A 119,462-nucleotide genomic window follows, 5' to 3' on the forward strand; every position below is an offset into this window, starting at 1 on the left:
ATTGCTCTCTGAAGTTCTTACTAGTTCTTGCTCTTTCTCCTACAAACGGAAACGATGGCACTTTTTGTTTTCAAAGTGTTAAATCATTTTAAATGACACAGAAAATCATCCTATCTAACAGTGACCAGAGAGACACTGACAACTGACAGTCACAAGAGTGAAATTAACTCCTGAGTCATGCATTCAAACAAGGTTCTACAAAGTAGCATAATATCAAATCCAACATTATCTCCTCAGAGGGTGCAGAATGCCCAGTCCAAGCAGTCCAGAGATTATGTGAGCTCACTCTCCAGGGACATAAACCAAACCACAGACAACTCCTGCACCGGAGGAGATTTGAGAGTGCTGCCCACTGAGAGCAGGGATGCAGGCTCCCAAAGTCTCTGCCCTGCTGCTATATCTCTGCACAGGAGAACAAGTTCTTATGTTCCTTAAGTTGGTCGGTATTTCTCATTTCTCCGCCTAGTTGAATCACAATGCCTTGGCATTCTATCTTGGCTTAATGGATAAACATCTTCAGTAAAATTAGGACTAAATATGTATTTGCATTTAAAAATATATATATATAGTTGCTCATTAATGAAGAATGCCAGAAAGTGCTCACCGTGGATGGACAGTGTCATAACTATATGAAATTTTGGAATCACAGTATCCCGGCTTTCAAAAGATCATGTCTGTCCCCAGAAACCCATAAATACAAAACATTAGCTCTATTTTATTTTTTTTTCTGGATATCTCCAGTTTTTCTGTGTGCCAGGATTCACTGTCTCTAGGGAGAATAGTTTATGGAAAAACCTGTAGTTCTCAATGAAAAGTACTATTGCCAGGGCTGAGGCTTTAAATTGAATATATTAATATTATTTGAATAGATCCATCTTAACTAGCTGTCCAGTTTGTGCTATATGACTGTTTGCTCTTCCTTCTGTCACTGGATCTTTATCTGCATCTTTCACTCAGAGTGACTTTACATTTACTTCCAGATCACTGATGCAAATGCTGGACAGGATTGGGTGCCTATGGAGCCCTGCCAGAAACAGCCACTCTCAGAGATCATTCTCCAATTACTCATTGAGAAGCCTAATTCGCATAACACCTGTTTCATGGGGCTTGTGCATAGCTCTTCTTAGTGAAGGCAGTGTGGAATACTAAGTCAAACGCCTTACAGCAGTATTAAATAGCTACATATATGCAGCTACCTTTATCCTCCAAATTGTGTACCCCTCAAAAAATGACATGAGAGTTTTTTCTCCGTATCTGTCTTTCTATAAAACCACACTGTCTGGAAGTAGTTTTTCTGTCCTTTGAAATACTTTTTCAGCTGTAGCTTATCTTAGCTTTAATTCCATGATTTTGCCAGGGGCTGAGGTCAGTTGTGCTGCCTTATAGTGACCTGGCTTGACCAGTTTGCTCTCTTCAAGTACTGGGACACTGGGGCTATTCCAGGCTCCTCAAACTTCCCTGCTGTTCCAGGGATGGTTAATGATTAACAAGATTAACAAGAGCCGGCCAGAGTTCTCCTCAGACAGTCTCCAGGTCTCTGGGATGCAAGTTGTCCAGCTGATTTTAAAATACGTGGATAGCTAGATGATGATGTTTAGCTACTTAATGGACTGGAAAGAAAACCTCCTGTCTTGGTAAGAGTATTTTTGTCTTGCTTCTGTCAAACAGTGAGAAGAGAGATCTCTTGAACATGCCTGTCTCATAGCAAAGAAAACCCCAAACCTGCCTGCGTGTGGTAGGCCTGTTGCTGAGACTTTTGGGCTTCCTTTCAGTTTTTTGAATTACCATCAAGCAAAATCCCTGCTGTGCTAGTCTTGGCAGACACAGGTGTTTTAAGCGTTCATTAGCAATTAATCAAAACGAAGTCATAACATTTCTATTTCCCTTAATCCAAAGTGTTAAAATAATTATTTTCTTTTTCATCCCGTTTACTTCGTAGGTTTTTTTAAATTTTGGATGTTACATTTTGTGTAGCCACTGAAACAAAGGTGGCTTTCAGTCAAAGATGTTTTCTTTCTCATCTCTGAAGCCATGGCTCCAGGACATTAACAAGACTTTTCAAAAACTTCCCATTTTCATTCTCACTTTTGGATTACATTTTTCCTCCTGGTTGTAATTTCCCTCCCCAGCTTTGAAGCCCTAATGATATGGTAGTAGTTGGGATCTTGTACTCGGCTGTACTGAATGGAACTTAACTGCTTCTAGGCCAGGACTCATCTGCTATTTATGTTTTACGGGTGAAGGTTGGGAAGCTGCTGTGCAGAGGGCTCCGGGAGGAGGAGGCAGAGTGCGCTCTGATGTTCCCATATCGTCACCCCCCTCCACTCCACCACTAACACGTTTTTCTGGCAGAACCGTACATCTTTGTATTGTTACTATTTGCACAACAGAAATTTCCTGCTGCCCTGGTCCTACCCGCTCCTGTTTAGGTCTGTCCCATTTTCTTACTCAGATCCCCACCAGCCCTGTGTCTTGCCTTTTCCCAACCCCAGTCTCGGGGATCCTCTCCCGAATAACACACAGCCCCCCTGTTCTTGCTGCCAGTGACACCCATTCACAGTCACACAAATCTCTTATCCCTCTTTCCCAGAAGCAGCCGGTGACAGTTCCCTTCACCTTCAGTACAGAGCAAGTCATAGCAAAGTTTCTAGTTTCCCCTTTAAAAATCCAGCTAAAGAATCAAGATTAAGGGCTGGGCTGAAGGTCCCATCTTGAGGGGGAATGGGGAAGCCACCACATGTCAGCCACAGCTCATTCTTTTGCTGTTGTTTGTGCTCTGTTTCCAGGTAAGGACATGATTCTCATGGTATATAAAGAGGGCTGAAGTCAAAAGCACCTCTCATGCTGGATTCAATGTCTTTTGTTTAAAAGAACCATCTTCTGTGTTTTTTAAAACTTCAGTAATGTATTTCTTTGTGAAACTGTTGTTATCTGTCTTCCAAACAGATGCCCCTGATAACAGTACCTTTTTTTTTCTCTCCACATACTACAGACAAGTGATTGTAGGGAACCAGATAGAAGAAAGCAGTTCCAGCGGTGAACAGCCTCACTGCGATGATCTCAGCAGCCCATACCCAGATGTGGTTGCTTCTCAAACACCTCCCTCTCTGTCAGGTGAAACTGGCATTCATGGAAGGATCTGAGCCTGAGCTAAAACTGGAACAGGTTTAACAAAACCAGCAACACAGTTCTGATCAACAGAGAAAACTCAGTGCTGTGACTGCCTGTTAAACACTGATACCACAAACCTTGAATTAGTTCAGGAGAAGAAGAAAAATGTCTTTCACCAAAGGACAAACCGGAAAAATCCTGGATGCGTAAGAGGAACTCCTAACAGCCATTTTTGAGCAATGCTGACTGATCAGCATTTTAGATCAACATTTTAGATCCTGATGATGAAGACTGTAGAATTTCTCTATCTTTTTTTAAGTAAGGATTCGAACTCCTCTCCCAGTTATGTGTTACAAAGGGTGTGCTGCAGGTTGAGTGGTTCTCATTCAGACCCACTTGGCTGAGAGCAGATTTATTCCTCCAGTCTATCCCAGTTATGCCCCAAGTCCTGTAAAGGGTTTTGTCTTGCTCAGCTGAACACACACTGGGTCCTGTTATCCTCAGGGGTGTGTCTGCAGCATTCACTGAGTTGTCTTGCTGTGATGGAAGAAAACAGCATCCCATTGATCTCACTGAAGGGGCAGCATAACCTATGCTGTTTATATATGAGAGCCACGAGTCATCTATTTCTGGTTCTGCCCTCAGGTCACACTCATCAGCTGCACCTTAGTGACACCTCCACTTGCCCATCCACTGAAAAACGAGCAACAATGTCGAGTGCAACATCAACAATAAAACTTTGCTTTTAGAAAGGTTACAACTTGCTTCACTAACTTAAAGCTCAGCAGTTCCCTCAAGGATAGAAAATGCTTTTTATTTACTTTTTTATTACAAAAAAATATTTGTGTTACTTAAAATTTATTAAAACGCTGTTTGCCTAGAAGTGCCTTTAAAGAGCTAATGGCAGCACTAATTATCTCAAGTGGGTGTTTTACTGAATAAAGTCATTAGCTTTACCTACTGCCCAGTAATACAGTTTTGCTACCAATAACCAATTACTTTTTGCTTCCATTTTGAAATGGTGGCGAAAAGAAACTGTTAGTATCGAACAGTCTTGAAATGGTATCTGCCAGTTACCCCGGCATTAGAAAAAGAGAAGTGTGTTTACCATATTTTACATGAAAGGAAAATGCTGGCTAAACCACAAAAGCAACATCACATTTCTGCACGAGTTTTCTGCTTTCAGCTGGGGCTGAAAAGCAGTTTACCAGAAGCTACAGCTCTCCCTGAGGGTCACAGCAGCTTTTCGGTGGGGTGGAGAGATGGGTTCAGCTCAGCAGGAGCAGAGTCAGAAGGGCCACTTGCACTCCTGCCCCCTTGGGTGGCCCCTGGCTTATCCACCTCCCCTCACCCATGGAGCTCCAGCAAACCCTGGCAGAACCAAGCAAAGGTCCACGAGTGGGTGAGGAACCCTTAAAGCTCCAGTAAGCACAAAGCTGGGACTGCAGAGTTGGGCTGAGGAAGGCAGCAAGGCATGGAATAAACGTAAGCCTGCATAGCTAGTCGCCAGGCTGAGGACAACACAAAATTCATTCGAAATTTGAGGAGAAGCTTGGAAATTCCACATCCCCAAGCAGGCAGCAAGAACTCCTACAGTGAAGCACTGCCAGAGCAGCCTTCTGCTGTGTACAGGGAGCGTGGGCTGTGATGTTACCAGAGAGTGGGTGGGTTGGGCTGTGATAAAAATGCCTTGAACACAAGAGACAGACTAAACTACCAGGCATATGTTTGTATTGTAGTGTGCTTTTTTTTTTTTTTAATCTTTTTTTTTTTTATCTCTGAGATAAACACTTGTGCAGTTTGCTTCCTGAGCAAACTGACTACTACTGGTGTTGGGCTTGGAAACCTGTCAGGGTGTAAAGTCTGTTGGGTCAGACTGAGTCATGGGCAGACGGAGAAAATGAGGGAAGGCTGCAGCAACTGAACGTGCAACATGGACAGAGACATATCAGAGAACCAAATGTTTCCATCAGTCATCTCAGATGGCCACAACAGCCATCCCCTCCCCTCAGATACACTTACCTTGTGCTAGAGCTGAGGTACTTCTCACAGGAGACATCAATCAACTCCCTTCTTGGCACCAGTTGTCCTGGTGCAATTTGGGACAGTTACCTTTAACCCTGCTGCGATCACACAGTATCCTTAAAGACAGTCTGAAGAGGACCTCACCACCTAGACCTGTTTTCCTCCTCAAGGATGCAGCAACTGCAGTTCAATGGTTCCTGCCACGTCTGTCTACCCCAAGCTAGGACATCTCTCCTACAACAGGACCATGCTGTCTGCCGGCATGATCTGCTCCAGCGTCCTCCTCCCTGACTCATGACAGACCCGTATCACCCTGTTTTCCAAGAATCTCTTCTCTACAAATGGATTCCAAGGGGATTTCTGAAACATGTGGATACTCCCGTTGGTAACAACTAGTGTTCATTCATTAGTTGCACTGGAACATGACTCAAAGTAAAGACTTTTTTTTTTATTCCTTTTAGAATTACCTGGAAATGGGAGGCATGTAGTATGAAGTACATGAGCAGCAATAAATCATATGCAAAATGCAAGCCTATCTTATAGCATCTAACTTGGGAGGACGGGAGTGGGGGGGGGAGAAATACATCTCCTTCTGTAACATTTCACAACGTGCCCATTTCAAGGTCTTTCAGTGCTTTGGTCTCCACCATGAGCACTTTATTTCTCCTTCCACCACAGTCCTGCACTATCAGAGGCCTTCCCCGTGCAGTCTGCAGCAGTCAGGGACGGCTGAAATGCTGCACCCACCAGTCAGACGCATGTGACACAAATCAGCTCATGCTGCTGGTTCAAAGACATGGTTGACTTCCATAAAAATGTCACCCCAAGCCACTACTCCCACCAAGGCCACATCATTCTGCTCAGTTGTTCCTGGTACGTTAAGTTCTCTCCTGCTAAAGTGTCAGATATCTCCATCTGAGCACCAGCAGCCCCTCACTGAGATTCATTTCAAATCCTGAGGAGCCTCACCTGCAACTCAAAACTGTATGTGGTCTATACACGCAGTACAACAGGAAGCCATATATTCTTTGGGGCTGTTGGCTTTACCGAGTTTCTGTGAATTTTGAGCAAAAGGCTTCAAAGGCCTGTCCTGGCAAGGACTTCTGAGGGCAGACAGCTGGGCCCACTGCAGAGCACCTGGAGCTTCATCCACATGGTTCTCATCACAAGAACAGCATCAAAGTCAGTAACTTGTATTAAATTGTACAAACTCCTTGTTTTAAAACACAGGCCCCTGTCTGGGGCAAGTTTTCCATTTCCAAATGCTCTCCACAATTTATTTTAATCAAGTTTAATTTCTTAAGATAATGACTCACCATCTGTACAATTTATTAAAATACATTTTGAATATGTTGGCAATAATTCACGCATACAAATAATTCAACTGCTAACCATCCATGGATTTTAAAGATACTTGACAGTTATTTCTAGAAGGACTTCATAATTATCTTTTAATTGCCACATTACTAGAATATATTGAAGCTCAGAGGCGGTGAGAGATTAAGTCTAATTTTTAAAATTTCCCACATGTACAACTCTTCACTGATAAGCACGTATGAGCTATGTATCTTTTAAATGACAGACTAGTAGTTTTAAATTGCCAGTCTGTTTGCACTTTTTTTGCATTACCAAAACTACCATTTAAAAGAAAAATGTGTATGAACAATCCTCTCCTCCAAGTATTTTGGTAATAGCAGTATTGGAGATACTAACAAAACATTACAAGCCAGGGAGAAAGTACTGACTGCTGGGCCTTCCTCAGTACTCAAGGCCAGGCCTCCAAGTGCACACCCAACAACATCCTGGCCTTGCAACTTGTTGGAGACTGTGTAACATACTGAGTTGGGACATTTATTATAGGATTTGGGTCTTGTTAATTTATTAGGGGATTGAAAGGGGCCTCACTATGTAACAAGGTGGAGCTGAGGGATCTGGGGCTGTTGAGCCTGGAGGAAAGGAGGCTGAGGGGAGATGTTACCGCTGTCTACAACTACCTGAAAGGAGGTTGTAGCGTGGAGGGTGTTGGTCTCTTCTCCCAAGTAGCAAGTGACAGGACAAGAGGAAATGGCCTCAAGTTGTGCCAGGGGAGGTTCAGATTGGATATTAGGAAAAAATTCTTAATGGAAAGGGTTGTCAGGCACTGGAACAGGCTGCCCAGGGAAGTGGTGGAGTCACCATCCCTGGAGGTGTTTAAAAGATGAGTAGATGAGGTTCTTAGGGACATGGTTTAGAGGTGGACTTGGCAGTGCTAGGTTAAAGGCTGGACTCTATGATCTTGAAGGTGTTTTCCAAACTAAATATTTCTATGATTCTACATTGTTGTGGGTTGGGATTGTCTAGCTAACAGACACCAACCCAGCTGCTCTCTCACTCCCCCTTAGCAGCATAATGCGGGAAAATGGGTTGAGAAAGCTCGTGGGTCAGGATTAAGATAGGAAGATTCCTTAGTAGCTACCACCATGGGCAAAACAGAGTCAACCTGGGGAAAATTAATCTAATTTATTGACAATTAAGATAGATTTGGGTAGATAAAATACATTTCTGCATTACTGGCTTGAGGCTGATTGAACGGTCTTACCTCATTTCTTTAATTTTCCCAAGAAAATAGTGTTATAAACCACTGCTGGATGTGCTCAGTCCCTCAAGACAGCTGAAAAAACTCTTTTCCTATGTGTCTATGTGCCATCAGTATTTTCCAGTTAGATGAGATGGCAAGACATCTTTCATTTTGTAACTCCTTTGTTTGTGTTTTGTCTGTTTTTTTTGTCTTTGTTGTTGTTGTTGGTTTTGTTTGTTTGGGGTTTTTGGGGTTTTTTTTTTTACTAAGTAAAATTTTTTTTCACGGCAAAGAAAATTTCTTGATGTCACACCCAAGAGATTTTATATGACACACAATTTAGTCTCTAATGGGGGCTTCACAAATTTTTTCAAGAAATATTTTGTATTTTAAAATCAACCATTGATATAGATAGTATGGCTTCTTTAGGACAATAATATTTATACATAGAAGCAATCCACATTACTTGCATTTCACTTTTTTTTTTTTAAAGCACATTACAAAAACATGGCAAGGAGTGGGCATTTCTGATTTTTTTCCCTGTACAGAATTTGTACAAAGTACCCAGGCACAGCATATATTCATGAGTCAATTGAATAAATCCCGTTTTACATTTCAAAGGTTCAAGCGCAGGCTCTGCATGTTTGCATAGCTGGAATGGTGTGTTAAACTGCCCTTGAGGCCACATATAAGAAAAATTTATCAGATTTCACAGAGAATTTTCAATAAAAAAATGTATATCAATGAGCAGCAAGTCATTTGGGTTTTAGTTCCACCTCTTATCTTTTTAGAGTGGAGGGAGGATACGCCTTTGTTGCACACACACACAAAACCAACCCAGAACAAAACAGAAAGGAGAATAAAAACAGAGCAGCTCTGATAGAAATTGCCTTTGAAAACATTTAATTTAAAACCAAGAAGAATCCCAGACCATCATGACTTCAGTGTTCAGAGTCTTCTATTCATACTGGTTTTGGTATATAATGAAAGAAACTGGGTTCTTCATGTCGTTGTGGCAAAACCTCTGACTGCTCATTCTTTGCACTGATACCACACTGTGGTGAAGTTCTGCAGTCTCTTTTCCCCATCTTATATTGGAGAGAGGACGGATTTGAACTACACGGGGACTGAAGTACAACCCAGAGGCAATGCACCAGTGACTCTTTTTTGGTTCTTCATAAAGTTAAAAATGGCTGTAATAAAAATGATATAAATAACATTCAGTGTCCCATACTGTTAAAGAAAAGGGAAATTATGGCTTTAATGTTCCACTGAGAGATGATGAATACAATTTTCCCCCTCTGAGTTTGCACACAGTAATAAAATATTGATCTTTACGACAAAACAAGTTAGATTGGTATGGAGAACAGTTCAGGAGGGTTTCATGGCTCGCAGCAATGACAGCAGAACCTATAACATTAAAGATTAAGTGTCAGTTCACTGAATTAATGCCCCGATGTAGCCAAGTAAAGGGGTTTGCAAAGAGACATAATAGTTTTTTCTCCTTGTTTATGAGTTTCCAAGTCACCATCATTTAATCCATCATCTGTACTACTGCAGATCAATTTGACATGGGTTATTAACATATCTGGTTCCTGTGCTCCAAGCCATATGTCCCCAATGTAAACAGAAGTCAGAAATACACAAACAGCTGTGGAAGAAAAATTAAGAGAAAAATCAGAACAGATACTCTATTTCCACACAGCAATACAAAACCAAACCATTTTACCTCCAGACCCACATTTTAAAATGGCTTCCTAATTATTTTCCTAGATGGAAAATCTGTGGGGGTTTTGCTCATATAAAGCTAATGACCCTTCCTACACTAACAGTAGAAAAGAGTTTCCTGTTAGCACAACCTTCTGACTTCTTTAAATAAAAAGGTCTGAAATCTGACCTGTTGTTTTTGCTATCAAATGATAACATGGAACAGTACATGGGTCAGAACCCATACCCATATGGATTCATTTGTTGCAGACTGTTTTTCCCCTTGGAATTCTACTTTTTATACCTCATTGAACTCCATTTTAATCCTAGAATGGAAAGTTCCTTCGAGGGAGTACGACTGTTGTACTGTCAGGAACCCCACCAATGTGACCCTGTTCTGTGCCACCAACCCCTGTGCCCAGACCACCAAAGACACAGCTTTAACTCTGTGATGAGCACCAACAGATACAGGGAAACTTTAGATTATTTTGAGGAATTAAAAGTAACATGGAACTACTACTATTTTGTACCATTCACACCTTGTAACATGAGCGAAAAGACTAGTTACCTTTCTTGTTCACATCCTCTTCCGTCATTGCTGACAGGCACAACTTCTTCACTAGTTCATGAAAGCTGTTGTTGGTCAGGCCCTGAGCATCCATGAGGTGAAGCATGATCGAACTGAACAGACAGAGCTCCTGACCGAGTCCCGCCACCCCACCGCTGGCCTCACAGACCCGGGTGTAAAACTTGAAGATGTTGTTTCTCAGCGTCTCATCCCTGAGCATTTCCTGCACTGCCACCGAGTGTGGCACGATGCAGTTCTGTAGCCACCGCAGAATTAACAGAACATTTTGCATATTGAGGCTGTGCTCAACCATGGACTTCAGCAGCCACTTGGTTACTACGTGAGCGGACGCGCAGGTAAGACTGACTGTTTCATCCGCAAGGTCAGCAGATTTGAGGGGCTCCCCTGGATGTCTGGTAGGCATGGCTGGGAAAACAGGCTTCCAGTGGGCAAATATGGAATTCAGATGATCCCTGCACTTCCCCAGCTCAGAGACTTTCAGGTCTGCAGCAATGTTGTCTTCTCTTTCTATCTCATTCTTTTTCCGAATGTGGTGATATGCATGAGATGAGGCTTGGAATTTGTTCTTTTCTTTAATGTTTTCTGTAAGAAGGAAAACACCATCGAAATAAACATCAGATGCTCCAAAAGATTTTCTTGGTACAAAATTATGCAGGAAAGATGAGATCTTGTGTTGTTTTAGCTGCTAAAAGGATACGTACTAGCCTCATTTAGCAGCCTAATTGAGCCTATGCAATTCAGAGCAAATGGGCTACAGGCACCTCCCACTGCCCCAAAGGCTGAAACACTTTTCTGAATTGGATCTGCCTCACTTTGAGGTGAGCAATGAGGCCACCCAGGCCCTGGCCCAAATCCCAGCAAAGCCAAGGCAGAACCTCAGGGGTCCACGAAATACAGTTTGGCCAGTATACTGAGGTATGAAGAGAGCTCAGAGGAGGGCAATGAAACTGGTGAGGGGTCTGGAGCACAAGTCTGATGAGGAGCAGCTGAGGGAACTGGGGCTGTTCAGCCTGGAGAAAAGGAGGCTGAGGAGAGACCTTATCGCTGTACACAACTACCTGAAAGGAGGTTGTAGCATGGAGGGTGTTGGTCTCTTCTCCCAAGTAGCAAGTGACAGGACAAGAGGAAATGGCCTCAAGTTGTGCCAGGGGAGGTTTAGATTGGATATTAGGAAACATTTCTTCACAGAAAGGGTTGTCAGGCATTGGAACAGGCTGCCCAGGGAAGTGGTGGAGTCACCATCCCTGGAGGTGTTTAAAAGATGTGTAGACAGGGTTCTCAGGGACATGGCTTAGTGACAATATCAGATTAACAATTGGACTTGGATGATCTTAAAGGTCCTTTCCAATCAAAATGATTCTATGATTATTTACACCACCTCAGGAGAAACACCCAGGCCGCTACTCTCTGGCAAGCGGGGGCAGAGCAGGCGCCTGCCTGTGGAAGGAAATTCGGGCACAGCTGCGCTGCTGCTGAACCGCACAGGCTGAAGCAGCGGCATCCGCCTCCCTCCAGCACAGCCTGTCCTGGCCGAGCGTCTGGCTGCTGAGGTGCCACCAGCCATGGGCACGTGAATTCCTCACACCCCACGGGAAGACACAGGTAGCCAAACTTTTGAGGCAGGGCTGCCCTCTGTGAGATGCTGCCCGTGCCCCGGGGAGCAGCGCGGCTCCCAAACAGCAACAGCGCTTCACCAGCCCGAAAAACGCATCTTCTGTCAGTCTCCTTTCAAGGAGTCACTGAGAAAATCATCAGAAATATTGGTTATGTTGCACTCTGCAGCTTAAGAGGAACTAAATGCATTTCAGTATTTTCTCCTCGTGGGCCATGGGGACAACTCCTGAAATGTAACCTCAGAAACAAAATTTCAGATAAGAATCCGTTTTTGTAACTGCTTTATAAGCTCCTGAGGCTTGGAGCAACAGATTTTTTAAAGCCACATATACCATAAGCTACAAATGTCATTAATAACACTCTAAAAACCCTCAGAAAGGCACTAAAAGGGTGTGAAAAACTTTAGAAAAACTAAAGCCTTTATAGCATCCCTTAAATACAGTGGTACTTCAGTCATTGGTTTAACTGATACAGAACATTTAAAGAAACTTATGGAAATTTTAATGTGTACCAAGAGCAGCAGTTGTATTTGCAGGAAACCAGTGTTGTTTAATGCCTCCCACTACAAAGTTCCTTGTATAGTTTATTCACAGAAATAATGAGAGAAGTCATACTAGTCCAAATGTATTTCTGTTTTCTTCCAGCACTGATGACAACAAGAAAAAAATAACTGTTTCATTTTCACTTACTTTACTGATAGTATTTACTCATATTTGCCTTTCAGATCCCTCATCCACACTCAGAATGATTCAGATCTTTGAGCACAAAGCCTCCAGGCACCATCTCTTTAAAGATTTCATTTAAGAACATGATTTTTCAAAGCTTGACACTAGATCTGCAACTAAGTTTCATTTTAAAGATCTTTCCCTTTTCAAAACTGTGTTTCTCCAAAGCTTCCAGAATTGTGTTAAAGTTAGAAATCACTACAACGAAGCCCTGAAAAACAGATTTCTGTTTCCGTTCCTCCTCCCCCAGGCTCTATCAGATGGTCTGGCAAAAGTCATTAATACGACTTCCTATGAGGGCTGCCTCACTTGTTTGGTTAGCTTCTAACAGCCTCAACAATATCACCTTTCCAAAATATTTTAGTACTTACTCAGCAATTCTTTGATCTGGTATTTCTGAGCAAGAGCCTGCACATCCTCTTGCAATTGCAGGTCTTTTTCGATGAGGCTCCACTTATGCAGCAGCAGCAGGATCTCTTTATTGGAGAGAACACTCTCATTCACAGTGAACCGGTTCATTTCTTTGAAGGCCTCAACAACTATAGCACGATATTCCAGCACAGAATTGAGTGTACTGAAAAACTGAGCCAGTTTGTCTAGATCTAAATTAGTCCTACGGAAAGAAAACAAAAGTGTCATGTATTTTTCTGCATGCTAATTAATAAAATTAGTACAGGGTTTTCTCCTTACAGCTTCTTCCTACAGTTTTCCCATGCATTTCTCTAGACACATACTTTGATTTCTCAGGATTCCAGTAATAAATAGTTTCATTCCCACTGAATCGCCAGTACTTTGCTCCACTAGTGTTTGGCATAATAGACCATTAAACACGTAGTCTTTGCCCTCCTGCCTGTAAATACTAAAGGCAGATGGCACACAAGGAAGAGGACAGTGGTCTGGAGCTTTACCCACACTTCTTCATTTTGCACAATTTTCCAAAATTTTGAGGAAATGACCACAACTTCTCCAGGCTGTGGCAATACTTGTGTGCACGAGGAGCTGCAGGTGCTCTTATGAACCCAGACAGAACTGGTTACCCATTTGCTTTCTACTCCCCCTGCTGCAACTGCTGTGCTTACACAGGTGAAGAGACTGACCCCTTCTTAACCTTGTCATGCAGAACTTTGCACCATTTCTCCTCGTACAGTTTGCAAGCTGCGGTACAGACACAAAGCCTAAACCTTCAGCAAGTGTGAAAGATCCTTGCAGCAAACAGCACCATTAACTGCAGGCTTCAATCCAGCAGGAAAAAGGTAAAACACAGCAGCTTAAAAATGGCCAGTAATTAAGGATGTAGAACGTGATAGTAACTGTGCATCAGCTGTTACTTTATTCCCCATGTATTTAAACAGCTAAACCTCCCTGTCAAAGAAATCTCATCAAAATTCACAACATTCAAACTGAAGCAGGGGGGACAGACACATTGAACTACTAGACATCAAGAAATTCTGCTCGCCTTAATAAATTTCAAACTGGACAGAGGATGAGATGCAAACTGACTAAAAGTAAAAAAAAAAAAAAAAACAAAAACAAAAATAGGGTCTTACCGAATGTGTTTGATTAATGCAATCAAAACATACAGAAATTCATTTACAAGCTGGATTGGAAGAAACTTCCTGTTCTCCTTGGACTGATTCCTGTTTTCTCTCTTGTCTCCTAAATTTGTTAGCCACAGAGTATGGAGTAAGGAAATAACCTTATTTAGCATCTTGTTTTCCAGAAACCTGAAAAACAGAAAGAAAGAGGAAGCAAACACCCATCTGAAAAGCAGATCCTAACCAGGAGCCAGTCCATCCCCTAGAGGGGACCATATTCTAGCGTACTTTTGGAGCCATGCGTGGCAATAGGTGCATCTCAGCCAGGACCCCGTCAGGGCATGAGAACGTGCTCCTTTGAAGCTGCAGCCTCACCGAGGTCCTGGTTACTGCCCTCCCTCCTCTGCCATGATGTAAGTGGGGAAAACATCATCATGTATCACAGCCCCTGCAGGAGACTAGTGATTTCTGACTTGCATCTTCCATTGCACAGCTCTGCCAAATGTTCCACTACATTGCAACCACTGCCACCATTTCTTTAGAGCAGCTCCTGCTCAAGACAGCTCAGTTCCTCATGGTTCTCAGACTTTAGGTAACAACAGCGATGCTTACAGCACAACACCAGGAGCTGTGTTTACTTTGTTATTCTAAGCTGTGTGGAGAAGATGAAACCAAGGTGAAAGCATCTCAGTTTTGTCTTTAGAAACACAAGGGAACACTTCAGAGTTTGCCAGGTTCTGCAAGTGTGCCCTAAGTACCCAACATCACAAGCCCTGAAAGGCCACCTCCATATCTGTCACCCTTGTTTTCATACTCAGTTGTGTAATTAGTCTACCATGGAGGGTAAAATTCTTCCCATTTCACTAGCATTTCCCTAGTTACCTTTCCTCTAAGATGTGCAGTATCCAGGTTAAGAGGCTGTGATCTTGTATCAGCTCATAGGCAGCTCTGGTGACATGGGCAGCATTTTGTAATATGTCCAGAATACGATTCTGAAGCAGAAAATATAATTTGTTCTTTTACAAAATTTGTCAAGATCTAATTATTAATCTTTCAGAAGGATATAATCAGCAGTCTGACTGGTATATGGGATCTGATGAACAATCTGATCAAACACCACATGTTCTTAGACACCCCAGGGAAGAAAAGACATTCTCTTTTCAAGGCTTCATACATACAGACGCTGCTCTTATAAAGTCTTAAGGTAGCAAGACAATCTTCTCTTTTTGGCCAAGATTTTGATACCTAACTGACATACTCTTAACCAATCAGATTTCTCAGGGTGGATGCTTACAAACACAGAAGCTTCCAGCATGTGAGTTTTCTTCCTGCTAAAGCACTGTAGAGATAATATGCTGGTTAGGGAATAAACAGACCTAATACAGTGAAGGCCCTGATCATATAAGGAATACTGCGGTATCTGTAATAATTTCCACAAAGCAGTAGAAATAAGGCTAGAGCCAGACCACCAGCTGATGAAACTGAGTAAGGTCCCATGATGGCAGGGACCTATTCCAATTTTAGTAGGACAAGGATGTGACACTGATTTAGACATAAGCAAATATTTTCCCCCTCCACACATATTCAAATTCAACAAGGAACAGATTTTCAAGAGGGCTAAGTAAGAGTCAATCACTCCTTTCTGCTTTGTATTTGTTTAAGATCTCCAAACCATGCAAACTTTTGTGCTTTTAGGTTTGTTTTGTTTTTAAATTCTTACCTGGGAGCCCTCATCACACAAAGGACTGTTGAAAAAGGAAAGAATGACCTGGAAAATCCTCTGGAAGTCATAAAGCTCGTAGCAATGTTTATCACGCAACCCTTCTCCAAGAAATCTGAGAATCCATTCACGTTCTATTTTGTACTAGAAGCCATAAGAAAAATATCAGCATCAGACACATGAAAATAATGCCTGCTCATAAGAGCACAAAAACCCAGGTTCCCTGGGAGTGCCAGCACACTGCTCAACAGCTTTTTCTGGACTTTTCAGTTTTCATCCCTATCAAATTTAATCAATAATATCCATCAGGAACAGTTAGTCTGCAGCTCAGATACGCACTGATAATGGAACTTTAAAAGTTGCTGTTTCTAAAATACCTCTATTGATCTCAACATTAATAATCTAAACTCAAATACGAATGTAAGCTAGCTAGGGCAGAACATTGTTGTGCTTACAGAGCATGCACAGCACAACTCATTTCATTATGTGTTACTAGTAAAAAAAGAAAACAAAGAAACTCAGAAATAATACTTCTAATTCAAACATCAATCAAACAAACAAAAAGATGCCTCTAATTCATCACCTGTGGACGAATAAGATTTCATTGCATTTTTATAGCTTTGTTCTATTATTTTCTGAAGAACTAGTGGATCCCTAAGATGGGATTCTCACCTCGAAATCAAAACTGTAGAAAAGCTGGAAAAACGCTGGTACTTTCCTCAGGTCCAAATACTGGTGTGACAGAAGGAATCTGTTTATCTTCATATACATGTGCTCCTCTGTGAAGAGAAACAATGGTTATTGTGAAGGAGGACAATGTTCACAATAGACAACCACGCAGAAAAATAAATGGAACTTGTATTTTCCAGAGTTTCAGCTAGTTGTCAGAATAGTACCTTAATTACAGAAGGAGGCCACCTGCTCTAAGGCTGATTACATTGTTGGCCGTCCCTCCTCTTCGCCAAAATGAAAAGTTCATTCAGAGTGCACACAGAGCAGGTGAGAAGAAGAACATTCAATGATTCAATGTGTGTCTGATTTCAGCAAATCCAATGCTGCTTCATTGACAAAACAAGTATCTGTGGCAAAGTGAGAGGCAAATCTCTCCACATTTCAAGCCTAACACTTCACTGTTAGGGTTAGGCAATCATCAATTTTAACCGATAGACCAGACACATTGCCCAAGATCAGCAGATCAGGTTGTCTAGAGGGACTGTACGGTCTCCATCCTTGGAGGTTTTTTAGGGTCAGACTAGAGGTCTGCAGGTTTTCTAGGATAAAGCCCTGAGCAAAGTGGCCTGCCCACATAGCTGGCCCTACTTGGGGCAGAGGGTTTAGCTAGAATCCCCAAAAGGTCCCTTCCAACCTGAACTACTCTCTGATGCTATGATTCTTCTTTGCAACAGTGACTTACATTGATTCAGTGTCTAGGGACAAAAGGACAACCTACTCTGATTCGCTGAACAGAACTTGCACACATATCTAGTTCTACTGATCCAGTCCTCTACCCACCTCCACCAAAATGAGGAGGGAGTGGCTTCATCCCTAATGGATCAGACCAGTTTTGTACACAATCAAAATTTCCCACTTCTCCAGTAAGGCGGTCTACACAAGCACTGGAAGTTCTTTGAAATGCAGGAAAGCAGGCTTCATGGCTCCTACCGGTGTCACGGCTACCTCCACCTCCAGGATCCATCATTACTCCAAGCACAGTGGCTCTCTCCTGTTTAACACCCAGGAGTTCCACACACAGTAGGTTACATACCTGGCTTCAGAATCTGCTGTGCCACACGAGCAACGTAGAGGGCCAAAGAGAAGGTAAATCTGAGGTTCGGCTGCCTGATTCCATTTTGCACAGAATCCAAAAGATACAGCAACTGCAGCAAAAGAGCCCAGGGGAGAAAAGCTTGATCCATAACCCAAACAAATACAGCAGGAGACCATGAATACATAAATAAGCTTTTAGGGTGTTTCACAGGCCATAAATCAAACAGAAATCCCACCAGGATTTCCACTCCTGCAAATAAAATTCCTAGAAAATTTCCAGAACACCTTTTTCTGCCCACTGATTATAACAGGAGGAAACACAAAGAATAGAAAAAAACCAACAGAACAGAGGATTAAAAGCTGCTTTTAGCTCTCTCACCATGTACATATAGACAGATGAGTAAAGAGATGACTTTCCTTCAAGTGTCCATGATGTAAAACGTCTAAGTTGGCAAACTATCAACCAAGCCCAGTCTTACCTGACTCTTCTCTCGAAAGCGAGCTCCTTCCAGATGAGAACGAAAGGAAGCCAGGACAAAATACGCAGCTGCTCTCATGTTGGAATCATAGCTGCTAAGGGCAGCTACTGTTAGACCCAGGGCATTGACTTCGACAAACTTGTGACACGCCACTACACACTCTGTAGGAAGAGGGAGAAAAAGAAAAAGGGAAAGAAAAACACCCAGTGCATTATAGTGACATGTCACAGAGTATATAACAGCACTATAATCCTTAACAAAACTTCAATTCATAAGCACCAACTTCTAGATCTACCCCTACGAACTATTAGTTCACTGCATGCTGAAGGCTCCTTCAGCTAACAAAGGCATTCTGCCAATCACTCTGAACAGGAATTCTTTACCTGAGTTGAAACTAATGTGGTTAGTTTCATTTATGTGAGAGAGAGACGACTCTGCCTGCTAGACCGTGCTGAGTTAGGAGTAAATTCTGTAAAGACATCACGTAACTCACTGTTTCAGGAAAGTTAAGCACAAAGAAGAACAAGAGGGAAAATTCTCCTTAAAACATTTTCTGGGTACTTGATGTGTCTGTGTCTGAAAGAAAGATCAGCATCACCAATGAAAAGCCCGTCTGCACTACAGAGCTTCTGTTAGAGAAAGGACAGGAGAATAATAAATACATAAATAAGCCATTAGCCACACCAGCTGTTACTGTGCAGGCATGAGCGATTCTGCTGGCAAGGCATGTTCCAAGCAAAGCACTCAACTGTGCCCTTCTGGGACAAACAAAATCCTGCCAGGAACACTAACCAGAAAACACACCCTTGAATCTAACATTTATCTTCCATAGCGTTTTGCCATCAACTGGGATTTAGTTTCTTATTTAAGGGCTGTGTGTTTTGAAGAGCTTGTGCCATTTCTACCCACTGATGGCTAGAAATGACTTGATGTAAAACCTCTACAATATTTCCTGTGCTATTTCTATTCCATTCACCAGTATCAGAAAGCAATAGCACCTCAGTCGTGTTTTACCAGCTAAAAATGCAAACGTATTGTGGTTCCGAGTTTAACAACAACATTCACATTTTCTTGTAATTCACACTCAAGGTCAAAAGGAAGTTTCTGAGAAACAAGTGTTCCTATTTAAGAAGAGGCTTTATTCTTACTGACAAGTACCTATATTTAGTCCACTGATTTCCTCCCCCACCACCACCCACACACAACTAAAATATATATATATATATTTTTATATATATATATATTTATATATATTTATGTGAAAATCACAGATTATTTGTGTCCCCGCAGCAGCAGCTGGGCTCTTTCTCTCATCATTTCCTCAGCTGCCACAACTCCTACTTCAAAATCTCGTGCCTGGCAGTTTCACATCCAGCTCTGCTAGTTATGGGCCAGGCAACGGCAACGTCTCCACCTCCCAGCACTGCCCCAAACCTGCCCACTGGTACCTGACCAATGCAAAGGCATTGCTGAATTGCAATGACAGGTATTTTCGGTGAGCTGTTTTACAAGTTGTTTCAATACCAGCAATTACTGTGCACATCGCTACACCACTCCTCACCAAAACACATCAAATTTAACTGGCATACTGGAAAACACCTCAGCCATCCTCCTAGTGCGTGAAAAGATACCTCAGTTGTTATCGTGAGATACCTCTCGCAACACCAGAGCTTGTGCAGATACAGCTCTATCCTCCTCCGCTTCCAGGCACTGGGCGAGGCCCAGTGAAAACCATGAGAGGAGCAGCAACAACAGGGCAGGAGAAAGAGAGAGCCCAGAGGGACACCAAATCTATGCCTTCTGTTGCCTCCTGCCTGGGGCAAAGCAGCTCCACACTTCCCACTCCTCAGGCAAGATGCAAAGGTGCAAGGTAAGCACTCAGAAATGGATGCTTTCTGTTGAAGCCCAAGTGAACACGCAAAGATGATCTAAAGCTCGTCTGTGTGCAGAGGATTCTCCATCACTCACGGACATCTCACAGAGAGCCCTAGCCCGTACAACAACCCCTCTTCAGTACAGGATCAAATATGTGTGGTGTGCCCTTTCCCAGCAAGCCGCCACATGGCTCTCCTTCAGACCGCAGTTCTTCAGAACTACTAATGTACATGAACTAGACAGACAAAGTGCAAAATTTTATGGGGTCATAACACATAGTGAAATGCAAGGTCCTCACTTCGGCAGTAAAGTGCATGCTGGTCACAGAAAGATTTATTTGGAAAACTTTATTTCACTGAAAACACGCAGTGGAAATATTTTCCATCAAGCTGACCTTGGAGAGTGCATTCAACAACTAACATAAAATAACAAGCTATTATTAAAAAAAAGTTAATTCCAAATCTGACATACAGTTTGTTTAAAGTACCTTGAGAACCATGATGGAAAAGCTTTCCACAAGATGCTTATCAGAGCTGAAGTTAGACAGAACTTGCTATCTGCCCAACTCCAGACGTACTTTTTACTCAGTGAGCATTAAAGACTGTGCAACAAGTCTATGCTTATAAATTCAGCAGTTATATAACATCTGTGCACAGGGCACTGCGCAGCCAGTACAAAGAGCAAATAAATAAAGAGGAACTGGGAATTCCAAGAGCAGCTGACATGGTTTAGGAGCACCATGGGACTTGAACTCATAAATCACTTGGGCCGTTTAAAAATGCTCCTCTTAGGACACAGACTCTCACTTGGCATGGAGCAGTTACGAGACCTACTTTTCCCCTCTCCAGTTTCAGAGTCAGTCCATGTCAGGAGACACGCTGCCTCAACAGCTCCTCAAGAACACCATGTGCCATCACTCCCCCAGCCCCACTGCTTCCCACACAAGCAGCTGTCCCTGCTGGCTGACCAACAGCCACCAAATCCCTCCTGCCAGTGAAGTTGGTGCCCTCCAGGTGGTGGGTGACAATGACAGGTGCTTTTTCCAACTACTACACCCAGGTTCAAAAGACACTGGCTGTCTATGCTCTTAATCAACAACAAGGCCAAAGACCCAGCATTAACTGGATTGTCTAAGATACATCCTACTGCAAAGTGCCAAATAATTCTGGTACCTTTTTCCCCTCAGTAGACTAAGAGACAGTTCTTTTTACTGCTGTCAAAATTATACAGGGTGGTTTACAACTGTAGTTAAGTATAGGCTAAGAACACACAAACCAGGTACTGTACTATAAGGGTCTAGGTGAACAAAGGAGGACTGTAAGTATGATTTCACTGAAAGACAGTTATCAGCCTGACAATTGCTTCTGATATTATTGTTGTGGAAAGCCAAATCCAGCTGTAACTACACAGTGGTTAATCATAACACACAAAGAATGCTGGTTAGGAAACTCCTTATGATACTTGTCTCACTTTGATCTTTAAGGGCTCTCTAAATAGCATGCCTGGGAAGTAAACCAGGGTCACGTCAAACAAGAGAAGTGAGTCTAAACAACTAGTTTTCAAGCACCATGCAGATCTCATAACACTTTCCAACAATTGTGAGCACAGGCCTATTCATGACGTGCAGTGGCCCCATGCAACTCTGTCCAATGGAAAATGAGTTGGGTGAAGTTTCCTTGTACTAAAACCACAGCCTGTAACAGGCCAAATCCCCAGTCGATTCAGGCACAGAAATCAACACCCTTACAGAGATTCTCTCTGGTCAGGAAACAACTTCCCCAGAAATGGTGGGTTCTGGTTTATGCCCAGAGAACTCCTCCAGCATTGCAGGGCACGTTTTCTGACCTGTCCTACCTCTGCCCAGCTCCCACTGACAGCAGAGACGAAAGGAGCCGGTTACTGTTCCCAAAAACTCAGCCACAAGCAGCCCCAGATCAGAGCAGTCCTGTCAGCTGCAGGTGGGGCACTGTGTGTAGCAGCAGAAGGCACCATCCCTCCCATGCCTGTCTTGCTGTGACACCATAGCTGATGCAGAATACCGTTCTACACATTCATCAGAAAAAATACAACCTTCCAGTGGGGAATATTCTCTACTGATCCCTCTTATGCTATTTTATAACGACATTGTGCTGGTTTTCATGCTATACAGAATGCTGTTCAACAGATCAGACTACATAAATCTGTGTCTACTTTGTCTCTTCCACGCTGTTTCCAGTCTCAGTTTAAAAACTTCTCTTCATCTTAAGCAGAACAGTCCCTCTACAAAGGGTTAATCCACTATGTTTAAAAGGGCTATGAGGGAGCACCTAGCCTTCTAGACAAGAGCAACTCAGCAGGAATGCCTATCTGCTGGCACATTGCTCTATTTCAAATAGCCAAATCTTACTAGATGCAGTGCATTATTTGGAAAAGTGCTTTAAAAAAAAACCCAACAAACTTTAATGCCAATTATGCCTTGTTAATTTTTAAGTTGTTCTGAAAATTATAATGCAATGGAGTAGGTGGTTAAGTGATGTATGTTCATTCTCTCCAAAGCCAGGAACAAATTTCTTTGTAGTATTAGCTCTTAGATCGAAAATAACAGAGCTACAGAGGAAGCCATGCAGCTCCCACAGCAGAATAAAATTACATTAAATATCAAACATTCACTTTACCTGGTCTGGTCAATTCACTAAAGAGCTGAAGTAGAAAACAAGGATCATAGAAGTCATCAAGGCTCTTGACACTTTCATCTCTATACAGTGACTTTTGTTCCTCCTGAAATGAAATCAAAACCAGTATTTGTAAGGAGTAACACCAATTTCCAGCTTGGTTTCAAACTTCCTTGACCACCTCATCCAATTATAAAGTAGCTGATACTAAACTCCGCAAAATATAATGCAACACAGGGTGAGATGTGCTTGTGTTTTAAACTGGCTTTCAGTACCAGGGTTCTGAAACTATTCTCCCTAAGTAAATCAAACAGGTCTAAAAGCATGCTAGCAGACTGTGTGAAAGAAGACCCCATCATCAGTGGATTCTTGGACAGTCAAATTTAACAACTATTTAAAAGTTAAATGTTGGTCTCACTTATACATGGCAACCTTTGCAATGCTGCACAATTACACCTGCAGACAAGATGTTGTCCGTCTACTGCAACTCATTTGAGAAGTGCTCCTAAATAGTTCATTCCAGCCCTTCCATGAATTTAAATTACTTTCCTGATGTAAACAAATGCATTACATGAATGCAAAAAAGAAAATACTGAAGTGAAAGGCTCTTTTTCTGTATCAAAAGGATAATTCAGCAGTCTGAACCAAAGCACCTCTGGTGACAGAAGACGGCGATGTTGGGGGAAAGACAGAATTGTCTTCATCATCTTTTCTCGATCTAGCAGACACAAAATCTCCTCCATGCTTGGCTGCTGCCAAAGTGACTTCCCCAGACTCTTGCACGTTTTGTGATGCTCCACAGCTGCTGGACCCCATAGCAGGATTCTTAAACATCATTAAAAGTAAAGGCATTAGTCAACAGACTGCTAACACTGAGTGAAAGGCAATTACAGAGGATATAAATTAGTATTTAAATTTTCCTCCACTTGTACTTATCCCGTGGGAACTTGAAACTAGAACTCGTTTCCCTAGCAACACCTTCTTCATCCATCCAAAAGCTTTTCAAACTCAGTCTGAGGGTGTCTCATTAACTATTTCCTACTCCAAGTCAGAACTTACCTTCCCAGAAAAAAAGCACTTTTAAAAAATTTAAACTATAAATGCAGGTAAGTATGACAGCAGCTGCATGAAGAGACAAGTGATCAAGACCTGGTCAGACAAGGCTGTCTCAAATGCAATTGATATTTGAAACCAGCATCACAGTGGTTCAGTAAAACATAAATCCTCACTCTTCTCCTCCAAGTTGCTCCTTAGACACCACTTACTTTGCTATTGTGCTTTAAGTGCTACTGATATTGTCATTTATTACATAGGTACTGTCAGTGAGGCAGCTGGAGGGATGGTGTTAGGCTTCTTATCCTCCAGAACCTGAAGACTCTCATTTGTAACACAAGTGGGGTTCTGCTGGGTTGCACGTACAGCTCTTTTCCTGAATGTTCTCTGTAGTCACTCAAACTCTTCAGTGCTGGGATCAAGTCTAGCCAAAATATCGAGCTACCAGTTCACGTCAGGGTACAGTATGAAATTGTTTCTCCTTTAAAAAAGCTATAAAAGTTTTGGGACCTAACTGCTTCTGAAATGAGTCTCCTCCTCACATAACACCCTCCCATTCACCAATGCTTTCAGTAAAGACTTATACAGGATCCAGCTAGTGTCAGAGTCCAGGCTTCTAGAAGCCACTTCAGCTCCTTGCTAACAAGAACCTTCATCTTCTGTCCTCCTTCACAGGCTACAAGGATTATCTGTATTCTCAGACTAAGCTAAGGGAGGTTCTTTGAACTCAGAGTCCAGTCCTGCTGCAACTGGTTGTGCTGGTACTCTTGCACTGCTGTTAATAGTTATGCTCCTGCCTCAAAGACAGAAAAATGCATTTGAGCAAGGCAGACCAAAACCATCAGTGCATGTAAGAACTAACAGCAACAGACTTCCCTGTGGATTGCTTGGGTACAGGGCCTGAAAAGAAACTGACTATTCTATACAACACATGGTTATCTCTTCTGAAGCATGTAGATGTATTGCAAGGTTCACTATAAGGACGGCTACAGTTCAGACTGATGAAAAACAAGGAAAACATTGATATCATGTTAGTACCCCCAAACTAACAATATACATGTAATACAAGCGGTTATACTCTCAATCCTCCACTGGTATATTCTTTTTCAGCAAAGCACCAGAGACGAATATTCCACATACAGGGGTAAGATCACTGAAAAGGGCCAGCAAGGGCTGTGCTGAGTAGCAAATCCTGTATGCCAAGGGAAAAGGGAAGGGGAATGATTTCTACACTAGCAAGTTTTGCTTTGGCCTTCATCTGTGATGACATCCCTATAGTGGATTCTTCTCTATCTCTCAGAGAGTGTGGCACTACTGAAACGGGACAGGCCCTCACCCAACCCACAGATACTCCAAACTTCAGGAAACACATGACAATTTTGTTAAGAATAGGAAATACGTAGGAAAAATGTTTCCAAAAGCAACATTCACCTCTAGGTTTGACCTTGCTCACTGTTTATCTCAGTTAAAAATAGGACCCTGGAAAAATGGCAACTGTGAGACTGCTTATTTCCATGTAGTTACTCGAAAAGGAAAGGTGGTTGGCTTACCTGGAATTAATAAGACTTTGATTATTCTTCTCATATAACTGAAGCAGTAGCAGTATCTTCTGATCTAAAAACCAAGATGAAACGCAAAGTCAGTCACATATGAGGATGAAAACCAGGTCTAGTAGGAAGTACCTTACCCAGACTAACGCACTTACCCACAGCACTCAGCGTAGCCCCGTAGGCACCCAGCAACACAGCAAGGTGACTGCTCTCACACAGAGAAGGGCTGAGTTTCACAACTGTCAGCAGTATATCTACCAAGGCCTCTGAAATAAACACACAGCTTGAGCTTTGCTGCTCTCTCAGATAGTGTGCATATAAATACTCCCCCACACACATACCCTCTCTAAATAGATGTACATACAGTACTGTACATTTTAGATCTCTATAAATACCAGAAACCATCTCCTTGACTGCACTAAAGGACAATTACGATGTACTTCAGCCAAGTGGAATAATATTTTTGAAGAAATTAAAACACTGTTTCTAAGCTGGACACACTAATGTTATCATGAGCTGGGGTATAGAAGGTGGCACACTACCCCACAGAAACTTTCAACGTGTACATATCTGCTCTCCGGTTAAAAAGTGCTATACCCTATCCTACCATACCACAGCTCCCTCCTCTCCTAAGTAGGCATATTAAATTAGCTCAGGACTTGCAGAGACTAAAGTCAGACATCCCAACAGCTTCTCTGAGCTACTCAAGAAGTTACAGCAAGAACTTGTTAATTCACACCCCGGCTGCAGTTACCTATCAAAGTGCATTTAAACAGGGGTCATCACTGCAGGATCCAATTAGTTAGCCAGCTACAGGAACACTTTTCCGGGGCGCACAAAAATGATCTACCTTTGTTTTATAACTAGCTGAGAAACAGATCGAATAAGTGATCGGGTTGCCCAAAGGCAAATAGGGTATCTGTGGCAATTCAAGACCTGAATCCAGATTTCTTCACTCCCAGTATCTGAAAAGGCATGGGCTTTTTCCCCTAGTATCTACAGGAATATAAAATATATATCAAGACAAAACAGATCATAAAGACAACAGCCTGAATGAATGCATTCTTGACACTAGGTTTCTGAATTACTGAAGTTAGTCTCAAACAATCCATCTTGCTCTACAGAAATACATGCAAAAGGTAAAACACAGGCAATATGCAGAAAAATCTATCACTTGTTTTTAAATTCACTAGATTTGTGACTTCACAAGAGCTTCTTGCTCTTTTCAGGCAATTTAAAACTTCAAAGTTTGTTTACATGTTGCTAACTGATCTACACAAAATTTGTTATCAACATGCTGCCCTGAGAATTTCCTCCCCTTTTTTTGTATGGCTCCTTCAACCCCTGAATCTCAAAGCCCTGTACAGTGGGAAAAACCTGAGGTCTATGCAGATTTAATGATTAGTTCAAGGTCAAGTACTTTAGTTGGCAGAGATGAAGAAACAAAGCCAATCCTACACGTAAACTATCACCCAATTTATATCACTCATGGAAGGATATTCCTCATGGAAGTTCGCAATAACAAATATACATTGATGAAATCATCAGTTTTGATACAACCTGCAAAATTAACTTCTGAATCAAGCTACTGTCAAATGATGGCCTCTGTCACACGTTTCTAACAGAACCTATATGCCCTTCAGTGACCCTACACTAGCAACCTCACAGAAATTGAAAGAATCAATTCAGTGTTTCAACAAAGTTAAAAAACAAATAAAAACCCCAAACTCACTTTTTCAGTAGTTTCAGGAAAAAAAAAAAAAGTGTTTAAAACCAGCAGCCATAAAATGAATACAACATTTGGATCTAAGTAAAGGTAAAATTTAGAAATAAATGCTAATATTCTGGAATTGTTTAATAGCTCTGCAAGTATACGTAGGTGGATAGGTTACTGCATGGATAGAATATAATACGAGAAAGACAAGATTACTAAATATAGTTAAAGGGAAGCAGTAGAAAAAAAAATAACCTCTTGTCGCAACATTTGTGCCATCTTCTTCTCTTGACCTCAGTATGGCTGACAAAAATAGAGAGTGCTGCGTGACCATCATATGAAGTTTGGAGAGCTTGACTAATCTCTGACTAAGTGAGGATTCTTTCTTGTATAATAACTGAATAGCAATGTTCAGGACTTTCAAAAATGCTTCCTCTCTGTAGCGGTACCTTTGGAAGAAAGGATCACAGAAAATTCAGACCCAACCAAAAGGAAAGCTGCTTAAAAAAAAATCTGTTTAAGACATGAGAACTTTGCAAAGAAAGCAAATTTAGTAAAACCAAAACAAAATAAAAAAAAAATAAAAAAATAAAAAAAAGAAAACACATGTATCTCTTTCCCTGAGCTGCTTTGATTTAATTTATTTAAGCTATACTGGCATCTTAATTACAAAAAAAAAAAAAAAACAGAGAATCAACACAGAGTGACTCTTGTAGCCACACTGATCTTAATAAAGGATTAGGACTTTGCCTACCAACCCTTCAGATTCACACTTCTATCTCTACAGAAGCCAAGATTATCCTAAATTGTTATTTATTTAATTTAAATGGTTTACATTTAAAAGTGAAAGATCTGATTCTGATTTCTTATGAGTTGTATTTAAGAAATACCTTAAATAAAAGAAATCAGATGAGCATAAATGTTCTTCATGCCAGTCGAAAAGAAGCTACTCCAGCTACCTAGTTAGCTATGTTAGTTACGCTAACTGGAGCACAAAATCCAAATCTGCCTGCCGTTGTGCAGGTTCAGGATCCAATGAAACCAGTGGATGTGACATAGAGCGCACCCTGAGAAACAAGGAGCACTGTCAAATCTGATTGAACTCAAGGGAAACAGGGTGTTTTCAGTACAATGTTGGACAAGGCCAACTGAACAGAACTGTAGCTCCCACAGCACTTTTGGTGCATCTCAAAATTACTTACTTGAGTCCCGTCTTCACAAGGCTGTACCAGTCATCTGGGTCCACTTCTTCAACAAAGCGCTGTGCATGTAATAAGTTAAAAAGATGTTCACATTTAGCACATAGAGCTTCTACAGATCATCAAGACCAGCAATTTTTGTTCAACAGACACACTAGCAATGTGCAAGCCGAGCACTCAGGTGGGATGATCAGAGGATAACAGGGAAGAAAGTTCCTGGATACAACAAGCCTACCTCCTGATTCAAATGAAACTGCAAGTCTGGTTTTGTCGGTCCTAGGAGCAGGGGAGCATATGTGCTGTATGCAATTAAAAAGCACGCTGGTCTGTACGTACCAAAAAACCCAGAGTCTTGAAACTGTTCATACTCCTCAAGTGTGAAAGGAACAAAAAGTCAGCAAGTCAAAGTAAGAGACTTGGGTGCCAGGATTTTGTGTACCTACAACGTGCTGAAGCTAACCAGCCTTTGCCTGTTGCAAACAGAGGTGGCTGGGTGTGCATGTTCTTTACAAAAACTGATCTTCCCTGAAATGTTATAAACCACAATAAACAACAATCAGTTTTAAGAAGACTGACAGCTGCACATGCCAGCAGTCCTGGTGCTAACCTCGTCAGACCTGCAAACACCATCAGGATGAACACTATGAGGTGACCCCTCAGGTCCTGCAAGACTGCTGTTCTATACGATCAATCATGTCCCAAAAGGGAGTCTCACCAGAAGCCAGCAAGAGGTTAAAAACATTCACTGCCTGCAAAGACCTTCATTTTTATGTCTCACATGAATCTGCCTTCCTTACTGAACTACAGAAGTGTTCTTTATGATCAAAGCCCAGATTTCTATCTCCAATCCACCAGATTTCTGCCACACATCTAGAGGGCATGGCAGGTGGGTCTTGTTGGAAGTGTCTCTATCACTTTTTAATGAAGACATTCATTGGTAATCTTTGATTTTTAACTCTTGAACACCTCAAACTCTGATTTTCAAAGGGAACTGTTAGTGGAAAGCCACCATCAAGAACAACTCAACTGCTCCTTATAAGGGATTAGCAGGACTAAGTTAACTCTGCAAAAGCTATTAAAACTCCACAGAATCCATAATCTATAAAACAGAAAATAAAGTCCAATCTGTATTTACCCAGGATACAAGAGCACAATAACACATATGCACATAGTCACATTATGGGAAGGCAGATAAAAAGAGGTCTCACCAATAATTCTTCTAGCCTCAGCAGCATGGACCTCTCCACTTCTTGCTTGCTTTCATCTCTGTTGCTGTTGTACATGTCAATTAACCCCTTCATGCAGGCTGACAACAGGCGCTTCCTCCAGGAATGCAGCTCTTCCGAGTTTTCAAGCACTCTAGATATGGCATCTGCCACCCTCCAACTGCAGAAAGATTTCTTTTTTTTATGTTGTAACATGCTTTTTGTATGTGTTAAAGATGTCTTTCTGCCCAAGTGTAAAGTGACAGATTCTCTGAAGAGAATTCATTCATGCATATCTATCACAACACCTTATAGGACAAGCTGAGTCCTGAAACAGGGAAACTGGACTTGCCTACCTCTCGATATTTTCTGCTTTCTCAAGAGCAGCAGGAAGCTGGTCAATAAGGCTTCGCAGCCCTTTGCTTTCTGAAGATGGCAACAACTTTGAAAGAACTTGCAGTTTCACAGTGGTCTCATGTGACACTTCTGTGTCTTGCAATACACCGCAGAGCTCCTTCCACAGAGCCTTCCTCAAGACAGGTGTGACAGCCGAGACCACTGTTGGGGGAGAGCAGGGGATACAAGTTCTACCATCTAAGTGTGTTAAGTAACAATAGACTTATAATTACAAAAATCCCAAATCACTGTTCTAATAGAGGCTCATGTTACTTAGTTACTAGGAAATTACATGACAGTAGCTGCTAATCTGCTACAGAGAAATGCACTCTCTATTGCTCCATAGTACCATTAGGTCTTTTCACTACTTGAAATTCTCCTAGATAGAGTTGGCTTTCCCCACCAACTGCTACAGTCAGCCTGTTTTTGTTGTTCACATTTCTATGCAATATGAGATATGAAAACAAAGTGATCCTATTCTATCCAGTTGAACCATAACTTGTAGTTTTGCTGGTAGAAAATTTAACAGTCGTGTCAATTTAATACTGCTGTTCGTTTGGAAAGTTTTGGACTGCCAATTTAGGAAGGCATTACTGTAGGAAGCTGTATTTGGAGATTTATTTTAGAAGGAAATTTTGGACTCTTGTACAAGTGAAAGCTTACACTCTGCAAAACCATATGGCTATGGCATTCCACTCACCAGATAGGGTTCTGTCTATGCCCCAGAAAAAGTTTTTACCTCCTATACTAAGCCAAGATAAGAATGAAGACAGATTTTCACATGCACCAAGTGGTAAGTAAGGGCTTCAAAAGAGAAAACTGAGCACTAGCAACTCTAAGAATACTTTGCTTCAGTCCAACAGGCAGGCTTCATTACAGTCCTTTACCTTTTATACTGGAGAGGTGCTTCTAAGAGAATCCTCAGAAGTTAAACATGTAACTGTTGTCACCCCTACTTATCGTGCAGAGGATGGAAAACTTTAGAGCCAGCAGAGCACACACTGAGAATCTGGCCTCCCAAATCAAAAACAGGGATCAGCTGTGGCTTTACCTGCAGAAGGTCGGGTGAAATCATACTGGTCTCTGCATTGCAAATACACATTAAAGAGCGGAAGAAAACTCTCCACGTTTTTCCTGAGGTACTTTGCAGTGGCACTGCTCAGACACCACAGCTCAAACTGCAGCAGGTGAGTCCTACAGTGTTTTAGCAGCGTGCCCACGATGGCAAGGCAGGTTTCTGACATCTGGTTAAGGCAGTGAACATGCACCTCTATGCTGACTGCATGTGCAAGGACTGGCTCGCTTTGGAGAGCCTGAAGGAAAACTTTCTCCAAATCTTTGCTGGCTGATGCTGTCATCAGTATCCCCAAAGCTTTAACGTGCTCTGTGGACAGCAATAGTTCTCCTTGTTGGGTCTGCCTTTGGTAGCTCTCTGTGAGAAGCTGCACCAAAATCTGTCCATAGAAGCTTAATTGTTTCCCTTTTTTAGGGGATTTTTCAGATTTCTGAGTAGTCAAGCTCATCTCAGGAAGTCGCAGCATGGTTAAAGTGATCTCCTTCAGCTGCGCTGCAGCCATGTGCATGTGCAGCTCCTCCAGAGCCTCCAGCTGGTGAGACTTCTTGGGAGAGACCTGGCTTCTGTCTTTCCCTGCAGCCTCTAGCTCTTTCAAGACACTTTTTGTGATAGCTTCAAAGTACTTGGATAACACGTGTTTGTGATCCATGCTCTGCAGCATTGGGGCACCCATTTTCAAGAGCTGGAGCACACCAGAATTGAGGTGAGCCGACAGGAGCTTCACAGTGACAGGATTCAAACTGTGCTGAGGAAGAGAACGTTGTTCTAAGGCCAGGAACCAACTCTCCAGCGTAGGATGTCCGAAAATCAACATCAGCATATCTTCTAGTGTCTGTAACAAATGGTTGCAACAATATCACTGAATTGACAAATTATAGGGGGGGAGGTGGGGACGGATATCATTCATCTGCCTATTTTCCAGAGTATGTTTTTACAATTAGTGAACATGAAATTGTCTATTAACTGGTCAGAAGATAAAAATATTTACTAATTACATGCACATAAATACCATTCTTTCAACATATATGATGTGGGAGGCATGCCTTCATTCCACATGCTTCGTGTGCCTCAGCATTTCCAGAGGAAAACTGTGTTTTCTGCAGTTTGTCAACACAATCCCATTCTAAGCTGCACAAATCCACAGAACAGATGAAAAGGGGCAAAAATTCACTCCTCCAAGTACATAACCTGCATAACCAGGCTTTACGCTGGGCTTATGGAATAGAATTTCTTCTGCAGAGGTGAGAAATCTCTGTCAGGACCTCTCCTGAACACATTCCAGCTTAAGGATGAGACTGTGGATGATGGAGTTGGTCATATTAACATTGCAGCAAAACTTCTATTTCCATAGAGAATAAATAAAATCGAAGTTTACTAACAAGTGCGTTTCTGGTGGCCGTATCAAGAGATTTGGTACCTTGTCATTTGAAGATTCCTCTGTAAGCAGAGCTTCTTCATCCACAAAGAGATCTGATTCAGTTTGATGCTCTTCTCGTTTCTTCTGATTATCCAACTTGATCTGATTTCCCCGGCACAACAGGCTGCTCAGCAGGTCCACATAGAGGTCAACAAGGCGAGGACCAGAAGTTTTACTAAGCTGTGAAAATACAGACACCTTGAAAGTTCAGAAAAGAGAAGGATGGGAGCAGAAAGATATTTACCTAACAGGAACAGAAATTAACTAAGAACTTCCTAGATTACAACCTTTTCTGAGAGTAGGAATCACCCTCCTCTGTAGAAACTTGATTCTAAGAAAAGTCTGAGGGTGTCAAATAAATATTTATACATTTTAATCTACACTGCAACTTTTCATGTAACACAGGCCAGTAAATTTCACTCTCTAGAAAGGCTTCTTATGGAGACGCAGGAGATGGAATTAAAATCTGGAGTTTATTTGCACTACACACAGATCAGTAAGGTAACCCATGCAAAGTAAATCCAAGACTCCTCAACAATTAGGGCAGATGTTTGTTCACAAATTAGGTGCAGGTTTGCCTGTTGCTCTATAGTATCAGTGAGAGCTGAGCACATGACAAAACACCAGAATTGAATTATTACATTTTAACAATCAAGTCATTCGTACTTTCTGCTTTAAAATGAAATAAACCAACCCGTAATATCATTATAACATTGCTCTTACACTGCCGAAGTTCTCCACTGTGGATTTCAGGTATAGCAACACTTGCTTTACTCCTAACAAAAGCTGTTCAGATGGGACCTGGGAAGCCAAATCTCTCAATCTTGTCTGGATATCGTCTTCCAGTAAGGTATTGCTTCCTCTCTCATAGGCTTTCTTTAGCAAAGGGGTAAACACAGAATCCAGGGCTACACCAGGCTCTTTGCCTATTTCCTTGTGTTTTTTAAACTGTTTAAAATGGAAAAAACATAAGAGAAAAATAAAGATGAGTATGAATCAAAAGTTTTTTCAGGTACCTTTGCTTTGAAATGAGTTCTGTGCTAAAACTGGGACTGAAGTTCCAGAAGCACATTTGTACAGTCCCGTCCTCACAGAGCTAGTCACAGGTATCCCATGGGGAACCTGCACATGGTCACTGCTGAGCTAACAGAAAAGCACATGAACACTGAGCACAGCTGGTCTGTGCATGCCCAACCCCATACCTGGGTGACACCAACCACCATAATCTGGTTCCTTGGGCCACACTGTATTTTATGCTACACTGTGCCTGATAAGGAGCTGAACTCTGAGTGACTGCATACAACCCCTGAGCCCTGGCTTCACTTCCCAGCCCCAGCACAGACCTCTTCTGCCCTTGAGCAAATTTGAGTCACAACGTGATCAAGAAGCAATATAGAATTAGCTTAACGTAAATGCACTTTCTGACGGAAATGTAACCTTTATGCACTGTGAGGTTTTATAGTAAGTAATACTGGCTCAAGCATTCAAGTGACTTCAGGTATGCCATACCACAGGTTGCTGAGATTGCTGGGGTATCCAGAGACTGTAGTACTGGTTAAATCGGTAGAGCTGAGGATACTTAGAAACTTTCAGTGACTGCAGATCTTTATCGTAGAGCTGAAACATCAAGCAGAGGGCGAGGGGATCTCTTTGAGAGTGCAGGAGGTCAGTGAAAACAGCAACAAGATACTCTATGATGTGTGCTCCTAGAAAAGCAAAATAAAAAATGAAACCTCTGTTGACAGAACTAATCTGAATGAGCAGACACTAAGGCAATCCTCTCTCCTTAAGGCCTGGGCAGCAGGCCATATAGCATCGTTTTTAAAAGCACTGAACAGGATTAAAAGGTGTTTGTGATAAGCTAGACGAGTGTTTCTGACCCACTGAGGTATCTGGAAAAATCCTCCATACAGTAGTCCTTGCTTGATGTAAACAATCACCCCACTTTAAGATACATGCTCAGGTTGGCCTTTCTCCTTCCAGACACGCATACACTAACTCCACTTTCACTATGTCATGCTAAACTTGTCTATATTTTGACGGGTAAGGACCCCAGCCCTGCACCACCTAAGAGCAGAACAGATATGTACTAGGGGGAACACACCCAGGTTAACATGCACTGGTTAAATATGGAGGATTTTCTATCAGAACTGGGACGCTCAGTTGCAATTCAACAGCCAAATATACATAGGGCTTAGTGAGGCACTGTGGAGTTGGCAAATCCTGCTCTGAGGCCAACGGCTGCCCCTGTGACAGCTCGCTGCCCCAAATCCTTTCCCCAAGAAGGTGGTAGAACTTGGCAGCATTCAGCCCTGGAGCTTACAGGTCAAGACTGTATATGCAGGAAAGGTATCTATGCTCCTCACATGCCCTCTAAACTGTGCTCAGAGCCTGGGGTCATTTTCCTCCTCCATTTCCCTGCATCTCATATGGGAAAACTGGTTTCTCTTCTTCTAACCTGGGCAAGTTTTTTTCCCACAGTAGGAACTCCCTAAAGAAAAATGGCAGTTCATAGAATGCCCAAATTTCCACCTGTTTTCTTTTGTCCAGAAACCCAAAGCTTCTTTAGGGTCAGGAAAAAAGGACAGAAGCACCTCATAAGCTTTAATGCTTCTCAAGTAGGGAACGCCATGGCAAGCACCTCCTTCTGCTTGCAAGGAAGACAATAAAATGAAGCTCATTCAGTAAGGATGATCCCACTTCCACTCCACTAGCACAGATGATACCAAGAAACAAAAGTGTGTACCTGTTCCATTTTCAGTCTGAAGCAACAGTATATTCCTGGCTTCTAATGCAGCAGGGACAACAGCACTGAATGGAAATGTTTGGATAATCATGTCTTCATTTAAAGTGAACCCAATTTCTTCATCCAAGCCATCACTGCCCTCAATTAGGACATCCACCATATCCAGGACATCTATTAAGTGGGAAAAAAAAGTAAGCAGAGGGTTCAGACTAACAAGAAAACCACAGAAGTAGAATCCAACAAGACAGCTTCTGAATTCCCCTGGCAGAAAAAAAGTATGAAAGACACATTCATCTAGCAATGTAAGGGTAAACACAACTGTACAGTTCACTGTCTCCTACAGTGTGCTTAGCTTTACTTCTTGCTTTTCAACACTGCTGTACAACTGACAGAAGAAAGGGAATGGAAGAGCTACATCACCTACCACTATCACAATGGCTTTAGGTAAGGATTATCAGAGCATAACAGTGACAGGAAACACATATGGCAAAGTATGAAGGAAGCAGCCACTTCCCCACTAAAAGAACATCCTGACTGAGCAGTCCTTGAAGAGTTTCTTAGCTCTACATGGCCAGAGAAACAAATCTTGGTCACGAAAGAGTCAAAGACAGCTTTAACATATGAAGAAAATACCATATATTCTGTGGCTGGCATTACACCTCTGTAGCAGTCAGCTCAAGGCAACTGATGCACATTGGTATGGAGTGTTAAACCACCTCAACTATCCTACATTTATGTACTGCAAATTCCTACACATGGACTGTTATAGTACAACAACTGGCATGTGGTAAGTTGCCCAAGTGTCCACATCTGCAGAATTTTTACTTTGTCTGCAGTAGAGCTGTGACTGGTCCCAAAAAACAGGAGCAGCAAAATTCCAGCTGTGTGCCAGGGAGTAAGTTCGTTCCCTGGGCGCCTCATCCCTCTCCTCCTGGATGAACACATATGAGCAGCCCCAGGGAGAGGAACTGTAGTAGTTTTCATTTTATTTAAAAAATGCTACCGCAGAAGTCTGAAGAGAGATTTAAAACACTGTTAAAATGGCATAAGTCCATAAAAAATTACTTTTGGGGGTTAAGTGGTAGCTTTTCAATTGAGACTTCTACCTCTGATACAAAATACAACTGAAGGGCTGAATCCTGTAGGCCCTTACTTAAGCAAGATTTCTACAGTTACCAGTCATCAGTCTGCAGATTAGGGAGTGAAAATTTAGCACAAAGTCTCGGAATCCTCCGTTGTTGAGGGAATCATCACATACCGTCAATGTGAGAGACAGGGATGCTGACGTTATCAGAGTCTTGTTTAAACATATTAACTTGGAGCATACTGGCTTCCTGAACAAGGTCTGCTGCTTTATCTGTATATGGATAGGGGTTTGTCACCAGTTTCAACAGGATCTGTCAGGAAAGGTTGAGAAAGAAACGTAAGTCTACAGGCTACCATATCTTGTTAATACAGACTATGTGCTAAAAGTGGTTGGAAGCTGGTCAAGTTTTCGAAGGACAACTTCCATACACTTCTGCAGGAATCTACCTATGGTTACTGCTGTGCATAGGACACTGGGTCTGAAGGCAAAAGAAATCTCCACTGCAATTTTGTATCTGAAGTGCTACCACAGACTCAGTCCCTGGGCAAACTGCAATGAAAAGGAAGCACTGGGCATTTAACATTCTGAAAGGTAAACAAGAAATGTCAGCCTTTGTTGTAAAAGATGACAGTTTACTCAGGTCTGATAATTTTGGCAGGTATTGCCACATAAAGAGGAGATAAGAGCTACCCCCTCTCCCCCAACATTCTACCCTTTTATCAACAATGCTGTAATAACAACTTATCTTTCTGGATTTAATTTTCCTCCAAATAATTTCACTGTCCTCCCACCCAAGACAAGAAAGATGTCAGCTCTGTATAAAGAATTACAAACACTGCTTTTCTCAGAATTCATTCACTGATCTTTGACACTTTTCTCAACAATACCAAGAAAATAATTAGTTTCCATTAATGCTATTCTTGGCACTGTTAGTCTGGCTAATTTCAACAGTAGTTACCCTTTCCAAAAACTGAATCACTGCTTCCTTTTTGTCTTCTTTTGTATTATCCAAGTGTCCCAGCCAAACTGGAAGTTCCTTCCATGTGTACTCAAACACTCCGCTGTCACGTAAAACCTGTCCAGAAAACCAAAGCAGGGGGTAAATAAAAAAAAAAACAAAACAAAAACAAACCCCCAAAAAGCAAAGATCTTTTAGAACAGCAGCTTCATGTTTTTCTTCTTCTTGGAAAGAAAAAGAGTAAGTTGATGAAAAGAAATATATGTCATTCTTACCCCCTCAGTTCAAGAGGCCTTGCTAATCACCAAGACTACTCTAACTGCACAAGAGAGGGTAAAACTGAATGCAATTTTTAAAACAAAATCTCCCAAGACTGCATCGTCTGACCTCAGCATAACTAGGGCCAAGGCCTAGTGTCTTCACCATGGCTGTTTTGCTTACTGCTCTCTCAGGAGGAGCAGCAAGAGGCGATACATGACTACATTACAGATGACAGATGAAACCCTGAGCTTTGCCAGACACACACACAGGAGCTGTAGGAAAAGGGCAAGAGGCAGTCCTGGGCCTTTAAGAATGACCAAAGTAAAAGGAAAAATATGTCTTACTCTCTCACAACTAGGAAAAATCAGCTGTGAGCAACTTCTTTCTGCTCCTGTCTTCTCAGAGTCCCTCCTCCTTTCACCTACTGTCTGCAGCACAAACCCAGTACAGCTCCGCTTGGTTCTTGCCCTCACACTGACCATGTGTATGGGATGGATCCCATATGCACCCCATTCAAGCACACTGCCAACAGCTACTCACCGGCCTGGCCAGCCAGCATATGGCGATCTCCCTGTGAACATCCACTCCCTGACTTCCAGAAGTGCTCAGGAACCTGCTCCAGCGCACACTGGGGCAGCGTGGAGCAGATGCAGAGGCCATTGTGCTATAACACCTGCAGCGCTGTAGCCCCTCTGCCACTTCCCACGGTGTGGGGACACAGAGTAAAAGAGCTGGTTGCAGCACAGAGCCACAGCCAGGGACAATCCATCTCGCTGGTCCCAGGCAGCAAAAGAGCCTTGTATGTTGGACAGCCTCAGCAGAGCTAGGGTGTCCTTTGACCCATCACATGGCCTGAGATATAAGATGTTTCCCCTGCAACACAGGCTACAAGCACTGTCTCACACACTGGTAAGGAAGGTGCTCCCAGGGCACAGCCAAAGGTAAGAGCCAGGATAAAGGCTGGCAGGACCTCTGGTCCAAGCACGTCCTTCTGTTGTCAGCCCTCAGTCAGCACAAGCCTTACTGAGGTCAAAGTTGCCTGGACACAGAGCACTTGTTCCCTCCACCTTACTAGATCTTATTCTTACAATTTCAGGGGAGCAGGCTATACTGCTTTAAGAGGGTTGTACATCTTTATACCATTATAGCACGTAACAAAAAGAATCACACCCTTAAAAACGACCTGTAGGGAGGTTTCTGAAAACTACTGATGTAATATAAAGGAAAATCACTGCTAAATTAAATCTAAATCAGGCACCTTGTGCTTAGAAGAGTTGAGCAGACGGGTAAACAGTCAAATAAACGAACAGTGGGTCGTGACACAGCAAGGTCCAGAGAGTAGCGTAGGCATACTCACGGTTGCTGTGGGTGGTGAGGTAGACGCAATTTTACCACAGTCAAGTAACAGACATTAACATATTTAGAATTTTTTTCCCACTTCCATGCTATCTAAATTCAGGCCCTTATCCGTGGCACCTAAATTAGGAACTTGGTGATCCTGTGCTTTGTCTGTAAAAGAAAGAAAGGAGGAGGATGCAGAAGAGGAGGAGGAGGAGGATCTGTCTGAAGGACAATCCAGATGACAGGCAATCTGAACTGCACAGTGGTAGAACAACCTGCTCCTCACTCTAAACAACAGAAGAAACCTTGACCAGCTTCCTAACTCCGGCACCTATGTTAAATAACTGCAATTACGTGGGATGAATCTGTGCTTTTGTTTCTCCCCACACACAAAATACAAAGGAAGCTATCACAGCTCATTTGTTCTACATTTACTCTGTGTATACCACCATCAGCTATAAAAATAACAACGCTGCTTACACGAATCTGACAGGATAATTCATTTAAAGAAAGGGGGAAAAAAGAAAAAGGATTCATTTTTAAATAACAAACTATTTTTGGTAGAGTCTCAAAATAGAAAATACACTTGCAGGTCTTGTGAAAACAGGCAGGAACAGCATGTGAAATCCAAAAACATGCCTTCCGATTATATGGCACTGTGTTGAAAAATAAGCAAAACACACTCATTAACATCTATTCTTAGCAGTCTTTCTGCTGACATAACTGCCCTAACTTCACTGCTCATGTATTCTTTTCAGAAAAAATGAAATGGACTGAATCTAAAAGAGGAAACAAGAATGAGTCAGGCAGCCCACGTCTCCACTCAGCAGAAGAATCCAAATACACTAGAAAAAACTGCACTGGGTAGATTTTAATCGAGATATCCCTTGCTGTGAGACAAAGCTAACCTGCCTTTAACCCCTTAGAGGGATCAAGGGCAACTAAAACTTAATTCAGTCCCTGTAACTTGGGTGTAGTGAATTGGATGTTACAACTGCACTTTGTGATTGACACTAAATGCAGAAATTAAATGCACAAAGATGTACACAAACTTGTATGCCACTACTACTATAGGACACCGCACAAGGAGCCTTGTTCAGGGCTTAGAACAACTTTTTGGATTATCTGTTAGGGGAGACAGTTGTTTGGTTGGGTTTGTTTTTAGCAAAGGTCTCTACTTAGATAACTAAAATATACCCAGTTCAAAAAAAAGGATACTGAAACTGACTGCTGCTGGTGCAGCAGCACTCCTTAAAAGTCAGATAAATTATCTAAATGCACAGAAGGGGATTTTAATGCATTCTAAAGACAAAAGTACTCCCTGCATCAGAGCTCATATCAGACTGTAACAAACAGGACTATTCTGCAAGGCCACAAACAAACTAGCTAAGGCTTTCGGAAGGCTAGAGTGATGAGGTACAGATTAAATAGAGGAGGATAAAGTAGTAAGATCAGATATAATCTGATCTGATATAATCTGTACTAACTACATCGGTTTATTACAGTATGGGAATTAATTCAGGCTGGGGGGGGATAGGGAAATGCTAAAGACATTTTCTTTATTATTTCATCAACTGTTGCAGCAAATTCAGTTAACAGCATTTACTTTCGTAGAATATTTAGCCAATACATCGTTATCTTACAGGAATTTCCAAGAACAGCCATGGAAAACAGGAAAGATAACTGTTGGCCATACAACCGCAGTAAAGGTATCTGCTTTAAGGAAAATTTTAGGATACAGAAATTTTAGACCAACAGGATATAGTGAAAATCCTGATATTTCAGACAAAACACTTACCTTGATGATCAGTTTTTTGGTTGAAATTTTCAGATGAGAATGGTTACTTGTAACAAACATTTTCATCAGTAGATAGAATACTGATTTTTCACCAGACATCTTCTCTGTCTCAGAGACATCCTAAAAGAAAAATCAATTAAAATTCCCCAGTATAGCAACACTGGACGGGATTATGTTGCACTGAAGCAGATATGTATTAAAAGTATATTATTTTAAACACCTGCCCAAAAATACCAAATGAATGGGATAATTCATACTACTTTGCATTCAGTGATCCAGGAATATGAGTGCAATGGCTTTTCTGGAAAATGGAATAATAGAGGAGCAACAGAAACAACAACTAATACAAGGGTCCAAGATAAAGCCACCTTCCTCCCCAAACATCCAACCTACTTCTATTTCTGTTATCCCCAGGATTTCAGATTTCCTACCATTACTGTCTGAATAAGAAACAGAATAATTTAAGAGACTGATCCCCAAAGAAGAGGAAAATAATGCAAGTCACAGGTATGCTGAATGCTTTCTGAACATCAAATGACAACCCTCCAGCCACCCCCCCACTTTTCTCCCTGACTTGCACTTGATACCTGACAACCAGAACCCCTTGTAACGTTGCCAGATTTGGCTTTTACCTTTTTTGTTAAAACTTGCCTATACTAGATGGTCAAAGTCGCAAGAAAATACATTAGCTTCTTTGCCTGTTTCCCTTTACTTGCTCTAAACTCTTCCTCAGTTTTCCTTTATGGCCAAGTGAAAAGGACAGAAAGTCTCTGCCACGGCAGGGTCACAGTCACAACACCCACAGGTCTCTCCGCTTCCGCACAAAGCCAGGCCCATTCTTTTCTCCAGATATGAAAAGCAGACTCTCTAAAGCTCTCTTGCTCTACAGGCTTGCAGTAAAGAGGAGAGTAGGGGCCCTGAAGGCTTCCAGTAATTATGGAGAGGAATGAGAGACTTAACAAATGCCAGAACCATCTCTAGGAATGAGCGGGATGGCTCCCATCAGCAACTTATTTCTTCGGTCTGAAATCTCAGGATTTTCAGACAAGTGGAAACCAGCAAACTCTCAGTCTTGCCCCTCTCCAAGGACAAGAAGAGCTGAAGAAACCTTGTCCAGCCCGCTTCAGGGAGGCAAAATTTTCTGTCCTTGTAGAAAAACTTCTCTGCTCAGAAGGGATTCTTCACTACTGCTAAGACACTAACTCCTACTGGTTTTACAAAAGGGTCACCTCCTAAAATGACTGGACTGGGACTAGTTTAAAACTAGGCAGTGCCAGATGCAAAGATTTGAGGACAACAGGCTGAAGAAACATAAATTTGCCTTGAAGTGTCTTACCTGTACTCTGAACCACGCAAATTTATTCGCAGGAAGTTCCAAAGCCACTTTCAGTATATGGTGCTGCAGAACAGGAGGGACCTCCTCTCGCAGGCCCTTCTCAGTGACGATACCTGAGGTTTCAAAGCAACATGATCAATTTCAATTTGGTATATCCCCCTGAGATTTCAGGAACACTAACCATTTAGAGTTTTAAACCACCACTGTGACATAAGCTGACAATCCACAAATTTTCATACCATCAGATCCCCAGACAAACCATGGTTATGTTTGGCCAATCTAAGGCTGGAATCCAGCCCTTAGCAGGGGAAGTCTAACACCCACCCCTGGCACAAGCCATCACTGGTGCATGGGAATACAAAATCTCTTCTATTAGTCTCAGTGACCTTGAAAAGCTGTGTCCTACAGGAAGTAAAGAGGATGGATAAACTGGAGATCCAAACACAGAATTTGAGTAGGTAACAAATCTTAACGCTTATACAGTTATGTTATTTGTTACAGGCTATGGAACTTGACACTTTTGTGTGTCTCTATATCACTTTTATCATCTGCTTACAATAACTGCTTTGGCATAGCCTCAGAATTATTCACCTCACAGGTCACACAGCTGTGCAGAGACACCCTCAGTGTGCTACAAAAATTGACTTGCCCACACTTTAACTGCAGTTAAGCTACGTACAGAGATGAACTGTATAAAGCTTTGATGTCAGCGTGTTTTTCATAGTCTGTGTAGTACCCTTGTGGCCCACAATAGAGAACAACAAATTTTTAAAAGGCAGCATCACTACGAAGTCTAGCCTACAGTAAGACCAAACAATAAAGCTGCATCAGCTGTGAAAAGCACATATTGCTACAAGGTAGGAAAACATCCTGCCTTTGGAGTGTATGTTTCAATCAGGGCGAAGGGAAGGAATGACAGAATTCTCAAGCTGGCATCTGAGGGAAGGAAGCCTCATGATTAAATTACACCACCATTTTCTACCATATCACCTTTCATCAAAATTAATATCCAGGCTTACTTCACTACATTTATTTGAGAACGACATTTTATTTTTGATCCTGTTCAACTTTTTATTTCATACTGTAACAAAACATACCATCACTGAGATTTCTTCCTCACAAAAAGGTATCCTGCCTTATGTTTATTTTGAAAAAAGCAGACCAATGCAAGAAATAATGAGATGAAGGGGATATGTGATTCAGTGAGTCACCGAGTATATAAAGCAATTAAATCTACTTTGTCAAAGGGAGGAAAAATCTCATACATGAGACAGACGATTCAAAGGGGTTTTTTTTGTTTAAATCCTCTTTTTTAGGTTAGCAAATATGATGCCCACCTACAAGAAGGGCTGGAAGGAGGATCCATGGAACTACAGGCCTATCAGTCTGACCTCAGTGCCAGGGAAGGTCATGGGGTAGATCATCCTGAGTGACATCACGCAGCACGTATAGAAGAACCAGGTGATCAGGCCCAGTCAACATGGGTTTATGAAAGGTAGGTCCTGTTTGATCAACGTGATCTCCTTCTATGACAAGGTGACCCACTTAGTGGTGATGGAAAGGCGGTGGATGCAGCAAAGCCTTTGACACTGTATCCCACAGCATTCTCTTGGAGAAGCTGGCAGCTCATGGCCTGGATGGGTATATTCTGCAATGGATAAAGAAGTGGCTGGAGCACCAGGGCCAAAGAGTTGTGGTGAACGGAGTCAAATCCAGTTAGCGGCTGGGCACAGGTGGTGTTCCCAGGGCTCAGTGTTGGGGCCAGTTCTGTTTCATCTCTTTATAAATGAACTGGATGAGGGGATTAACCGCACTCTTAGTAAGTTTGCAGATGACATAAAATGTGGTGGGAATGTTGATCTGCTGGAGGGCAGGAAGGCCATACAGAGGGATCTGGACCAGGTGGATCGTTGGGCTAAGGCCAGTTGTATGAGGTTTAACAAGGGCAAGTGCCAGGTCCTGCACTTGGGTCATAACAACCCCACACAGCGCTACAGGCTCGGGGAAGAGTAGCTGGAAAAGGACCTTGGGGTGCCAGCAGTGCGCCCAGGTGGCCAAAAACGCCAACAGCATCCTGGCTTGTTTCAGAAATAGTGTGGCCAGCAGGACCAGGGCAGTGATCATCCCCCTGTATGCAGCACTGGTGAGGCCCCACCCCAAATCCTGTGTTCAGTTTTGGGCCTCTCACTACAATAAAGACATTGAGGTGCTGGAGCAAGTTCAGAGAAGGGCAACGAAGCTGGTGAGGGGTCTGGAGCACAAGTCTGATGAGGAGCAGCTGAGGGAACTGGGGCTGTTCAGCCTGGAGAAAAGGATGCTGAGGGAAAACCTTATCGCTCTCTACGACTACCTGAAAGGAGGTTGTAGCATGGAGGGTGTTGGTCTCTTCTCCCAAGTAGCAAGTGACAGGACAAGAGGAAATGGCCTCAAGTTGTGCCAGGGGAGGTTTAGATTGGATATTAGGAAAAATTTCTTCACAGAAAGGTTGTGAAGCACGGGAACAGGCTGCCCAGGGACGTGGTTGAGTTGCCATCCCTGGAGGCACTTGAGACATGTAGATGAGGTTCTTAAGGACACGGTTAAGTGGTGAACTTGGTAGTGTTAGGTTTTCATTTGGACTCGATGATCTTAAAGTTCTCCAACCTAAACAATTCTATGATTCTATGATTTTTTTCACCTGACAGACTTCAACTGAGGCATTTACATGACCCCCTCCCTACACAACCCCGACCTGCCTAAACCACTGAAACACAGATTCTCTAGCTTGGTAGCCTACAAGCTCTGGTGGCCCACAGACAGCAATGATGCCCAAACATTTTGCTTTCTCCTCCAGCCTCAATTTTAAATGGATGCATTTATTGTACCACAAACAGTATTGGAGGATCTTGCCCACAGTCCATAATTTGTGGCTCATCATCCTTGCAGGTACAGAACATCTCCGTCTACTTCTTTTTGCTGTATGAAATACCCTCCATGAATATGACATCAGAGACAAAAATACAACAATATTGCCAAGTGCTTCCTCATAAATTTTCCACAAGAGATAATACCATATGGAATACTGTTCTTCTCCATACATACTGACAAACTATGATAAAATAATTCAAAACAAAGCAAACAGAAAAAAATACTTGTATGTTAAACAATTTTCCAGAGGTGACTGGTGAACTGGTATGTCCCTCTCTCTCCCTCAAACTTCCTGTGAATTGTCATTTTAAAAAAATTTGTATCACTTCAGCTAATAAGTTTGGAAATAACTTAATTATGTCGGACTGTTGACATAAGTCAACACTTATTACACCCCCAAATCTCATTAAGAGTTGGACATAAATCTTCCTCGGAAACATTAGCATTAAAACCCCATAAAGACCAAATTTTTGCAAGAATACGACACACAAAGAGGAAGACTGTAGCACTTACAACAATCAAGTGTAGCGAAGCAGCTAAGGAATTTAAGAGGGCAGACTGCCAGGGCACTGCACAAATAGCAACAATAAATGCCAAGACAATGAAGAAACTTAAATGAGTTACTTTTAGAAAACAGTTCTTTATCTACACAGAAGAGCAAACATTCCCTTCTGCTGTGGACTTTGTAAATAGCCAGAGAAAGCAATGAAGGTAACAGAAATACCCATCACATACCTTTTAGCAGCTTGCTAAAATCAAAGTTGCTCCGTGCTACCAAGTGGGGCACAACCTTCTGATAAAGGCATATGACCTGAAGTAGCGCAGCTTTCAGAAATAGTGTCTCAGCATCATCTGAACCTAAACAAAGTGTTAACTTAATTAGTTTCTCCTTCCTTCATACCAAGAGAGAACAGTGTAGCACCTACAGTATCAAACATGAGAATTACTGACTACATTTCCAATAGATTTGACTATGAAATGATCAGTTATCTTCCCACTAACAAGAAGAAACATAAAAACCATGGAATCTCCAGTTTCATTCCCCAGCATTATGGCGTGAAAACTTTTAACACTAAATCAGCTTGTTCAGCACTTAAATTGGCAGTTGCCATTTCTAACTTGATTCTAAAGTGTTCACACCTATAAAAGACAATCTCAGTATTTTAACACCCACTAGAAGAATCCAATCAGTCCCACTGCTGTTCAGTTTAAGGCTGAACAACAGAAAAAAGTGGAAAAAAAGGATATGGTCACACTGCTGGTTTCCAGGGACACTATTTTTACCTAATGCCCGGTAGGCTGGACTGCAGAACTATATGAAACCGTACGCTAATTTATTACTTCAGTTAAAGATTTCTTCCTTTCTCTTCCCTCTTTCAGAATAATACTTTCTTCATGTGACCTCTTAGCAAGAGGAAGACAACAAATATCTGTATGGGAGAAACACCAACTGCAGCTAAGGCAGCCATCTACTTCTTAAGAAAAGCTATTTGAGCAGCTAAATATTGTTTTAGTTCATAACATGAGGACACAAAAAAGCTACTTGTTATCCAGTCACTAATAAAAGGAAGCAAAATAAGTGAAGGGCAGCCAAAACTTTTTTTTAGCACCTACTTTTTCCCTGTTAACTGGATCTCCCTCAGGGAGCTATGAAGAACTGGCTGGATGCCATGCATAAACTTTGTTTGCCTGAGTCTCAACTCCCATTAAAAAAGAATTCTCTAGGGGCCAGAGTGCAAATAAAGCTGTAAAAGGTGAGCTGAGAGAAAGTGATACAGTCTTATCACTCTAGTGTGCAGAAAAAATACAGCTACAGCAGAGATTTGCTACCCCATTGGTTTCAGCAGGCACCCTTCAAATAGAAAGTCTTGAAGTGTGAGCATTGACAACTATTTTGCTGCCTAAAGCCACATGCATAAGGACACACACTGAAAAACTCTGCTCCAGGAAGTCTCACTGTGGAATATGTCCTATGAAGGGCATGAAACTGGCTGTAGATTAATCTTTAGTTTGTAAAGTAAAACACGGCAGGCTGCTAGCCAAGCTACAGAGAGTACTAAAGCTTGCAGTTCTCTGCAATGGGACCAAAAAAGTAAGTCCTTCAGGAGTGACACTGGTTTTGAGAGAGGAAAACTGAAGCCTTCACTCCCACCCTCTCTCCCTCTTCCAACACTTTCATATTTCTACTTCTGTGCTACAGCAACACAAGCATTTGTGCAGCCACAGTAACTGCTTCAAAAAAAATGAGCTCATGATAAAATAGGTTGGCCAAACTAAAATCCCTCCAAAAATTATTTTTTAGACATATCACGCTCCCTGCATGTTGTATCATGTGGCTGAAAAGTACTCCTACAATCATAAAAGGGTCAAGGACAGGAAGGGTACATTCAACAAAGGGAACTGCAGAGTCCTCCACCAGAGAAACGCCATGCACCACTACACACTGGGGTCTACGGAGCTGGAAAGCAGCTTGGCAGAAAAGGATCTGGAGGTCCTGCTGGACACCAGGTTGAACATGAGCCAGCTATGTGGCCTTACCACAGAGAAGGCTACTGGTGCCCTGGGCCGCATTAGGCAAAGCATTGCCAGCAGGTGAGGGAGGTGATCCTGCCCCTCTGCTCAGCACTGCTGAGGCCACAGCTGGAGTGCTGTGTCAGTTCTGGGCTCCCCAGTACAAAAGAGACATGGACATACTGGAGAGACTCCAACAAACAGCCATGAAGGTGATGAAGGGACAGGAGCTTATCTCCTATGAAGGAAGGCAGGGAGAGCTGGGACTGTTCAGCCTGGAGAAGACTCAGGGGGATCTTATCAATGTATATAAACACCTGAAAGGACGATGAAAAGAGGACAGAGCCAGGCTCTTCTCAGTGGTGCCCAGCGACTAGAGGCAATGGGCACGAAGTGAAACACAGGAGGTTTCCTCCAAACATCAGGAAACACTTTCTCACGGTGAGGGTGGCCAAGCACTGCCACAGGCTGCCCAGAGAGGTTGGAGCCTCCATCCTTGGAGATATTCAAAAGCCATCTGGACATGGTCCTGGGCAACCAGTTTTGGGGAGGGGGGCTGGACAAGATGACCTTCAGAGGTACCTTCCAGCCTCAACCATTTGTGATTCTGTGACAGCAGAAAGGCAAACTGCTTAACCTCCTAGTAGCAATGGCAGCCTATTTGTCAAACTGTGTTCTTAGGCAATTCTGATACTGGTCAGAATTAAACTGCTCAAAGAACTGAACAAAACAAAGATGAACAGTAAATGTACTAGTGACTTCTGGACTCCGATGAAGCTAACTATCTTACATAGGATAAGGATTTCACAACACCCGTTCACACATATGTTGGAAGGGGCAACTCCACCTGCTTTGCCTACCATGCTGTTCGGCAGCTTCTGCTGTGTCAGTCATTGCCTTCACAGTGGAGATATCACTCTCTCTTTTCTCCTCTTGGCCACCATGGTGCTCTCTCCCTTGCTTCAGAAGGGACTGCCACACAGCCACTATATTGTTCATGTCTGGTAAAAGCTAGAAGCAAAAACAGTTAATTGCAATAGCTCTCCTGTGTGAGACAAAGCTCTTGGGATAAAAATATTCACAACCAATACAAGGATTTGCTGCTCTTGACAAAGGTTGGAACTGATCTTAAATGCAATCAGAAAAAGATCTCAAATCAACTACTGTACTTTCACTTCTGTAAAACATAAATACTGGAAATAACACTTTATTGAAAAAGTTTCCTGTAAAAAAATTACAGTTTAGTTCTTCATCCTCATGGTATATTTTCAATCCAAGTGCTACACTGTCTTGTAACTTCTTACTCGGAATGAACTCTGCTGGCTACAACTTCCCTGAACCAGGAGGAGAATTTGCTCTTGGAGAGAGAATTTGCTCTTGAGAGAGCCTGCTCTTGGAAATCATTTGCAGGACAACAGCTGCCAATATAACAAATATAACACTACAACAAAATTTTATTTGCATTTTTATTAGCCAGCTTTGTTAGGAAATGTAGACTACTACCACACTAGTTATTAACACCTTTTAACCCCCAGTATCTTTGGGCAGGGGGAGGGGAAGGCTACCTCTGGGCTCTCAAACCATAACCACTTGGGGAAAAAGTTCAGAGGAGTAGTTATCTGCTGCAAAATTACTCACATTACACCCCAATTTTCCCTTTATTTTGTACCTTGCTGACGGCTTCTCTGTACAGCTGGACGAATTCCTGCATCATCGACAGCGTGTATATTTCTGATTTCTGCCAAGTTTCTTCATTCAAACAGTACTCTATATTCTTCAAGGCTCTTCTCAGAACCATTGATACAAGTGACAGTACGCTGTGCTTCACTACTGTGCTGGGTAACTAAAAGAAGGAAGTTAAATTGGTGACATTTCATCACTTCCTCTTATGCCTTGCACATAATCTGTACTCTGAATATATGTTAAAATTTGTTAATGAATTAATTATTTCCTAAACCTTGGCTTGCAGGAAAGAATCTGTAGGTTTTCAGATTCCCAGCCTAAATCACTAGTGAGCACTGGCAGAGCTGGTGCTTGTGAATGGTTCTTGGAAGCACTGGCATTGGGTTTTAATCCATTTCCCAGTGCTTCCCCAAACCAGCTTTATCCTGGGACAGACACTATAAAACGTATGTAATCAACCAAATTAAGAAACTTATTGAACGAACACACATTTAAACAGTATTACCGAGGGCAGAAAAATCTGTTGAAATACTATAGACTGCTCTTACATTTAGTCCTTGGGTGAACATTATTTTATTGCACACTGCAGGGACTGTTGTTACCATCACCATGGAAAGCAACCTGGGAAGAGGAATAAACTCTGAAGTCTTAAAAGAATTGGAAATCTCTGGTTGAGCCTCATAGATCTGAAACAAAAATAACAATTTAATCAATCTCCAACAGCCTCGGAGATAACAGTTCAATCTAGGGAGCATTTTACAGAAGGGCTTTGACTTGTCTAAAGTAACGACTGCATTAAATATCCAATTTTATGCCGACATGCTACAGAGCATCCCCCAGACTCCTATTCAACAAACTGGGACATCTGTATGTGACCTGCACCACTGCTAAAGGCCACTCTTTTTCAACAGACTGCAAATCCTACTTGCCCATTTTAAGCTAAAGCAAAGAGGAACACTCAGAAAGGACAAAAGGTTTTTCTAGCTGAGCTTCTACGTTGCTGCATCTCAAAACATGCACCATCAACGTGATGTTTCCCACTGCTTCTTATGCCAATTCCATCCTTCCTGGTTTAGTTAAATGTTTACAGAGTCTCCTGCTCCGAGCACGGCTTTTTACCAAACGACCTTCTAACTCTATGTCTACACTTTTTAAAGCAGCTGTGGCTCTAAGCCATGGCTTGCTTTCCTCAGGACCCACAGAAAACAGGATACCATTTTCATCCCCTCCATTTACCATTTTCGACGTTTAGCAGCATCCTGCTGGTCCCTTCCTAACATACCTACAGTAATTGATGGTGTTATTTCAGAACCATTAAGTCCTTCCTGTTTAGCTCACTTAAACCTCAGTCACCTAATTTCCCCAGGGCTGAACTGGTTTGTTTAAAATCATTATTTGTGAAATATTGTGCCTGTTTGGTTTTTTAGTGATTTCAATAAATTCTAAAGCACTGTGCCTTTACAGCTGTGAACACATCTTCAGACATGAATTTTCTCTGATACAGAACAGCTTCTTCCGAAACAAAAAAACACCACTCCCGGATCCTCCGCTTAGTTCCTCTGAAATCAGTGAAATTTTGTCCATTGTCACCAGGAAGTCCTCAGCTACGAACATGAATTCGGAGTTAGTTTACACCTAACACAGCCACACCACAGGCTGGCCGGGCTCTGTACTGCACAGTACCCAAATTGTAACAAATTTTACAAAAGACTGGCATTATAATATCTGTCCGTAATAAAAGCAAAGGCAGGCTTACCAATCTACTACCAAGTTCCTTTGCTTGGTAACTTTTCTGTAGGTCAGGGACGTTTGACTTTACCATCTTTCCTACTACAATTTTATGTAATTCTGCACTACTGGAGAGGTGTTGTGCATCATTCATACTCTTACCTTTTTGAGTAACTTTATATTGTCCATCCAAGCTGACTTCAGTCTAGGAACAAAGGAATAGTGGGTCTCCTTAAAGTATCTATTCAATAAATCTGGGCATACTTTAAGAATATTCACCATGAGATCAGCAACCATTTCATCTTCTGTTGCAGTTTTTAAACCAAGCAGAAAGCGCAGAAGCACCATATTTCCTCCCCTAGTGAAGACAAAAAAAAAAAAAAAACCTTTTAAAAAGAAATACCTATTTCGATACTTTACATGCAATGCTAACTCTGTAACTCTTCTAAGTGTTGCTGGGGTAAATTCAAGGCAAGACTTCTCACACCACTGGCATAATTTCTGAGTTTACACTCAGAAAAGTAAGAACTGAATTTACTTCCAGGTTTTTCTGCATAACAAAGAGTAATTACTTTTAATTAAACCCACAATGTTTTAGAAATATTCTAACCAAACTTCACAAAGCTAAAAATGTAGAATTGAAACAATATTAAACTTACAAGCATTTTCTGTGGTCTTTCAGTCCTCTTTTTTAAGTTTTCTTCTGCATGTCCCTAAGCAAATGAGAATATTGCAGATACCAGACGAATACTAGCTAAGATTTTGCTCAAAGCAAGAGACAACCTGCTCTAGCACCACTCAGTGTTAGTACCCACTACTACAATCTAGTACCTTCTTTGTCCACCTAATGTGAGAACTCCTCCATGGAATTACAATAGTCTCAATTATTTTCTCTATCTATTATAATCGCAGTGAACACATATTTTAACTAGTTAGGCGATGAAAACAGTAGGGCAAATAGGTGATTCCAGGTAAGTGTTGCAGGTCAAATTCTAACACTACTGAAATAAATGTCGACATTTTGTCAAAATCTGGGATAAACCACATCTGGTTCTACGAAATGTAAATTAGACTAGATATTCTACTACCACCTGGTTTACACTGCAGCTCTGATGCTTCATTTTCACCTCAAAACCAAAAAAATCTATGGTGCAAAATCACACCTTACAATAAGAGACCTCATCTAGTTATTCACAGAGACATCTCAGAGAAACACGACTGCTGCCTAAGCCCCTATGAACAGGGTAGGGTGCTCTCTAGTATGCAGAGATATAAGGAGATCTCATAGTTTGATCTTGAAAAGATAAAACCAAAACAACCCAATGTGTTTATTTCTTCTGCCACAGAGGAAAGAGAAAGTGAAGTTCAGTGAACTTACTGGCAAAGGCCTAGAAGTGCAGACAAGTTAACTAGCAAGGTCTCCCTTGTTCCTAGCAGAGAGCACACACACAGTCTCAGCTGTCTGGTGACTTACTTGCCAGAAGTTCCAAGACTTGGATCATAGAAAGTTATGCCATGTTTCAGAGAGCAGCAGAGGTCCATTAAGAAATTATGGACAAGCTCCCGTACCATCATCTTTCCCACCTCTTCAGAACCTTGGGTCACCTATAAAAACCAAAAAAGGAGTTAAAAAGGCTGTCACAGAAGAAAAGATTACACCAATTTCACTATTGTTTTTATGAAGCTCCTTTTATATAGTTTGATTTTGTTCAGATTAACATGGCAAATTTCAATTTCTGTATCAAATACATTAGATATCACAATATTTTTTTGTTTCAAGGAAAGTAAACCTACCGAATTTAGGAACGTATGTACTATCTGCAGGGCATTACTGACTTAGGGCTTTTTGCTAAGAAGCCAGACAGAAGAATATAGAGAAAAGTCAAGCTAAAGTAGTGATACAAAACTTAGATAAATTGGGCAAGGCCATCCTGGGACTTTGAAGTCAATGATCTAATATTTAATCTGAAATAAACAACTTTCAACTGTACAGGCCAAGTCCACTATGAGGAAGTTCAGAAAGACCAAAAATCAGCACAAAGCACGTGAAACAAGCATGTGTATGGTTTTGGGGCCAATTTGGTAGAAGACGGAACAACTTTACTACAGGGCAAGAAAGATGGAGAGCTAACAATGCACCGAATACACCAACACTTCAGGGAAAGGAGGCGGGGCATCAATGCCATTACGGTCACCATACAAAAATGGAAGAAGTGACCAAATATCTACATCAAGTAAAAAATTGAAAAAAAAAAGTGAACCCAGATTCCATTAACACTTTACCTCCAGCACAACTAAAGACCTCTACACATGAGGAGTCTCTTGACAACTGCAGTTGGGAAATCACAAACCATATGACTTACAAGGACTGCATGAAATTTTAAGAAATTAAAATTACTCAAAACTGAAATGCAGGTTTATGAATAAGATCTGCATTGCTCCATGCAGACACCTACTAGAAACAGAACTCTTCCAGAGAGTGTTTACAATATATCAGGATTGGAACACCATAGGCATAAACATCCAGTAGAAGAAGGCAGTTGTTCAGTGTTCGAAGTTTTGAAGAATGGTTGGGCTTCTAAAGACCAAGGGTTAATCAACGCAAAGGTGAAAATTTGCAGCCCAAACCCACTGGAAACACAGAAGCCTTTTTACTGCTTTGCACTGGGCTTACAGTCATGCCTTAGATATTCCCATAGTGAAAAGAAGGAAAAAAAGAGATTACAAGATTAAGAAAAGCGAAAAAGTGAAAATGTAACCTGTTTATGAGATGACAAAATATCTGCAGTACTAACCCACCAGCTGTGGCCCTGATCCTTGTCTCATTTATGACTTTAAGAATGTGATTTCATGGACCAGTAGCATCAATAATGGCTCAACCCTCAGAAATCCTGCCAGCCTCTCAAACAGTGCAAACTGAAAAGGCTGGTAGCTATCTTGGGAGCTCAGCTCTCTGTGCTGGTTTGACCGAAAATGAATTAATTTTCCTTTATGCAGTTAGAAACCTTTCTTTTTCACAGCTAGCACAGTCATTGTTTGAATTTAGCTTGAGAACAAGAGATAACACCCCAGCACAGAGTTAATGTTTTTAATTGCTCTTGTCTGGGAGCCAAGAACATTCTGAGCGCTCTCCCCACAGGTGTGAGACAGTGAGGAAGGGGGGGCATAGATGGGGCAGAGCTTGACTGACATCCAGACTGATCAATAAGAGTATTCCATCCCATTAGTGTCTTGACTGTCTCCCTCTTTGTTGGAGCTGTGACAGAAACCTGTTCGGGGGGGAGTTCAGTTTGGGACTTTCATTAGTTTGGCCTGTTGTCATCTTGCTGTTCTGCAGAGGCCTCTGGGCCTTTCTGCCTTTTTTGTCTCTCCTCTCTCCCAGACCAGCTGCTCGGGACCAGGTGCTGTTTCCTAGAACTGGCTGCTTGATGCGGATGGAGTTTGTGAGGAATTGCATTGAGTATATTTATTTTATATTCTATTATATATAGATACATATTTAGTAGTAGCGTATTAGTATTTTGTTACTTAATTAAACTTTGTTTATCTCAATCCAGGTTTCTCCCTTTCCATTCTCTTCTCTATTTGGGGGGTGGGGTTGGAGTGAGCGAATGGCTATTGTGGTTATATTGCTAGCTTGTGTTAAACCACGGCAGTCTCATATTAGATCGCTGTGTAGGATGTGAACGAGGTATGTGGCAAGAACATTGCTCCTGATATATTCTCCTATGGAGAGAAATGTTTGTTCAGGCTGTGGAACGAACACAGCACTCTCACCCGAAAGCCCCATTTCTCCCTGGCTAACAGATCTGCACTGCAATTCTGGTCATGAGAGAGAGGAAATAAACACTCCTCCTCAAGCAGTGAGAAGCAGCAGAAAGTCAAGGTTTCTTTTCAAGTATCTTCAGTAGATCCCTCTTCTTGAGTATCTCAAGGTTGGAGCAACTGGGAGCTATTTCAAAGCCTGTGGGCTGCAAGAGGGGCATGGGGGGCAAATGCAGGACAAGGACTAAGAGGTACAAAGAAATAAGTTACCAGACCTTTAAATCCCCAGGGCTGACATCAGTAATCCCATTCCACCGGTAAAGTGAAGAAATGTGAATCAACACGTCTGCAGTAAAAAAGCGCACTTTCTGGGTTTTGGTGATATTTTTATTTTGAACGACCTGAAAACAATGAGAAAAAACCCCAAACAAGTATTAATTGCAAGTTATCACAAAATAACAGCAAATTAGCAATGCACTTCATTCTTCCAGTACAGACACAGCTCGCTTTCCTCACTACAGTGACAGAAGGTTCTGCCTGTCCTGTTAGCACTTCTTTCAGATGCTCCTGCTCCCACCTTGATATGGATGAAGCCATAGGACTCCACATGCTGAGCGGGACAGACTTGCAAGTTCAACTAGAGAGCACAGCATGTATTTAGACAGCCACAGACTAGGATAATGGAAACCTACCAGTTCAGATGGTAGAACCTGCTACAAGTTTGAGTGAAAGGGAAAACACAGTGGAGGAAGTTCTTAGAAGTTCTCCTACTGTTTTATCCAGTCCTTGTTTTTTTTAAATCTCATCTTCCTTGCTAAACTAAAGGAGTCATGCAGTGTGTTAGCTTTCGCCAATAACATAACACGACATGATGTATGATTCCCACATGGGAAAAGCTTAATTTAGAAAACAAAGTTTCAGGGAGGTTTATTTTACATTTAAATGTTAGCTTTTTTCTCCTTCTTCCAAGGTTATTGCAATAGAAAAATGAAATAATATTTTTGGCTATAAACTGTCACTTGTGGAAAATGTGAGTCTGAGACAGGCTCTTATGGTTACACTCTAAATTTGAAACTATTTTTTCTTCCTTTCCTCAATTGGTCATACAACAGCTTGTGCAACATTGCAACAGTATTTCAAAACAGAAATTCAAAAAAATCATAGATACTGGAACTAAAAGCATTTAAATATATATATATAAATAAATCTCTGGTGCAGCTACTGTACCAACAGCAGCAATAAGCTGGTGCATCACAGTGAAAGAGGCACTGCCATGCTCAGAACCTAAGGGACAACAGAGCGTGGGAAACGCAGTCAAGACTAAACCAACTCACACACCCTTCAGCAATTCATGCTTTCAAGTTTTCTGTCTCAACTGTGCTATATCACAAGGTTATTTCTGTCTGCTATCAAACAATCAGAAAAAACAACTTCAAAGAGGAGCACACTTACCTCTCCAATGGCACTTTTGGATAGCAGGTGGAAGGTACCCTTTCTTTTTCACAAAAACTTCTGATTTTGGCAAGACAATTTTATGATAAGACTTCCCTTTACCTCTACCCCAAGAAGTAACTTTGACTGGATTTATCTCCTGCAGCAGAAACCTTGCCATTCTAGCAGGAAGCAAGTCCAAAGACCAGCTATCCAGGGCCACAGGATGTGGCCCCAACAGAGCTCTGCCAGGGCTGGTTGGCGAACGGTACCGCACACCCTTCAGCTGCAACCAGACAGCTCCTAGAAACCCATTTCATGCCACAGTCTCCATGCTAAAAACACACACAATCCTTTTTCTCCTGGAAAGAGGATACTGCATGTCATTAGCTAGTTCAGAGCTAACAAACTTAGCCAAATTTAGCTGACCTCCCCATTTCAGCATGAGACACATTAATTAAAGGACCAATCTTACTGGAAGCACCAAAAAGACTCCAGTTCTTTTGACCTTCAGGCTTGGCACTGATGCAATCACAACCCACAAAACAATCAGAATCTGCTGGACACCACATGCTAAAGATGAGCTGAAATTAAGGTCCAAGTACAAGCTATGCAACGACTTCCTTTAAAGGAGGGCATTGGAAAAGTGTAACAAGCTTCTCTCCTGAAACAGCAATACAGCCAAGCTATCAACCTTGAATGAATACTGGCAGTAATGGACACACTGAGAAACTTGCAGCAGCACAGTGCCAACATCCTAAAGAGCGATACATTTTATGAGAAATTACTGCAAAACTGTTTCCAGTAGCAAATAAAACAGAAAACAATGCAGTTTCAAGGGCATATCATACCTTAGTTTTCAGTGTGGAAAGTAGAAGATTGACAGTGGAAACCTTGTCTTCCTTTATTTCAGAGCGAAGAATATCTGGAATGAAATCTAAGAAGACATTTCAAATGTTAAAACATGAAAGCTATTTTCATACTAAAATGCCTCAGGGAATTCATATCCATTTCTCTTCAATGTCATATTTACCGTGCTGTTATATTTAAGGATGAACCAAAAGGCTGCAATCAGGGTTCAGGAGGATAATGTGTCTGTAACTAAAGTGATGAACAAGTAATGCTGGCAAACCTACCTTATTGTAACTAGCTAATTTGTCAACTTGGTTATTAACACTTATTGCAACAGCATCAGTCAACTTCAAACGTATTCTGGGCCCCAGAGTGCTGTGCACTATTGAAACTTGAGTAAATGCCTATCCTTTCCATTGAAGGAGTCACAGTTGTTTCACTGAGTGGTTCTCAAATCTTCAACCACATGCCTCATCTTTTGGCTCACCTGTGCATCCCAAAGTTAGAAAACTTCAGTTTACAGAGAACTTCAGTATCTCACAGGGGAATGCAAGCCAGCTGTGCTGACTGGATCTAGGTGTGCACTGCCAGTCCCCATTCTGAAAGACCTGAACAACTGTGAGCAATTAAAGGAAACCAGCAGCCCCAGGGCAGCATGAACAACAGAAGTAGATCATTATGGCTGGTTCTCATTCCCTCATCCTAAAAGAAATTAAATGCTGCCAGCTAATGACTTCTATTTTTTAGAGCATTTCTAGATCCTTTCTGAATTCTTTCATAGCTTACCAAGAGTCATAATTCACAACTTGAGGAACATCAGCAATAGACTGCAAACCATCAAAGTCAACAGAAGTGTTACATTATCTTCAGCCCATGAGGAATCAAATATTAATCAAGTGTCTGTAAGATTCAACTTTCTGGATCCTGTTTGACCCCCTCTCAAAGAGACATGGGTGTAACACACTCCTGAACTGCACTCCCATGAGATACCTCCATAAAGGATGCAAAGGACATTATACCAGTCTCCTGAATCTTTGATAAAAATCAGTCTAATGCAGTACGCAACAGTTGTCTCGCATGAGGATAAAAAGGTATGCACAGTCTTTAACACTTTACAAAATATTTTTAATGCAACATATCCACTACTACTGTGTTATGAGCAAGGCTGAAGGCCAGGAAGTTTTTTTTCTGTTTATTGAATCTATGGCCTCAAAGTTATACTACCTTTTTTACATGTGTCACCAAGGGCTTCCTATTTTTGCAGAGTTTTTGAAGACGGCAAACATTATTCTCAAGCAGAAGAGGCACTCATTAGAATACGGAAGAAGTTTAAAGCTTTTCAGAGACTAAGATTAAAAATATGTATTTTGTATCTTATGAGTACAGTTTAAGTGCTTAATATTTTGAATTAGCTCATATTTATTACGACCTATAAAAGACCCTGCCAAAATAAAAAAAACAACAACAAAAAAAACCACAAACAAAAAACCACAAGCAATTGTGCTGTACCTTTTAGTTCCAGCACCTGTGTCAAGACTGCATTGTCACCAGTGATTAAAAACGAGAGAGCAAACTGAATATAGGCCATACGGACATCAGGTCTCCCCTAAAAAAAACAAAAGGCACTGTTAGCATACCAATTGTACACAACTGCAAAATTAATACTGCAACAATTGATTTTCATTGTAAGTACTACAAAAAGGTAAATTAAACAACTTCTATAAACATGTTGCATATAGCCATACACATTTTTCTATACAATACATCCACAGTATATTCATCTGAAAAACTTCTTGCATTAAGCAGACCACAGTCTGTTAAAGTTAACATCAAAAAGGCAGGTGTCCTAGTTTACCTGTTTTTCAATTCTCAACATATGAGACAGGCTGTAAATAAAAAACAAAACTTTAACAGTAGTTTCATGCCAAACCCTTGTACACACATCACTGAACATCCTCACTTCCGCACCACCTGGTACACTGGTGAATTCACAAAAACACTCAAGAATGGCAAGGACAGTAGTGCTGCTGCAATTCCTTACTGCACAGGCTTCCAGAGCAGTGCCAGTCTTGGGGACTCCTGTCTCTTGTTGCCATTATGGAGCTGCAGTGCATTACACACATCCCTCACCTATCACAGATGCTCATGCAGCTACCCAGGTCATGCGACTAAGACTGCCAAATAAACACAAACCTACCCTTTAAAAAGGGGTTAATATGTTATAAAACTACAAATTCAGGCACAGTGGAAGTAATGAAAGCTTTGACTAGAAAAGGATCATAGGATATAAACATGATTTATAACCTTTTGAAACTTATTGTGCAAAATTAAGCTATGTGTAAAAATGCCTGAAAGAAAATACTGACTAGGTTAAACGTAAGACAAAAGTGACTTATTAAAGGGTTGAAAGAAGAAATAAAGAGAAAGAAATGAGATTTTGCTGTAAGCTCTGTGCCTGATACTTTTGTATTAAAAAATTCACCTCTGATAGCCAGTTTTGACATAATAGTTTCACTGAAAGCTGAGCAAGAGTATGATCTTCAATCTGATCCTAGACACATTTTTTTCTTGTACCTTACTTGCGTATCTAATAAGCTTATGGTCAAATGACTACCTGCATCCAAACATTTTCATTTAAGGGGTGGAGGTACTCTTAAAACTCTGCAGTAAGGTCAGTAACATGAAATCTGACATTCCCTAAATGGTTTATATATAAAGCAATCACGTAGAAGGCAAAAAAACAAACACACCCCTTTGTCCCCTAAACCACCTTTTACAGTCTCATTTTTGACCACAGGTGGCACAAACCCAACACAAATGTACACTTTTTTTTCTGCAAGTCATCTTTAAAAACTAGAAACAATGTATCAGCATTTAAAATAATAGCAGATTTATTATGCAGTTATATTTGGACTGAAATATAAATATTTGTGTTCTGATACACTGGTTCAGATCAGCCCTGATTATTTTTAGCAAATGGAGAGGAAACAAGAAATAAAGTTCCTTTTGGAAAAAGAGGAGTGACTTTTTGTACTCACTCGCATATCCTCCTCAAGGATTTCCACAAAGAGACTGTTTAAATCTTCTGGTTATATTTTCAGATGCAATTAACCTGACTACACCACTATTGGGCAAAGTACTCTCTCAATTTCTACAATTGCAGAACCTCTATTTATTTCAGTGGGACCAAACGCATTGGAAAAAAAAAATGAGCTCTTCCCAAACACACCACTGAATAGTTTTCAGGAGTTTAAGATTCCTTTCACTCCATTTTAGACATTAAAAGGGCAGCCCACAAAAACTACACGTCTATATTTCATCACAGCTTATTAGAACCAGACAAGGCACTTTGATGTTCTGCAGTAAATTCTACAAGGTGATGTAAAAACAAGGTTATCCTGAGGAGCTCTGCACCCTGACAAGATGAGAAAGACCAGCATGGGATGGAAAACAAAGCAGGCTATACCTCAAGGGTGCAGGCCAGCTCTCCCACTACCACAAATATTCAGAAACATCCCCTGGGGATTTCTTATATAAGTGGATGGGAAGCTCTTACCTCATAGATCAGTTCTGCTGGCAATTAAAAACAATCAAGAAGCATTTCAGCCTGACACAGGACAAGAAGGAATAGGCAAGCTCTTGTAGACAAAAAAAAAAAGTAAAGAGACTTTGAAACAGTTTAGTTTCAAATAGTTGGCAGAAGAAAACTGATGGCACCATGGTGTAGCATTGCATGGCACACAGCAGCTTAATTTACCTTCTTACATCTTTTTTTCAATAATCCAGGCAGAAGCTTATTATTGAAATCAAAATGGCTATACACATCCCTTGCTGTATCTGGCCCCTGAGCCACCATTGCTGACAACAGGGTAAGGCACACGCGGCTCATCCTAAAACAAAAGGCAGAAGAAAACCTGCAGGTTATTTCCAGGATGACAGTTACACAAACAACCAAATCAATAGATCAAAATCCAAAGAAATACCTTTTTCCTGTAAAAGAAATTATCCCATTCCAGCTCCAACGCCCACCCAAGCCTTTGGGAGCTTCAGGCATGAAGCAGTTCTGAGTCAGTGCCAACACGAGCAATCAAGATAGCTGTTAGGAAAGCATCCCCGGTCAAGCAAAGCTCTTGCTGCACTTCATGGGAGCTTCAGTTGAATAAGTAACCAACCACTTTAATGACCATCACAATGCAGATTTAGGCCAAACACACATTATTCCGCTATTCACAAAGGACTTAGATTTTCTTTGTGAACTGCCTATTTCTACAAGCTTATGTCTTGCACAGAGTCCCCACTCCTGCAACTGTTTTTCTACTTTACTGCCACAAGCAGGTCCATAGGAGTTACAGCTGGTGCTAAAGTTAAGGACACACACAGCACAGGTCAAACTAAGACTGATTTTTTTTGTGTTTTAGCCAAATGACAGAGGTTTTCTTCAGTTGAAGTATGCAGCATGACCCTGTCATAAACTAAATCCCAAGTTCTACACTCAGTTTTTACTCTTTCTTACTGACCACTAGGAAAATTTGTCTGAGAAAACAGAATAGAAGTTAAAACGACAAAAAAACATTATTTTAGGCAGGATAATGGCAACTGGGAAGGAAGGGAAAGGGAAGAAGGGAAAGCCTATTTATAATCTACCCAAAAATTACACTGTAATGAGAGGCTGGATATTCACTTTATAAAGTAGGATAAAAGGAAGAAAGTGCTGAAATTTAAGAACTCCTAAATTCATGGGAGTTTGCCATTTATTTCAACAAGAACATGACAGGACCATTGGCTGCAAGTCTGCAGATCTCCATCATCTGAGCAGCCACTACCATTATGGGGTTTGGAATCTGTCCATCATGTTTCATTCATGGACAACCCGTAAGAAAGCCATATGACTGAAGCAGACATCCCATCTAGATATACCACCACAACAAAATCCCTTTGCACACAAAAGAGATAGCACAGAAGTAGTAGAGCATATACCATCAGAAATCTGCAGCCTCCTCTATGCACGTTCTAGAAGGATTTCTCCAAAAGCTGTAATGAAGTACAGATCTTGCATAGTTTCAAAATTGACATTACAATGTACCTATCCACTCATCTTTGGGATTCTATGTACAGTTAAAATGTTTGTTGCAGTAAGATCAACTGAGTGGTGCTGGAAGCACGGTTGTGTCCATGAACTAAAAAGCACAAAATTCTGACCTGTCCAAAGACCGAAAGACAAGCTACGCAGTCTCTATTTTTTTCTCTCCTTTCCTCTTCCTTCCAGATTTGTATTAAGATTTCTCTGGCACTTGGAACTTCTCTCAGCCTGTCCACAGGGCATGAGAAATTGTTGTGCAGACTGGATCAGATAACTCATGAGTGCTTAAATAGGCCTAAAATGGCCTTAGATTTAAAAGACAGGAAATGTTACAGAGGAAACAACAACAACAAAATCTATTACAGAAATGGAAATCTGACTACAAAAAATACAGTGAAATAGAGCACTCACTCAAGAGCAGCTTTTTTGCCATCATGAGACAGATTGCTTAGACTCTGAAAGCCCACTCCTCCCTGTTCCATGCAGTACATTTCACTTCACAAACAAAGTAGCATTAAAATAACAGGACTCAAGATACCATCCACCTTACCTCCCACTAGGACAGGCATAACCAACAAAAACTAACAGCCTCGGGAAAGTATCATATAGCATTAGATTGTGTATCATATCAGAGCTTCCACCTTGCAAAGACTTCCAAGTGCAACTATTTTATGAAATGTGGAAGAGTATCACTACATAAAGGTGGATAACTAGGCAAAATGTCAAGCTGAATTTTGCAACATGTTAGACAAATGTGCAAGACCCAGACAGCTCCTCAGGATCAATTCAGAGCAACTGACAGAGATTCTCTGCAACAGTACAAAGAAAACTTACCTGTGATTTTCAGAATATAAAGCAGCATAGACCAATCTCATGTAGGAATGAATCAACTTTTTGACTATGTTCATTCCCACAACAGAAAAATGGGAGAGGTCACTGGCTGTCCTCAGTAAAATGGCCTCTAATGCTTGAAAGATTAATATCATCTGTAAGACATAGGAATATGTTAATATCTGCCAATAGCAGGCACAGCTTGAAATTATTAGTGGAGCAAACAGTAACAAACACCATTTAAAAAAGAGTAACCCCATCACAAGAGGAAAGCTTCCACATATTAAGTCAAAGTTAACTTCTGAATTCTCTTCCAAATCAACACTTCCTTTTCTATCGGATTAGTTCTTAGAGAGTGAATTTTCAAGGAAGCCCCTATACAGATACTATATGAAAGACCAGAGAACCACAGGAGGCAAGTCAACTTCTCATTTTTTTTTTTCAGTTGCTAAACTCATGAAATTCAGTAGTATGACAGGATAAGTTCAACTGAAAGTCCAAGACAACATGCTGACTAAAGGCCTGGACAAATAAACTGAATGTCAAAAAGGGTTCCTCCTCAAATGCGAATTGAGACCTATACGCATGACTTGTCTGCATGTGCACAACAGCTTCTGGGGGTGCAAACACAGACTGCAGCACAATTCTCAGAACAGGCTGATGGATCTCAAAGGCCCTTTTCAAGCTGGAGGCTAAGGCCTAAGGCGAATGAACTGATGCTTTATGACACAACTGCTAGCACCTGCATAATGAAAGATGTTCAAGAAAACCATCTGAGCTGCTCCAGTCTTGCAGTTAACTCCTAGATGAGTGCAGAGTCCACACAGCACTGGGACTGTATTCAAGTATTAGTCTCTAGTAGTAAAAGGATCTTGAAGAAAGCACGTCACTGAACATGACACAATTTGTCATAACACAGACAAAAATGATCATTTAACACAAAGACCGACAAGTGGAGGTTGAAAAGAACACTGTCCAATTTTATGTTATAAGCAGATTTAAGCTAATAATGCCACAGTATTCACAGTGAAAAGCATTTTTAAATTCTTTAGTTCATTCATCATATTCTGATGAGGAAAAACTGTGTCCAGCTCAGATATGAAAAGTGAGGTCAACTTTACCAGTGGCTTCCTAGAAATACAGATGTATCAGGGAGGTGTCTAGTTATCTAAAAACAATTACTTCCACTGGACTATTTTTCTGTTTGCCTAACTGCGTCTGTTGACCTCCTTACTTTTGAAATGGCCTTCTGATAACATTTAAAGAACCTTTAACAGCTTGATTTTGGCAGGACTTCCAGTTGCGTGTATCATTAAATCCAGAAACATCCTTGCACTGAAAAGGACATTATTTCCCACTTGATCAGTGCTTCTGCCACTGCGACTTCAAGGAAAACAAACAAACTAACAAACAAACAAACACAAACAACATACACAGCAAAGCCCACCCCAAATTATCAGTTATTTATGCTGCAAAGCATTTCTTCAGTGGTTCCTCTCCCAGCCTCGATGCATGGTGCCAGTCATTAAACTACAGGGTGTTTCAGAAAGATGGACCCAACATGTTACAATTACACAAAAATTAATGAATCGTTTAATGAGCTACCAAGCTTTAGTAACCTTTTTACAAATGCTCAATGTTCCCTCCACTAGTTGAACAGACTGTCACAGCTTTGCGGTTGTGGAGATATAGCGATTCCAAACTGGGTGAATCTTTTTGAAACGCCCTGTGTAACACGTCCCACTTACTTCACTGTCAGGTTTCCTCTCCCCGTCCAGAAGTTTGAAGATCTCAGCACACTCCATGGAAATTTTTACGTATCCCTCCACGACATCATATATCTCAGGCGACGGCAGCGTCTTTGCAACGGAGACGAAGGTCTCTAGACCTGCGAGGCCGGAGTGTCACCTCAGAGCCACCGCCTCACGTGTCACACGCTACGAGCTGCCCCCTGCCCAGGCTCGGGGCCCAGAGGAGCAGCATGTACCCACGGGACAGCAACAGCCATCGCCATCATCATCATCATCATCATCATCATCATCATCATCATCATCATCACGCATTCCCCGGGCTCCTCGGGGAGCCGCTCCAGCCCGCCGCGCCAGCGGAGCACGCCTTTACCTCACCGCACCCCCCAGGCCCCTCACCCTTCCCGGCGGTGGTGGGGTCCCGCAGCAGCGCCTTGAAGCGGGCACCGTTGAACTCCTCCTCCTTCTTCTCTTTTTCCTCCTCACGGCAGGCTCGCTTGGCCGCCGGCGGGCCGGCCGCGGGCACGCCGCGCCGCTTCACCGCCATGCTGCTGCCACTGCCCCCGCCCCGCGGAGGCCGCCCCGGAAGCGGCCGTGGCGGCGGCGCCGCGCCCCGGCAGGAAGCAGCGGCAGCAGCCGCTTCGCTTCCGCGGCCGGCCCGGGGGAGCGGCGGGTTCGTGCGTCTGCCGCTCTGAGGAGCCGAGGGCCGGCCGCAGCGTAGAGTTCCCCCGCTGAATCGCTTATTTTATAGATTTTTTTAAATTTTGTATTTAGTAGTAGTATTTTGTTACTTTATTAAACGGTTTTTAGCTCAGTCCACGGTTTCTTCCTTTGCTTTCGGTTATTTCCTATACTTAGGAGCGGGGAGAGGTGGGGGGTGAATGAGCGGCTATCATGGTTTTGACTGCTAGCTGTGGTTAAACCATGACCGGGGGTTTTGCTCAACCAAAGAGCTCCTAGGTGTAGTCTGGAATGTGGAGTCACTACTGGGAATGAGTTGCACATATTCCAAAGCAATTCCTCTCAAGGAAGTCAGAGGTATTTTAAACTATTCAGAAAAAGCATTACTGAGCAAAACAGGCAGGTAAATGCACACATCTGCCCCAAGGGAACAAAGAAAATAAATGGGAGTTCAAAACCCCTATGCTGCTCCTTCCTTCTCAATCAGTTTTGAACCTCACGAACTTTCTCTACCATCATGCAACTGCAAAGCAGCATTGCACAGCAAGTTTTAGTTTCACAGCATTCTGAAGAATAGCTAATACCCTCCTGCCTCTCCCAACATGTTTGGCAGGTGATGCTGTCTGTATTCTTCAGGTGAGCATAAAGGATTGTAAAAGGTGATTGCCTGCATGAAGTGGAGAAGAAATCCAAACTTCTAAAGTTCCTCCGCTGCAAGTTCAGCCAGCGGTCTGTGCCATGCAGGGGCAGCATTTACAGCCCCTGCCCCTCCCAGGCCCATCTCTGTCCATAGCGTTTCCCAGCGCTGCTGCTCCTCCCGCCTCTGCCCCAGCTGCCTTGCGGTTCGTACAGAGCCCCCTCGCCAGCAGCACTGCCCTGTGACCCCTCCGGCCTCCCCTTCGGAGCTTGCCAGGAGGAAAATGCCACGTTGGAAAACACCACGACTGTGGCATCCCCCTCCGCTGGCACGGGCCTGGTGATGTGCATGTAAGACCTGGCTGCTTGTTTCTGGTGATGGACATGTCCCTGTCACACATCTCAGTTGACATTTCGTTGCCCAAACCTACCCTGTGCCTACCGTTATTGCATGCCAGACAGCCGCCCTTCCAGTGGGGCAACTGGTCCCTGGGGTGAAACACAAAGGTGCTTTGTACATGTGTGTGCATAAGCATAAACTACACTTTGCGTCGGAGAACCACAGAATGGTTGGGGTTGCAAGGGACCTCTGCTGATCATCTAGTCCAACTCACCTGCTAAAGCAGGTTCACCCAGAGCAGATCACACAGGAATATGTCCAGGCGAGTTTTGAATGTCTCCAGAGAAGGAAACTCCACAACCTCTTTGAGCAGCTGGTTCCAGTGCTCTGGCACCTTCAAAGTAAAGAAGCTTCTCCTCATGTTTAGGTGGAACCTCCTGTGCTTCAGTCTGTGCCCATTGCCCCTCATCCTATCATTGGGCATCACTGAAAGGAGTCTGGTCCCATCCTCTTGACACCCACCCTTGAGATATTTATAAACATCGATGAGATCCCCTCTCAGCCTTCTCTTCTCCAGGCTGAACAGACCCAGCTCTCTCAGTTTCTTCTCATAAGAAAGGTGCTCCAGGCCCCTCATCATCTTCATAGTTGCCGCTGTACTCCCTCTAGTAACTCCTTGTCCTTCTTAAACTGGGGAGCCCAGAATCATCTAGTCCAACCCACCTGCTAAAGTAGGCTCACCTAGAGCAGATCACACAGCAGTGTGAGTATGCGTTTGGTTGTCAGCACTATCAGTGCCCAAGTTGACAAAGAGCATTAAAAATAGTTATCACTATTTTTCTTTCCTGCCGCTTTGGAATGCTTTGATCACCTCATTTGAAGTGCATCCACATGGTCCTCACTGGTACTGCTGAGGGGTGAAAGCTTCTGGGGTAGGAAGATTTCAAAAGCAGACCTCCAGCACCCTGCAACAGTCTCTCATCCATCAGTGCTCCCAAAGCCAAGCAGGCTTTTGTCTCCACAGACATCACAGTTTCACAGTCCCATGCAGTCCTGAACCAAGAAGACACAGATTTTAGAGTGGAAGGGGAAAGCATGGGGTAGCAGAGAGAGGAGAGAAGTTCTTGAGATACTAGGGGAAAAGTAAAATGATTGTTAGTTTGCAAAAGCAATAGTCTTAAACTGATTTCCAGTTAACGGGCTGTGTTTCCATTACATTTTAAAATCTGTCCGGTTAAAACACCTTATATAAACACTAAAAATTACAAACAAATAATGAGATGCTATACAAGGGTACAGGTTGCCTGTCAGCTTGTGAAACACTTTACTCAAGGTGGCCAAATATATTGTTCTCTAGACTTAAACTGAAACCAGAGGTTTTGCTTTCAGCAAGAGTTATTCCAGGAGAAGCAGAGTGATAAGGAGGAATGGAAAAAGTCTTGTTCTGATAAACTGATATGAAATGCCAATAGTTGAAACAGTAGCAGAAGATAAAGGAGATTGTTGTGTCAGTAAGAGAAAATGAAAATCAAGTTAGAGATCTATCAAAACCAGATTCTTATTCTTATTTACAAGTAATAAATAAAAGTGGTATTAATGGTTTTATGTTTTTCCTGACATGAGTTTTTGTTAAAACTGTTTTTTTAACAAAATCCTGTTTAAAGAAGTGATCCAGAAGAGGGCAACATTAACAGCTGTTCTAGGTTTCAGGATGAACAAATGCTTTATTGCTGATGGAACATGCTATGATGTTTTGAGAACAGATGGTGGGTAAAATAAACGAAGGTGAAGTTAGAATGCAGAAAAGGGTAAAATAAAAGGAGTACCTGAGACAGAAAGGAAATATGAAAATATTAATTGCTAGATACTAGCTACAAGGGCTTTTTAAAAGTACTGTAGAAAAACAAGGCTAAAAAGCATCTTAATGATGCTAGTTACATCATACTCCAAACTCTACTACTGCTTGATGATATTTTTAGAAATACTTAATTATAACTCAGTAGATTTCAACTATTTTTCTGCTTGCTTTGATAGCAGTTTCATTTGGAATTCACCATAGTATAGCAAATTCTATGCGAAGGCACAATTCAGTTCTCTTACTAAATTCTGTTCAGTTCTTCCATAAAACATTACTGGTGGGTTGTTCTGGATGATGGGAATCCTTTGTCTCAACCTTAAAGTTTTCCAGAAGTTGGGCGGCACATAATATGGAAAGTAAATATCATTCTCAAGAGACAGTTGTTTTAGTTTTGAGGTGATGAAAATGAAGGCTAGAGCTAGTAGAGCTGAGCAAATACTTATTTAGCACAGCTTTTAAGAAGCTTAAAGCATCCATATTGATATCTTCCAGGTAAAAGTCATAGTTATCAGAGTTACAAGCCCGATCACTATTATCACACCATATTTCATAGAATATCTAGTATAAAAATATTACTGCAAAGTGCTAATGAAAATTATTTTAATTTCAACTTTAAATTAACTTATTATCTCCTCTTGCTGCCTGAGTAGCTGTCATAGGCTTTAACAGGGATGGTGAGGAAGACTGTTAATTTCACTTCAAACCGGATTATTTCCATGTTCTTGCTGTAGTGTACTTTGAAGCCTGTGTCCTTTTCTTTCTCTGTTATATCTATGACAGTTTTTCTCCCCCAAGTCTGTTTTTTGGCCAGCTCCATTCATGGAGGCACAATCGAAGAATGAGAGATCAAGCTTAAAGTTCATCCACTCTGTTGTGCCTACATGTTCAACAGATGTAAGCAGTGAATGAGTCAAGAATTAATCTCTAAGATGCCCGGCTTTCAGTAAATTGAAAGATAGTTCTGTGATTCTTGCCAGATGAACATATAATAATTTCCAAGATGCACATTACCCCTTTTGGCATTTGCTAGTCTGAAAAATAATTCTCAGTCCTTCTCATGAAATTTAGCTCTTGCCTTCCTTCAAAAAACAGTTCCAGACACAAAAGTAATAAAGCTAAGTGACCCTTTCCTGTATCAGCCATCATCTGACCTTTGAAGCCTTTGCTAGCTTGAACCATATGTAGAGTAACAAGTCCCAGCCCTGCCGTCCTGCCTAATTTGTCTCCCAAACTTAATTATTATCCCTAGCTCTAGGATCCTCACTCATGCAACCCTGAAGACAAAATCTGTTTTGGCAGATTAGGCCAGTCCTTACCTAATACCTTAATCAAAGACTGTTTTCTGGTTTCAGCCACAAACCCTCACACAGCCCCTGTCTCTGGCCTTTAGCTGCAGCTCAGCAACACTGGCTACACCAGCCCTCAAACTTAAGTCTGTTGATATGAACTTGTATAATTTCCTAACCATGCCCTGGTGACTCTTGCTAAGCTCAGCCTGATCTCCTGGCCTGCAACCTCACGCTACAGTTAAATGACTATCCCTATGAGTAGGGCCACTCACAGACCCATACCTAAACTGAGCTATACATCTGATTCTAAGCCCGGCTCAGACTTGACCTTTAAAACTACTGATGTTTGGTTTAGCAGAGCCCCTGGCAGCTACAGTACCACTGCACCAGTAGTGCTCTTAGTGGTGGTACCATTTGGTGGCCGTATATGATCTGTGATCTGCTCCACACTAACTTTGGGCCACAGCATGTAAGAAATGCAGTAGTTTCTTATAATGAATTTTTCATTTGATGTTTAAATTAATTATAGAAAGCATTCAGAGGGACTGAATATAATAAAAAAACACATCTTTGTTCTCAGAGTTCTTTCATGGTTTACAGAATAGAAAAGTTTCCTTCAGCTTTTTCCAAAATTTCAAGTTCCTGTGTGACATATATCTGTTCATCAGATCTTTCCAGTTTCCAGCCTTTGACACCTGACACATGGGATCACAGAGGGAGAAAGGGTGGATGCTGCCAAGAGACGGACTAAGAGCCAGGGCCACTTCTTCAACATAGCCTCACAAGAAGGGAATATTCCCAACACAGCCCAGCACTATCACTTCTTCCTCATCACATGTCCTGTGCCATACTCCCACCACCCTCACTCTGAGCAGCCCAGTGCCAGCTCACACACTTGGAGAAATTAACATTGCAAAGCTTGAATTCCAGAAATTTAGAAACAAGAGTTCTGGGTGATGCACAGGAATGGTATATAGACTCAGGAACTGAGTGGGTGGGCTGGGCTGAGGCAAGAACTCAGTGAAACTGCCCTGCAATGCTGATGCCTCTCTGATGTAAGTAGTTCGGCAATTTAGTAAAACCACAGCTTTTTTTGTTCTGCATCATGAAAAATAAAATCACTCCTCCTCCTCCAGCCTCTTAGTTACTTCAGCTGGAGCAGCACTTCTCTGAATAGCTCAAGGAGTGCATTTAAAAACCTGACTAATGACAGTTTATCTTCCCAGCATTACACCAGAGCCTTATCGATATCAAAGGACCCAACTCGCCTGTGGCGTCAGCAGTATTAACATGCATTAGCACCAGGGTTTTGAGCCAGAGCGTGGTATGAGTCGGGAATCAGGCTGCTTGCCCAGATGCTGAAGATGGGTGGAAAGATTAGAAAAGAAGGGAGGAGGACAGAAGAGCAGGAAGGTCAGTCAGCAGGCTGGGAAGAGCTAAAGGAGGTATGAACTGACAGCAGCTATGGGTATTTGCTTGCGATAAAATGAATAAACCCTTCAACGTACAGACCCTTTGGCACTATGGGATAGTTACATCCAGAGGCAGAAAAAGAGTATCTTCCATGCATACTGAAATCCTTCCTACCTTCTATATACAGAATAATCTTCAATAATCGTCAAGCTTGAGTTAGTTTAACGTAGTCATTAAACATCTCTTCAGAATTTACCATGGAACCCTTATGCCCTGGAAAGGAAAAGCAAGCATTTAGAAACAATGCAATATTAATTTCAAATTCTGTTATTTGCTCCTAATCTTGAGGTGCTCAGATTGAATTAGTGTGAGGCTGGATCTCAAAACTACTCACTCTCATTGATCAGATATTGATACAGGCTACTCTTTTTTCTGGAACTACTGGGTTTGCATGCCTAACCTGAGAGACCTTGAGAACTGATTTCACAAGGCTTTTGGAAAACCCACCACTTTTTCAGTGCTTTGACATTGATTCTGTGGCTTTAAAAAGCTGCTGTCTTGAATTTCGAGTACACAAAATCATTAGGCATTTTGGAAAATCTTATCCTAAATACATACTTAAGGAGAAAGAGTAAACCCATAGTGAGTCACTTTCACAAGTAAACAGGCTGATTTCCAAGACTGTGGTCCACCCAGAAGCTCTGTCCTAATGTCCTTCCTAAACTGCGAGGTAAGACACATGGTCTTTTCTAGTCCGTCTTGGAGGATTCATGTCAGGAAGTGACCAGGGATGACTTATATGCTAAGGAAGACAAGAGGTCAAGAACAACAAATCCAGGACCTTTTTTTCTCAGTGCATTTGTTCTTCCTCCACCTTCGGTCTTTTTTTTCTCTTGTTTGCAGCATTAAGCTCTGCAAAATGGGGCATGCCTCTGTTGCGAAGGGGGTGATTTAGGGTTCTTCTTGCTGTAGAACAGTGTTTAGATGTCTTAAATCTGCTGTGTGCATCCGCCACAGGCTCTTACTTCATGTCTATACAAGTGCCCAGGTGTACTGCTAGAAGAAATAATCCGTATACAGGAGAGGTACCAGTAAGACTGGTAAGAGCAACACGACTGGTGAAGGGACTTGAACACAAGACCTATGGGGAGAGGCTGAGGGAGCTGGGCTTGTTTAGTCTAGAGAAGAGGAGGCTTAGAGGTGACCTCATCACTCTCTATAACTACCTGAAGGGAAGTTTAGCCAGGTGGGGATTGGTCTCTTCTCCCGGGCAGTTAGCAATAGGACAAGGGGGCATGGGCTTAAACTCTGCCAGGGGAAATTTAGGCTGGATATTAGAAAGAAATTCTTTACAGAGAGAGTGGTCAGGCATTGGAATGGCCTGCCCAGGGAGGTGGAGGACTCACTGTTCCTGGAGGTTTTTAAACTGACATTGGACATGGCATTTAGTGCCATGATCTAGTAAATGGACTAGAGTTGGACTTGATGATCTCCGAGGTCTTTTCCAACCCAGTCAATTCTGTGATTCTGTGATTCAGGAATGTGAGGAGCAGTGGCCTTTGCTGTGTGTGGGGAGGATGCTGGAATGAGATTTCATTTAGATGGGATGAAACATGAGGAGATTGGTTTCACAAACTTGATGTGTTCCATCTTACTTCTTTTTTGTGAAGTGGTCAGGGTCTCTATGGCATTATAATTAGTTCAGCCAAGAGCTGACTATGCAGGAAGCAGCTTATGACCACAAAACTCAAAACTTGTAAGCTAATTATGCTTTCTCTGAAGTGAGTCAAAAAATGGCAGAAATTAGGAAATATTTCCCCTCCTTCTAAACCTGCTGGGTGAAGTACTGTGCTCTGTATTCATTCAAACTTCTACTGAGATGTCTGAGAATGTTTCCTAACTACAGCTTGCAGAATTGCTCCTCTCAAGTTCAAATTATTGCACACTTGAAGATCTTGTTAGAACTTAAAATCTGTAGCACTCTGTGAGAACTTACAGCATCCAAATCACATTTAGGATTGAAAAAATACAAAAGAGGCTTCTCTACCACTATTTTCATTCTTGTATCCATAGAAATAGAGGTTGAATCAGGAAAAATGTGCTATGTTATTTTAAATAATCACCATATAGTGATTACTGTAAAGCATGTGCTTTGTTTTAACTGGTCTGGCACTCATTTCCATAGAAACAGAGAGAGGATAGCAGCCTGCTTGTTTGAACTGTCGTGTGGATTTCATCTGTGTCACAATGTAGGAATATAAAGCATTTTAAAATGTGGGAAAAGCCTGGGGTTTTCTACTTAGATTTTTTTTAACCCTCAAAAGCCAAAGAGAACATTAGTGAACTTCTTGGAAACTTTATTCTGGGACGAGAAAATAAAAATGACATATAAATTTATGGGAGAGAAAAGAGTAAGAAAAAGCAGTAGGAGGTATAGTGGGTAGATGTGTATATGTATGTGAAAAATTATTTCTGAGATTGTCTATTTCTGATAATTTTTGTTATGGTGCTATAGATCTTGTGATTTTTTTTTACTAATAGAAAATTTTAAGCCATCTAACTCAACTGTCTTCTATTATTTTACATTGTTTGTTCATTTCCTAACTGACAGCACCAATTTTATTAGAATTTCCATACACTAAGCCATGATACGAGTTTCAAATTGGCAATTTGGCTAAAGTTCAGAGAAAAATGAATAATATGGAGAAAAAAGAAATTAAGAGCTCAGATTTTGGCTTTGCTCCTGAAAAGCTTCCATGCCACAACACAGTTCCTGCATTTTTGACACTGTGAAATGATTTCTTTTGTCCCCAAGTTGAAAAGAAACTGTTTGAAACAGACATGATATCTAGTCTGCATTCGAACTTACAGGCTTTCATTTTTTCTTTCAGGAAAAAATGAATCTCACTCCTGTTACTTATAAGGAAAGGCCAAGGCTGAGAGATTCTGGAATTTTACATGCTGAACGTGTCTGGATTAGTTAAATTGTCTTCCAACGACTGAATATTGCCAGCTTGTAGAAGTTGCTTTCAAGGCTATGGCAAAGAAACACATTCTGTACATCTGGATAAATAATGCTTTCTTCCTTCCTACCTTTGTGGTTTACACTGCTGAGGACAGCAGGGATTACCAAAAGCATTACAGATTTTAGATTCACGTTGAATAGCAAAGTAGCTTCCATCCAGAGAGGGTGGGCGGAGAAATGGCAGTGCCATTTTACTGAAAACATGTCTTCAATTCCTGTTGGCTACAATGTCCAGAAATTGCACCCCTCCACAGGGAGGCTTCCCTAAAAGGCAGACATCTACATATAGCAGCACCCAGCAGCCTCTTGTGTTGTTATTCAACCCTCACTGCTTCACCTCCCTGGAGGTTACCTACAAGATTTTGAACCTCTCCAAGTTTAGTCATTGCACTTGAAGACTGCCTTTGCCTTTGGGTTATACCTGCACAGTGCCAAAAACATACCAGGCTCATTCCTGCACTACTGGGATGTTTTTTTCCTTACAGCACCACAGGGCTAGAAAAAGCCGTGTTGTCTCACTGGAAAGAGAAGATTCACAAGTTCTCATCAGGCAAACGGCCGCGCAGGATCTTCCGATTCAAAGACTTTCAAGCATGAGTACATGATATTTTTCAGTGATTTTTGACATTCTATATGTTCTTCTGCATTGTTTGTGCACTTGTCACAGTTCCACTGTCTACTCAGAGTCACATACAACAGTTGCCGTTGTTGACATCTATGCTCCAGGAATTAAGGAGCAATTCACAGAGAAGGAGGTGAAACACCTCCTGTTAGAGCTATAGCAGGTGGCCTGAATATGAGAACTGTCTCCAGGAACTGTACAGGGACTGAGGCTCTGGCATCCTGAAGCCATAGATCATCTGACTGCACTCACTTGAAGCTACTGTAGATATGTAGTTACGGTAGACATGGCAGGTAGACAAGTAAGTTCACTGTAGTCATCTAAACACCTTTCTAGAAGATCCATGTGTGGTCCTCAAATGCTTCTTTTATGGATGGGTAAAAATCTATGCCACTTATAACATTCCCCTGGCATTAATTTCTACCTTGGGTGGAACTGACCTCTCAGATCGAGTGCAGGAAGTGTCAGATTAAATGACCAGGTATGGCAATATCAAGGGAAAAATTTAGAGGAGTAGGCAGGAGACTCCCACAAGTCTCCTTCCAGTACCACAGTTGGAAGGCACAGGGCAACTGGTTCAGTTCAGAGGCAAACACTGTCCTTATCTGAAGCAGCCAGAAGGAAGAGCTTCACACACCTGGCATGCTTGTTTGCAGCTGCAGATGCTTCAGAGCTATTCTATTTTATCCTGTTTTTTCGGCATCTTTGATCCCAGTTATCTGAATTCAGTAAAACTCGATGCAACGTCCCTGACCTCAGGCAGGTTCATGTTAAACCTGGTTTGCTCTTATCTGCCCAGGACTAGGGAAACATGGCTATACTATGTGTGTTACCTAGTTGTTGTTCTGTGTGTGAAGAGGGAGAGGGTGAGGAAAGAAAGTGGACTCATATTCAAACATGAAGTTCAAGCTGGTCAAAGTTCAGTGTAACCTCCAGAAAGAGGTGCCAAAGTTTGGAAATTCAAACCTGGACAGGATCCAACTTCAGTTGGAGAAGGAGGAGAGGAACGGATTTAACAGAATTAGTTTGGTTCCGTCATCTCTCACCTATTCATGTTTTTTTTTTCAGGAGAAAGATCAGTGTGAACATGCATGACAGGATGTAAACAACTTGATGTTCTTGCCTACACACTTTATACTCGAGCACATCCCCAAGGCAGAAGATGCTTTTATGCCCTGTTTCCAGTGTTGCTTCTAGGCTCTCTTTCCCAAGGGCAGCTCTTACAGGAACTAGGAAATTAGTGTCCTGATTTATTTCCTTTAGTCCACTATACCTTAAAAGGAGATTCAAATTATATTTGATGGTGGCTTAGCAGGTTGTAACAACAATTTGTTTGAACTTTCCACTGGTTTACTTTTCAGCCTTACAAAAGACTTCAGGGAACAACCTGAACTCTCTCAAACTCACGTCAAGATGTTTTCTCACTTTGCAATGAAAGCTTTCAGCAAGCCTACACACTTCAAACTCAGCTATGCTGAACTACACAAGTCTTAAAGCTAAGGGCTGTGATAAGGTGTTGTCAGGCAACAACATGAGGAAACGGAGAAAGGGAAAGTTTCTTTTGCAACATGGAAGAGTCAGGGCCATTTCTTAACACAGCTGTTTGCCCAGTGAAATCTCCCATGCAGGGATTCTGCCGGGCATAGCTGTCAGCTTGGCTTTCCCCAGAGACCTGTGAGACAGCGTCTGAAGACAGGAGGCTGGGCTGGAGCGTTAGATTTGGCAGGGTCTGAAGAAGAAGGTCTGAAGGAGGGGAGGCAGGGAAATTGTGCTGCAGGGGACAGGGAGTGATGTAGAGCATCTTGCATCTGTATTGGGAATAATACAAGCAGGGAAAATATTGTCACATGAGTCAGGGTGTGTGTCTTAAGTCCGTGACACCCCTCTATCCATTGCCAAGCAGAATGAGGGGGGGGGGAAAATAAGTTGAACACAAAGCCCTCCGCACAGGGTGTGAAGGCGAAACGACGCCCCTTAGCCAAGAGGGAGGTGCCGGGACCTCGAACTGCCCGGAGAGGGGTGGAGAGAGCCGGGGGAGGGCGGGCGAGGTGCAGCCGGGTCTGAGTCAGCCCGGCCCGCACGATGCGCGTTGAGGGCAGTGCCAGGCACGGCGCCGCCGAGGAGTCGCTTCCCTGCCCCACCGCCCCCGCGGGCTCCCCCGCAGCGGCGGCGACGCGTCTCCCGGGACCCCACGCCGACCGGGACCCACTCCCGCCGCGGCGGGGGGCGGCTGCGCTGCGGCCTCGGCCTCGGGCAGGGCTGCTCCGCCCTCCTCCTCCTCCCGCGCCCCGCCGCCAGCGCTGTCCCGGGGCAGCCGGCGCTGCCCCGCGGTGGAGGGTGCCCGGCGGGCCGGGGGTGGCAGCGCCGCCAGCCGGGGCCAGCTCCATCATGTGAGGAGACGGGTTTGCCCCCCCGCCCCGGAGCTGCCCTCTCCCGCACCATGAGGGACGGGGTTGCGGGGCAGCACCTACGCCGGAGACAGGTAGAGCCCGGGCGGCTCCTCCGCCTCCTCTCCTGCCTGATCCTCGTGTGTAGCGCGGAGGTAGCGGCGCTCGCCGATTTCTCAGGTACGGGGCGGGCCGGCGGCAGCGGGGGGAGGGCCGGGACGTGGTGCCCGGGGCTGAGGGTCGCGGCCTTAGGGCTCGGGGCTCTGCCGTGGCGGCTGCGGGGTTTGGCGGCGGCCGCCGAGGCAGGAGTAAGGCACCTGCGCCAGGGGTCTGGCGGCGCTGCCGGCTGCCTCCCCTCCGTGACGCCGCCGGAGCGGGGAGCGGCCGTCGCACCCCGGCACCCCCGGCCGGGCACGGGTATGAGGTGCCGGGGCCACCTGCCTCCTGCGCTCCCCGGCTGGCTGGCGGACCCCGCCCGAAACAGCTCGGGAAGCTGCGTATTGGACGGGCGAGCTCCAGGCACGGCGTGTCCCGGGGCCCGGACACGGGCCTGGACCCAGGGGAGCAGGGTCGGATGATTCAGATGTGCCGGAGCCGCGGTACCGTGTGAAGGAGGGAGGAAGGAAGAGAGGGGTGAAGGACTTCCAGAGGGGTCAGGTGGGAAGGGACGTGAGGACTCGGAGTGTCGGTTTCTTCTGAGCTGCGCGGTGGGAAAGCCACGCGTGAATCGGCCAGGGCCTGACGCGAAGTGCGTGGAAGTCCCTGGAAATGTTCCCACTTTCTCCTGGAGACTTGGAGTCGGGCTCCGAGTAAGCCGTCCCTAACTCCGGTAGCAAACAAACGCTGCGCTTCTCTCTGCTGGGAGAGCGTTTTGGCTGGTAGCGCTGCGATGGTGAGAGTCGCTTTGAAGCGAGCCGAGGGACTAGTTGTCATTCAGTAATCACGTATGTGATCTCTGCAGGGGTGCTGTCTCATTGCAAAATGTTACGACTGTAGAAATTGGAAAGATGTCCTTGTTTCCAGCAGAACAGAGAAGCAATTTTTCTTTTCTGATTGAGAAAACTGCACTTCTGTAACTTTCCTTGTGCTCCAGGACATCTCACTGCTGTTAGAAAATGATTTAGAAGAGCAGTTTCTCTCCTTTATGTATTTCACAATAAGCACAGCATATTCTTGGCAGTTGCAAGCTTAAGGAACTGCCTCTAGGGCAAAAAACAAACCTTACCCTTAATGAAGAGAGGAGAACTTACCAAAAGTCAGTTGAGTGCACCGGAACAGTGTTAGTATATAATTAATAGTCCAAAAGTATTGTTATGCATATTAATATAGTTCATGTTAATACAGTTCAAAATGCAGAAACTATATAGTTTCTGCAGAAACTATTTTCTCAACCATAGATACATAAAATACATAAAATACAGTTTATGATGTTATTATTGTGTCCAGCTCTGTAAGCCTGAACATTTCTAAATAAGCAACCTCCAAATATAAAGACCAGAATTATATACTTGGATAAACTACCTTTCTTCTATTAGATTATTTTCTACATGTAAAGGCTTTGAAATGCTTGTTATCTCATTCTTCGGTGTTTTTTTGGCTTGACTGCTGGCTTGTAGATGTTAGTTTTGGAATCATGTAGTAGTTCTCCACAAGAAAATAAAGTAAATGTTCAAATTTTTCCTTTCAAATAGCCGCAGAGTTAAAAAATATCCCTCCAGTTTATCTAGCAAAGTTCCTCTCACAAAAGTCTATTCACATTTCAAATGAAGTTATTTAGATAAGGTTATCCAAGATACATTTCAGAAGTGCAGCTGTATTCAGTATTTCATTGTGTACTGAACTTTCTGAATAGGTAGAATGACCAACGTAAAATCTGTCTCACCTCAGAGATCAGCATTAAAAATGTCATGTGGACGATTTAGTAAATAAGATGTAGAAAAGAAAATCAGATTCCAAAATTCTTGCCAGACTGGGAAGTTTCCAAGCCTGAACAAATTATGCTCCCATTTTCTTTTTACTTTTAACATGGAGATGTAATCCAGAATGACAGAAAAGTCCAAAATGTTATGCCAGCCTTTTAAAAAAGGGTATTCAGAGCACACAGAGAAGTTTTTAGCTACTTCAGAAGTAGGTGCAGTGGGCCAGGAACTGTCAGACGTAACAGGGCATCCTGCAGTGCCATCCTCAGTCTAATACCTGTTGAAGAATTAAAACAAGCTCCATAACAGCAGCTTCAAGCTGAGCTTCTAAAAGTTGTTGAATTTCTTTCTTTGCACCCTCCCTCAGCAGGAACAGTGACTTGCTTTTCCTAAGCTCTGCTGAATTTACACGAAAACAAATCTGCCCCGTTTAAAGGGGCAGCGCCCAGCAGCTGCCAAGGTGCGGGCAGCTCCTGGGGGATTATCCCGAGGGATGAGGAGCGGGGAGCTGCTTCCCGCGGCTTTAACCCGCCACCTGCGCTTCTTTCACTTTTACAGAAAGGGTCAGGTCTAACTCTGCCCTTCTGAGGGTAAAGCTTCCAGGCAGCAGGTTACAGGTTTCTTTGTGATGGCAAAAGGAACTGAGATCTGGACCGTTAGTGTGCTCAGCACAATTTGACCTGACACTGGGAATTTAGGAGTGCACAGACAACTGGAAGTCCAGTGGCTTAACCTTTTCCTCCTTTTCACAGACTTCAGGCTTTTATACTCAGATTATCAGGTGCATGCTTTCTTGGCTCATGGCTTTTTCCACTCTGTGTGCTTCCAGCATCAGATCTCTACCTCAGCAGCCCAAACTCTGTTCCTCTCTCCTTCTCCCCTTGCCCACCCCCCCCAATTCTGACAGCTTTTTCTTAGCACTTCCCAGCCTGCTGTCAGATTGCAACAACTGCATGTGGCATCTTTGTTGTTCTCCTAATGTGTATATTAAATTGTGCTAGCAATTCTAACCCGCCCAGAGTCTATTTGTTAATCACAAGACCTAACTGCTGCTTGTAACAAGGCGGTGATGACCCCTCTTGGGACTTGTTTGATGTTTTGGAAAGGGGAGCAAGGAACAGTGCATGCGGATAGTGAAGGGTTATTTTTTTTTCGTTTTTTTTTAATGTTTGACTTGTATTTATTTCCCCATTTAGAAAACTGTGGTTATTTTTTATGGATCACTTCACAGAACAGAAGCAGTGAAACTATTACAGTACTTATTCCTCCCTTTTTTGTAAGAGAGAGGTTGGTGGCTCTGGCTGCAAGTAGAAACTCTTAATTTGGGTATTGCAGGTCAGTTGCCATTGTGGTCTTGTTATTACTCTTGCCCTTACAGGACATACAGCTGCAGGTTCTTGTTCTCATATGTTTCTCAGTCTGGGTTTTAACTATGAAAAGGTTTCTTTGTTGGTGGGTGTTGGGTTTTTTTGAGAGAGAGACATTTCTTCACCATGCACTAACATTTCATGAACTGGTATGTGAACTGGTGTTTTATAGGGAGAAAAATGTTCTGAAACAAGACTCCAGCAGCAGAGTTCTAAATCAAATTCTGTGAGGAGGACTTAGTGTCACTAAGTGAAATTAGTTTCTCCAGGAGATATTTGAGGTCAATACACATGATACTTAAAGATCTGTATAAGCTATTCTTTTCTAGCAGTTTGGTGGCAACGAAGAACATATTTAGTAATTGCATTGGTTATTGAAAGTGGAGGTTTACCCTGAGGTTTGCAGTTCTGTGTGTGATTAATTTTTTAAGGTGGAATCCAAGCATGTATGCCCAAATTTGAAACTGCAAACTGAGGGTCTGGAAGAAGAGAGATTTAATCCACAGTTCTTTCTTTACATCTTCATGCATGTTGGTTTGATCCTACAGCTAGAGAATTTTCTTTTCCCCATGCCTGCTCTTCAAAAGACATCTAAAATACCTTTTCACCAAAATAATTATTCATGTCCACAGTTTCATTCCTACTTGACAAAGCTCTATCCTCACATTGTTTTTCCCAGTGATTACTTGCAGCTTTCACATTTCAGATCAGGTGCCAGTCCAGAAGAATGAACACTGCTGTGAATTTTGCTGATTCTCTCATCTTTGGGAGCCTGAATCCTAAATACTCTGTGCTCCCAGGAGGCTGTCAGAAGTGAAGAGGGACACATTTTTCAAGAAATCAGGGCCACATGACAGTTATTTCCTCACAGCTCCTCTCTGTTCAAGGACTGTTTCCCAAACCAGGCAAAATAAGGAGCTGGCAAGACCAGCAAACTTATATCCTGTGCTTATATTGGTGCAATAGAAAGCCCAATGGTCTGATACCACTGCTGCTGAGGGAGGGTTGGTTTTGCTGGGGCTGGTGACATTTGCTCAGGAGCGTGTACCTTCCCAACAGCAGGAGCCACTGCTCCCTCGTCTCATCCCCCTGCCCTTCTTGCTGGCAAAAGCGACCTGTTCTCTTCTGGGAGAAAGTCCTTCTCCCTGGCAACACTGAGGAACACCCTTTCGCCTTTTTCTGTACTGCTTTCTTCCTCCTCTTCGTCTTTTCTCCGTGCTACTTTGAGCTTAGGCTCTCAGCTGGAGCTGGCCTCCTTTGCTCACTTCATCAATCTCACTCTCTTTACCTGAGTCCCAGCCAGGTTTTCTGGGCAGCTTTCAAGAAATGTGGCTGTAACCGAAGATCAAAAAATGAAGTAACTGTGTGATTGCATAACTGGGCTGAAGAATGACTTTCTGGATGTGAACAGAAAAAGCAGCCGCTGCTTAGGTAGAAGCTTTTCATCTTTGTCTGCTGGTGTCAACTTTTCTTTCTTTTTCCAGAGCAGTTCAGACAGAATTAGGCATTGCTTTAAATCCATAGACTTGATCTTCTGACCCAACAATAGAAAACAAATGGATCTAATGAAAGAACAAACCAGTTCACCCAAGAAATATAATCTGATCTTGTGGCCGTTCTGCATTAAAAGTTTCCATTAAGTTCTGTGGCATTCACCCCTCCCAGATTCCCCCAGGCAAAAGGAAAGCAAACCAATGCTTGGAACAAATGCTTTGTTTGTAATAAGGTGGCAGGATCAATAATGACCGACCACAATGATGCAGAGGGTTTTTTGTTGGTTTTGTGTTGGTCACATAAAATCCTGTATAAATTTTCCTGAGTCGGTTCTGTTGACTCACCATGGCAAGTGGAGCTTGTCCTTCGACCAGGATATTTAAAGAGGTGCTAAAAGGAGTGATGTCAGTGATGCATCTTCTTGATACTGCTTTGTAAATGTCAAATGCAAGTTTTGGTTGCTTTGTTTAAAGAAAAACATTTCATTTTAGAAACATGTTTCACTTCAGTAAGATGGGAATTAAAGTTCAAAGTAGTCTGGTTTAAAGTTTCTCAAAATGGAATGGGTTTGGATTTGGGATTTGTTCTGTGGAACAAAGAAGTGTGTGTCAGAAGTGAGATTTTTAGTTTAGATCATGGTGCTGAGATTCAAGGTTTAGTTTCAGACTTGTTGCTGCAGTTCTCGCTGCTTTCCTGACGAACTGTAGCTTATGAAATCCCATTTTAGATGTGGATTTTGCCTAAGATTTTCTGTTAGATCCACTGATGAGATTTAATCATCCTTGTTAGAGAAGCAAAATCTTTGGTTGTATTAAGTTCCTGCACATTTTGTGACCATCCCCAAAAAAGGATGCTGCTCCAGAAGCTTCCCCCGAAGTGAGTTAAAACATAGTGTGATGCTTCTACCCCTACAACAGACGTTAGGAAATTCAAGCATGAGAACCAGACCTGAAGGAAACATGACTTTCTGAGGGCCACTGCTCAGAGACCAACATGTTTGAGTCTGTCTTGCAGATTCTTACTGCACCTTTAGGGCAGGGACTCCTTTTGTTCTCACTGTGCAGACTGCTGGCACCTGATACATCATACATTATTTTTATTCAAAATAAATGGCAGGGATTAGCTCCCCCTGCCTTCCTATTCTGTCTGCTGCTGATACCCTTCTTAGTAAGATTGAGCTTCCAGACAGTCTCAGGTTTATTAGAGAAAGGGGCTACAGACTTGTTCCAAATAAATACTCAGATTTTGATGGAAGTGTCCCCAGACAGAGAAAGCACTGTCTGACCAGTTAGCAGTTATCAGAATTCTGTCATCTGCCAACTATAACCTACAATTAAAACTGAAATATTTTGATACATTACCAAACACAGAGAAAATAGTGTCTTAAAGGGGGCTAAAGAGCAGAAGGAGGGGTGATTGTGGCTTATTTTTCAGCATTGGTGAGTCATTTAGTCTGAATTTCTGTGCATTTTAAGAGTTTTGTTTCAAAGGTCTATTGTGTGGCTTCTGGCAACAAATTAAATACCAGTGATGTTTGGCTCTTAATTTAGAATTAATTTTAAAACATCACTCATAACATAAGAACCGATTGAAAGCCTATGGAGGTCACTGGAAGGATTCCCAAGGATTTCACTGGGCTTTGGATAGGGGTTTCAGCCCACAAATAACTGTTTATTTTTCTTCATTATATTTATACTTGGAAGATAAAACAAGCATTAATTTTTCAGAGTTGTTTTGCAATTTTGGACTTTTCATTTCCTCAGGCTAGAGCTGAGTTGAGGAAGATGAAATGTTGTAAAGAAAATCATCAGACTGTGAGGGTAAGGATGGGGTTTTTGACTTTTCTGACTTGGACCCGCTGTGCTATGAGCCATCCTAACACTGTAGATCTGTGAGCTGCCAGAGGATGGACTCAGTGATTCAGTTGGCAAGTTCCCTTATCTCTAATTTATCTGTTTTTTTGAGTGTCAAATATAAATGGGAATACAAAAAATGTAGAGTTTGAGTCAGAGTTCTGCTTATAAAATCAAACCCCATCTTTTTGTTTTCTGAAGGGCTGGCAATGAACAAGCTCCCCTGTCTCAAAGTTTGCATGGGGGTTCAAGTTAATAAATCCAAGAAGAAATATTTTTCTCTAGTCCCCAGGGTTCTCCTACTTGCAGTCTTTGGGAAGATTATAACTTTAGTGTCTCTTGGACATAATGATTCACTTGTTTTTTCTCCAGAAGCAGTTGCCACCTGCTGAGCCTTTCTCTTGTTATTTCTTCTTCATGGCACTAGAAGAGGCTACTCTTGTCTCCAGTCAAAAGAAGGATTTTCTGGCAAGGGCAGAAAAGAGCCTCACAGTCTCTCTTAATGGTGTTGTACCTCTTATCAGCATCTTGGGATAGGAGAGAGAAAGTCTTCCTTTTCTACAGTAACAGTTCCGTATTAAGTCCCAGGACAAATGTTTGCCCCTATGGCTTTGTGGAATAGCTGAGGGAAGTGTAGCTGGCCATAGCATGGAGTTTACTACAGACAAAAAGTCTTCGGGGATCAGTAGTAGTTTGCCTCTTCCTAACACAAGAAGGGAAGAAGGAAATGAAAAGAGAAAGTGAGCGAGAAAAAGGAAGTGCATAAGGTTCTCTCAGCCATTGGGATACAATGAAAATAAGCATCTCTTGGGAGACAACGCAAGGCAGTATGAAACTGTATATCTGGAGGAAACAGAGAATATCTTTGGAAGGATATGAGAGAGAGAATAGGCAGCTGGTCTGTGAGTGCAGGATTCATGGATTTTCACATTCTGGAAAAAATTAATACACATAACTGCAAGTGTGAGCTGAGTGGCATGGATAGCAAGAGGTTATGTGTTTCCTGGAGAAACAATGACCATTTGGCATAACCAAAAAGCCACAGGAGATCTGTGCTTTCTTCGTGATGTCTTGGTTTTGTTTTTCTAAAAAATGTCTATGACTTGCTTTCTTGTGTATGCTGCTACTCACTGAATAAACCCTGTTCACATACTAGTGTTTGAGTGTGTTCTTAGGCTAAATTATCTGCTGGTTACCTGAGTCCCTTCTCTGGCTTAAGTGTAACCAAGCTCTTGCTTAATTTGACCCTCAGATTTAGCAGACAGTGAGACTTAGGTTGAGTAAGAAGGTCACAATGCAAGTTACAATCCATGAGGCATGACTATGAGGGAAGAAATAAAACACTTTCCTTAGTAAAGCACACATGTTCATAAAACAGTTCATGGAAGACCTGATTGAGGTCTTCATTACTGATGCCTGCTTTGGTTGCCAAACTGTCCCGAAAGCACTTTCACTTTTAACTTAAGCATGTTCTTATTGAAGGCTTAATCCTTCATCTGTCATTAAGGCCAGTGAAAACAAATTGCTCCATTAGCAGCAGGCTGATTAACTCCCCAGTAAATGTATGCTGTCCCTTCAGCAGCCCCTTGACTTTTAGCATTAGTAAGGGATTGAGTTGGAAGTGATAGTTCTTATTTCAGTCTGTTTGCTCAGGCTTCAGTTTTCATGAAGCTTGTAGGAACTTTATTTCTTTGAGTCCTGTGCCCCTCAGGTTTGAAACTGGCCATGGAGTTTAAAAGTTATTGAGTAAAGCAATGGCAGATGATGATCTCATAAGCTTTGTCCCCTTTAGAAACGGGCGACTGAAAACTCGCAATGTTTGATTCTAAGAAAAGCAACAGTTTTGGATGCTCTGAAACCAAACCAGACATTTGGAAATTGGAACATTTTTTATGGTCGCTAGCTTATTAGTGAAACTACATTACCACTAGGTTTTCCAAGCAAACATCTATCCCCTTGTCAAAAAAGTTTAGACAATATAAAAAAATACAGGGATTATGCAAAAATTATTGTCGTTGCTTGGCAAACCAGCCTTTCATGCCATCTCCTGCAGTACAAGCAAGAGGATGAAGTTAGTAGGGTAGCAGTCACTCATAGGAGTGTTGAGAGGAATAGTGGAAAAAGGCATACTGAAATAAAAAAGGTTATGGAGGGAAATTAAATCAAATTAGTGACTATGCAAGACAGCATATGTTAAGCAGGTATGGATTTTTATGGGCATCTGCTGAGTGAAACTGTTACGCTGACTTCTGAACAGTGAGCAGAATAAACAGTGCTTCTGCCTAAGGGTATTTTTTACTGATAGAAGACTGTAAGAGGAAGCCTGTCTAGAATGACTCAAACAGTATGCCTACAAGGCATTTGGATGAAAAAGCATAAAATTATGGGGCTAGAAACATAATGCTGAAAATTTTAGGAACAGTGTCTTTCCTGGATGACATTTTGCCCTCTGTCACAATTACTAATTCTAAAAAAGATGTGTCACAGAGAGGACTTGCAGCAGCCGAGGTAAGAGACTGAAGAGAATTCTGAAAGCCGTGACCCTGACCTGTACGGTCTGTGGCACAACTGCTTCTGAAGACCAGTGGAGGGTATGGCAGAGGGGGTGCGGGGGGAAATTTAGGGGTTTGTTTCTCTTCAATTCTTCCTTCGCAAACCAATGGAGAAAATATTGCGGGGGAAGTACTGCAGCTGGATCCCAAATGTCGATAAATATCAGATTGATGCTCCTAATGGTGTTTCTAATAGGGTTTATCAACAATTCTGTTATTACCGCATGAGATCTCTTCCTTCAGACTTGCAAGTCTTCCTTGTGTATTTTTAATGTCTCTTGGCACAGTTCTTCATAAAACTGTGGGAGATGATGTAGATTTATCAAATGGATTAGCCTTCTGGGACTCCCATAACAATATGTGTGCTATTTCCATCTATTTTGATCTAAAATGGATTTTTATGTCTTTAAAATGAGCAAGCAAATTGCTGTGCTAATTAAGCTAGATTGAACGACGCACAGGAACTAATATTACTGGGTATATAAAGGCCCAATTCTGAGTATCCTCATAGTCTGTGTGCTACTCAGCTTCAGACTCTAAAAATATTACATTGCAAAGCTGCTGTCTTGCCAAAAACACATTACATCAGTCAACACTGAGATTGCATTTAATGTGTGCTAGGCATTAGACTCACGGCTTGAAATGCTCTTCTCCTTGATGCTTCCATATGGTGGGGTTCATGCCAGTACAGTGAGACTGGACAGAATATACACATTTCTTTTTTACACTGATGCTGACAACTAAAAAAGGGCCTTAAGGCCTTGTGTTAGTGTCTTTCACCATAAGGAATGAATCCAGCAAATCTGAGTACCCTGTAGTGTCTTGTGCCATGCACTGGAGATGTAACACATCACTTCACTGACCACGTCCAGGCTTTTTGTAGTCATATTTTTTTAAACCGAAACTTTCTATGTTCCCAGTTTTTCACTGTTTTTAAGAGGAAAAACCAGATTTTCATACCTTCAGGTTCACTGCTGCCATTACTGTTGCTATTCAAAGCAATAACGCCGGGGGCAAATGTTGAGTATAAAAACCATAACATTTTAAGAACTTTATTTCACACAAAGTGGTATCTGTTTACAACCTTTACTTCCTTAGGCCAGCTATTTTTGTCTGTCATTGTCATTACAGTTATCAGTCCCCCTTTGCAAGAAGAAGTGATCAGTAAAGATTAAAGTTTTGTTCAGTTGCTCAGCCTCAGTGTTTTGTGTGTTTTTCTGGTGCTGTGTTTTTTTTAGTTGAAGTTCTTTGTCAACACAGTGAGTGCTGTGACTAATTTGGCTAATTCTGGAAGAAAGGATTACGCTTGAAATCTGCATTGGTCTTTTGAGTCTCAGTAAAAAAGTTACAAAGAGTGAGTAGTCTGGGTTATGCAGGCAGTTGAGTGGGATGATACGTTCTGGCCTTCAAATCAATGGGATCTGTTTATTGCAGTATGATTCAGGCTTAACTTCTGAGCCTGTCTGTAACATCTTGTAGATTATTTTGTATGCAGAGCACCCAATACAATGCTTATGAGTGTGTGTCTTGGATAAATGGGAAAGCTCCTAGTGAGGCTTTCACACAGAGGCGCAGAGATGTTGTTTGAGCTCTGCAGTATTGCCAAATTTTTCTAATTTAGGCAATCCTCACAATAGTTGGCATTTTCTGTAAAGTTTCCTATTGTTTTAAAGATTCACATTTATTATTTTGAAATAAAGACAGAGGAAACCCATAGTCCTGGTCATTGCAGAATAACACTTGAAGAACTGACTGTCATTGCTAATTACACCCCTTCCCCCCCCCATATCACCCAACAACTCAGAAAACAAAGAGAAAAAAAAAATCAGTTTTAAAACCTCACGTTGTCTAAGGATTTTTATGGGGCCTGTGTAGGATTCTGTATCCTTAGGGTAAGAAACCCCAAAACTCACAAGTCTTCTGGTTTCTCAGTAGCTGCACATGCAGCCATGACCTGACTCCATCCATGCTGGGACAAGCTGTGGTTGTGCTCCAGCAATCCCTGTGTCCTGCTTTCCAAGGGAAGGGAATCTCCTCATGTGCTGGCCGGAAAGAAGGTAGCGAGTAGTCCCCTACCACGCATGGGACCAGGACTTTGAGGTGTGTTGTATTCCAGGCACAGCCTCTACCTCCCATATTAGATATTCTAAAAAAAAATAATCTTAGGATTGACAACTGACATCTTGATTAATGAAACAAATACAAACAAAGAGATTCTGAACAACAAATAGTGACCCAAAGTGCCTGTAGCCCAGGCAGTGTGCTGGGTTGATGCCTAAAAGTGACACAATCCTGCTGTCGCATTTGGACGGTGACACAACCCTGCTGTTTGTTTTGGATGACCTGATTTAATTGTGCCAGTTGAGAGAAATGCAGAAAAGGAAACGTGCCTCAGAAAGAGCGATGGATCCATTCAACTGTTACAGTGCTCTCTCTCCTGATGATCACAGCTGTTATTAATTGTAGAGACAATAACTTATTTTTTTTTCCCCCCTAACCTTACATTGCTGTTCAGCTAAATTTGCTGCCTCCAGGGAAGTGTCTTTCTGTACCAAATTTGGTAAACAATATAGGGATGCTCATGTTCTCATGAAGATGAAGTTTTGTACCAGAGTGACTAGAAGGCCGCGCTGCACAGGAAAGGTGGGAAAGCAACTGGAAACTGCTCCCTCCTTTGCAAGCGCGGCTCCGGGACCAAGGTGAGAGGCAGCAGCTACCGAAAAAACTTCATTCCCTTGCCAAGCACAAGGCAGGCAGCACCTGGTACATGCGGAAAGGAAAGAAGCTGGAGGTTTTGAGGGAAGAAGCAAGAGGAAATAATGACTTCTCAAGTGGGAATCTCTTCTCGCTGTGGCTGTGAGCTGCCCATTTGGCACTGCTCACTGCAGAGGGCTGACCGCTCCACCTGTGTCTACAAAGTGTGGTGCATAGTAATAAAAAATGCAGTTTTACGTGGACTGCCATGTGAGGCGAGCAATTCAGATACTAGTACTTCACCACTAGTCTTATCAGAGAACATTAAGTTTCAGCCGATTTCCGTTACTATTTTTATCCTTTATTGTGTGCAAATACACAAGCAGAGTCATTTTAAATGCCACTTGGAAGGCCAGAGAGCATGATGTCTTATTTTCACCAGTCCATCTAATGCTATTTTTACAAGTGAACCATATTGCTTATACAGAATGAGAGCAAATTTCTTATAAGGGCATTTTTTAGAAGGATTGAATAGTTGCAATTGTTGGAGAAAGGTGCTTAGATACTGGATTAGGAATTTGCAGGATCAAAGTAGCAGTTAAGATGCCAGGGAACTCATCCAAATCACAACATAGCTGATATTCTTTAGGGAATACTGGGCTGTTTTGTGTACAGCACTCTTGGCTCCAAGTAACTTAAAACCTGAAGAACTGAAATGATTACAAATATCGGGCTAAATCTTTCAAGGTGTTGAGTGCCCACAACTCACGTTAGGCTGAATACTCTTTTACACTGTGACCCTTTATGCTGTGATGGCAATGTCAAAGGCATTCAGTGGCAATAAATGCCACTGGAGGCCCATTTATGGTATCTGACCGTAGCAAAGTCGCTTGGGTGCAATTGGGCATTTGGCCTATTTTCCTGACAATACTCAGCACCTTTCAGGATCATGCTAACAGAGGGGTGGCTCTGGCAGGAGAGCTTGATTATTGGTGGTCTCAATTACACAGAAAATGTAGGGGATGGATTTGTTGGGGTTTTGTTTTGGCTTGCTTTTTCTTTTGTGTGTTTTTGGCCTGTGAGAAGTTGCCTCATTTCTGCTGGGCTGGTCTCCTTAAGGTCTAGACTGCGAATACAGGGCATGAAATTCTCTCCATCCTGACTTTAGTGCCAGCACTCAGACTGGGTTCAGTGAGGTGAGGAACTCACATCTTTGCTGGGCTGGAAGGTGTGTGTAACTGACTCCTGCCCTCTCTTGGGCTCTATATGTGGAACAGCAAACACAGTAGTGGAGTAGGCTTTGCCTTTCTCCAGACTTAGTAACTGATAGGGGAGCTGGCTTTTCCCATCCAGTTGCACAGCTAGAGCTAGAAAAGATGCCAGAGAACAGAAATATTTTGTTTTCCTATCATTTATTTAGACTACTTACATTTTAAACCCGTTTTTAAACTAACTTGTCTTTTATTAAAGGTTTAAACACAGCAAAACATGTGAAATAGCATGAACAAACTCTCAAAATTTTTTTGAGAAATCTAATTTTTCTTTTAATGATACAAAAAAAAATGTCATTCAAGTCCTGATTCAGTCACCAAAACAAGAAAATAAGGTGTTTTTTTTCTCTGTTATACTTAATGGCAATAATGTTACCGTCACCACAGTGGGCTAAGCAAGGCTTCTGAGGAGCAGATGCTGGCTTTTCTCTTTAACTAGACCAATTATATGTTTGGAAAAGAGGCAAAGATGAGAAAATTATAATATTGTAAATTAAAAAGGTACATATGTAATCATAGTCTCAGTTTTCAAACTTCTAAAAATCTTTTCTCAAATAAATCAGTGGAAGCTCTTAGTTGCTTTCTCATTACTTAATATGTTGCATTTGAAGAATTTTGTTTGACCTGAATGTGGTTGATTTTAGAGAGAATTATACAGAATTTAATGCATGTATAAGAATAAGGCAACTATTCAATTATAGTTATTTTATCCACATTAATAAAATGTTTGGCTAATAGTAGAAGAATTAGAAAACAGATTTGCTTTGATTGTAGTATACTGGGTTGTCATAAAACTCATGGGGGAAAAAGTGGTTTTGGGTGTAATTTCCATGTATTTATGGGCAAGGGATGAGGAAAAATATTGCTTCATTTGTAGACTATTTTGTATTCTTTATCTCTCCTGTCCCTAATGCCTCTTCCTCCCCTTCACCCACAAACCTTTTCTGCTTAAAGATAAATTGCAATCAAGTGTAACAAAGTGGTAGAGATATCAAAGCTTCCTAAGTATAAGTGAGGAAAGTCTTTGAATTAAATTGCTCCTAATAGTTTCCCATCACAGCGGCTAATTCGTAATGGTCAAAGGTATCAGCCTGTATGTTTCCATTAAATTATTCTGCACAACAGAGAGAAGGGCAGTAGAGGTTAAATTCATAAGTATTTGTGGTGATAACAGAAATCTTGGGTAAAGAGACAATATATGGTGAAATACAACTCAGAAGAACAGCTGTCATTAGCTCTGCTGCTCAAGGACCTGTTTATTAGGAGATGCGAATGGCTGGTACTGCTGGACAGCTGTATGCAGATCCTGCCTCTCCCCCTCCTGATAACACCAACAAACGCTCTAGCAAATACAAAACTTTTATGTATTGTACTTCTGGGTTTTTGTCCAGCACATACGGTGTCCAGCATTTCACAGTATCACAGTATGTTTGGGATTGGAAGGGACCTCAAAAGATCATCTAGTCCAATCCCCCTGCTGGAGCAGGAACGCCTAGGTGAGGTCGCACAGGAACATGTCCACGTGGGTTTTGAATGTCTCCAGAGAAGGAGACTCCACAACCTCCCTGGGCAGCCTGTTCCAGTGCTCTGGCACCCTTACTGAGAAGAAGTTTCTTCTCAAATTTAAGTGGAACCTCTTGCGTTCCAGCTTGATCCCATTACTCCTTGTCCTATCATTGTTTGCCACCAAGAAGAGCCTGGCTCCATCCTCATGGCACTCACCTTTTATGTACTTATAGACATTAATAAGGTCCCCCCTTAGTCTCCTCTTCTCCAAACTAAAGAGACCCAGCTCCCTCAGCCTTTCTTCATAAGGGAGATGCTCCACTCCCTTAATCATCTTCGTTGCCCTACACTGGACTCTTTCCAGCAGTTCCCTGTCCTTCTTGAACTGAGGGGCCCAGAACTGGACACAATATTCCAGATGGGGTCTCACCAGAGCGGAGTAGAGGGGAAGGAGAACCTCTCTCGACCTACTAACCATCCCCCTTGTAATACACCCCAGGATGCCATTGGCCTTCCTGGCCACAAGGGCACAGTGCTGGCTCATGGTCATCCTGCTGTCCACCAGGACCCCCAGGTCCCTTTCCCCTACACTGCTCTCTAATAGGTCATTCCCCAGCCTATACTGGAACCTGGGATTGTTCCTGCCCAGATGCAGGACTCTACACTTTCCCTTGTTAAATTTCATCAGGTTATTCCCCGCCCAACTCTCCAGCCTGTCCAGGTCCCACTGGATGGCAGCACAGCCTTCTGGGGTGTCAGCCACTCCTCCCAGCTTAGTGTCATCAGCAAACTTGCTGATAGTACACTCTATTCCCTCGTCTAAATCGTTAATGAATATATTGAATAATATTGGCCCCAGTACTGACCCCTGAGGCACTCCACTGGATACTGGCCTCCAACTAGACTCCGCACCATTGACTACCACTCTCTGGCTTCTCTCCTTAAGCCAGTTTGCAACCCACCTCACTAGTCTATTGTCCAGACCACACCTCCTCAACTTAGCAACTAGGATGCTATGGGAGACTGTGTCAGACGCTTTACTGAAGTCAGGGTAGACCACATCTACCGCTCTGCCATCATCTATCCACCTTGTTACATTCTCATAAAAGGCTATGAGGTTGGTCAAGCATGACTTACCCTTGGTAAAGCCATGCTGACTGCCCCTAATAACCCTCTTATCCTTGATATGCCTTGAGATGGCACCAAGGATAAGCTGTTCCATTACTTTCCCAGGGATGGAGGTGAGGCTGACCGGTCTATAATTACCCGGGTCCTCCTTCTTGCCCTTTTTGAAGACTGGAGTGACATTTGCTTTCCTCCAATCCTCAGGCACCTCTCCCATTTCCCAAGACTTGGCAAAGATGATGGAGAGCGGTCCAGCAATGACTTCAGCCAGCTCCCTCAGCACCCGCGGGTGCATCTCATCTGGACCCATGGATTTATGGATGTCCGGACTACTTAATTGCTCCCTAACCCAGTCCTCATCGACTAAAGCAAACTCCTCCATTGACCTGGCTTCATCTGGGGTCTCAGGGGTACAGGGCTCCCCAGGACAGCCTCCGGCAGAGTAAACAGAGACAAAGAAGGCATTCAGTAATTCTGCCTTCTCTGTATCTTCTGCCACCAGGGCACCCACCCCATTCATCAGTGGGCCTACATTGTCTCTGGTGTTAGTTTTATCTGCTATCTTTTGAAAAAGTTCTTTTTGCTGTCCTTGACCCCTCTTGCCAGCTGTAATTTTAAGGAGGCCTTGGCTATCCTAGCTGCCTTCCTACATCCTCTAACAGCAGCCTTATATTCTTCCCAAGTGGCCAGCCCCTGCTTCCATGACCTCTAAACTCGCCTCTTCTGCCTGAGCATACCCAACAGATCCCTATTTAACCACGCAGGCCTCCTGGCTCCCTTCCTTGACTTCCTGCATGTGGGCATGCTCTGATCCTGAGCTTGGAAGAAGCAATCCCTGAATGCCACCCAGCTATCTTGGGCCCCTTTACCTTCAAGCAGCCTTGCCCATGGGATTTCCCCCAGCAATTGCTTGAAAAGGCCGCTTATGGGCCACCTTTCCTCTGTTATCCCAGCATCTGATTCAGCGATACAGAGAGAATCACTTTTATTATCACTTGTGTGAAACACAACTGCCTAGGAGCCCAGAAGTGCAAAGCACCAGTTTAAGACAAGGTGTGAGGAGCACCTTAGCCAGCTGGATTGCAAGAGTCCAGCCCGCAAAACCAACTAATAGCCCTTCCAACCTCTGCAGCCATGACTGGCAGGGACCTGAGCCAATTTATTGTCTGTGAAATGACACCTCTGACGCGGTGCTGGTGCCAGAGTGCTGGTAGGGCTCTGACTCCCTGCTGTGCCAACTCTTGTTTTGCAGACCTGAGTGTTACTAGCGTGTAGAAGTTGACCCATTCACGGAACTATGTGGTGTGGCAGTGGGCCATACGGGTAACCTTGAATACAATGCCCTTTCCAGAGACTGATTGTGGTTTTCTTATTATCTAACGAGCTTGTCATTTCCTGTACTAGTTGTAACAGAGCTGAATATTTTCTAGGTTACCTAACCAAACTTCTGCAAAATCATACTGCCTATGCCTGCGATGGGGAACATTTGAGTCTTCACTGTCCTCGGCATTCAACAATAAGTATTCAGTCAGCATTTTATGGGCAAGACTACCACATGTGTAGTACTCAGGAGCCTGAAACCAGGATGACAGAACCCGTAAACTGTGTGGCACCCACCTCTTTGCAGGTATTGCACGTTGTAAAGGTTCTTAATGCACAGAATGTTTTTGATGGTTTCCATGCGGTGAGCTATGATGTGTGAGAACTGCAATTATTCACAGCATTGAATGAAATGACATCATGTCTGTGTCAGTTTACCATGAAAAGTATTAAAACTGAATGGATTTCTCTGGCCAGCAGGATGTTACCATAGGATTGTGAAAGCTTTGTGGATTGCCTTCTAGTTTAAAAAGTCTTGCTTTGGAAACCCTCTTCCCAAAGTTCTCTAGAATAATGAGTTCCCTTCTAATCAAGGGCTGGTCGTGACTGAGCAGACCAGTCTTAATCCGTCATATGGTCTCTCCTTGTCCCCAGGAGAGGGTACAAACATCTGATGGAGCTGGGTTACAAATCCACTGAGTAAGATGGCGTTCTGTTTGATGTTTGGCTTGTTCCATGTCTGTCTTCACTCATGAGAAAGGCACTGTGACAGCTAAACATCAAATCCCTCTGCAGATGGCTGAATTTCTGTGAATACATTATTTGTGTTGGTAATTTCCTATGGTTTGTCTTCTAGGCTCACTTAAGTGTAGCTTAAAATGATTTATACTTCAGAAATTATTACTTTCTGCTGTGGAGATTTTTGCAGCAAGACCTAGAAGGTCTGACTTACTGTTTTCAAAGGTTTGTTTCATCATAGTGAAAATGCCCAGTGTCAAGCCAAATTCAGTAAATCATTGCAAAAATGAGTAGTCAGTAGAATCTGTGCATGTTCTGTTGGTGAAGCTGTTATAAATGCTCTATGGAAGCTTTGATGAAGCTTGCAACATTGGTGCTTGCAGCCAACACATTGCTTCTTGACAACATGGAATATTTGTGGCCACCACTAGTGAGCTGAAGAGTTAAACAGAGTGCTTTGGTGGTCATATCCTCTCTCCAGAAACAATATGAGCTCAGTTTTCTAAATGTGCCTTGCCCTTACTATACTGCAACTTCTGAAGACGTGCCAGACATGACCTATGGGCCATGTGAAAGTACAGCTCCCTTCTAAAAACAGTAGGCCAGATGCATCCTTGATGTCATTTTACTGACTGCACTGAAGTGACACCAATGATTTGACCTTTGCGAGGTCTCTATGGGTAGTTTTTTCCCTTGAATATCGTAAACACAGCATGGAATAACTATTGTATAACCTATCATCGTCATTCAGGCACTGTCGCTGATCAAAGGCATGAAGGCATTTTGACGAGGCTATGAACGTGAGGGATACGAATGCTCTGCATGTCACGGAGTTCCGGTTCTGTCAAGGAGAAGAGGCACATCCTGTAAACTGATTTCTTAGAAAAGAGCACCAGTGATCTCATCCCTCCTCCCTTTTTTGGAACCACATCTGCAGTCTGCATAATTGGGCATGATGCTACCCTGCAGTTGGGAGGAAGCATAACAGGCATTTTTTACAGTGACCTCCTATTTAAAGGATCTCTGCGAAGTTAGATCTGTCTCGAGATATTAACAGCCCAGTGCTGTTTCAGTATGAGTATCGTTGTTTGCTTTTGTGGTCGCGTTTTTCTACAGCAACACGATAGAAAATGCAACTGCTCTTTACATTAAGTAGGAGACAATGCAAACAGATGCACAGGAGATGATTCAGCTCAGGTGCAAACAGAAGGTGACTCTGTAGGGCACAGCCATCTCCACTTGCTCAAGATGTAACTCTATTTCACTGGCCGGTTCCAGAATAATCCCAATTAAGGAGTTATTTGTTTGACTTCCAGCTCTGTAAGAGAAGAATTGACTGATAAAATTAAGTCCGCTGTGCTTTTCCTTCCCTTTTAAACTCTTTAGAGTGCACTTAATGCTCAAAAAGTGCTGGATGCAAGTCCTCCTCTACCAATGGGAACAAAAAGGCAAGAGTGTTACAGGATCACTGCAATGTGCTGCCAATGTGGGTGGTTTCTGCTCGGGAGGGATTGCTTCCAGGGATGACAGGAGAAATTCAGCCACTGCCAGCTTTTTCAGCCTGGAAACAAGAGTGCCGCTTGTGTTATCACAGTGGTAAACTTCAGATTTGGCCTTTAGGTATGACAGAGACCCCCTCTGCTGAGAAACAAGGCCAACATTCCCATAGATTTTACAAGAGTACCTAAAACTATCGGAGAATGATATAGTCACTGCTGTCAAGAGCAGGGTGACCCAGAGATAGCACCCTCCTTATCACAGTCTGCTGTGCTTTTAAACATCAAGAATCCTGGGCACAACAACACAGACTATCCAAAATACAGTGTGTAGAAAGCCCTCTCTAAACTGGGCTTTGAAGGTGATTAGGAATTTCGTAAGTATACTGCTGCATTTAAACTGGGGTTTTTTTAGGTGCTTTGGCTTGTGACTGTGTTAAGGTGGACTCAGAGTCATCTTGGGCAATGTCTTTGTATTTTCTGTAGCTACAGCTCTGAAACCACTGATGAAGTGGGAACGCTAATGTGAGCATTAGCAGTACTTAATCCTTTTGCTGGACTTGGAGAGGGTCCACATGACACTTGCATATAACACTACTGACTTTTTTATTGTCCTCCTCTGTTGCCACTCACAGTGAAACAAGTACAGTAAGAACCACGGTATATTGCTGGGCCAAAAACTCTGGGGTAGATATGGCCTTAGAACAGCATTTAAAAAAAAAAAAAAAGAAAAAAGACAAACAGGTTTAGGGTGGGTAGGTGCTTTTGTGCTATCTGATCAAACCAATTCTGAAATTTCTTCAAGTGGCAAATCAAGTAAATATCTGCAAGCAAGAAGTAAGTGCCCCTTAAGCAGGAGGTCCTACGTATGGCTTAAAGGTTGTGCTTAAGTGTCACTAAGCACACCAAGTCCTTAGAACTGTTTTAAGTGAAGATACTACAGAGCATGATCAGGTAAACTTAAGCAGATCAAGATGAAATGGTTAAAAAGACATCTTTTTGAGTTAGCATGCTTCACCCAAACATTGCATTCCCATAAATGTGCCTCAGGCATGTCAGCAAAGGGGCTGGGGACTGAGCATGTTCCCACTTGCTCTGGGTTCTGTATGGAGTCCCAAACATCACCAAGGTGGTGGTGGCACACAGCAAGATCTGGCTGACCCACTTGGGGCAGAGGGAAAAGTGACAAACGACAGCAAATTAGCAACATCCTAAGCCGCCATGGGCATCAGCCTGATGAATGTGTTCCCATAAACTTGTCCATGACTCAGAGTCCAGTAGAGATGTGGCCTAAATCCAATGATACAGATGTTTCTTACATGTTTAAAGTAAAAAAGTTGTGAAGGCATTATTTGTCTCCTGTATAGAACAAAGTGCAACTAATTGTCTCATTGGTGTATAGCTTCATACCTTGTTTTCAAGCCTGTCCTTTTTGCCCGTTGTTCTAGAAAGTACTGGATGAATGCCAAAACCTGAGATCCTGCCAACTCCTTGTCAATAGTCGGGTTTTTGGACCTGATCTGTGTCCAGGGACCACTAAATTCCTCCTTGTCTCCTTTAAATGCAAACCTAGTAAGTAATCCACATCAGGCAAATGTGTTTTTGTGTGTGTTTTGTTGTTTGTTTTTGTTAAAATGCCACTGCACGAGGCTTTGCATAAATGCATGTGAACTTTTGAGACTCTTAGATTAGTAGTGAATTGTTTTTTCTACTTTACCTTAGCACTTCATTGTGTTTGCAGCTTCATTGTGTGTACTGCCAATTTCTTGGCCAGTGTAGTTTGGCAGAGTCAGATGTCAGACATCAGACTAGAATGGAAAAATGTTTTGGAAATTGTTTTTAAAGAGCTGGCAATGATAATGTCATGTTAGAAAGATAGAGCTGAACAGCAAAAACAGGTGTTTGGGCTAAGGATCCAAATGATGAAGAGGATATCATAATAAGGAATATGCAAAAATGCTTAAGGAGGTAGGACCAAAGCTTTCAAGGATTCTCTGTTACTGCCTCCCATTTATAGAATAATGGCTGGAGGATACACATGCATGGCTAACTTTATCACAGAATTTCATTGTAGAATCACCTGTATTCTATACGGTCAATTGATGGTGATACGTAAAGGGACGCACCATGCCTCAAGGAGAATGCACTTTGTAAACATGAGAAAAGTGTAATCATCATGAGGTTTCATTTATTGGTGTTCTTTAATTGTTTTTCTTGTTGCTATTGTACATGAGAACAAGCCCCAGTAGCCCAGGGGCTCAGCTTTTTTTGGCAGCTAATCTGCAGTGTGGCTGAACTGGATCCCAAAGAAAATAGTTGGATGATGATTTATGGGTAGGTTCACCAGCCGACTCAGAAATACCATCCCACAACTAAAGAAGAAAGCACGAAGGAGATTTTCTTTAATCAGAGCATTAAGATAGGCGTCATTGGTGGAATAGGAAAAGGGGTGGCAAGCAAACTGAAGGGCCAGTTTATGCAGAGTATTGAAGTCAGAGCAGAGATACGGGAATGGGGTGGGCAGATGTTACCTTTGCCAAAGCACTGACACAAGAACTCCCAATGAGATTTACTGGGCCAATCATCAGGGAAAAGAAAAGAGCTGAAATTTAAAATTTTAATTATCTGTTTTATTACCTTAATAGTTTGTTGGGTTTTCTTCATGTTACAATTACTTCATGGTTAATAGTAGATGGATTTGAATATCATAGCTGTGTCTGTGTCATTAAAAATCTCTTTTTACTAATCAAAAGTGGATTGGCATCCTGTTTGTTACTTTCATAAACTGCTTAATATTTTTCCCACTGGAAATGAGCTACTTTGAATAAATAATCTTATCTGTGGTCTGAATTTTACAAAAGCTGGTCAAAAGTGTATTTAACAACAAGCGCTGCCTTTATAATTGAGAAATAGTCTGGTTCCAGTGCAAATTACATGATTTCATGTGACAGGAAATTTATATTTGTAGGTAAGATACCAATATTGTTATGCTTGGCTGTGGAAAAACATCCTTTCTCAGGAAATCACTTGAATATAACTTTATTTTACAGTCTCCTTGCCTTCAAATGCGCACTTAAGCAATTGCCTGAATCCCTTTGTTTTTCATGTATTTAGAACTATCGTTGCTGTATTTCTGCAGAAGTCTCTTGTATTCCTACCCCTGTCTTGTACCACTTGTGGGTTTGTTTTGTTGTCTGTATTTCCATGGCCTCTCCAGCAACCACAGGGCACAGCCGTACAGACACACAGCCCAGCTTCAAGCTGTCAGCCCTTGGGCCAGAGCCTCTGTTTTCTTGGCATGATCCCCATGGGTGTACGGTGCTTCTGCAGAAGTAACAACCTGCAGTAGGCCAAGTAGTTTTAAAAATCACTGGTTTTAGGCTTAAACTTGTGACTGCTGATGAGCTCAAATGGAAGAAACTGGACTATTACCAACAGCATTAACCCATTTTTTTAAAATCTGTTCTATTCTAGATGAAACAATAATGTTTTCTTTATTGAGTAGATAGGAGGTTTTTCTCTCTCCAGTTCCCCTAGCACCAACACTCACGTTCCACTCTCAGGGATACCACTCAGTAACAATAAGCTTTCCCTTTTCTCCTGCTCAGCTCAGGAACCTCCTTTTCCTGTTTTCACATTTTCGATGGACAAAAAAAATGGAGCAGAATAGACTCTTCTCCCTGGCCTTATCTTCAGTAAAAAGTTTTGCCACCATACCTACACCAGGAAGACTTGAGCACTAAAATGCTGCAAGCAGAGTGGCTCCTCAGGCCGGCAGGGAACCCCCTTGGCCAGATGGTGGATTTTAATGGGTTCCCTGAGAGGGATGAGCTGTGCTGTCTGGAGACCATCTCAGCAGCTTCCTCACCTCTGTGCCTGTGCCAGCCGAGAAAGGGAAGGGGTGTATTTTTCTCAGGCTCCTGATTCACATCGCCTTGTCAGCAAAAGCTTTCAAATGAGCCCGTGTGGGATAATCACACCCAGGGAAACCCACTGGTCTTGGTGGAGCCATGGAAATAGAGCTGGGAGGACTCTGTGTCTGAGGATACGCAGCCCGTCCCCGTGCCTTTGTGCCTCCCATTCTTCAGCGCTCGCTCAGTGCTGTGTGTGATGGCACGGGGTGATGGCAGCCCATCCCCATGATTGATGAGCGGTCAGAGGCTCTCGGCACTCCGGCGGGCATCTGAAGTAGGCACAGAATGCAACATTGTCCTGGGGAGAGACAAAAGGGAAGGAGGAGGCTTCTTCTGCTGAGCAGCGGTGGAAAGCAAGCCAGGAAATCAGGCGGGAAAGGGGGAGGCTGTTCCACTGGGAGAGGAGATTGGCAAAAATTAACTTTTTAATTCCTTTCAAAAAGGAGCCGGAGGCTTTAGGTAGTCGTATGGGAGCAATTCAGTTGGAGGAAACACTCCACTATGCTGTTGGCTTTGCCTCTGGTTGCAATAGTGCCAAGTATCACTTGCAACAGAACTTGCAGAAAAGCTGTTTTCTGTCATTCTGCTATTTGCTATTAACAGTCCAGCCGAGTAAATTACCTCACGCTACCATATTGTTGTTTGCTTCTATTTTAGCTGAATATAAAAGCAAATCAGCATGTGAAAACCAGGAACTGAAACTCCACTGTCAGGAGTCCAAGTTCCTTATCATCTACTCTGCCACCTATGGCAGATGGGCACATGAGGAGAACGTCTGCTCAAGAGAAGTGGAGCGCGTCCCCCCCTTTGGTATGTTTTTATGCTGTTGATAGACATTCTCTAAACAGGTGCACAGAGAAGGGGAGAAACAGATGGGGAGAAAACTTCAGGCACAAGGGCAATGGCATTTTGGAAGAGACAGCGGTTGAAACATGGAGAGATTATTTCTGGAAATCAAACAAATTGCCTAGTATGAGGGAGAAGCAAAGTAAGGAATGCAGACAAGTAATAAACTTTCGTATAGTTAATCAGTCCTTAGTATGGTTAACATCAAAAACTCTAGTTCTGTTGGCTGTCTTGAACTTAAGTGATGTTTACTAAATATCAGCTGTTGGCCTCTCTTCTTCCTCCGACTTCAGGCAATGATTAGGCAACCTGAGTGTCACAATACCTGGTCTTACTGTTACCTTCTTCTCTGATCTCTCTTTCTGCCAACTCTTCCTTGGCTTAAGTGCAGACTGTAAGGCTAGAGTCCGTAGGTCAACGTCCATTGCTTTAGATGCTGCTGTATGACCAGACTCCAAGACTGTGCATGTGTACTAGAAAACTGAATGTGCCTGGGACTTCCCCCTGGCACCAAGTCCATCAGGCAGTCATGTCCTCTTTATGAAGTATTAAACTCTTCCCTCCGAAGCAGGGTGACTGCACGCAGGCTGCCTCCTGGGGCTGCTCCCTGGTCTGTGCTACGTCCTCAGCTGTGATGAGGAGTTACTGGGAGGACGCTGTTGGCCCAAGCCAGATGAGTGCAGGGACCACATGTATCAGAGCGGAGCACTCTGTTGTGATGCCAGAAACATGCCCCTCTCACTGCTGATTTACTGATACAGGTGTATCCCAAAAGATATATTAATATATAATATTAATATCACTATATGAGTAGTTAATGTATAAACAATATATTAATGTTGCTATAATGTTAATATTACTTTGGTCAGACTCCGAACACTTTCAGGCACAGACTGTTTGCTTTTGAACAGATAAAAGAACCCAAAACATCCTAAGTAGTTGTATGGTCTACATTGATAACCAGTCATTGACTTCACTGTCTCAGATGGTGTATGATTAGTGACTTATGACTCACTTTCTGTCGCTAAATATGTAAATGTATAGTAGTATGTGGTTGTGAGGGTGCTTGATGCTTGTATAAATAGTATGTTCAGCGTTTGACACCAAAGGTATGAAGGTAAATGTTCATGCCATGGAGAAGGACATCACAGGATATGTGTGCTATTCAAATCCCTTAATACCAAACAGGGAAGGACTTATATAACTGATGCCAGCCCTGTGCAAAGGCTGACCTTTACTCCTAAGAAATATGCTTCAGGTGAAACATCTAAGAAGCATCTCTGAACATCAAGAAGAGACTGATAATTAGTCTTAAAAGCCACTTGTCTGCAAGCCAATGTTTCTATTTAGTTGTAGAGATATTAAAAATGTATTGGTTGAAAATTGCAATCTGGTCTTACACAAGAATCTATTTCAAATTGCCAGGTCTGTATTTCACACTGGCTGTCTTGTGTGGTGCTTCACACAGACTTCAGCTCTGCCTGGCTGTTCTGTGGAGAAAACATTTTTGCAAGTTTCTGACAGACCCATATGTCCTTCTTGATGGTGGCATTAGCATATGATGCAAGGCAGAGCAGAGATAGCTCAGTTGATCGAGAGAGGCTGCCATCGTACTTATTTCTTGTACTTCATTCACCTCTGGAGATCACTCACTTGCCTCTAATGGCAGCGCTTACAGTTCACAGATCAGAATACTGCAAGCTCCTCTGACTGGATAAAGTTTCCCAGTATAGAGAAAGAATTTGCAACAGCAACCAACTTGTCTGCAGCCCCCTGCATATGAGCCCTTCTTGAGCAACACCTTGGCTGTTGCTGGTTTTGTGTTCTATAAAGCGACCTGAAACTGTGGTAATAGGAGAGAGAGCATAAAACCTGAGACAAACACAAGGTGGATCTGTAGGAGGTAGATCCTTGTATAGATTTCCCATTACTTAAAGTGCTTGGCCTTTTCCCACATGGCGCCAGTAACCCTCTGCAGTGAGTATAATTTTCAAAAGCACGTGTGTAGCCTGGGAATACACATTCATTTATCGTAACAGACTTAGCGCTTGGGAGCCAAATCCAGTTGACTCCAGATCAATCCATCTCAAGCTTAAATCTTATTTATGTGGTTATTTAAGCACATATAGATGTGAGTAGTGCCTGTGTACCTTTCTCTAAGGGAAAGCAATGGTAATTTGAATGTCAACTTGATTTAAATGATTTGAGACAATTTAGAAAACTTACTTCAGCTGCTCTCCATTCTTGAATCAGAGCCCACATACACTTGTGTTTGCACCAAGAGCTAAATCTGCCCCAAGACACATTAAATTGTTGTTTCTACCCATGTTTGTGCATCTCATCCTAGATACAGAGCTTGAGCCTTTCCATTTCTTTCAGTGCATCACAGGGAAGCTGCGAGGTGGTTTTAGTACCATGCAGAAGAGAAGTTGTCTGTTGGTCCTAATGACATGTATAGGAACTCTCTGTTGAGCTTAAGAGTTTTGCATCTGTCCATACTGGATATGGCCCTTCTAGGAGTACTGGTTATTGAATTAATTAGATATTTCTCTAGATTTTGGTGACTCATGTTACATGTAATATAGCTCATGAGCAATTAATGACAAACAGCAGCTTTGAACTGAGACAGATGTATTCTGAATTATTACTTTGCTGTGAATAATCTGTCAAACTGGCTGACAGATTTTTGGAGCTTTGCCTCAAAGGAAACACAGAAAGACATAAAATTTCTTTAACATAAAGGCACTTCTCCATGTAGGAAATAGAGCATATAAATCCATCTCTGGTATTGGTGATATCTGTGTGGCCTCAGAGCACTTGTAGGATCCTGAGCCTCAGCTCAACATTTAACATGACTGCCTCCCTTTGGAACTAGTTTTCTGTGCTGGTTTCATAATGTAAATTCGGTGCCATTTTCAATACAGAGGAGGAAGAAAAGCAATGGCATAATGGTGTCCTCCCTGATAGATAAAGCCTTTACAGTAGACTTGTCCCTTGGTCTGATTAAGTCTCACGCTAGGCAGCAAAACAGCTTTAGCACGAGACAATGCCAACCAAACAGCCCATGCAGGATGGATTATGGAAACACACATTGAGGTCCCTGTTCTGATTTGGATAAAGGTAAGATTTGAATCTGGGTAAGGGTTTGAACTACTGGGCACAAGAAACTCTATACCATGTATCACAGTCGTAAGACAGCACTACTTCAGTCCCAAGACTGATATGTAATTATGCACGTAACTTGCACCCTTCGTTTCCAATGTCTCTTGCTTTGGTTAAAAATGACCAGAAACAAAAAGCTGTGCTTAGAACAACTTATCTTGTTCAATGCAGTTTGGGCAAGGGGGAGGATTGGTCAAAGAATGTGAAATTTCCATGTAAGGTCACCATGAAACATTTTTCCCATTTCTAACACTTTCACCATCAAACTGAAATATGGTGTTTTTACATGTCTCTGATCTTGCTCTCTGACTTGTCATCAGAGCCATTGATTACAATGAGTAGTCACCAGTGCCCACTTTAAAGGACAGTGCAGAACACTTGTCTGCAGGCATTTTAGGATATTTTGCCTTCGGGAGAAGTTTATTCTGCAGATTAAGCTCCTACTGTAAGTAGCAGAGTTCCCTGAAGCACAGGGAATTATTTCCATTATAAGATCATTGTATCTTCACAGGAGAATAAAAAACTCCTGCTTCTTCAGCTGTCCGAATGACTGGCACTGGTAAGACTGTACAGAATTTACAGAAAGTAGCTTCCCTGTTTTACTAAGATTATCAAAAACGTCACAAGAAAACTAAAACTTTTTTGGGTGCGGTTTGGTAGCAGACAGTTCTGCTTAGAGGAATCTATTGTGCCCAGTGCCAAAGCAGGAAACCCTAGCTGTTCTTGTGTGAGTTGTTGCTTTTTTCTGGCATATTATCTCTTTTCTATTTGTACTAACATGTGCACAAGGAAAGAGAAATTTATTGGCCAAAAGACGTTAGAGAGTTGTGCCAGAACAGGTTACTGCAGAGAGTACAAGGACGATTCAGGTCAACAAACACTACTCAAATCAGAAATTACTCCTGTTAATACATGAAAGTACTTGACAGAAGGCTCGGTAGCGGGTCACCTCTAGCTGCAACTTGCAAGCTAGGACGCTAAAATGTCCTTCCCAGAAATATCACCAGGATGCGCACTGGCTGGTCGGATGTGCCTTTCTTCCAGCACTAATGACCAGCAGACCCCTGAATTGCGTCTCTTCTCTGCTGGGAGGTTGGGTCCTTTCCAGCACAGCCCTCTCTTTCGCCTGTTCCCTCTTTCGCGAGCTTGAGAGGGGAGGTGGAGAATTCAGGCACTCATCACAGTTTGCACCAGGTACGACATAACCTGGGGCTGAGTTTTGTGCTAATCCCCTCTTTCTGGTGAAATGGCATTCAGCTAAGAAGAAAGGATGTTAGCAAGGCAAGAGAGATTTCCAAAATCCTGCAGGTTCCTTCCAGCCCAACAAGGCATCATGGTTTTGTTATATAAGAGTATTTTTGTGATACTGCGATTCCTTTTTTTTTTTTTTTTCCAATCAGTATTGTGGACAATTCAAAAGACCTACATCTCTTATTCCCTAACAGTGATTTAAAAGCTTCAATTTCAAGTTTCTTTTCCTAAGAGATGGATACTCGTCCTAGTGTGAGCCAGTCCCTTGTATACGTCTCTCGAGAGCAAATATAAATGAAGTAAAGGTACAAACAGCTATAGGCCAGTCTGGAAGTGCTTACACACAGCAGTTACTAGGTTCATGCTAACTATAGACTTCTAGGTGCCATAAAACACAAACTCTGTAAGCTGGCCCAAACTTAGGACGTGCTGGATATTGAAGTACAGACACTTCATGGAGCACTTAGTCAAAGTACACTTGGCACTTGAGTCTAAAATAAGCCAAGGATCTTCTGCCTGGGTATAAGCAGACCCAAATGGTGGAAAACAAAGCAATGAGCATTTGAACAGAGGGAATCTGGTTCCTGCTGTTGCCAGCGGGTGTGGAGCTCCACTTGTCTCTTGCCCTTGGTGTCTGTGCTGGCAGATGGATCCCCCACTCTGCGCATATGCATGTGCAAGAGGGAGAGAAAGACCAAGGGTTGTTTTGGTTTAGTTTTTTTTTTGTGCAAAATTCTTACAGACTGAATTCTGAACTCAGAGCCACTTGTAAATAAAACCAAGCAATGGGCTAATCTCATGCAGGCTTACAAGGGCCTCACAACAGGCACTACAGAGAGGGCCAGAGGGATGGTGCAGCTTTTCAGAGAGCCTTGGTGCTGTATTCACTTCCAAGGAATGGCCTCTGCTGGCAGTAAGTAGTATTTTTAGCATATTATACTGCCTTGTTTACTGACAGTACTTGGACCTGGAATATAAAGGTATCAGCACACTATTTGGAAGTGCTGAAACACTTCATAAGTGCTGCTGATCATATTGTGTGTTTTTGCTAGAATCCACAGTTCAAATGGCCCTTTTCTGATGCATAGGCAGGACCCTGTGTGCCATGCTCTTGCATAAATTACCATATTATTATGGTAACTTTCTTTAGGAGTCTGCAGCCTTAATTTGCTCTGAACTTCATAGTTTCCCCTTGTCAGTTCTTACCCCCAGAGCTGATACTTGGGCTCCACAAAGCACAAGCCATCCCAATTTGGTAGTGTGAAATCTCTGCTTTCAATTGATATTAAAAGCAAGCTCCTTATTCTTTTGCATGTAGGCACAGCCCGAAAAGCATAAAGCACCGTAAGTTGGGATGAAAGCAAGGAGCGGCCAGGCTCCAGTGACACATTTGTGGAGGGGCTCCTCTTTTGGGTGGCCTGGTCCTTCACTTTTTGTGTCATGCAGATCTACATTTGAGACACGTCCCCTACCCACCACGTCTTGAGTCTTGGCCTGTGCATAGTGATATGGGAGAAGGCGGCAATCAGTGCTGTCTGGACAGGGTATGACAGGACGCTGCTGGCAGAGCTTGGCATGAGATACTCAGACCAGCTCTGGCAGCTCCATCACCTGCAGGGTCTTGTGTAGCAGGGTGGAAAGACAAGGAGGGAAAGCTCCTGCTGTCTGCATTGAGAGCAGCTTTAAGAAGCCAAAGACAAATTGCTTCTCATTAAAGCCTGCCTAATTTATGGCATGTCATTTGCATGCCAAAACTTCCCTAAACAAAGCTAATTAGGGAGCTGAAAGAGCCTTTCCTCCAGAAACAAGGCTTTCTGCACTAACTGTTAAATAGCTGCAGTCAGATTGATAGTTTATTACTGCATTAAGAACCTCTTCTTGACATCCGTATTTCTGGGCCATCTATATAAGTGTCTGTTTCAAAAGACCCACCAACAGTCTTGATGTGTAGCAGGCAACTTTGGGAGGAAGGCATGAAAAACAAAGTGTTTTCCCAGCCACACATTGCTGCTTTTTCTATCACTGCTGGTGGGCGCCCCCAGCCTCCTAGCATGCCAGGAAAGTGCCTTTCAAGAGGCAGTTTATTTTAAACACGTGGTACCAATTTAGCAAGCCCCATGGCTCACTTAGATATTCAGAAAGAAGACACATGGCATATTTATGTTCATCTCCTGATTCATGGTTTCTTTGGGACCATTCAGTAGGACCATTCATTCATTTACTCAAAATGCAGCACTGACTGAATCCCCTCTTCATTCAGACCCTGCAATGAAGTGCTTGGCCAGAAGGAGGACAAGTTATTCCTAGTGCAAGCTCTGTGTTGCTGCAGCTGGATTGCTATTAGACCCCAAGCAAATTTGGCTGAAACTGGCTTGACCATCCCTTTGGCACACACTGATGCCTCTGACTTTGGTGCAGAGACGCTTCTGTAATGTCTGCTTGTGGGAGATTGTACAGATGAAGCTGCAGATGTTGGAAAAGTAGCCTTCGCTACCAAATACACAGAATTCCTCTGAGCTGAACTCATTGTTCAGCTGGCATCGTAGCTGCCAGGAAAGCTAGCGGGGAGATAACAAGGATGCACATAAACCTGAGAGAAAAAAATTGAACACTTTTTGACTGAATCACTAAAAGCCAAAATCTTGTTAGATGACAGGAAGCTGTTAAATATATTTTTGTTGTTGTTATAAATCTTTCCAGTTTGTTTGTGTGCTGTCCTGCAAAAGCAAGCCAGCCTTGCATTTGCTCACCTGTGACACCAGGCAAACCTTGGGAAGTTCTCCAAAAACTGGCCAAGAACCAGATAGAGGAGCCAAATCCAACATGAATATAGGTGATAAGGAGGTATTAACGCCCACAGAAACATGAGCAAACATCTACCAAAGGCAAAGTGAAACATGTATTCACTGTACCACTGAATTTGTGGAAAACCATTAGCAGAACAGCAGCCTGTCTCTTAAGACACTGTGAGTAGCTCAAAGGGCAGGAAATTTTGTAGAAAACATAGTTCAGTTTGCCAGATTGCTCTTGTGCTCCCAATCCATTCATTTATGAATCATCTGATATTTCCTCCTGATATTCTTTAGCTGTTTTCATACTTGCCAAAATAAGCTACTTGGCTGCCTCAAATGTCCACCCAAATAGATCCTTACTCATCTAAAATGGCCAGGGAGGGAAACAGCTGAGTTGCTTAGAACTACCCAATGGTTTGGGTCAGCCTTCCCTGCCTGCCCAGCAGCCTCCCAGGACACAGGGGCATCAGGATTGTAGGTCTCTGAAAAGACAAAGAGTTGTTCTCAAAAAAATCCATGTCCAAAGGTAACCTGCAAGCCCTTTGCCAAGCAGATAGATCAGCCCAGTATCTCCCAATGGCTGTGCTCAAGTATATTATTTATTTAGGGCTGGTGTCAGGGGATTAACTCTAAAAACATAAATGTGCCCAGTTTTCACATACTAAAGGTGAATATTCTTTGTGAGGAACTCCAGTCTCAGACTTTCCGTTCTTTCCAAACAAGACTGATTTGAGGAACATTTGGAGTGTCTTTGTGAGCACTATTTCTCCTTCCTCTGAAGAGGCACAAATAAGCTTCAGCAGTTGGAGGGTGACAAGGTGCCATGCTAATCTGGATTTTGTTATAGGAAGAAGGACTGGATTAATGCAGTATGTTGTCAGACCTCTATATTGTCCCTACCTCAGAAGACTAACATGAGAAATTTCTGTCAGAAAGTCACAAAATGCATGAGATATCGCTGACTGGAAGCAGACAGCTTCAGAAAAGCATTACTTACTCCACACTGTTTAGAAACCAAAAGCATGGCTTCTTTTTCCTTTGAGGCTTGGAGTTTAGCACATGGGAATAATGGGAATTCGATCACATCTATAGATATTATTTTTTTGAAGCAGATTTTTAAAGTTTGTCTGATGCACACACTCTCCCACTCAAATAATTGTAGCGTCACTGTAAAATCCTGGCAATCAAATTTTATTATTTTATAAATTGCGGTCAAAGACGTAAATCTTGAATAAGAAAATCCCAGCTCCAAGTGTAGGTGTTAGCAAGGCAGGTTTTCGCACACGGCACATGCTTCTTGCTCAGTCCACAGGGAGAGGTTCAGCAGTCTGGAGTCTCTTCATCTGCACAAAATTGGGGTAGTTTAGGCTGCTTTGAAAATGTTGTAGGTTACCTCATGTAATGAGGGCATGAAGGCAGTGCAGTGTAGATGCCATTGAGATTGCTTCAGGCAGGCAAACTTGGCTTGTGGTGGTAGCCTTACCAGAACAGCCTGGAATTTGGTATGGGAGGAAGAAGCCAAATGCTTCCCTGGTTAAATATTGAGCCCAATTTGACTTTTTCACCAGTACAGAATGGCTCCTACCAGCAAGAGGCATAGAAAAACAAAAGCTACATTTAATACACGGAACTTCACTGTAGCCCCAGCTGTTGTGACACACAAAAATTGATCTCACCTGACTTGAACCGAATTTAATCATTCTGTCAAATCATCTCAATAACCCAGGGACCAAGAGAAAGATCTGCAAACAGGATTGCATCTCCCTTTATTTGCACACTCATCTTGAGATGGAATAGATGGAGAGCTTCCTTGCATTGACAAATCTCAATATTTAATTCTGAAATCCTGCTTAGGCAAACATATGCCTGAAGTCAATAGCAGATTTGTATCTCTAGTCGTGCATGTAGCAGCTATCATTTCTAATAACGTCAGTGTTGTATGTTTATGCGATGTATTTTTCTTTCAGACTGTTTGTCTTACACAGCACTAGAAGTTTTATCAAAAAGGTGTTACGGGAAACAGAGATGCAAAATCCTTGTCACTAGCCGGGATTTTGGAAGTCCATGCCTACCTGGAGTGACAAAATACCTCAACGTCAGCTATGCATGTGGTAAGAGCAAATGCGCAGTCGTTTTAAAGCTGTCTTTCTGCTTGCAAAGCAAACCAGTGCCAAATGGTGCACACATATGGGGATAGACACACACACACACAAAGGCTTCCTGAATCTCCCTTTCCTTTTAGCCTAGGAAGTTTGTGACATAGCCATACAAGAACAACCAAATATGCAAACAATCCACGCCTAATGTAAACTTGGGCAGTAAGGGGATTTTTTTTCCCATAAAAATGCAACTGACAATAAAATATAAAGTATGTGTTTTAATATTTTGAGAAATGCTATCAAAATAAGAGTCTGTTCTACAGAATTCATCTGCAGCAGAACTAGGAAAAATAACCTGGTATTGACTGCCACCAGTGCAGGTAAAGCAGCCCAGCATAATTGAAGTACTGTGTGCAAGCCCAGTCCTGAAACTTGATTCACCTGAGCACACCTACAGCCTTCAGCCTTGCAGAGGGATTTCCTTTCTCATGGGCAGAGTCCCACGAAAAGTAAAGGCCTGAGGCTATACATGCCCTGCAGGACTGAAACCTACGTCAGCTCATTCTTCAGACAAGTGGGAACAGTTTTCTGTATACTTTACCATAGACTAATATATTTACATCAGGACAAAGCAGAATTCCCTGAAGTGCTTTTTCTCAAAAGTCAAGGCCATGGGACAGAAAAGTGTAATCTCAATAAAGGTGAGAGAAAAGGGGTTGCAGAACTTCAGTGTGGTGCCTTATTTTGGCATTGCACGTTTTTAGGAATGGCTGCGCGTTTCCTCAGGTTCTGCTTTCTGCTGCTGGCTGTGGGGTGGAAGCGTGAGGGTTGGGGTGATTGTCTCTCTCACAAATCTGCTTCAGCCAGACGATGCGGTGAAAGCTTTTTCACGCAGTTACCACTCTGCTCACCATGCGCTGTTTGGAAAGCTGCCTGCCCTGCTCCTTTCTGGCTCTTTTTCTGGTCCGCAGGGAGTCACAGCAGTAGGTCCGTGGGGACAGATCAGAGAGACCTTTCGCAGCATCTCTGGCGAATAGTGGTCAAAGGGCACAGGTTATCTGAGACGTGCTTTTGGGAACAGCAGTGTAGGATTGTTTACCAGATCACCGTGTACCTGAAGATCAGAGGAAAATCAGCCCTGGCTGCTTCCTTGCTGGCATGAGAGATTTTCAGCCTCCCCATGAGTTAGTTGTCAGGTGAGAGGCACTGCAGTAATTCAGCTTTATGTTGTTGAAGAGACCTGGAGATCTGTCTTTGCACTGATATGTTACGATACTGCACAGTTACCTTCATGCTGTAGTAACTTTATGAATGAGTTAATGGAATTTTCTTTAATTAGAGTAAGGATGATTATAACAAACCATTCTTTCTTACACATCTGTTTACTAGAAAACCAGTGTATGTTTGTTTGCAGTGAGGTTATGCATTCTGTTATTTAGTGAAGTGGTTTTGCAAAAACACATGGGTAATAAATAGTGTTCTTGTGTGTTACTGGCACATTTTGAAGTCGTCTTCTTCTGCCAGATCCTACTGAGCTGTGCAATCTGAAGCACTAGCCAATTATTTGCAGGTCTAATTATTTCACAGATTATCTAGTGAACATGGGAAGAGTTTGGCCATATTCCAGAATAACATTTTATATTCTTTTCCCTCACTAGAACATCTCTGCTAACCAACCTGATGCTTCCCAAGATAAGGTAAATAGGCCTCCCCCTGAAGTGACAGGAGCACAACAGAGCAGACCACATTCTCTGAGGTCTGTGCCACATTTGAAAGTATTTCCATCTTGGTCAGGAATGTCAAAAAAAATCATACTCCCCACCTCAGTGGTCAGCAACTGTTTAGGGCTGGTTTGCCTGGTTGCATTTCTATTTTTGCAGTTAGTTCCTGCTAGAAGAAACTTCACAGGAGCCAGGAGGTGCTGGTTTCTTGCAGGCTCAGTGCTCCTGATGACCTGCTCAGCATCATCTCATGTTTGCATGAGGTGACATCTTCCTGGCTCTTGCTGAGGCTGGACATCAGGAGCCTGTATCTGCACTCCTTGGATGCCACTCAAAATCCGTCTGTGGGTGCCTTTGGCAGCTCTCCGTAGGTGACTGCCTCCAACCCTACTTGACAAAGTAGAGCTGGCACAAGTTGTAGCACAGATGTGATTATCTTGATAAAAATTCCTCATGGTAGTAGCAGTTACTCTGTTCAGCGACCTGATGCAGCCTGTGCTAGTTAAAGTCCTCGTGTCTGAAACGAAGCCATAACAAATACGTGCAGTCAAGGCCCTTTTTTGTCCATGCTGTTTTGAACTGAGCATCCCCCTACAGCAAGTATTTGAATGGTGTATTAAATAGCTGTTCAAACGTTATGGGAAGACATGGGGAAAGGATTCAGTCCCGTAGCAAGCAAAGCCCTGGGAGGGGAGCAGGAAGAGCATCAGCACAGTGAAGGAGCCCCTGGTGGGCACCAGGCCATGCGACAGAAGCTTCAGGTCACACAAAGGCTCTGGGTCTGGTGTGTCCTCCCAGGATGTCGTTCATAACACACGCACATTATCATAACAACCAGGCCTGCAAATTCAAAGTGCGGTCTGAACACAAACCAACCTGCTCACTGTCTGCCTCATGCACCAACAAAAGCGCTCTGCTGCTGGAAAACGGTTCAGAATTCTGATGAGGTACAAGCCAAAATAGAAATGAGCTCATTCTCCCCTATCTCTGTTGGCCTTCTTTTGCAAACAGGAGCTAAGAGTCCCAGAAAAATTCCTTCATCAGGAAAGGACTTTGAGCCCACACACAAAGAAAAGTTCTGTTCAGAAAGAGTGCTATTTTTAGTTGTTTTTCAAAGGCAAACCATGCTAAGCCCCAAACCTCAGTCTCTTCTGTTCCATTTAACTTTCCCTAATGCTACTTCTTGGTAAATGTTTCTATGTGGGATAGAGGTGAGCTTCATACTTGACATTTCTTCCTTTTCCTCCCCCTTCACATCAGCCTGAAAATCAGTCAGTCTTCCTTCACGTAGTACAGGGAACAGGTGCCAAGATCTGGGTATCTGAAAGGCCCATTCATCTAACACAGAATATGTGAACTCTCGATGTTTGCATGATGCACCTGCTTTTAGCTCTTTTAATTATTTGAAGAAGAGTGTGAAAACTTATCAGGAGAAAAAAATTAATGAAGTGAGAAGGGCACAACCCACTCCCACACAGTGCATCTCATCCCGTCCTGAGCACCTTGCCCCCCAGTGACCATTTGTCTCAGAGGATGTGCAGACATTTCTCTAAGAATAAACATTTTTCTGAGAATTCCAGTGAACTATCTTCATTGAAAAACAGTCTCTAGACACAGTTTAGTCCAGTTGTTGGCCAATATTGTCTCCTATGCACCGGTTGGCACATCCCTCATGGGATAAAAAAAAAAGGGGGGGGGGCCGAAACCAATGGGGCAGATCCCTGCATTGTGTGCAGCTGCACTGATGTTCTGGAGCTCCAGGTGGCCCAGGGCCTGGTGTGTGAATCCAGAGCTGCCCTTACTGGCCTCTGGCAGGAGATGACAGCATTCAGTGTCTGTTCCTTTGGTGTTTTGCTGGTCTTTAGGTGAATATTACTAGCCTTCTCCCTGTGCATCCCATCCCTCACGCTCACTCTTGCCAGCCACACTTGCCTTTTTCTCCCTTCCCTGCTCACCTCACCTTCCTTCCAGTCTTCTTCCCAGTTACTTTATTCCCTTTTCCACCTCCTTTCCCTTCCCACCGCCGCTAACCCTGCGAGCAGCGTGCTCTTTGCCACCATCCTGTGCAATCTGCTCTGGGTGAACCTGCTTTAGCAGTTGGGTTGGACTAGATGATCTCCAGAGGTCCCTTCCAACCCCAACCATTCTGTGACTCTGTGATCCTGTGCCGCAGCATCCTAGTGCTGTGCCTCCTGGTGCTCCAGATCTGTACGGGCTGGTGGAGGGAGGAGGACATGTCACTTAGCACAGCCCCTCTTCTGGGGCATTTGCCAGCCGTCATGGTTCGAGGACAACTGGGTTAGTAAAAGTCAAGGTGACCCAGCAGCAGCCCCAGCCAGGGCTGGTAGGGTGGGATAAGCAGCACAGCTCTGCCTGGGGCTGCACCACGCACCACCTCTGCAAACACTCCTGGATTTCGGGCACAAGGCAGCATCTCTGCGCCACCGAGGAAGCTCAGGCCGGCTGCAGCACCGGGCCAGGCTCACACACCGGCAGGGCTGGTATTTGCCCTCGCTGGCTCCAGGCACAGCTGCCCACTCTGATTTCTGAGCAGTGGAGCCACCTGCTCCAATCCCCTCAGTACCACCATCAGAAACGCAGTTAATAAACCCAGGGTTGACAGTGGGGTTGGTAATTAACTGGGAATCTGGTTCCTAAAACTGACAGTAAACAATTTGTCTTTCATCTTTTCAGTTCCTAAACTTATCCTCACAGCTGTCAACCCCCTGGTCACTGATAGTAAGTCTTCTGTCAAACAGAATGATGGTACGTACTATCAAAAAAATATGGTTTGCTGCTTTCCTTTGTCTTTGATTGAAATAGGACTTGTTCCCACTGCAGAGCTTGGTCTGAGGGACATGGGACAAGGTAATGGAAACCCTGCTGAAATAGCTGCTGTCACAGCACCACTTCAAAACAAGTGACCCCTCCAGAACTACCCATAACTAGCGTGCTGTCTGCTAACCTTGATTGAACCATGGAAAGAGTAACAATGACACTATAATTGTTTCAGGGTTAGGACTCTATTAAGAGTTATGCCAACACCTACTCTTCTAAAGACAAACAAAATTAATGATGTGGCTGCCGCATATTTGTTGTCATCAATAACAGGAGTGTCCTGCTGGGAAGTCCACTTGAGAGCTGTGAAGCTCAATGAAGTAAAATTATTTCAGAAATCTTAATGGGAATAGGCAAGGGCTTTCATTTGGTAATAGATTCTTTTAAATGAATTTGCCATTTTCTAGATATTCAATATTTTCAATATATTTCAATATTTATTTTATTTATCAACCATTGTTCGGTCTAATGTTCCGCAAGGTTCCTACCGCACAGCACTACCCTGCCTGTGTTTTAGGTGTGCTTGCTAGTTTAAAAGTTATTAGGAGAATATCAGTTCAGTAGCTTCGTCATCTATGATGTGATTTAATGTGCTTTACCACCTTGTGTCACAGGTGTCGACCTTGATCCAAAGGAATCAAGACTTCCAAAGAAAGATGGAATTTTTGTTAGCAGCTCCTTGGCTACGTTTGCATACATTAGAGGTAGGAAAATGAGGCTGAGATTGTTTGGTTCGTTAGGTGGTGGCATTTGGGGAAAAGGGAGGATCACTTCAGAAGGTCATGACTGGTAATCCCATGTTTATAGTAATGGTATTATTACAATATAATCATGGTCTTGCAGATGGGACAATCGCAGCATAATTGATATTTATAGAATATTTTCCATCTTGAAGGAGCCAAACTCTTTTAGACACTGCAGCCAAGAGTTTTTTTTAATGAGTATTTTTAATGGGGACTGTCGGTTGCTCAGTTTTTTTGGAAACCTGGTCCTGATCTGGGAGCAATGCTGGAGACATCCATTTTAGGAAATGTTGGTTTGCATGCATATGAGGATCACTGAGGGGCATTTAAAAAAAAAACCAAAAACAAAAAGCAAACCACACACGCGCACAACAACAACAACAAAAACAAAAAAAAACAAACAACAACAACCAAAAAAACCACCAAACCCAGCCATCTCTGGTATGGGACGTGGCAGGTTTTGTGACTTAGCAGCACTAAGGCAAATTTTGTTCAGGCAGATAAATTTGTGATCCGCAGATCTCTAACACCATAGGAGAAGTCACAAATTTTAGAAGTGAGCAAAGGCTGATGTTGAGAAATGAACGGGCTGCCCATAGAGGTTGTGGAGTCTCCTTCTCTGGAGACATTCAAGACCCATCTGGACACATTCCTGTGCGATCTGCTCTGGGTGAACCTGCTTTGGCAGATGGGTTGGACTGGATGATCTCCAGAGGTCCCTTCCAGCCCCAACCATTCTGTGATTCTGGAGTGAAGACTGCTACTCTTCTAGAAAATGGCAAGAACCACGCAGCTGTTGAGCGTCATCCCACAGCCTTTGCAGGGCTTCCCCCACCAGCAACAACAGGCGGCCGCAACCTGGCGGCACAGCGAGACAGGCTGTCCTCAAACCCCCAGACCCCACCACCCTTGAGACCTCCCAGCAACACCCCCAGCAGCCAGGGCCGGATTTCACAACCCATCCAGAAAGGCCGTTTCCACATCTCTCTTACTTGTTGCTGTACTGAGAAGTGATCTCTGACTGTCTCAAGGAGTTAAAACACTGCCTACCCAGCCTGGGCCTAGAGATGCTGCCGTAGCTTCGCAGAGCCCAGAGTTGCTTTTCCCATGCCCCCTCTTCACAAGGGTAAGGCCCATTTTGGCAGGATGGCTGGGAAAAAAAAAGGATATGCTTCTGGTAGCTGGTTGAGAATGCTAGGAAGCTGCTAATAAAAAGACAGGACAATGTTGTTATTTTATAATGTTATTAAGAGGCTGGGATTTTTGCACAGTAATTGGAAGAGGCAGGGATGGCAGTGTTCAAACTGCAAGTGCAGGGTGGTTTCAGGGCATGACAGAACAAGCCTCCTCCCCTGACCCCCCCAAGCACCCCCGCATCGTTATGGCTGCGTAACACGGGGTGCTTTGGAAATGGGAGCTAACTCTCATTGTAGCTGGGCTTTGGCAGAGTTTGTAAAGTGTTTAAGCACTGGCTTTCTGATTTCAGATCACCTTGAAAGAGCCGCTCTCCTCTTTGTGTCCAGCGTTTGTGTGGGATTAATCTTCACGCTGTGTGCTTTGGTGATCCGCGTGTCGTGCTCGAGTGACTTCCAGAAATTGCACAGGAAGAAGGATCAGTTAGTGCCAGAAAGTGACAGAGTGTACGAGAACAGTGAAAATGAGGAGGAGGAGGAAGATTCCTCTGATTTGGATGCCCAGGATGAGATAACGGGACTTTACAGACCTTCTTACTCAGGTTATAATTCAGCAGCGGCAGCAGAATTGGCTGAAAGGATAGAGCGCAGGGAGCAAATAATGCAAGAAATTTGGATGAACAGTGGTTTGGATATGACACCTCCTAGAAATATGAATACATTTTATATTAATGAACAATAAATGGCTTATTTTGGATGATGCCTTAGCTCTTTTTTTAAAAAAAAAGAAATGTACCTTCTGTGAAGGAGCGTTTGTATGAGTGCATATAATTATTTGTAAAGTAAGAAGAAATATATGCAATAAAAGGAGAGTTTCAAACCCTTGACCGTCTATAAATAATTTGTTGAAAAACATGTTTACCAGCTTTCATAGTTTAAAGCTAAGTTATGGATTACTTTTCATTGTAATTTGGGACCAATTGCCATATGCAGGTTAAGGAATATTAAAACAGGACAAAAATATTTAAGCAGCATAACACGGAGAAACATCTGTATTAGGACATGGCACTTGTCACCAGTTAGTGTGTTGCGGCTCATAAATTATATGAGAATATGCTCTGTTGATGAGAAATATGAATATTATTAATAGAGTGAGCAGGACAAAGTGAAGTTAAACAAACGTTCTTGAAGATTTTCTGGTGTTTTATTAACCAAACCATTCCCCAATAAATCCCTTTCCTCTGGTAACAGTGATCTTGATTCCAAGGGGGTTAAATTCTGCTTCCTTGAGTCCAGCTGATGCAATTGCTTAGAAGACAGACGTGAAAGAAGGGTCCCTCTGGGCTGTGAAGTCTGGAAACTGAACTGCAAAGAAGTGCCTAGTATTACAGTGAAAATGTTCAGGGTTTGAGAATTAGTTTCCTTAGTAGCAGTCCTCTGGATGTTAACTGCACCTGAAGTCAGGCACACTTCAGTGTGCAGAGATTTCACAATACCTCTTGGCGTCTACAGCTGCTGCTTTAAAGCGCACAACCAAGAGTTGGCCAGCCCATCGCTGCGGCATGGACATAAAGGCAAAAATCAATCTGCATTCGAGACCTTCAGTACCCTCTTGTTAAGGAAAAGGTCACCATTCAAGCACCAGAGGATACCTGCCTGAGATGCAATCCTGCTGCTATCCATGCTGGCAAATGTGTGAAGCGCAAGCTTGAAAATGCTTGAAAATGCTCTCATAAAAGGCCCTGTAAGTTGATATGTACTAAGAATTACTTACATCCCAAGTGAAACGCTGTGTCAGTTTTTCCGATATTAAAGGGTGGTTTAGAGCCAGCATTTGATTGAAGGTTAAATTCTCAAGATTTTTTTTTAAGTTCAGAATCTTCACTTCGAAATTGTTCAGACTAGTCAGATTTGGTTTCAGTCGGACAGAAAATTAAATCAGAAATGTATCTAAGTTCAAAACACAACCTTCCTGTCTTTAAATAAAATGTCTCCGACATTTTAACTGCAATCCACAGGGAATTTACTGAACAAAAGGAGGAAAAGCATCACTTCCTATTGGTAATACTTCATGGGTTCATTGTGCTTTCCCGCTCAGATGCTCTGCATCTAGGTACAGTGCAGTAGTATGAAACGCTTGGAAATAAAATGACATGACTTGTCATTTCCTACTGATACAAAGTCAAATTAAGCATGGGAAAACTTTAATGGGAGGAAGGGGGCTTGCTCGGATGACTAAGGCACAATCCTGTGCTCAACTGGAAAAATCTTAGCAGTGATTAGCATCCTATTAGTGGAAGGAAGAGGGGCTTAAGAGGCGGACGGAAAGCTGAGGTCGCCGTGGTGCTGGGAAACCACGTGAAACCCACGGTGCAGCCCAGGAGCCGGGCTGTGTGCCCGCTGGGACTCAGCTCTCCAACCCTTCCAGTAGAAAGTCATCATAGCCTGTGCCACTGCCCAATATTGATGAATAGATTTTGGTCTGGAAGAAACCCCATGCTTTTGTCCTGAGGGTGGTGGAATGCAGGTTTTCCTTTCGCCAGCGCTGTGTGGGACAGCTCTGGGCAGGAGCTGGCTCGCTCCTTCCTCCTGGCTCATGGGGGCAGGTGCCACCCATTTCCTGGTCAGGGAATCACAGAATCACAGAATGTCCTGAGTCGGAAGGGACCCACAAGGATCATCGAGTCCAACTCCTGTCCCTGCATATGACAACCCCACAGTTCACACCATGTGTCTGAGGGCGTTGTCCAGTCTCTTCTTGAACACTGTCAGGCTTGGGGCCGTGACACCTCCCTGGGGAGCCTGTTCCAGTGCTCCACCACCCTCTGGGGGAAGAACCTTTTCCTCATGTCCAACCTAAACCTCCCCTGGCACATCTTCCTGACATTCCCTCAGTTCTGTCACTGGTCACCAGAGAGAAGAGATCAATGTCTGTCCCTCCTCCTCCCCTTGTGAGGAAGCTGTAGCCGCCATGAGACCTCCCCTCAGTCTCCTCTTCTCCAGGCTGAACAAAACAAGTGACTTCAGCTGCTCCTCATATGACTTCTTTTCCAAACCCTTCACCAACTTTGTAGCCCTCTTCTGGACACTCTCCAGTAGCTTTATATCCTTTTTATCCTGTGTTGCCCAGAACTGCACACAGTGCTCCAGGTGAGGCCGCACCAGTGCAGAGCAGAGCGGGACAATCACCTCCCTGGCCCAGCTGGCAATGCTGTGCTGGATGCACCCAGGACACGGGTGGCCCTCTTGGCTGCCAGGGACACTGTTGGCTCATGTTCAACTTGCCGTCGACCAGAACCCCCAGATCCCTCTCCACAGAGCTGCTCTCCAGCATCTTGTCCCCCAGTCTG

General features: G+C 42.6%; 2 protein-coding genes and 1 long non-coding RNA gene across 5 annotated transcripts in view; 2 read left to right on the forward strand and 1 right to left on the reverse strand.

The window, feature by feature from the left end:
• Positions 1-3,132, forward strand: part of LOC102098496 (uncharacterized) — a 14,608-nt gene extending 11,476 nt beyond the window's left edge. Inside the window, exon 3 of the long non-coding RNA XR_272435.3 lies at positions 2,993-3,132. This is a non-coding gene — a long non-coding RNA (uncharacterized LOC102098496). The remainder of the gene's footprint in view (positions 1-2,992) is intronic.
• Positions 3,133-8,929: 5,797 nt separating this feature from the next.
• Positions 8,930-64,610, reverse strand: URB1 (URB1 ribosome biogenesis homolog). The gene is given in 40 exon segments (XM_065066387.1): positions 8,930-9,158; positions 9,160-9,344; positions 9,969-10,571; positions 12,700-12,941; positions 13,876-14,052; positions 14,746-14,855; positions 15,584-15,727; positions 16,256-16,362; positions 17,349-17,460; positions 17,830-17,990; positions 22,359-22,461; positions 23,009-23,180; positions 24,959-25,022; positions 25,114-25,224; positions 26,928-27,121; positions 27,875-27,933; positions 29,080-29,257; positions 29,433-29,634; positions 30,524-31,379; positions 31,965-32,144; positions 32,688-32,912; positions 33,474-33,670; positions 34,711-34,881; positions 35,969-36,107; positions 36,756-36,872; positions 40,156-40,275; positions 41,492-41,604; positions 45,134-45,256; positions 47,770-47,920; positions 48,579-48,752; positions 49,141-49,278; positions 50,483-50,678; positions 51,795-51,925; positions 54,361-54,486; positions 56,368-56,453; positions 57,878-57,974; positions 60,126-60,258; positions 62,283-62,434; positions 64,028-64,167; positions 64,427-64,610. Coding segments are annotated over 40 exon segments (6,870 nt in total). The 5' UTR covers positions 64,575-64,610; the 3' UTR covers positions 8,930-9,125.
• Positions 64,611-75,911: 11,301 nt separating this feature from the next.
• Positions 75,912-116,997, forward strand: EVA1C (eva-1 homolog C). Of its 3 annotated transcripts, none has more exons than XM_065066412.1 (8): positions 75,914-76,458; positions 93,490-93,686; positions 97,062-97,185; positions 100,185-100,337; positions 109,546-109,689; positions 114,093-114,164; positions 114,851-114,940; positions 116,466-116,997. In XM_065066412.1, the coding sequence occupies exons 1-8, from the start codon at positions 76,332-76,334 to the stop codon at positions 116,852-116,854; spliced, it is 1,296 nt and encodes a 431-aa protein (XP_064922484.1). In that variant the 5' UTR covers positions 75,914-76,331; the 3' UTR covers positions 116,855-116,997. The 3 variants fall into 3 exon arrangements, with proteins under 3 accessions (XP_064922500.1, XP_064922484.1, XP_064922492.1); XM_065066420.1 differs by lacking the exon at positions 75,914-76,458 and adding an exon at positions 77,694-79,532; XM_065066428.1 differs by lacking the exons at positions 93,490-93,686; positions 97,062-97,185 and having other exon boundaries at positions 75,912-76,458.
• The last annotated feature ends 2,465 nt before the right edge of the window (positions 116,998-119,462 follow it).

The sequence above is a fragment of the Columba livia genome, chromosome 1 (assembly GCF_036013475.1).
Source record: "Columba livia isolate bColLiv1 breed racing homer chromosome 1, bColLiv1.pat.W.v2, whole genome shotgun sequence".
In the NCBI taxonomy this organism is placed as follows: Eukaryota; Metazoa; Chordata; class Aves; order Columbiformes; family Columbidae; genus Columba; species Columba livia.

Coding starts and splice junctions, on each gene's coding strand:
- EVA1C (XM_065066412.1), top strand. CDS start 76,332: ATGAGGGACGGGGTTGCGGGGCAGCACCTACGCCGGAGACAGGTAGAG. Junction 97,186..100,184: donor CTCCTTTAAATGCAAACCTA/GTAAGTAATCCA, acceptor CTTCTATTTTAG/CTGAATATAAAAGCAAATCA. Junction 100,338..109,545: donor GGAGCGCGTCCCCCCCTTTG/GTATGTTTTTAT, acceptor TTTTTCTTTCAG/ACTGTTTGTCTTACACAGCA.